The sequence below is a fragment of the Metopolophium dirhodum genome, chromosome 1 (genome assembly GCF_019925205.1).
Source record: "Metopolophium dirhodum isolate CAU chromosome 1, ASM1992520v1, whole genome shotgun sequence".
Classification (NCBI taxonomy): domain Eukaryota; kingdom Metazoa; phylum Arthropoda; class Insecta; order Hemiptera; family Aphididae; genus Metopolophium; species Metopolophium dirhodum.
The window spans coordinates 104,391,044-104,535,222 of NC_083560.1; the positions used below are offsets into that span (position 1 = coordinate 104,391,044).

The 144,179-nt window shown below is 28.9% G+C and overlaps 7 protein-coding genes, 1 long non-coding RNA gene and 1 pseudogene across 11 annotated transcripts; 4 read left to right on the forward strand and 5 right to left on the reverse strand.

Moving 5' to 3' along the window:
- Positions 1–636: 636 nt before the first annotated feature.
- On the reverse strand, positions 637–11,188 carry LOC132949119 (uncharacterized). The gene is made up of 9 exons (XM_061019904.1): positions 11,105–11,188; positions 9,375–9,432; positions 9,209–9,282; positions 6,476–6,576; positions 6,348–6,408; positions 4,879–5,492; positions 1,132–1,529; positions 845–1,036; positions 637–791 (listed from the first exon to the last, which is right to left on the reverse strand). The coding sequence occupies exons 1-9, from the start codon at positions 11,186–11,188 to the stop codon at positions 637–639; spliced, it is 1,737 nt and encodes a 578-aa protein (XP_060875887.1).
- Positions 11,189–18,339: 7,151 nt separating this feature from the next.
- Positions 18,340–41,048, reverse strand: LOC132936399 (cathepsin B-like cysteine proteinase 5). Its single transcript, XM_061003122.1, has 6 exons — positions 40,926–41,048; positions 19,367–19,591; positions 19,051–19,263; positions 18,868–18,988; positions 18,654–18,767; positions 18,340–18,554 (listed from the first exon to the last, which is right to left on the reverse strand). Exons 1-6 carry the CDS (start codon positions 41,046–41,048, stop codon positions 18,340–18,342), a joined length of 1,011 nt encoding a protein of 336 aa, XP_060859105.1.
- Positions 34,286–39,084, forward strand: LOC132936400 (uncharacterized). The gene is given in 4 exon segments (XM_061003123.1): positions 34,286–34,688; positions 35,119–35,189; positions 38,855–38,960; positions 38,963–39,084. Coding segments are annotated over 4 exon segments (702 nt in total).
- A 9,727-nt stretch (positions 41,049–50,775) lies between the features above and the next one.
- Positions 50,776–51,818, reverse strand: LOC132937018 (uncharacterized). The gene is made up of 2 exons (XM_061003843.1): positions 51,607–51,818; positions 50,776–51,407 (listed from the first exon to the last, which is right to left on the reverse strand). The coding sequence occupies exons 1-2, from the start codon at positions 51,667–51,669 to the stop codon at positions 51,006–51,008; spliced, it is 465 nt and encodes a 154-aa protein (XP_060859826.1). The 5' UTR covers positions 51,670–51,818; the 3' UTR covers positions 50,776–51,005.
- Positions 51,819–52,046: 228 nt separating this feature from the next.
- Positions 52,047–60,721, forward strand: LOC132936508 (probable pre-mRNA-splicing factor ATP-dependent RNA helicase mog-4). 2 transcript variants are annotated; one of them, XM_061003244.1, is made up of 12 exons: positions 52,047–52,251; positions 54,345–54,528; positions 54,610–54,928; positions 54,994–55,110; positions 56,042–56,221; positions 56,292–56,583; positions 56,652–56,938; positions 57,007–57,147; positions 57,210–57,428; positions 57,488–57,618; positions 59,520–59,844; positions 59,919–60,713. In XM_061003244.1, exons 1-12 carry the CDS (start codon positions 52,143–52,145, stop codon positions 60,228–60,230), a joined length of 2,616 nt encoding a protein of 871 aa, XP_060859227.1. In that variant the 5' UTR covers positions 52,047–52,142; the 3' UTR covers positions 60,231–60,713. The 2 variants fall into 2 exon arrangements, with proteins under 2 accessions (XP_060859227.1, XP_060859228.1); XM_061003245.1 differs by lacking the exon at positions 52,047–52,251 and having other exon boundaries at positions 54,391–54,528; positions 54,588–54,928; positions 59,919–60,721.
- Positions 60,722–66,461: 5,740 nt separating this feature from the next.
- Positions 66,462–67,575, reverse strand: LOC132935451 (innexin inx2-like). Its single transcript, XM_061002002.1, has one exon. The coding sequence runs from the start codon at positions 67,573–67,575 to the stop codon at positions 66,502–66,504; it is 1,074 nt and encodes a 357-aa protein (XP_060857985.1). The 3' UTR covers positions 66,462–66,501.
- A 17,069-nt stretch (positions 67,576–84,644) lies between these two features.
- Positions 84,645–85,209, forward strand: LOC132949129 (uncharacterized; annotated as a pseudogene).
- Positions 85,210–88,493: 3,284 nt separating this feature from the next.
- On the reverse strand, positions 88,494–89,892 carry LOC132934361 (uncharacterized). Its single transcript, XR_009663020.1, has 4 exons — positions 89,337–89,892; positions 88,929–89,057; positions 88,710–88,850; positions 88,494–88,642 (listed from the first exon to the last, which is right to left on the reverse strand). It is a non-coding gene; the product is annotated as an uncharacterized LOC132934361 (long non-coding RNA).
- A 21,110-nt stretch (positions 89,893–111,002) lies between these two features.
- LOC132934714 (uncharacterized) lies at positions 111,003–122,721 on the forward strand. Of its 3 annotated transcripts, none has more exons than XM_061001051.1 (9): positions 111,004–111,630; positions 112,227–112,311; positions 114,951–115,038; positions 115,127–116,879; positions 116,943–117,118; positions 117,888–118,098; positions 118,171–118,482; positions 121,531–121,593; positions 122,111–122,721. In XM_061001051.1, exons 3-9 carry the CDS (start codon positions 115,003–115,005, stop codon positions 122,179–122,181), a joined length of 2,622 nt encoding a protein of 873 aa, XP_060857034.1. In that variant the 5' UTR covers positions 111,004–111,630; positions 112,227–112,311; positions 114,951–115,002; the 3' UTR covers positions 122,182–122,721. The 3 variants fall into 3 exon arrangements, with proteins under 3 accessions (XP_060857035.1, XP_060857034.1, XP_060857033.1); XM_061001050.1 differs by having other exon boundaries at positions 111,004–111,620; XM_061001052.1 differs by lacking the exon at positions 112,227–112,311 and having other exon boundaries at positions 111,003–111,620.
- The last annotated feature ends 21,458 nt before the right edge of the window (positions 122,722–144,179 follow it).

Here is a 144,179-nt window from a genome sequence, read left to right on the forward strand (position 1 = left end):
TTCCAAGTTAGTCCAAGAACTGTAATATGATGTCTGTTGTATTGCTTGAATTGTTGTTTTTTGTTAAACTTAATATCGATTTGTAGTTAGAAGCCCACTTACTTAGTTGAAATCCCCCTTCTGCGAGCACGGAGTTCAATTCAGACATTATTTCCCTGGCTTCTTCCACAGTGGTGGCTCCACTAAGAATTTAATCCACATAGAAATTCTTTATAATGCTTTCTGCATTAGGATACCTGTCCTTACAATTAACTGCTAGTTGCTTTAATGTTCTGGTTGCTAAGTATGGTGCAGCAGCTGTGCCATATCCATATGTGACAGTGCCTAATTCATAAACCTTAATCTCTTAGTCTTGAGATAATAATATTGACTGTAAGTTGGTATTTTCTTTGTGAACTTGAATTTGTCTGTACATTTTGATGATCTCTGCAGTAAATACTATACTGTGCATTTGGAATCAAATGATTACAGAAAATAAAATCATCTTGGACAACCGGGCCAACTAGAAGTTTATTGTTTAGCGATAAGCCCTTACCCTCGTCAGTTTTCATTGGCGCATCAAATATTACTCTGAGTTTTGTTGTAGTACTTGCTTCACGGAATACAGGATGGTGTAATAGAAAATAACGAACTTATTTAGACTGCTGTATCTTCAACTATTTGCATGTGACCAAGAGATAAATATTCCTTCATGAAATCATTATAATTGGTTTGTAATGGGACATCCTTTTGTAAACGTTTTTCAATCTGTCTGAATCGCCTCAACGCTTCTTGAAATGAGTCTCCAAGGACTTATAGATTAGAGCGTAATGTCAATTTAACTATGTATCTCCATGTTGATTACGAGATGTAGTAGATGAATACATTTGTTCACATTGGATGTCTTCATCAGTAGTTGGTTTATCAGTTTTAACTTCTTCTACTTTCCAAAATTGAGTTACTGTTTGGTTGATGGTTTCTGTTGCTTGACAATTTGAATTTGTACAAAGGTAACTTGCAGCACTTTTTTTGTCATCATTTACATTTAGTTGACCAGCTACACAACCCAGCCCAGAGCAGTTTCATGAAGTGTTGGGCGGTGGTTTCCTAATTTGATGAGTCCTCTTTGTAATAGTTCACTAAAACATTCACATCCAATAAGCATATCAACTGTATTACTTTTGTAGTATTCTGGGTCATCTAGAATTAATTCGGATGGTAATTCAATTCCTTGTACTGGAATACTTGAAGTAGGCAAGTCATTGGTGATTTTTTTCATTACTAGAAATTCTAAATTTCGTTTAAAATTTGAAGTACATGACATTATTTGTAACGTTATGGCAGCTTCGCTGTAAGATAGTGCACTTACTCCACTTACTTTAGTAATACGGCTTGTCACTGTCAATCCCAGAGTTGATATACAATGTTGAGTAACAAAATTAGATTGTGATCCATTGTCTAACAATACTCTAAATTCTTGCAACTTGCCATTTCTTTCCTTCACGCGCAACTTGGCCGTCCATAGTAGCACATGTGGCTGTTGTATGACGCTTGCACAGTTAACATTAGATTCGTTAATTAATTCATTTGAGTTGTTAGTTGTCTTTGGGATTTAATTTTCTTGTTCTTGTGGCGATGAATCACCTTCTTCACATCTGTTATTATGTTTGTTTGTATTTGATTTATAATTTTCAAAGTTAAGTAGTGTGTTATGTACTTATCCATATTATTGCATTTTATACATGCTCTGCTTGTGCATTTGAATGCGTTACATTCTGGCTCTAATCATTTAAAGCATTATCTATTTTCCTTTACTGTTTCTGCTCAAGCCTTGACAGTAATTTTTAGAAACTGTGGACAGTAAAATATTTTGTGTGAAGTGTCCTGACAATACAGTTGTATGAGTTGTTGCTTGTAGTAGCTACATGACTGTTTAAATGTTGGCCACTTGCCCTGCTTTAAATTCAGGTTGTTTGCACTTCAACACCATTTTTTATAAGAGTTTTAAAGTATTGTTTTATGTGGACCGTCAATGACCCGAAATATAATGGTTTGAAATAAAGTTGAAGTCAATTTCAACAGTGAATGAAATAATAGTGTATTTTCAGTAATTATAAAGTATACAAAAGTCATACGATGTGTGTGTATTAGGCTGAGTAATGTGAAGGTGCTCTAGACTATTTTATTTAATACTTATCATATTTTGTATATTGTAAAAGGTCACAACTCACGACTATTAATGTACCTAGTTTATGTCTGAACATTTTTAATATAATATAAGAGATAATTATAATATAGTACAATAAAATATGCATTCGCATAGCCATGGCTCTCAACTATATGTTATGATGTTGAGTTGGTTTATGAGTTTGTAATTTAAGAGTGAAAAGCCGATGTTTAAATTTGTTATAATTATAGATTTGTTAAACAAATTATAAATTAGGTATATGTAAATATGTTAAATATTTTCTTTGTTTCATACAACAAACCAACTTTTAAAAATGTTCACTTGGAAGTTGACGACTTTTCGATATAATTAACATTTTATTTTTATTTTTCATGGAAATTAAATATTTCAAGAAAATAAACGACGGATAATTTAGTTAGTAGGTAATTAGTAAGTAGTTTTACTTTAAAATGTAATCATATGTTATAATATGTTATAAAAATAAAAACTTAATTTCTTGTATAAAATACGTGTTATTACTACGAATTCCGCCCTCCAGATTTCTAGAAAATAATAGATTACATAAAATGGTAAAATTTAAAAATTATAATTATATAGGTACTCACCATCGTTACTTTAGTAAGTACTCGACAACCGACGCACTTGTCCAGACGTTCACAGCAAAATTAAAATAAATATAATATGAATATATATTTATATTATATTTCTATGATATACTTAATCAAATATTAACTAACGTTGTCGTTGTGTAAAGTATTTTGGGCTTGAAATTTTATATTAGTGCTGAATAAACTCGATAAGTTAATGTCGATGAAGTGTCTAGTTTTTTTACCACCAGCTTTCTGATTGAACTTCAGAACGACTTGTCCGATATTTATTTATATTATTGTTAAAATACCATTATATACAATACCAAATTATTATTTTTTTTTGCGTTTCTCAATTTTCACTTTGATATACCTACTTCTATAATTATGTCCACCCCATAACCACTATGTTATTTACTTATAAGAATAAAACAAACTAATAATTATTTATTGTTTATTTTTTGATCTTATTAAAACCTAAATTCATTTAAATAAAATAATCTTCAAATTAAACCATCAGTTATTAAATAAAAAAACCTTCAGTTATTGCAGCCATCTTCTATATTGACGTATAGTGCATATTATACTATATTGTTTCACGGCGTCTTAGTTCCGGGACTTAAATTATGACGACAATTACAAATTGACATTAGTTTTAATTCGTTGTGGTATGAAAATAGTACGTGTAACGCATACAAGTACCAAACTGCAACAAAATCAGTAAAATATGTAGGGGGGAATATGTAATTAAAAAAATGGAGTTACTGAAACCGTTAGCCGATTGTCGGAAAATCGGTACGGGCATTTTGAACGTTGAAAAAAAACATAAAGTATCACAAAGTATCTACACGTTAGATAAGTACTGCAAGGTATTTTAGGGAAGTATTAATCTAATCTACAACGGAAAATGATATACATAATGTCGATAACGATGATTAAAGATAATGACATATTATTGTATGAATATATGAAGTGCAACTGCAACGTTCAACTTATTACCACATTCCCATAATATTGTTGTAATTAAAAGTTTTGAAAGAATACGTTAAAATTGAAAAAATTGAAAAAAATACGTCATAAATCTAATAACCTAACACCCAAGAAAAAAAGAAAAAATATGCTTCATTTCAATACATTGATGAAGACATGAAGTATCAAACTACTAATAACTACTTAAATAAAGAAATGACAATGGGTATTTTTTTAAATACCATAGGGAAACTATTGTTGTAACTATTATGAATTTATATTTAATTTAATTTTGGACACATTATTTGAACCACTGAAAATAATATATTTTATAGTACCAAATACAAATATTCCTCCGATTTAATTTCTTTTATTCAAAACAAAATGGACTGTACTAATTTTCCGTTGTTCACTGAAGCCCCCTATACTCTATTCAGAATAAGATTGAACCACTCGGCCGACCAAAACACGTTTTTTCCGCGCATCCCCACTACAATACGGACATCGGTGAGAGCGTTAGCACAGGCGCTGACGGCTGACGACGACCGGTGATGACTGTCAGCCAATCACAGAAAACATAACCATCGCATGGAGGGCTTAGGCACTGTTCGGCGGCTCAGTCTGCATGGGCGAAAGCGGTTCATTCTTATTCTGAATAGAGTATGGATTACACTATGACCAACTTCACCCCCCTCCCCACACCCATTCAATAATCAAATATAATATATTCAACAGATAAATTGTATAGCAATACTGTAGGTAACTATATTAATCCATTAGGTACCTTATGTAAAATATAAGAACTAGCTAACCATAAATTGCATAAATAAATTAGGGTGCTGATTTCAAATCTTGGGGTGCTATATAATAATATGTGTATTAATCGCACCCACATATGTTGTCTTCGTCTTACACATGTTTAGCCCCTGAAGATTATCAAGAAGCGTATCTTTTTTTTTGGGGGGGGGGGGGGGGGGGTTCGTTAATTAAACATTTTCAAATATACTCCCACCCACCAATGAAAATTATTTTCAAATTGCATTACATACTGGCGATGGTGCACTATATATTTCTGTTATCTAATTGAACCAAGTATAATTAACTAATACAGAAAGATAAAAATTATAGTGGATCACCCTACAATCTGTCTATCACCCATTATTATACACATCGTACGACATTATTGCCATCATTGCTGCAGTCTGCAGTGTGATGACTGGAAATGGTTGACAGAAAAAAAATAGTGGAATCTTACGCAAAAAAACTGTCATCAACAACAAGTCTACGGGGGAACTACTAGCTCCTTCATCTTCCCCATCATCTGCACTGACATCATCGTCATCTGAATCAGCTGTATCATCATCATCATCTTCTAGCACCTTTTTTCTTACTATTTTCTTGCGCTTTTGTATCGCCGCCACCGCGATTTGACGATACATTGTCATATTTTTCCGATACTCCACGAGGCGCGTTATCAAATCGCTCGGCGGACTTTCGGTCGTAGTCCGCTGATGGCGTTCACACCCAAAACCGTTGTTGACACCGATCATCATAATCGTGTGATTTGACACAACGGTATTAGTAGCAAGAGTAGCAGCAAGAGCAAGAGTATCGGGGGTCAGCATTACGTTCGCCCTCGTTGGGTGAAAAGTCTTAACACTTAGTTCAGGAGAGTAATTTTTCAACCGTAGTCTTCTTCTAAATCGCTCGTTACTTTCGTCGGCGTCTGGGTCTTCGTCTCCGGATTCTTCAGAGTCATCTTCTCCGCCCTACAAATTATATAAAAAATGTTTAAAACCCTCGAGTGATACAGCCTAATATTCTATTATGTTTACGCATAGGTATAGTAAATTATTTAAATTGTACAAACAATTCAAAAAATAGATGTTTTTCAATTATTTTGCTATTATAGTAGGTACCTACGTGGTTTTATGTATACAACACCCAAGTGTGTATAGGTAATTAATATAGTCCTCGGCCCTCAAAATACTTTTCGCAAAACAGTACTTAATTCACAAAGAGAAGAAAAACCATAGCACGCTACTCGATATTTTTCATCTACTAGTAAAGTCTATGAACCATAAATATGTTTTTGTTAATAAGTAACCACAACAACAAAAACCATATGAAAAATCAGACAGAAAGAAAAAATGTGAAGGTATCCAGCCCAAAAACATATTTAGGTAGGTATGTTAAAAATATTATTCTGCAACTAAATATTAGTATTATAATATTTCTATAAGTAGGTAAGACATATAAGTATTATTATATTGATAAAAATAAGATAATATTATATAATATATTTCGTTGTTATTGTAACAAAAGATAGCTTCATAATTTACTTATTCATTTATAGCTTCGAAACTATTTTATTGATGAAGTGTTTTTATATTTTTTTTACCAAGCTTAACTATTCTAGAAAGTTTTCATTGAAAATTAAACGGGGTTATAGCCTAACAGTTACATAATTTATAATTTAAAATTATAAAATAACGAAAAATTTATAATTACAGAGTGATCATAAACTTTAAAATTCTAAAAAATATTTTATAAATAATAATTTATTGAGTACTAGGTTAGGTTAGGTTATATTATAATACCTTTTACTTTTGTATATTACTTACTCCTTTGCCAATAAGCCACATAGACGTAGCACATCTCGTTTTGTCCGCTACACAGTACTGGCTGAATAATATTTTAACTGTTAGGTATTAGTATTGCGATGATGATTTAAGTGTATATTATATCTTACGTGTTTCGCTTGATTACTCTGAAGAATAACGATAAAACTAGCCACATAATAATGAAGATGGTCCAAAGAACAATTGTAAAAGTTATTATTGTTCTTGATCTCTATGATTACATTGAGTACAGATTTTAGTTATAAGCTAAAAATAATAGTAATATAATATTGTCTATATATCTATATACAAATAAGTTTTCGTATGAAACATACCAACTTTTTCAATATTATTAAAACAATATAATACATTTTTGTGCATATACTAAAAGTTATTTAAGGTATGATAATTTAGTAGGAAAAATGTACCAATGAATGAACAGTGGTGAGGTGTTACCTTATTATCGATTGTGTAATTTAAAAAGATTCATTCAAACTAAAACTTTACCGTTATTATTTTAGAAATTATTTTTAAATGTTTACCTTGTACTACAATTTTAGTGGATACCTAAAAATATTAAAATATTAAAATATTCAACGTACTTCACTATAATTGTTTTTATTTTATTTGATATAGGTGCTTACTTAAATAGCTAATGAACAAACACTAATTATTGTTTAATTTAACAGCCACATTACAAAGAATGAACTAGTAGGTTGTAGCCTTTAGGTAGGTATATTTCTTTATTAAACATATTGTGTAATAACAATTTAATATTCGGTACCTACCTATCTACTTACTGATTATCATTTATAAGTTTGTAATATGTAACTAGGAGGGTACCAACATAATAATTATTATTATATCTTATTATACCTTATTAATAAATCAATAAAATTAAAAAATAGTAAAATTATACATTACTTAGAATAAATGGGTACCTGCCTTAATTAAAATCAATTTGTAAGTAAAATTAATTTAAAAATGAATAACTATGTTTGATGTTAGAATTTTGACAAAATTTGTAAAAATCCTGAAAATTTTGAAATTATTTTTAAACAAGAAATTTATAAAACATTTTCTTTTCATACATTTTTGGTCCACCTTTTTTTTTTAACTTTGTGACCTTGATTTAAAATATCTAACTATTAAATCAACTGCACCGAGATTAAACGGATATCGACCACAAATACAAAAACTGTTTATAATTGAAATATCCACAATCATAATTTTTTTTTATTTTCTCATACAACTAGTTTCCAAAATGATTTTAATGACTTTAATATTAATACATTACATAGTTGAAGAATTTGGGTGGCATTTGGTGGACATCAATGTGTACTTTTTTTCTTAATACAATATTCAGAGAGTTCTAAGCTCACTGCTCAGGTGAATTTTATGTCATCAAGAAAAAGTAATACAAGGAATTTAACTTGCCTTTGAACTAGACTATGATAGTATGATGTAATTATTTTCTTATATTCATTTTAATTCCATAATTTTGACCATAGTATGATATAATGAATTAAAACATATTCAACAAATTCCGGTAAAACCATCCAACCACTGCCAGAACGACCAATACAATTTTCTTCAGGTAATGTATTCATGATAACTTTTGGTATCCTTTTATAGGGGATTATAATCATTGGTGGAAACTTATAGCTATCTGTAGAAAACGTAGGTACACGAAATAGGTAGGTACTGATTATAAATTGTAGATTATAGATTCATTTCCAGAACCCCAACGAATTTCAAAAAAATCTTCAAAGATATTTTCTACTCACAAGTCACAAGACATGTTTGCATGTTTGTTTTATAACATTAATTTAAAACAAGTTGAACAACTGGATTTTTACTTCATTTGGTTGATTTGTACATGTGAATTTTGCATTACTTACTATTCTAACACATTTTAACATAAAAACTTAAAATAAAAATTATAATAAGTAGTTAGCAGACAGTATAAATCGTTTAGTACCTACGTCAACAATTTATGGTTTTCGGTTAAAACGCCATTTCGAGTAATATGCATAAAATCTCACATCCCAACTGTATTTCCTATGCTTATTTGTATCGTATATTACAACCTATGGGATAATGTGACCAACTACGTGATTCTTTTGATGTCACATTAGGTAAATTCTACTATATTAAATAATTAAGGTTCCGTTTTTATACTTCAATTTTATTCAGATTTTGACTAAATAACTAGGTAGATAAGTCTCAATACAACTAACTCAGTGAGCACTTATTGATTTAAAATTTAAATGTAGGTATATTAATATAATATTTGATTTGATATTTGTGTAATGTTTAGTTGAATAGGTATCAATACTTTAGATATCTACCTATTATTTTAACTCATTTAACATAGTTGTGTTGATTAATTTGAAACCCATTTTTTATATTCTATTCCAATAAATAAAACCTCGTTTTTTTCACTAGGCAATTATTTAACATAAATTCTAAGTACAAACACCTAAAACTTAGGTCAAAAACTAGTTGTATTCTATGTGACTAATGACTTTGTCTAAACCAAAATTAAAATACTATGAATAAAGTACCATCTAAATGTCTACTATAGTACTATGGCTCATCCATTTAGTTTAAAACTATATATTATGAAATGCAATCATTGAGATTGTTGTATAGTATAATATGTTAATTTTATTATTCTTGGAGATTTTATATCTAAACTTGATGAATTTTTTTCAATATCTTATTTTTAACCAAATATCAAAACCTAAATTCAATAAAATTACAATATACATGTTTTGGACCCCCACCAAAAAAATTTCTGGATACGGCCTTGAGTCAATACATATATTATAGTTAAAACCAATAATTCATTTGTAACTTACCACAGAAGCTCCTACAACCGCTATGCACCAAGTAAGAAATAACAAGAGTATAGTTACAAAAACAATGAGTTGCTCTAAATGAGATAAAAACAAATTTACAATAAATTAGTGCTTCATATAAAACTTACATTTTACGTAGATATGAGGACAATATGAGTCTACTAACCTGAAATCATACTTGATAACTCGGATGCATTAACCCCAAATATCACCAATGATAAAATCTAGAATAATTTATTCATTTTAACTTTAAGTTAATAAACAATTTAATTTTAATAAAAAAAAACATATTCACAGTTTATTTGTATTTGTACTTAATTCTTATGGAATTGTTCTTCATTGTTAAAAGGACAATATATGGGAAGTTACACAGGCTTTACAATTTTGTTGTCTCCGTCTTACAAACGTACAAGTGTACAACATGGCCAATTTCAGGTTCACAATAATATATTTTACTCTGTAATTTTTGAAATTAGTATGAATTTACCTCTTATAAAAATCAAAGATAAGAATATTATCTAGGGCATCTCGGAGTATTTCATTGATGTACTATTTTGAATTAAGTTTGGAATTTTAAAATGTACAAAAAATGTACAGTTTCAAAAATATGGTCATAACTTGCTTCTTAATAAAAATATCAATAAAGCCTCCGAGATACCCTAGATAATAATTTTACCTTTAAATTTTATAAGTGGTTAATTCTCTCTAATTTTAGAAAAAACAGAGTAAAATGTATTATTGTGAACGTAAAATTGTTATGTTGTAGGTAAGTTTGTAAGACGAAGACAACAAATGCCTGTGTGGCGTCTTTTTAACAATCTCTACGACACATACTTTATTTTTTATGATAAAGAATATTCATTTAACGGAAGAATCGGAAGATCAAGATAGGATTATATAGATTATACACTCAATGTAGGTTACCTATCTGGCTATTTGTAATCAAATTTCGCAGCTGAAACGTAGTTGGTCTAAAAAGTCCAAAAATAATATTATTTTTGTTTTAAATATAAGATTGAATTGTATATTTTATTCACCAAGCAACCTCAGTGGTGACCACGATTTGATATTATTACAGTACGCTGCATTGCCGTTACCACTTTAAGAAGAAGGATGTAGTTGATAATTGGGAATCTATATTAAATCGTGGTGGTGACCAGTTTTTGTCGGGCGGCTGTCAGGTGCTCAACTATTTGTCGTCAACATCGATTATTCGAGTCAACTATAATATTATTATGTACGCCTACCAGGCGCGGACTGGTAAAATAGGGCACGGGATGCTACACAATTTAAAGGGAAAATAACAAAAATTTTCGCGGCAAATTTAAAACACGTAGATTATTTAATATATTTTATTTTGTCTTAAAAAAATATTGAATATATGTTAAAAACGTAAATAAGTACCAATTTACAACAAACATTCAATCAAAGTTGTACAATATTATAGATCACTAATAATCGTAAGTTGGTAATGATCTGCTGTTCACTAGGTGTCTAGTGTCTTTAAATATACAATAAACAATGTTAGGCAAATATATTTTAGGGCAAGGGATGCTGTAGCATCCCAGCATCCCAGCCAGTCCGCGCCTGACGCCTACCATGTAGTAAAACCTGTCTGTCCTTGCGCAAAGGTTTGCCGCCGAGATTCTTTATTAACGTGAATAGAATATAGAAATGTATGTATTTTATAAAAACGCTTAAAATTATTAAGACCTAATTAAATATTATACATTTTATTTTACTATACCTAGGTAGGTAACTCGCCTACATAATGGAAATGTATAATATTATGTACAATTAATACTAAAACGCATAGTTTTTGGATAGAAATAGTCGAATGGGCTACGTTAAAAAAAATTAATAATAATATATTAAAAAAAGTTATAAATCGCTTACCGTAAACACTACTGTTAAAAATGCCACTCCAAATTCTATCGTTAAAGACGGAACACACAAAAAATTATAAATAAAACACTTCATCTTGGTTTCATGTTATAAAATAATATATATTTTATAAAATACAATTGTTATGAAATATGATGTATGTGGTTATTATAAATTACAGTTTTTATGTTACTAGGCATTGACGAGGACTGTTGGCAAAGCTGAGTTAAACGGGGAACAAATAGTCTACACCGAGAAAATATCGAGTGCAATAAAATTGGTATATAAAAATGTAATTTTAAGTGCAATTGGTAAACTCCAATTTTTAAGACCAATAACCAATTATTTGAAAACGAGAAAATTAAAATATATATAATACTAGCTGTCCCATTCGATGATGTCCAGGCCAAAGATTTGTATTTTTAATAAATATATTTGTACAAAATGTATATACCATATTTCTTCTAATTATAATATCAATATTATATGTAATGAACCATTGACATTGACAAAAAAATTAATTTTTTCGTATACTAAAAAAAATCATGTGTGAGCTACCCTTTACCTATTTACAGCATATATGAGTTGAAAAATACACCCTACACTGTATACACCCTCCAATTTTCAAGTTATAATCTATTGAAATAACTTTTATTGACTTTTTCAAAACCTTCCTCGTAACTCGGCCGATTTATTAGTGAAACCCGTATTAAAAGTATTATTAAATATAGTTCTTTTCCAGATATGCTCGTACATGTAAAAAAGGGGCAGTGATTCTCTACTAAATTATGCATCTTATATACAAATAAGCCTTCCTCTTGAATCACTCTATCAATTAAAAAAAACTGCATCAAAATCCGTTGCGTAGTTTACATCTAAGCATACAGAGAGAAAAAGGGACTTTGTTTTATAATATATTAATATAATAATATGTTAAGATAATATGTATTCATAATACATTTATAGCCACTAAAATAAATATGTTTTCAAGGTTTAAAGATGTGTGGTTATTATTAAAGTATATTCGTCTTCGTCAATTGGTTGCTACTCAACCAATTGACCTACGGGCTTCTAGTTACGACCTAAGTTCATTGAGAGCATACGATAATAGTTACATCCAGTGGCGGCTTGTGGGGTTCATTGAAGGTGGGGCACAAATATTTCCTTTTTTTTCCACTATGACAACTTTGAACTTACCATCAATTCCTGTTGATTTTTTAAATAAAATAAAACATTTTTTGATACCTTTGATACCAAAACCATATACGCTTATAAAGTATCTTGCACAACAAATAATTTTAAAAAAAAATTATGCTGAAATAAAATATGTTTAAAAATAAATATTAAATATAATTATTATGCCATTATAATATGTAATACAATATAATATTTATAAGTTATAACACAATATTATGCGGTCGACAATAACAATACGAAGGCGATAATACCGACAAAATCTTGTAAATCATAATAAAAATAGAATTCGGGCACAATCCGATTGTGCCCGGCAATGCCGTATTAATTCGTGTCGATAAGTGGGGGAAATCTAGTACTGTTGGTCGGGTCATCGGGGCACAACTTAGTTGTGCCCGCCGCCCAATGCGTATATATAGTATACACGTATCGTATCTAGGAGCACCCGTATTTGATAAAACATTTTTTTCGATAATATTCGATAATATACCAACTACCAAGTACCAACTTATATCATAATGGAAGAAATACCTATTCAATTTTAATTTTAATAATTTAATATACATTTTTCTTCTTTCTTCTCAATTTTTTTAGGTGGGGCACGTGCCCGTGTGCCCTATAGCACGAGCCGCCACTGGTTACATCCCAAATCATAGATAACAAATTCATATGACATTAGTGTTTGAATCACATCAATATTATACATAGTACTCAGCAGAAAAATATCTCTTAATATACTGATTGTTAAATATTCAAATTAAAATATGTAGTATATGCATTATCCAGCGCGACGGTAGTGGCGCGAAGCTAAGTAAAAAAAAAATAGTGGAGTAGCCACTAACGTATAATAACAGAACACCGAGTTTTAACATTAAAAAATCGTCCTAATTTATGTCAATTCTTTGCCAAGCTCTACAGGGCAAACAGCTGAACATATAAAGTAGTATGAGGTATCAATCGATCAGAAATATTGTGAAGGTGGGAATAGAGGAATTCGCTAGCAGATTGGTTAGATAGTTTGTAAGTTATAAGCAAAAATGTTCAAGCACTTTTAAGACCGATTTTGCGTACGGAACAGTGGGGATGGATAAGCGGTGGGTCGGGGAACGAAAATATCGTAAATATCGCCCGACCCGCCACTTAACCATTCCCACTACTCTCATCGCGGCGGCGGCAGCGACGATGTACTACGACGACGCACGGACGATATTATTACTCTATAGTGACAACTGACAATTGCAAAAACAAACCATTTCGTGACTTGCACTCGATTGTTCTTCTGTGAGTTTGGATTGTTCTACTGCATGTTCCTCTTCGTCGTCTTCTTCTTCAAGTTCATCAGTATTTTCTTTTTTTTTTAACCTCTTCTACAATACTTTCTTCAGTAGGTGATTCATATACGGCGATATCTTCATCAATTTTCAAATAATCTTGTAAAGTAACGCCATCGCAGTGAACTAACTCCCATTCTCGTTGTACATCTGGTATTTCAATATCGGTTTCAATATTTTCATTTGTAAATCCAGCTTTGAAAAAATGACATAAACTATCAATTTGATAGTGACAACATATACAAAAACTGGTTTTTATAGAATAATTATTTCGTTATATAGAAACATCAAATTCGTTATTTGGAGATAAATTAACGTGTAATTAACAATGAAGGTCATAGTTCTTAAAAATATTTCGTTAAACAGAAAATTTCGTTAAATGGAAGTTCGTTATATGGAAGTTTCACTGTATTTCCTTCTATATTACTATTAGGAGGCCAGCGGTTATTAAAGATTATTATTATTATTATAGAATACCAGATAATTAACACATCAACATTAAAAATAGTTGATATCACACCAAAAACACTTCGTTATAACTCAGTGTAAAATAAAGCTAAGTTAAAAAAAAAAAATTTAGTAATGATTAAATCTTTAAAAGACGTGATATAATATGGAAATTAAGTAAAATGCCATTTTATAATATTACAAATAACTATGATGACAAATAAGATCAATTGTAATGTTAAATACTTCGTCAACATATTGTTGATACATTATTAATTACTGTAAATACTGTAGTGGTTACTTAATTGTATTTATTTAAGTATACTTCTTCGTCCTGCCAAATAGTTAAACATAATATGTTGACTAAGTATTTAACATTACAATTGATCTTATTTGTCATCATAGGTATTTGTAATATTTTAAAATGGCATTTTACTTAATTTCCATAATATTATTATATCACGTCTTTTAAAGATTTAATCATTACTAAATTTTTTTTTTTAACTTAGCTTTTTTTTTACACGGAGTTATAACGAAGTGTTTTTGGTGTGATACGTATATACGCCGCAGTGACTCATGTAAATTAATCATAATATTTCATAATATATTTATATATATATATATATATACATTATTATGAGATACGAAATATAATAAAATAGTGGAATTATTATACGTACCCTTTTAACTAAATAAAATCACCAATCAACGATAGATAAAACCATGACGCGTAAATACCTATGCACATCCATAATATACTATGATACCTCATTAGTTATTACGTAAGCAAATAATAATTTATTATACCGCATAACACGTGCACTATAATAGTATAGAAGGGTTCGTCATGGCACCTCACACTTAGAAAGGCCATATTTGAATGGGTCACCGACCTCGCTGTCCATACAATATTACCACGCAGATAATCACTCTATCCTTATACCTTTTTATTTTTCTTTAATTGATAATTTTCCATTTCCCTTTATCTTTTGGTATAATTATTTCACTACAATTAGCCTGTAGGTTGGTAGGATTGAGGTGGTTGGTACGGTCAGTTAGGAACACGTGTATGTGTGGCAAGGTTTATGCGCATTACAAAACCGGGTGGTCACCCATCCAAGAACTAGTGGCAGTGGCCGTGGCTTACTCTCAGTCACGTCGCGTGATTGAATTCAGCCACTGCTCCGCGCCGAACCACACATCGTTTTTTCAATTAACACGTGGTTTACACTTTACGACAGCCCTAGTACCTATATTATAGTCACCACTCGGCACTCACCAGCAGCCAGTGCACAGTTACACAGAATCATTGAGACCGGCGTGGGTGGGTGGTAATCGTGAGTAGGGTAGCGATCGGATAGAATGATAAAGTTCGTTATTCGTATTGGAGTGTGAGACCGGAGTGTTCACTGTTCAGTGTTGAGAGCAGTGCCGTAACTATAGGCTACTTGAGGCCTGCGTGCAAACTAAAATCTTGAGGTCCCTTACTCCCTTATTATATTGTTTGGTACGTTTCCGATATACCGACCACTGGCCGATTCCGCGATTACTGCGACTACTCAATTCCATTATATCGACTACCACCCCGATACTCTACCAACCATACTTTATAATTCCCAGTAACAACATAGTTGACGGCGGAAACCGTGTGATCAATTGAGGTATTGTGGAAAAGCAAGTCAATTGATATTTTTGGCTTTTTTTTGTCCGAGTGCAGCGCAGCGAGCGAGTTGCTACGCGGGCATGACTGTAAATAATTTACAATCTTGGATGTTAAGGATCTTGAAAAGCTATTAGACTAAGCAAAAAACTAGGCTTGAAATACGTGCAAATCGAGGGCAAAAATTCTGAAAAAAAAAAATCAAAAATGTTAATTTTTACTATGGGGGGCTGATGATACGTGTTGCTGTCTCCCCTCCTTTAATTATTTTTTTGAGGGGAATGAGAGCTAATGATATGAAAGGTGTTCCTTTTCAAGTGTTTTTGCATTATTTAAAAAAGAAGTTCCTCAGGCAGTTTATATTCATAGTAATAATCACCGACTTAATTTAGTTCTTGTGGATGTTGTAAAAAATGTTGAAGTAGTTGATCACTTTTTTAACCTGTTACGAGGTACTATTCTTTTATATCTGAATTTTCAATCCACTCTAAATTTATTGAACTTCAAAGGCAAATTCTTGATACTAAACATATAGAACTTAAGAGATTAGGATTTTATTAATATTAGGATTTTATATTCCAGTAGGGAAATCGTTATTATACCAGTAATGTATATCAGTAATGGTCAAGTATAGGAAATCGTATAGGAAATCCAGTACAGTAAACTGTTACCATCCCAGACATATGCCAGCAATAGTCAGTACTGCGTCTTTATTGAACGTCAGTACTGGCGAAGTACTGGGTATCCAGTACAGAAAAGCGTTATCATCCCAGATATATGCCATTACAGGTACCAGTATTGGCTGTCAATAGTGGGCCAGTACTAGTTAGTACTGATACAGTACTGTGCCTGTTGTTAATTTCCGATTGGGATAAATACAGTTGACAATTGGTCTCTTTATTTAATTATTTTAAACGTGGGTATGTAGTAAACCAAATTTACGTGAAAATATATTTCGTAGGCACTTTTAACAGATAATAATAATTTACTTTTATTTTTATTGAGAATAGGTCTCGGCAGTTGAGCCATTGAATGGTACTAAAATTAATTCTTTTTTTATTAAGTTAAATTTTGCGCAGCACAATGAAATTGTGCACAGGCAAATTAATTCATAATTTTCCTTCCCAATAAATTGTATTTGAAAAAAAACTAACATAATGAATATCTATCATTTAACAATTTATTATGGAGACTGAATACCATTTAAACCACAAGCTTTTACAGTATTGTACTTATATATTAAAATTAGTATTTATTTATTTCAACTGCTCTAACCCAATATAAAAAAACAGTAATGTTTGTATCTAAGTTGTCATTTAATATTGGGTATGTACTAATATTATTATTATTATTTTTTTTATGGCTATTAGTATAAAACTATAATTATAGCTTAAAAATTACAATTTTAATATGATAATAAATTTTATAGCTTGCAACAGTTAAAATATATAAGCATAATATAGTTAGTATTAATAAAGTAGTATGGGATCATATTATGATGATATAAAATAAAGATAATTAAGATAATAATATAAAATTATGAATCTTATGTAGTTAGCTTGCACATAGGTATTAAAATTACACAATAACAATTTTATAACGTCGGTACAGCGGTATAGATTAGAAGAGAGAGGAGGGGCTTTATGATGGCTATGAATTCGGAAATAAAAGAAGTAAATAATGTTTCGATGTCTGAAGAAAAATGGGGATGGTTTTGGTTAGAGGAAGTAACTTGAGCATAATATTATGATGGTTTGTCGGAGTTGGAATTTAAAGTGGAAAAATTAGGAAAGCTATAATATATTATAATATTATTGTTGTAATACGTTGAAAAAATATAATAGTTATATAGTTATATAATATAGTTTATACAATTATAAGACATTTCTAGAATGAAAAAGTGATAACCTATTATTATATATCAGAATAAAAATTCTTACCATAAATCAAAATAATTTAGGTGAAGTTAATAGTATAATTGTTACCTAACTAGGAAATCACGTTTTATCAAGTTGGGGAAGGTCTACAAAATTTTATTTTGGTTGTACAAAATTGTGCAAAATTTAAGTACATAATACTGTACGAGTTAAATTTTGTTTGGATAATAATTGGTCATTGGCAGTGCTGGGGTAACGTTACCGGAACACGGACATGAGAAATCGCGCTTTCTCGTGTGAGGGGAGGTGTACAAAATTGTACAAAATAAAGTACATAGGTAATACTGGATAATTTTAATATTCAGTTTCAAACTTGACAGTGTTGGGGTAATGGATCTCGGTATAAGAACACCTATGAGGAATCCTGTATTATATTTTTTTTATGTATTTCTAACTCAACATAATTTGCAAATAATCTTGATTTTAATGTTCAAAAAAAAGTGGATTTACGCTCAACTTTTTTTTTTATTTTCATTAACAATAACTTATGAGAAATCTTTTTTTTGATGATTGAATTTTCAATGTAATAATACACTTTTATGATTGTTAAAATAACAGTAAACATTGAACAAAAGATTATATTATTGAATACATTCGAATAATTTGTTTGTAAATGTTTTAATGTTGTTTAAAGTTGGTTTAAAATGACAAATATTATTATTTTATAAGAAGATAATATTATTTTATTTCAGGTTCGCCTGCCATAACCTTCGAAGTTTCGATTTTGCATTCATTTGTGCCCCTCTTGATTTTGAACAGTCCATTCTGTCCCCAATCATATCCCCAAGAGTTGACCAACAACCAATAGTCTACACCGTTCTCGACTCCCCATCCAATCAACTTGGCATATTGACCTCGTATCCTTTTTCCATTTTTCGTTTTTGCGTAAACACCTGTAGCAAACAACAAATCAAAACCGTATAATACATTGAATTGAGTAATATTTATAGCATGCAATATAATAATATGATTGATCGTATTTATAAACTAACCACTTTTGTAAAGAATTAAGTCATCGTAAAATGTGAATAATACTGAGACTGGACCATAAGTTTGTACGTCCTTTTGAATATCTTCGTTAGATAATATTCTATAGTAGTTGCTAACTGAAATCATAAAATAAAATTGTAATAATCGGCTAATAAAACAATATTAAGAAATGTCAAACTCGTCAGTATGTATTATCATTGGCTACACCTGACTTACCTTTCACGTGATTATGGTTGTAATTGATCGTATTATTACCGTAACAGTACTTTTTGCATTTATGTTTGTACATTTTTGTTGGTATGTTATAAATTGATGGAATTTTGGAAGGTTGACATCCCTATGTAATGCAATGACAATTACGATTATTATATAAAATAGCTAATCGATTTTTCAAATTACATCGTTAGTGTTGTATTTGCCACCGGAGACCAAGCCGTGAGTTTTGAAATATTTCCAAACATGTTCACTTTGAACAATACCGTGACGGCAGCCTTTTGATACAGACTTTATACCACTGCAGGAAATTAGCTCTTCGGTGGATAGGAGTTGATTGTAACTTCCATTAGTCGCTATGCACATTCTGTCTGCGAATACCCCGGCGTGGGCATAAGCCTGTTGCGAAAAAATTATCAGTAGGATTATTATTTATTATTTTGAAAATGCGTTTTTTTCAATTTTAATACAGTGATTCTGTCAAATAAATTCGTATGCTTACCCAAGACAAGAGGGCGTTTCCTTCATTGTGAACTTCACCAATTGTTTTGCATTGGGGCCAGCGTTTTCTTGCGTCAAATTCCCTGTAAAACTGGTTGTCTATCACGTACCTGGGATCGCGGGTTTTGTACACCATTTTTGATTTAGTAGCGGCTTCAACTCCTCTTGTTCCCAACAACATCAATTGTTCTTCTTCCAGTGAATTGGGACCTTCATTTTCTCCATCCTGTGATCATATTATTATAGTTTGGTTAGGTAGGTAACAAATTTCAGCGCCGTTTTGAAGATGATATTCAAGGTAGGTTAAAAGTCTAAGAAATGGCGGATATATAATCTTATATTAATAAATATTACATTGTCTAGTTTTAAATTAAAACCTCCCCCGTGACTCAACCGATTTATTAGTGAAAACTGTATTAAATTAAGTAGAGTTCTTTTCCAGATATGTTCGTACATACAAAACAGGGGCAGTGTTTCTCTACTATATTATGCATGTTATATACATATAAACCTTCCTCTTGAATCACTCTATCAATTAAAAACAAACCGTATTTAAATCCGTTGCGTAGTTTTAAAGATCTAAGCAAGGCCGCCTAAGTGGTGGGGGGGGGGGGGAGACCACGGCGGGGGCTCATTTAGATAATAGCTAATTTGTATAGCATTTTATTGCATTTATTTGCATTTTATATAGCAGTTTTGGATGGCGATAAGGAGGACTGATAACTTATAAGATGACACAAAAATATTTACCGTATAGCATTTTACAGGGAGATTTCACATTTTTGTCCACGAATTCTCCCCTTATTTTGCGTCTATAAACCTTACGAAGACTCAGAAATAGCTTTGTTATGTTTGCAGACATTTAATTCATTCCCGAATATCAACAATAAGATAATAATAGATTTGTTATACAAGTAGTTGACAATAATAATAATAATAATAATAATAATAATAATCGTATATAGTGTTATATTAAACTGCAAGAGGGATGTTATGAAATTAAAGATATTAAGCATTGAGTTATGGAATAAATAAATATTTATAATGAAAAATTCAAAACCCGGTTAACATTTGACATTTTGATTGATCCTAACGATTTCAGATCATATATAAAATGTAATTGAAATACTATACTTTGAAATTTTACATAGCATCCCTCTTTATAATAAAAAAATCCATTATTTCGTAATTTGTGTTCTGTACTCAAAATAATTATTTCAGTTTTATAATAAGGGTTTTTGGGGGGGGGGGGGGGGAAATTTGGTGTGTACACAGTAAATATTTTTGAGTAAGAGACAAAACCGATTTAAAGTGTGCAAACTAACAAGTGTGTCTCTAACAAAATATTTTGTGTAAGGGGAGAATTCGTAGACAATGAGTGTGAAATCCCCATGTGATTTTTGTTACGGTAAAATCATTGTGTTCAAGCAGGCCATCCTCCCTTGAACTTTGTGAAATTACCATCGTGAAAAAAAAACGTACTGTGAACATACAAATGTATACTACTTAAATGTATTATTTAAAATTTGACATTTTCAATTAATTATTGTTTTTTTGTATACAAACCGATTTCATAATATCAAAGATACGTTAAGTTAAATATTTTGATAAAATCACAAAAAATTGTAAATTATGTTGTAGTTTATAAATTATAAAATTGTCTATTTCGACACACACGAACACACAGAACGAGGAAATGCAACCCACACGTCCACTCACACCACAACTTAACAACACATGGCGAGCCGACAAGCCGCCTCACCGAAAACAAATACACCATCACCACAATCATTGTTTGGAACAAATAACGGGAATATTACCAACAGACGCTCACACCTAACACCGATTCAACACACCAACCACGGAACGTCTTTGAAAATATTACCTGTTACACAAAAAATGAATTCCGACCGTAGCAGATCATCTTCATCACACACATCGACCACTACATCAGTAATTCAACCTTTATCCGTGGATCGGGCACAGAGCACAGCGACAGGTGAGTTGGAACACTTGGTTATGGCGATTCAACCCACCCCCAAGAACACTGAACACTCGGCTAAAAACCAACTGTCCAGCTACCACCCCAAACTTAGCCCAACAATTTGGAGCAACACTATCCGGACCACCCACACCGGTACGCATGGCGGGCGGCCATAACGTCCTAACGTCAGGAACCAAGACCTTCGAAACCAAAATAGGGGACCTAGATGTGACCTTTACAGCAGCCGTACTGGAAAACTTAGACCATACCTAGAGGACCGACGATTTGAGCTTTCACCGACAACGCGGAACTAACGTGGCTGCACCGTGCAAAGGACACGAACTCCAAGCTCACACGTTGGTCACTGCAACTAGCGAACCTCGACTACCAAACTACACACGTTGCCAGGATACACAACGAAGCTCCAGATATGCTGTCACGGAACCCCGCCCTGGGCCCACCAGTAGATGAGGAACTGCTAGAGGAACGGTTAAAAGTTACCCCCACAACAACACACGCAACAACCCTCAACACGTCGGCCAACAACTTATTCGCAACGACCAACAACAACGCCTCACCACAAGAAGACTCCCTACCAAACACCACACTCGCGAAATGGTAGGCAGCAGACCCAATCATACAAAACTTAATCGGAAACGGGTCATCAGAAAACCCACAACGTGGAACACAGAGCGCAGCCGGAAAGGTAACGGAAAACGCTTATACGTTCACCGGCGGATTATTACGCTTAAAGGTAGGGAACCTTGAACCCGTAGCAATAAACCAAAAATAAGGCACAAAATGCGATCTGGAGATACCACTCACGCAGCAACGGTTTTTCTAAAAACGACGTCAAACAGTACGTTAGGCCGTGCCATGTGTGTGCGTGCACCAAACGATTAAACACGATGCCGGACGACCCTACAACCGTCAGAATACCACGACAACCGTGGGAGGTAATCAACATAGATCTCATGGGCCCATACCCACGCACAAGTAGGAGTAAACAATACATACTGGTAGCTACAGACCTATACAGCAGATGGACCTAGGCGTACCCACTCGGAACAGCCACCACTAAGTCAATAACGGAGACACTTGAAAGAGAATTCTTTTCACGCTTCGGATACCCACCGGTGTGTCTCAGTGACAACGGCCCCCAATTAGTCTCCAACGAAATGCGTACCGCAATTCAACATTGGAGAGCCAAAATGTGGACAACACCAGTGTATCACCCAAGGGCTAACCCAGTTGAACGCCGTAACCAAGAAATAAAAAAAGGTTTACGAGCGCTATTAATCGACGGGAAACACAACTCGTGAGACACGAAGCTAGCCCCAATATTGTTTGCAAGTACCAAAAGCGGCCGGAGACTGGGTGCTGTCACGGAAAACACACGCACCAAATGTCCAACCAAACATGAACAGAGCAGCACGGGAGCAAAACGTCAATAACAACAACACACCGCGGAAACACAAACAAAAACAATATACAAAACCGGTGACATAGAGTACTACAAGGCACACCACTTGTCGAAAGGTTCATCAAGGGTTTCACGCTGGATTCGTGCCGAAATGGTGGGGACCAGTAAGGCTGGAAAAGGTGTTTTTCTAACCAACCAGCTGCCACCAAGGAAAATACACGTATCATGCCTGAAACGAGTGACGTGCCGGGTAGAGCATCAACCAGGATAGACAACACAGGATATAGGGAATGGGACGTTTCGGCGCGGACGTTTCGGCGATATGGCAATAATTTACTTATCTGTAACATTGTCTCGCCGTATGGTGTGTGGTATAGAAATGTTCTCTTTATTACTATAAGTTATTGCTATTATTACTACACGATAAAGTGGTCACGATTATCAATATGGTTGATCTGTTAATTTTAAAATAGACCTTCATTGCGAATCTCAAAAAAATTCAAGCCGTGCGTGACACGTACTATGAAAATCTTGTGTCGGGAAATAGTCCTCCAAGGAAGTTGAAAAAATTTCAAGACACAGATAAAAGATTAGTAAATAATTATGATAGGCAAAATAAAATGATATTTCTAAGAGGCAGTCCCTAAAATTGTGTGTAGTACGAAAAGTGTATAGTGTGTAGTACGAAATTGTCACTCACCGAAACGGACATCGTCGAATTGACATATCGCCGAAACGTCTGCGCTGAACCGACGGTGCCGAATCACTCACGACGAAACGTCCTAGATCCAGTATATAACACACACGAAATGCAAATATTTATAACAGTTATGTCGTAGGTACTAACATCATTAACATGACCTCCATTTTCAGTACTAACCAAACCACACACAGCCACGATGTAGAGCCACCAGCAGCCCACACCAGCAGATCCAATCCAGCAGGTGGTAGAACTACTGGAGAGGAACAGGCGCATCCAGTAAACAACCGGGGTGGACAGGACACGGCGCATTCCACTGGAACAGCTACAGCGGGACCCGGCACTGTGGGCAGCTTACATACGTGGATGGGAGGATAGGACGGCGGACGTAGACAGAAGCCTCCGGCTGACGCAGCCATCTGCATACCGACAACCAGCAGTACTATCTCCCAGACCAACAAGGGGTGCAACAACTGCAGCCCACACAGCATCTTACCAGCCGATAGCATCACACAGCACCGGCCAAGCAACAACAGCCACCAGCACCATGGCACCACGGCCGCGACCAGCACCGACGGCTACAGGACTGACAAAGCGACAACAGAGGGACAAGGTAAGGCTCAAGGAGTTCATGGCAACGAAGAAGGCGAAGACCAGCCAACAACACCGGCTCAACATGGTCGTGGACGGACAGCCACCAGTCGGTTCTGCCACCACCGGACACGCGACCGACACGTTCATCCCAATCCCGCCCAAAACCACTAAGGAAGAGATGGAAATCTCACCGGAGGAGGAGAGGGAGGTGCTACGGGACAAAACCCCGGAATACTTGAGGAAGGACGACAACGATCACGACACGTCATTGTGGTCCACAACCTAGGCGGAGTCATCCCCGAAAAAAAAATAGAGATCAGGCAACACCAGGGCCACGCACCGCTATTACAAGCCGGAAACCGTGGTCAGGTCCACAGCCTGGAACTTCTCGACACACTGGCCGCATCACCATGACTGGTGGCTTGGAGGGGGAGTATGACGTAGACCCGGGAACCAGCGTTTGAATTTCCACCACGCCAGCTTTTACCAACCACCAGTTCACGGTAGGACGACACCAGCGCACCTGCCGGCTACGCGCGGCCGGCTGTCTGTATTTTGCCATCCACGGTAACGCACTAAGGCGCATCGCTTACTCGCACGATAGCCAGATGCGCCACATCGCCACTTGGTAGCGATTTTTATGATAACCTTTTTGTAACTACATTCGATATTCAACTTAATATATTCAACACATATCTCAGTGAATTGGTTGTGGTTTTCTCTTTTATTTAATTGTGTTGTGTCACCTATACACCTCTGCCCTCATCAACGGACCCGGCGCAGACCGCCACCAACACCCGTCAACACCGGAGACACGTCAAGACAGATACACCACTCGACTCTGTCAGTTCATACCGTAACCAATGAATTAAAAAAATATATAACCAGTTTTTTTATTGAAGTTTTAATTTTAAATTCAGACGGAATTAGATATTGAAACGATGAATAATAATTTTTTTTTTGTAACTGCTAATGTCAATATAACTAATATATTATTTTCTAATTCAATGTGTGTTATACGAATTAATTCAACCTACAGACTGTATTCGTACAAGTAAAAATAAATTACTTTAATAACAATGATATCATAAGATATACCACCTAACTATCTAAGTAATATCATAACTGTTTTTCCTATACAATAATAATTGTATATAATTTAGTACATTCACTACGATTACAATGACAAATTGACAATGACGCCTACAATTTACTGTACCTACAGCTGAGTGGTGCGTTGGAAATTGGATATATCATGGAAATATAATTTGATTTAACACAAGTTCTTTAAAGACTTAAGTACCTATTCTATTTATTTTATTATTTTAAGTATATTAAATATTAATTATTATTCTATACTTAATTGATCTCACGTATTTTATAAGATTTTATATAACCATTAGGTTTTATTCTTTTATTTATTATTACATAAATTTTCCTAATCCAATCATACGGAACACGGGTACTTTAAATATTATTAATATATTATAGTTAGGTAGCGTATATATAATATGCCATATATATGGTTTGAATTGTAATTCTTAAAAAAGGCATAACATAATAGGTACTTTTTTATTTTTATGTCTAAACTTTGTATTTTTTTAAGGAAGTATTGAGTGCCAAACGTGGATATTGAATACCAAACAGGACGTAAAAAGCCCAATCTTTTTGAACGATGGTTAGGTATATAGGCAGGTACTCAAGAAATATTGTAACATATACTTGTATAATGTATGGTTGTATATAAAAGAAAATCGTATTATTCAATGTCGGTATTTTTGCTATTCAATTAAATTCATTTTTCTGGAACATTTATATTTATTTTATACCTTGGTACCTAAGTACCTAACTATAGGTGTATTATACCTACTTGTAAAATACAAAATGTTTTGTACTATAGTTCAATACGTTCGTATCGGAACATGTAATAATAAAAAAATCGTACAAAATGTATTGACCATACAACTACCAACAGATTAGTGTTTATATGTACTGTATTTTATAATATTATTCTTATTTATTAATAACTATTTTTGCAACGTATTCTGTAATCACAAATATGTAATGTTTATTGTCAAAATCCAAAAGGTTCCAGCCCGTATAATTAATTAAAATTAAAATACAAATTACATTATTACACGTGCGTCGTAACTCGTAGGTCATGACGGAGTATAATTACATTATAGGTTAGCTACCCTGGCCCCGCCACTTACGATTTATAAATGGAAATTAATGTCAAATTATGTAATATCATTTGTAATCATTTGTAACCACAAAAAAAAATTTGTAACCCACCCACTTCGGCTCAAAACGAAGTTTCCATGTGGCGAGGCCACGGTGACGTCACTACAGCCCGCCATTACAGAAGTTCGACTTGTAGGTACTTGAAACCTAGTGGAGATATATTACATAATCTCCACTAGGTTTCAAGTACTACAAAATATAATGAAATGCTAAAAATATTTTTCACTTCGTCAAATTAAATATTGTGCAAAGTTTATAATCAATAATATCTCAAAAACAGTCTTACCTTTTTTTACATTTTTTAAATCTTTTAAAATATTCATGTATTTGCGTTAGTTCAGTTCTTGAAATTATTAATTGTAACTATATAATATTATGTAGGTAGGCACCTACCTATATCATAATATTATTGGTGTTTATTACGACATTATTATGTAGGTACGTTTACATAATATATTATTATTCATTACATTGCAACACATATTATATATATTATTAATTGAACGTTTATTTAATACATAGCAATACTTACATTATTTGGTAGCTATTCTTAATGTTTTCTTAAGTTATGATGGATATAATATAATATAGTTTCAATCATGCATTAAAGAAAATCGATATGGTCACAGAGAAGAGGATCATTTACGTTGTGCAGGTACTTTGTTTTATTTCAAATGAAAAATATGTAAAATTAACAGTATAGGTATTATTTTGTATAAAATAGAATTTCAGCATTAACTTTAAATTAACTTTAACGTAGTTGAAGCATTTAACTTGTGATAATAATAGCTTCACCTGTTATTTAAGTAAATATTATGTGTATATACTATATATATTAGAGTATAGGCCGCTGTAATCTATTTATAACGGGCTATAATGTTTTTCAACTTGGTATATTATATTTTATTATTATTATTACTTCTATTTTTATTTTAGTACAATAAAATAATTGTAATATGTTTATTATTATAATTGTAATATGTTCATTACCATTATTACGACCTATTGTCCTGTATGGCTCTGAGACGTGGGCATTGAGAAAAGCTGAAGAACAGAGACTAGGGGTTTTCGAGAGGAAAGTTTTAAGAAAAATTTATGGACCGGTCTTTGACAGTGGAACAAATGAATGGAGAAAGTTACATAATGATGAACTCAAAAGACAGTTTCAGAGACCTGACATAGTTAAGGAGATCACAAAAAGAAGACTCAGTTGGGGGGGCCATGCCTGGCGTAAACAAGGATCCCTAGTTAGACAGGTAATAGAGAATGAACCAATAGGTAAAAGACCTCTAGGAAGACCCAGACTGAGGTGGGAAGACTGTGTTAAAAAGGACTTAAAAATGATAGATCCAGGAATCAGATGGAGAGAAACTGCAGAGGATAGAGACAGATGGCAAGATTTGTATTTAGCGGTATGGTCTTAAAGGCCGAAACCAAGAAAAAGAAGAAGAAAGAAGAAGAAGAATGTTCATTACCACAAGTGCCGTGGATGTGTTATGTTGTAATTTTCAGTTACAATAAATACGTTTTTATAATTTCAATTTATTTAGACAGACGTATTGCAAAACACCGTTAAGCACTGTGATTTAAAAGGTAAGTTATACAGATATGATAAACTATTTTTTACGTTTGTAATTTACATTTGAATAATAGAAAAATTAGATTACTATAAGTTATAACTATATTAAGTTATCAGACAGCAAGAAATATTAAACAGATTGTTCAAAAAAATCTAAACATCTAACTTGACTAAGAAAATTATTGTAGCATTACAAGAGAATAAAATAGCAAACTACCAAACAGCTTTGCATTAAAGTATATTTCACATTTTCACCCTACAAAAACACTCCGTGTAAAAAAACGTTGAGTGAAAAAATACTTATAGATAACTCAATAACTAATAAAGTGTGTGATATAAGGTAGAATCTAAGTAGTTGGTCAATGTGTAAAATGTAGGTATCTACATGGCTACATATAACCCACTGTACCATGCATCAACTAAAACCTATAGATATTCAAAAAAATAACCTCGTGATAAATTATCTATTTTACAATATAGGATGTTAAATATGTTGCTTGTTTCAACTTCTAAAAATAACATCAATGCGATTTACCTCATTGTATAATAGATCAACTTAATACTTATACATCCTTTAGATATATATTGGGAGATTTCGATATAACATTCTACAATAACATCCATTTAAGTATTTAACAATAATATTAGGATATTAAATATATGAAATTTGCGTCAAATAAAAACATCTGTATAATGTATCATCGATGTTATCCAGAAACAGTTATAACTAAGTAATAACTAACAGTAAAAATAACATCCATGGGTTATTAACACGTTCAATGCTGTAGCTTATTTGCCGTGCAGTTGCCATCATTTATATATATCGCCGCGCCGTAACGAATTTCCGCCCGGTCGACTACGTGTCGACAACGCGGCCACCGGCACCGAAATTAGCTATTATTGTAAATTGTAATACATATGTTAATTTGTCTAATATTTCTGTTACACTCTGGATATTATTTTATAACCAATATATATGTTCTTATAATTTATAAATAATATATAATATTATTTAATTAGTTATTTTATATTGTCAACGAGTTGCGGTGCATAAACATGAAAATCATTATTCATTGTAGAAACTATAATAAATATACTTGGTTAGATTATAATGGTCTTATAATGTATAAGTAATATTTTAATTGATTATAGACGACGATAGTCGATAATATGTAGTATACAGTGTGATCACGATAAGTGGAAACACTCAATAACTACCCAGACAGCAATTTTTTGATTAATAATATTATTATAACATTGCAATAACGAATACTATTAGTATAACGTTATTATAATACTATTATAATATTATCATTACAAAATGCTGTCTGGGTATGTACAGGCTTCATATATTTCAATTCTGATTTTTTGGCTAACTAATAAACATTATTATACACATTTTCAAATAATAAGACTATTTTTGTGACAGTTAATTTTATACATGCGCACAAACATTTTTTTTTTTTAAATGGCACGACCTATTTTTTACCACAAATTATTTTTCTTTGTATTTTTTAATGAATTTTAGTGGTTGAATTTTTTTTCTAAGTTAAAAAATGGCCGAGTTATAGTAATCTGATTTTATGTTATTTGAATGGGTATAACAGATAATAAAATACGTAGTTAATAATAATAAATACGATATAATAAAATTATCCATGCAAATAACATAAAATCAGATTACTATAACTCAGCCATTTTTTAACTTAGAAAAGAAGTTCAACCACTAAAATTCATTAAAAAATACAAAGAAAAATAATTTGTGGTCAAAGATAGGTCGTGCCGTTTAAAAAAAAAAAATTTTTGTGCGCATGTGCACAATTAACTGTCACAAAAATAGTCTTATTATTTGAAAATGTGTATAATAATGTTTATTAGTTAGCCAAAAAATCAGAATTGAAATATATGAAGCCTGTACATAGTTATTGAGTGTTTCCACTTACCGTGATCACACTGTATATATTATATAATATATTATGTATAAAGTATATGTTAGACGTTATTTTTGTAATTAATTAATATTTATATATTGTATATTAAATTTATAATTTATTTAAAATGGGTAGAAAAGCTAAAGTAGAGAGTGCTATCTTAGAAGCTGAAATATTAAGTTTGAAAAATGAAATTATTAGTGAGGATGGAAGAAGTATGTTAATAATATTAAAAATTAGGAATTAATGAAATTTCCGTGATTAGATAATTGTATTAAATTATTATTGTTTTAAGGTATTGCCGGTACTAAAGATCAAGTATGGCATAAAATAGCAACTATTATTAATTCAAAATACGACAAAGAAGTTACAGCAGCATCTATACGGGTTAGAGTGGCTCTTAATCGTGGAGGAATCAAGGAAAAGTTGGGATTACTTCCATTAATAAAGAATATTGAACCTACCCAAGATGCAGCAAGAGGTAGTATATAATTTATATTTTGTATAATATCATCATTATTTTTTTAGAACCATTTAATTCAAACTATTTTTATACACAATTTTTTAATTTTTGGTTATTTAAGATAATAATTATGTCAGTGATGAGAATAATTTAACTACTGAAGTGATTAATTTTTTAATAACATTGTCTTCTGAAGAATGGGCTAGTATAAGTCCCCAGAGTAAATATTACTGCGGTAAGAATCGTTCTAGATATTATGAAGTTTTGACACCATTTAATTGGAGCAACGTGATCCAGGATCATTTTTTTTTACACACCAAACTTCCTTGTGCAATTACATACAAAAGAGCAAGCGTACGGCCATCAGGAAATATATATGTTACAGTTCATGGGAGATGCACGGAATGTGGGTCAATATTTTATGGTGAAAAAAAGATGTACCATCAGCCAATATTCGGTACTACAAATTTCATCGAAAAATATTTTATTTTAAAGTTTGATTATTTTTATGTAATTTTTATTACTTATAGAGTGTTAATGGACTGTACATATACTGGATTTTTCAATACAAATCATTATAAAAAACAGAAATTGACAGGTTCAGAAAAAGAGCGATGTTTAGATGCGATGTTGAATCGGGACATAGCTCCATCTGTGTACAGACGAAATGAAGCCAATCGATTGATGATGGAAGGTAAATAATAATTATTAATATATTTCATATACTAATATAGTAATATGCAATTATTCATAAACAAATATAATATAAATATTGTGTGTGTGTTTTTTTTTTATTATTTATTTTATTGTGTCTGTGAATGTGTAAACACGATAAGTACTCGAAATAATGCTTCAATGTTCGATCCCAGTAGTTTTCAAAAACACCAGGAAAAAGAACAAAAAAAAAGCTAGGCAAGTAGGTGTTGCTCTGCTGTACAGTAAGTTACAAGTGTGTTGTTGTAATGGATTATGCGTTAAGATTATGCGTAAATGCTAATATAAACATTCACTGAAATTTTCATACATCTGCAATTATTCTTTTTGAATTACAACAAAATAAGAAAATCGCTACATGAGAAATCGAGTGAATATCCAATCTTGTAAAAATATGAACATAAAACGCTCATAAAAATTTTTTTTTTGGTGTAACTGTAAAAAAAATGTTCATAAATATATGAAATATTCTCTGAATGTTTATATTAGAATTTTCTACTCACCATAGCATTTTCAAAATAATTTGAGTTATTTTGAGCTGTTTACGGTCATTTTCAGTTTCCAGTTGAATTCTGTCTTATGCAAAAGTATTATAAGTATACATTATAATATTTTTCCAGCATCGCTGATAATTTTAGGTTAATAATTAAATAATATGAATAATATTAATTTATTTAACTTATTCAACTACCGTATAATAACAATATCAATATAATTTAAAATATCCTAGACTGTCTATATGCCGTCTCCGCTCAGAATCGCTTTTTGACAAAATCGAATTTGGTTTTTGGTGTAACATCAAAACAAATTACCGTAGATACATGAAATTTTCACTGGTTGTTTATATTTGCATTTTCTATACACGATAACATTTTCAAATTATTTTGATTTATTTTGAACTGTTTAGGGACATTTTCATTTTCCATTTTTTTTTAGTTTTTTTTCTAAAATTATCAATAAAATGTTATTTGTTGGTTAAAAAAGCTTGAAAATTTAATAGAAGGCTCCTAGTATATTGTTTCAAAGTCAGATGAAAAATACTAAAAATCCTTAGTCACAATTTTTTTTTTATAAGCATTTAAAGTTCAAAATGTATTAAATTTAAAATTGAATAATTATTTCGTAGTTAAAAATTTACTCCACAATTTTCTCCACTCAGAATCGTTTTTATTATACAATGATTTTATATCATTGAATTCAAGTTTAATACCATCCAGTAACAGTGACCCACTTGTAACCTACTGTACAGCAGAGCGACATCCACTTGCCCACCTTTTTTTTAAATATTAATTGATGTTTTTCATATATCACAATATTACTATTGTTACAATATTACTACTGTTTATTAGGTACATAGGTATAGAATATAGATAATCACTAGATGATTTTAATTTAAATATTTGCAGATGATACAATTCCACTTCAAATACCAAGTTTAGTTTCTCTTAGACAGTCTAAGCATAGAGCAGTATCCTCCTTAAGACATCATCAAGATCCTATAAATGCCCTAGGTATTATGAAGCAGATTCATAAATATGATGGTGCTATTAGGAATATAGGATTTGATAAGTTTTTTGTGCATTTTTGGACAAACCTTCAACTGAAAATATATAAAGAAAAATATTCAAAATGTGCAGTGCTGACAATTAGTTTTGACGCTACTGGGGGTGTATGTAAGAAGATAAAAAAATTTGGAAATAATTTTAGTAGTTCTATTTTTCTGTATGAAGGAGTAATGAAAGTAGTAGATCAAAGTTTTACAGTTATATCAACGGTGTCCGAACAGCACGATAATGTATCAATTAGTTTATGGCTTAAAAGATGGCTCCAATGTGGATTAAAACCCCCCAAAGTTTTAATAACTGACCAATCTTTAGCTTTAATGTCGGCTACTGTACAAGCATTTACACAATACGATTCTTTGGAAAAATATTTACAAATATGTTTTTTATTATGTCGTGGTGATAAAGATATTGAAATACCAATATGTTTTATAAGAAACGATGTTAATCATTTTGTACATTTGAAACCACTAAAAAACTCTCGTTATCAGTGTACTAAACAACTATTTGTTAGATCTATAGCAATTTTAATAACTTGTAATTCCATGAAAAATGCAGAGCAAATATTAGAAGCTATATTCATAGTTGCTATGAGCAAATATGATGCACAAATCGTATCAAATGTTGATTCACTAAAACAAGATACCCAATGTAGTAAAAGCAACAAATTCCTTTAGTCCCTAATCAGTAGCAATAGCGCGAATGTAGATTCGCTCATAAATGAAGCAGAAAACAGCAATGAAGAACAGCCATTAGAATTTGATTCTTTGGATTCGTTTGACGCATCGAATTCATTCAAGGACTGGTCGAAGTTATTGGCTTTAAAATGCGAAGAGAAAATTGGCGACGTTGAGGGTGAATTTGATAACGCCCAATTTGTTCCAGAAATTGTCCCAATTATTATTAACTCCATGAAACTATTTCCTTGTTGGTCCAATATAATGATAAATGTATTCGGACATGGTGACAATATTGCTTCGAGTAGCAGAATAGAAAGCAATTTCAATAACATAAAAAATAGAGTGTTCAAAAATGATAATTTGCCGATGAGAGTGGATGATTTTGTCGAACGATTGGTAGAATTCTACAGAGGTGACCATCTTATTCTACAGACTAAGAAAGACGGAAAACCCACTGAAGTTCCTTTGAGTAAAGATTGTTCAGAACCAATTTGTGGCCCTATATCATCCGATGAAGTTTGTGAAAAAGTTAACAAAAATATCGTTGAAAATATATTAGAACAATGTATTGCCTGCAAAAATGGAGATTTTCCAACAGGTCTTCATCGTTGTAGCAACTGCAATAAAGCAGTTCATTTGTTTGGGTGTTTAGTAGAAGATCCTATAAGTGAAGAAGGTTGTTGTGGAGAAAAAAGAGTTTGTTTGGCGTGTACCAAAATAGACGAATTAGAAACAGAAAAAAATTCAATTGACATTTGGAAAAAGATAAGGAAGTATGTCGTCATCAAAACCACGTTCTATGAAGTCATACTTAGTGAAACAGTCTGGATTTGAACAAGTAGATTTCAATCACACGAAAACATTTAATGAAATAGCCTTACTCAGAAATGGTTCTTGTTTTCAAAACAAACCTATATACGTACCAGGATATGACAAAGTATTGCTGAACAATACTTGTTCAGCAGATTCTTTGTTATCAATTTTAGTGGTGGCAACATTTAACAGAAGGAAAAAATAATAAGAATGTAGCTGATTTTGTAAAAAAAATGATCGGAAACAGACCGTCTAAAGAAATGTACAAAGATCGCGTATATTTGCTTGCACTACATTTCATAAAGGAGAGCAAAGATCTAATTGGAGGTATAATGCTATTCAATACAGTAGACACGGCTGCATCGATGTGTGAAAAATTATTGGAAGATATGCCATCATATATTAGATTAGATACTTGTCAAAATATGCTATGTTTTGATAAAGAAAAAAGTTCGGCAGGAAGGGTTGTCATTACATTTCTTGGCGTCGATGGGACTATTAATTTGCAAAAAGAAATAGACGATTTTTTTCAACCAATTACAAAATTCTGTGTATCAATAAATTGTAATTGCTCAAGAGAAGTGGTTACAAAACCAACCAATCATATAGTAGTGGAACTATTGTCAATACCAAAAGGTATAAATAAAAACATCTTAATTATTTTAAAAGCATACGGGGAAGTGGCAAAATATCCTAATACCGTTATTTGTATTTTTTAGTCATTGCTTATTAAAAAAAAAAAAAATTAATAATAATAATAATAATAATATTAGGTACGTACTATAATAGTGATATTAGCTATAATTAGAGCCATTTGATATTTAAAATTAAAAAATAAAATTTGTTTTTACTATTCTGTGCAAAATTGTTATTCTCTAAAAAAACAAAATATTAGACATAATAAAACTGGTAAGTAATACTAAAGGGGAACATCCAAAAGCTAACACCATACGCACGAAAAATATTCAAAGAATTATTAAAAAAAAAATATTTAGTAACTAAATAGAATATTTAAATAATGTATTACATTGTAGTTATTTATATGATCATTTTTCATTATTAAAAGGTTTTAGAGCTTCCGGTAAATATAGTCATCTTGAAAATACAAAGAAAATTTCACAAAATTATGCAGGAAAGGTAGGTGCGTCGTCCTGGCACCCGTAAATCGTCAAAACCCTCCCTAACATATCTCATTTTTTTGTACCCGATTTGTACCCATTTGAACCCTCCATAAAAAAATTTGTACCCCTCTCCCTTTTACGCAAAATCAAATATCCCGTCCGGGTGCTGTAACGACGTCGTCCTGGCACCCGGAACCACCAGAAGTCAACCGATCGATTTCGGACCTATCTCATTTTTTTGTACCCGATTTGTACCCATTTGAACCCTCCATAAAAAAATTTGTACCCTACTCCCTTATACGCAAAATCAAATCTCCCGTCCGGGTGCTTTAACGACGTCGTCCTGGCACCTGGAACCACCAGAAAAGTCAACCGATCGATTTCGGCCCTATCTCATTTTTTTGTACCCGATTTGTACCCATTTGAACTCTCCATAAAAATATTTGTACCCCTCTCCCTTTTACGCAAAACCAAATCCCCTGTCAGTATGCTGTAAAACGGTCATAGGTACTGGCACAATAAAGACTATTGGATGCGCAGTGCTTGGTGTTTTTAAAAATTTTGTTTTTCGGTTAACCTAAATGTTCCTCCTTACACATGGATGGTAGTAGCTAGGTAATTACATTATATTACCATTGCATACGAGTATATAAGTATGTATATTGTTATTTGACAAAATCACTTTGTTGTATTTTACTGAATGAAATGTTTAATTCTTAAGTTTAAAACAATATCACGTTTTGCTACAGCATTAATGGCTTAAAAAATAAATTACAATTTTTTAGTGATACCTATAAGTTATTTGGATCTATATAAGTATATAACTATTCTTAAAAACCTCTACTTAGTATTCTCTATTCTTAACGAATATTAATTAAAAATGTATATAATATATATTATTTGCATCATGGCAAAACGAGTGAATAACATAGTGTTTTTTTAAATCGCTGTAAAAACATAACTGATTATATTTACTGATATATATTAACTGATATATTTTAAAAATATATTTTATATAGCAGTTTTGGACGGCGATAAGAAGAACTGATAACTGATAAGGTGACACAAAAAAATTTTTACGATGTGTTGAAAAAACCGAATTTATGGTAAGTAAAATTAAAAAAATACGGCCATCTCAGGGAGATTACCAGAATTAGTATTTTTTTTTACGAAAAATTATTGTATTGTAAGGACCAACATTTATAAAATCTTTTGCAATATACTGGACCAATAATTTATTTACCACAAATAATTAAATCATTTTAACTTAAAAAATAAAACATTTTAAATTTTAAACTATTCAAGTAATAGTTTTAGATGCACTTCTTAATGATATATTTAAAACTAAAATCTGTGGTCAATATTTCTAAGTTTCAGGTTTAGAATAAATAATATATTGTTAATAATAACATGTATGAATTATTTATTTACAAATCTAAATTAGGTTAGAACAAGTGTAAAAGAACAATATTTAATTTACAATATACTAAAACTACCTAACAATATTATACAATTTTAATTTTTAATATTTGTTACAATCAAAACTTAATATCATGTACGGGGTACTAGGTACGGAAAAAATACAATGGATCAAATGTGATAATGTACTGATAATTCAAAATTGTAATATAATGATTATAAAATGATAAAGAAATTTACTTTATCATAGATTTTAACTTATGGATTAAATGTATATACTAAAATATCTACATTTTACATTCTACATTTTATAAATTTCCAAAATAATAAGAACCCGGTTGTTTATTTGATATCTTGAACTATAAAAATAAATTATATAAGAAAAACGATTCTGAGCTAAAATGGTCAGTCAGCCTAAGATATTACTAAGTATATTTAATGATATTAACGTGAATAAAGTAATTTATATATAACCTATTTACCTATGTGGAATCTTGTTTTACATTTTTAATCCTTAGCTATAAAAGTAGAACATTTTATACATTTTTAACTACAAAATAATTATTAAATTTTAAATGTGATAAATTTTGTCAAAATTTGAACTCTAATGCTTATAAAAAAAAATGTTGACAATGTACTTTTAATATTTTTCAAGTGTTATTGTAACAATATATCAGGAGCCTAGCATTAAATTGTCACGCTTATTTACCAAACAAATAATGTTTTATTGACATTCATATAACAAAAACCTAAAAAAGTTAGAAACTGAGTATATCCGTAAACAGCTCAAAACCAGTCAAAATATTTTGAGAATTTTTTCATGAATAGAAAAGGCTAATTTAAATATTCAGTAAAAATTTCATGTATTTACGATAATTCGTTTTAGAATAACACCAAAAGCCAAAATCGATTTTGTCAAAAACCGTTATGCGTAAAATTCCCGTTTTCCCATAAATTTTATTATGTTTTTCCGGGCGCTTTTGAAAACTATTGTGATTTTTAAATTTTGACCTCCCAAAAGTACCAACTAGATTCACATCCCCATCGAACAAGATACTGAAGATGAAAATAAAAAGCATTATTTTGACTACTAATCGTTTACATAGAAAAAATTTAAAAAAAAAAAAATAATAAAAAACTCATCATTGTAAAAACAATAGAGTCTAAAATGAAATAATAATGGACTAGTATTAAACTGTTTTAAAGCGGGTTAGTGACCTATTGATACAAAAATAGGTAAGTGAGCAAATAAGTTCAGAATTCAAAAAGCTCTAAGGTGAGTAAAAGTAACATACAATTATACAAAAGTACAAAACCGAGGAATTCTCTGCTGTATTCGTGTATAGTAGGTACCAAGTACCAGATCTTTTGAATGTGAGTCCATTGATAAATCATAGTCTATATTATAGGTTATATACACTGAAAAAAAATTATGAACTAAGTCTTTCCATCAGTTATGTTTTTACAGCGATTTAAAAAAACACTATGTTATTCACTCGTTTTGCCATGATGAAAAACGCAACTTTATGTAGCAAAACGTGATATTGTTTTAAACTTAAGAATTAAACATTTCATTCAGTAAAATACAACAAAGTGATTTTGTCAAATAACAATATACATACTTATATACTCGTATGCAATGGTAATATAATGTAATTACCTAGCTACTACCATCCATGTGTAAGGAGGAACATTTAGGTTAACCGAAAAACAAAATTTTTAAAAACACCAAGCACTGCGCATTCAATAGTCTTTATAGTGCCAGTACCTATGACCGTTTTACAGCATACTGACAGGGGATTTGGTTTTGCGTAAAAGGGAGAGGGGTACAAATTTTTTTATGGAGAGTTCAAATGGGTACAAATCGGGTACAAAAAAATGAGATAGGTCCGAAATCGATCAGTTGGCTTCTGGTGGTTCCGGGTGCCAGGACGACGTCGTTACAGCACCCGGACGGGATATTTGATTTTGCGTAAAAGGGAGAGGGGTACAAATTTTTTTATGGAGGGTTCAAATGGGTACAAATTGGGTACAAAAAAATGAGATAGGTCCGAAATCGATCGGTTGACTTCTGGTGGTCCCGGGTGCCAGGACGACGTCGTTAAAGCACCCGGACGGGAGATTTGATTTTGCGTATAAGGGAGTAGGGTACAAATTTTTTTATGGAGGGTTCAAATGGGTACAAATTGGGTACAAAAAAATGAGATATGTTAGGGAGGGTTTTGACGATTTACGGGTGCCAGGACGACGCATTTAGGAAAGGTTTGGTTGAAACTTGGAGATATTAGCAAGACAATAACAATTAATGGAGATGTGTACAATTTAAGAGGGGTAACTGCTTTTGATGGATCGGCAAGAGAATTAAGACAATCATAGCATATGATTTGAGATAAAATGATCAATGGCAATGCTATGACGATTTAAAGGATCAAGTATCAACAAAATCAAAAAGTTTTAAAGTTAATGCTGAAATTTTATTTTATACAAAATAATACCTATATTGTTAATTTTACATATTTTTCATTTGAAATAAAACAAAGTACCTGCACAACGTAAATGATCCTCTTCTCTGTGATCATATCGATTTTCTTTAATGCATGATTGAAACTATATTATATTATATCCATCATAACTTAAGAAAATATTAACAATAGCTACCAAATAATGTAAGTATTGCTATGTATTAAATAAACGTTCAATTAATAACATATATAATATGTGTTGCAATGTAATGAATAATAATATATGTAAACGTACCTACATAATAATGTCGTAATAACCACCAATAATATGATATAGGTAGGCGCCTACCTACATAATATTATATAGTTACAAATAATAATTTCAAGAACTAAACTAACGCAAATACACGAATATTTTAAGAGATTTAAAAAATGTAAAAAAAGGTAAGACTGTTTTTGAGATATTATTGATTATGTTAATGAAAATTGAAAATAATTGACATGCACCATTTAGTCAAAAGGATCGATGAACAAATTTTTTTTTTGGTGGTTACAAATGATTACAAATGATATTACATAATCTCCACTAGGTTTCAAGTACTTACAAGTCGAACTTCTGTAATGGCGGGCTGTAGTGACGTCACCGTGGCCCCGCCCCATGGAAACTTCGTTTTGAGCCGAAGTGGGTGTGTTACAAATTTTTTTTTTGTGGTTACAAATGATTACAAATGATATTACATAATCTCCACTAGTTTTCAAGTACCTACAAGTCGAACTTCTGTAATGGCGGGCTGTAGTGACGTCACCGTGGCCCCGCCACATGGAAACTTCGTTTTGAGCCGAAGTGGGTGGGTTACAAATTTTTTTTTTGTGGTTCAAATGATATTACATAATTTGACATTAATTTCCATTTATAAATCGTAAGTGGCGGGGCCAGGGTAACTAACCTTTACATTATTACAATATTTATAAAAATGAATATTATACAACAAAGTTACGCTATGGCATTTTGCAATGCTGTCATAACATTCCGTATCAACGGAACTAGTCTCTAGAATTTAATTCTAAACCCAACCGTTTCATATAACAATAGTATTAGTTCCTAATCAGTATTTATCACAGGTGTCAATCGGTGGAGTACGATTGTGCGCGTTTTACCTTTTTGGGCATACGATTGCGCGCAGTGCCGGAATAACAAAGAACATGATTTTGAATATTCAAAAACGTACGATTGCGCGTGAAATGTGATGCGAAGTTGCCAAATTGTTTGTAACAAATTTCAGTAATTTCGTAATTCATTTTTATATTTAAATGCAGGTACAAATTCATCCATTTAGGAAGTTTTTAAATACATTTACTTAAATACTTATTATTATAAAAAAAAAAAACGTTAAATATACGTAAATAACACAAATTAAAACAAACACTTAATATAACAAAAAAATATTCATAAACAATGGTTAAAAATTCGAATAGATAAATAAATTAAAAAGTATATAATTAAAAAAAGTTGACAAATTACATTTAATATTTTTAAGTTAAATTTTAAAGCCCGATATTATTATATCATCGCGTTACCGATTTCCAACTATGGCTAAAAACTTAATTAAATTTTCTGTCGTTTTATTTTTTTATACCCTTCGGTATTGCTTACACACAAATTCTATTTTCTTAAGTTCTTCGATATTTACCTTGCACCTATATACTTCAATACTTGGCAACGTTGCTTAGAAGTTAAAATAATCTAGCGCAAGCAATCGTACGCCTAAAAAGGCACCGCTGATAAGGACCGCGCGCAATCGTATTGCACCCGTGTCAATGTATTGTAAGTGTACACAAATAACTAAAAATATTACATAATATTTACTTACCACCAATATATTAGTTTCCATGTCTGATTTATCAATCGTGTTATCGTGTGATAATTTTGCTTGTTCCGTTAAGTAAGAATAACTAAGAAGTATTATGGAAATCGAAAATAGAATCTTGGCCATGATGTTTTAATTAATAAACATACAAAATATTATACTCTAATAGAACAACAGTACATATATATACTAATATACTATAGAGATAACTGCACAACAGTAAGTTGTTACTAAACTAAATGAGACCAGTTCTAACCTTAATACCCATCTTAATACAGAGCTATTCGAATATATTTTCAATTAGGCATTTTATTATACGAAAACTTATAATAGTCAATAAAAAAAATAATGTACGATAGTTATCTGCTCGTTTTATGTTAGTAGTTTGAACACAAATAAGTACACCTGTTAGTCGTAAAATACAATCAATGAAATGTCAAATTCGATAAAGTATTCGCAAAAGTAGCTAAGGTCACAGTTTTAAAGATGTTTATTTGTTAATTATTTGAAGAAACAATAATACTATTTATTTTTTAATTATTTTTTTGATACCACTATAATCAGTGGTGTCGATAAAATATTTAACGTTAAATTATTAAATATAAGAACTGACAATAATTACAATTTGAAAATGTAATTTCAGTTAATTTTTATATCAATATCATATTATATTATCTTAACCATCGCTCGGAAGTTCATGTATATCAATCTTGCTAAGTTGTATTTAATGCTAGTTGCTAGATGACCTAGAAATCCATTTCAAGGGACCATGGTTAAGTACTTATTTGAAGTTTTATTTTGCATATTTTTGCATATTTAAAGGTTTTTTGACCATTTGGCATATTTATATATTTATATTTTATTACTTAAGTATTACTTTAGCCACCTAATAAAGAATCTAAATTAATTCTAATGTAAGAAAAGTATGATAGGAATTTATGATGGGAAAAGTACGAAATAAAATGTAAATGTCCAAAACTAACAAATAGAAGGGTTATGAATTTCAACTCCTAAATTCATACTTTGCATGCGATACCTACCAATATAGGGAACTTATATATGGTTCAAATTTCAAGTGTATTCCACTACAAGAAGAGCACATAAAACATTGCACTTTTTTCATTACACATTTTTTTTTAACCCCCAACATACCTAAGATATTAATGTCAAAAATCGAATATCATTTACCAATAAATTTACCATTATTACTTTAGCCACCTAATAAAGAATCCAAATTTATGATATTGTAAGAAAAGTAACTGTGAAGTAGTTAATTACGATTACCTATTATAATACCTATAATAACAAATTAAAATAATAATACTGATTTTGATGATTGTATGTTAAAATAAAAATAATAAACTATGTTTGCCAACAATTTTGTCTGTTTTTTTTTTAGAGAGAGAGAGAGAGAGAGAGAGAGAGAGAGTGTAACTACCAATATCAAAATAATGTAATAGTGGTTCATAAAAAGAATACGCATACGAGTTAAATTACATTTGATGGCCATAAATCGAAGGAAATGGTTTTGAATATTATCTAAACACTGAATTTGATCATTTAAGTTATAACCGTATACGTGGTCGCTCACGTATTATTGTCATAGATATTAAAGAATTATCCGGCCATGGCTATAAAATAGAGGGAAGTGTGTCGGAATGGAAAAGAGAGAAAGACTGTTTTTTCTATCTAAAGTTAAAAACTAACATTAATTTTTACATAAACTCAAAAGAGTACCTATACCAACCAAATATTAAATATTTACTACGAGGCAAACATAATTTAATAAAATAAAAATACCTATTTACGAATACTCATAATACGAAAATGATAATCCACAATATATCAAAAAACAGTTTAATTTTTATAATACCTACTTAACATGAGTTGGAACAATTTTAGTTTAGCTCCCAAGCGATTTTTTTAAATTTTTTTTTTGTAAAATGTGTGTTTTTGCATGCTTTTTGTAATGATACTTTAAATAAAAGTCGCTCAAACTTCTAATGGAAATTATGTTCAAAAAACTTCAAAATACTCGATTCTTAGTTATGACACTTCAAATAAGGCAGTGATTACGCAGTTTGTGGCACTCGTCGCTGCGCTCCTCGGCGCCGTCGCTCCGCTCCGCAAATCGAAAATATCCCCTGACTTGCTATGCAACACCACCTCAAGTAGGTCACAGCAGAATATTTTTCTTAGTATTTCGATACATGAAAATCGAATTTGGGGTGAGTAGTTTATGAGTTATAAAATTTTGATGAGTGGTGAAGTGGACAAACATTTCGCGGGGTAACCCCGTCACACTCAACTCCGCTCATCTAAACTTTAAATAACTAAGAAAAATATTCTGTTTTGGAATATAAAATTAAAACCCTATGTTGTCATTCAAAAAAGTAAAAAACTTAAAAATTATAAGGATAAAAAATATTTAAAAATATAACTTTTAAATAAAAACGTTGTTTTATAAGCAACTTGAAACTATGTAAAAAAATATTTTCAAAAAAATTTACACTTTTTGAAATAATGAGTGTTGTTTGATAAAAGAATCACCCGGTATATGTAAATAATATTATAAACTATTAAGTTTTAAGGAATTGACATGAGGAGTGTCATAACCTATTAAGTTCTTTGAACAATTTCTAGAAAAATTTTCTAAAAACATAAACAATTTTAACGTTTTTCTAGTAAGATGTTCGGTGAACCATTTAAATTATAACGTTACATCTATAACCGTTTGTTGATCATAGCTTGATTCAACGTTTATCGCAAATAAATTTCAAAAACAAATTATGGAACCCAACCCAATTTAACCTAATCTCCAATTTTGAGGTGTGGTCACACGCGTAAATGGTGCCCATGGCTGGGCTGCTTAGTTCTCCAGTGCAAATTTATGAGGAGTGACCTCCCCCACATTTAACACAGCGTGAGGGATGGTGGCAGTATTTAGCGGTATGTCCGTGGGTCTGACAGTTTTTACACTGAGGCGTACTCTTGGTCCTGTCATTTTCGGATTATTAATAATTTAATTTTAACTTTTGTTATTAATGTCATTCAATTATAATTTATTTATATTAATTATAACTATAATATTAATATAAATTATAATTTTATTTACATGATAAATTACTATTGAGTTATATTATACATTGCAGTGGTTCTTCAGTAAACAAAATAGAAAAACTATATAAAAGTTTTTATAAGAAATTTCATATCATTTTTACTTTTTAGTGTTTTTTTAAAACAATGGATATAAATACTAAACACTAGTAAACAGTAAATTGTCAATATTATTTGATTGAACTCTATAAAAAGTAAAATCAATTATGATAACTATGTAGCTTTCTAGTATTTGTATGCCACAGAAGGAAAATATAATTGGTAATTGTATTGGAGGTAAAATTAAATTTTTTACTCACTGGTTAGGTAATAATATTCAACTGAGAAAATGTAAGGTATTTTAAACATAAGTGCTGTTATAGTGTACAATGGTTTTTGGGCCGTTTTAAAAAAGAATTCCCGAACCGCTCTGAAGAAGCCAGTCCGCCCTTGTCCTTGTGTCTGTGTTTGTAGTGAGTGTGACTGATAGTGACCAATGACCATTATACTGAAAGAGTTCCCCGAATGCTTTATGTAATTAATGATAAACTGCGCCTAAGATTCTTGTACATAAGGGGCTTCAGTACCTCACCACCACAACCACTTCTTTTTTTGTCAAAAACTACTGTTTTTAATTCCAACTATACGTGTCGACAATTATCACGATTTTCATTCTGAAAAAATATTCCGATTGTCCGTAATATATACAAGGGAACGACCGAATCACATTTTTAATTTTTGTAATTTAAATATCAATAAATATTGTGAAAAAGCAGGTAAGTGGATGTCGCTCTGCTGTACAGCATGTTACAAGTGGGTCAATGTATAATGGATTGTATTAAACTTGAATTCAATGATATAATATCATTGTATAAGAAAAACGATTCTGAGCGGAGACGGTTTGTCATTCTGGATTTTTTATATTGTTATAATTAATTATAGCCTTTAAGTTTAATTAATATTTTTTCGTAATTTGTAGGTAGTTTTACCCGTGGCATTAAATAACTATTGAGAAAATCAAAAACTGACCTCTCTAAAGTACCATCTTGATCCAATTTGCTAAAAGATAAGGTACTATACCGATGACTAAGAGGCCAAAAGTTGGAAGTCCAATTTTTCTCAAAATTGTTTTATTAGTCTATACTATACTCTATAGGGTTTATCTGGGTCGTTTTTTTTATTCGGTAAAACATTACAAGTAAAACATGTTTTATTTATGCTTAAAATGTTTGTGTTTTTAGTGCAAGATAGGTTTTTTTAGTGCACACATATAATAAGGCCTAATTTAATGAGACATACAACAAATATTTTAACATGATCTAAATATCAAGCAGACAAATATTATAGCCCGGACTTGTTACTTTTGTCAAATACAATACATTCAATTTTGGACGTGTAATGTTATAGATAATATTGAATTTGTTTATCATTTATAAAAAATGAATATGTCCGGACGTATTATTTGAAATAATAAGTTTTTAATTTTAAATTACACTAAATAATATGATATCTTCAATTAGCATAAAATATCATTAAACACGGGTTTTATTTGACTAAAAATTTGATGAAAAATGGTACTTTATTATTTTTTACATTCAATAAAAAATTGCAATATTTTTTATATTTTTTTACTTTTTTACTGCAATTATATAAGCAAATTGAATTTTTTATATCAAAAAAATTAGTCTTACGTACATTTTAACTATTTATTTAATAAATAAATTAGAGTTTATATTAAATTAACAACTTTTAATATGTCCATCAAAACCTTATATGTCCACAGTAAAAATATATTATAATTGCCATTCATAACAAGTCCCATTTAAATTTAAAAGAAACATTATAATTACGTTGAAAACAAATTTTAAGACCTAACAGTAATAATTTATGTAATCTACAGAATATTTTACAAATAAATCAGTTGCAACACTGAAAAACAAAAATCTACAACACAAATTTTTTGGTGTAGAATAATTTAAAATCTTAAAACTGCTCTCCTGTAAAATTTAATGTTTGGGACATACAACTTTTGGCCTCTTAGCCATCGATATGTTGAAATAGAAGCACTCCTTCTGGTAAAAATTTTGTGTACAGGATAAAAAAAAATAAATACCATTGTGAAACCACTAGTTTCTTCGCTTCACTCAGAATCTACAATTCAAAAAATTCAGAATTTCCAACTTAAATATTTAATTAACTAAATACAATTACATAATAAGAATATACAATCCTATTAAATATAGTACAAAGGTTATCTTAACATTAGCAAAATATTTTTAAATATTGATTTTAATAATTTCTGGTAAAAATAAATACTATATATACACACTCCCCGCGTGCCATTGTGGGATTCACGTTATGCACTTAACACATTTTATTTACAAGTTATGAATTGTTATATATTATGTTAATTGACTGAGTCTTCAATATTGATGATAAGTTATTAGTTTATTACACACAAGAGATACAATTTTGAAACACATAAATTATAAGTAAGTAATATTTATTACCAAAGTGGATATTTGGACATAGCTTATATCAAAAAGAGGCAAAGGGTTTGCTCCATGAACAAGGCAGAACATGAAATTCATCTACTACATATCTTACACATTTTAATTTATATTTTTCATATTTTAAAATAACTATCAATTATACTTTATACTATGGTATTTTCATAAATTCATATACACTTAAATTTAGAATCTCTGATACATTGGAAATATAAAATTATTAACTAATAGGTTAGGTATGAAGGTAGTTACAGGAGAGTAGTAAATGTTACTAGTCTGAACTCTGAAATAACCAGATTGTGACACTAGCCATAAGTTAGTAGTATTGAATAATAATAAAGTATCGATAAAACAAAAATTAGACTTTCTGGAAATTATATATGAGACAAATAATGTATTTGAAAGGACTATATATCTCATTACATTTCTTAAATTTGTCTTTGATGGTTGATAGTTTAATAAATGAAACAATTGAACATTAATACACTTTAATACATTTATATAATTATATAATTTTCACTTTTAATATAATAATTGTAGCTTAATATTATTTATAAATAGGTTATAAATAATATTTATAATAATTTTAATTGTGATCCATTTATATGTAACTAAACAAATTATTTAGTTTAAAAAAAAAATTTTAATTTATTATTTATTTATTATAAATTTAAACGGGATGAACCCAATAATAAATTAATAGTTATTACATTAGTAAACTTAAATCTATTTAGAAGACTGAAATGACAGAATATATAATCACAAAAAACAAATAAATTATAAAATAATAATGGGTAATATAAACACAAAAACCATCTAAAGCATGAAAATTAAATAAATCAACCTGTACATCATTAACTAATTTCATTCATCTATTTAAGGGCGAGACAAGTGCATAATTTGTCCTTTGTAATTGAATGTAAAACGTTTTTTTGGATCTAGTTCGACATTGAGGAACATTAAAATTTAAGCTACTGAGTAACTCAGGACAGTTTATAAGACCATTTACTATTTTATATAGAAACTTCAAATCAATAGTATTTCTCCTTACAGCTAAACTGGTCATATTTAATTTGATTAATAATGGTGTGTACTCTGAATGAGGTGAACGAGGTATATCACATTTATAAGAAATAAATCGAAGGAAACAATTTTAAATAGCTTCCAGGCTTTGTATATGAAGTGCACTAGAGGGTGACCAAATAACTGAGTTGTATTCTAAAGAAGAACGTACTAGAGAAGAATATAGAGTTTTCAATGCATCAGAATTTGTAAAATCTTTACATGTCCTACTTATAAACCCTAATGTTGAAGATGAATTTTTTGTAATGTTTAAATAATGCTTGTTGAAAGTAAAAGTTGAGTGAAATGTAACACCTAAGTCGCAAACATCAAAAACTCTCTGAAGTACAATATTATTTATGGAATAATCATATATAATTTGAGAACGAGACCTCGTAAAATACATCAACTTACACTTATAAATATTTAATGATAATTTATTATCATTACACCAATCCATTAGCGTATTTAAATCATTTTGAAGGATAACCGAATAAGAATGCGATTTTATTAAACGAATAATTTTCATATCATCAGCCAACAATAGTTTTCTAGAATTAAGAAATTGTAAATCATTAATAAATAATATAAATAACAAAGGGGCTAAGTGAGATCCTTGTGAAAAGCCTGTAAGGCCTTATAAATATAAATATACTAATATTATAAATATTAAAGGAGTTAGAGTGAAAATTTTTGAGTTTAACATGCCTTCTGTCAGTTATGCAAGAAATCAACCACGACAAAAAAAGGGGCACGAATACCAATAGAATTCAGCTTATTTGAAAGAATATGGTGATTTAATTTATCAAAAGCCTTTTCAAAATCCGTAAAAATTACATCTACTTGATATCCAAGAACAAATGCATCTAGTATATATTTTTGAAAAATTAAAAGATTTGTTGTTGTTGATTTACCTTTCAAAAAACCATGTTGATCATCATTTATTAGAGAACTAAGAATCGGATATATTTTTTCAGATACTATGGATTTAAATAATTTGGGAATAATTGAAGTAATAGAAATAGGCCGATAATTAATTATATTAGCTGAATCTTTTCCTTTATTAATAGGCTTTACAAAACTTATTTTCCAATTTGATGGAAAACAACCACTAGAAAGCGATAAATTATATAAATGTAGTAGAGAAACAGCTAAAACGTGTTTACAATTTATTAAAAAAAACAGCTCGGGATCATATCAGGACCAGGACTCGTTTTATATGTGATGTTATCCAACTTATTTATAACGTCTGTAATATTTAAAACACAATAGTTAAGATTTACTTCTACTGAATTGATAGTTGATAACTGATGAGTAATTTTGGTTGATGCAAACTGATTTACATAGACACTGGAAAAATATTGAGCGAAACGATTGACAATATCCTTACCTCCTATACATACATAATTTTGTTTTTTATTGTTAATGAATTTCCAAAATAATTTAGGATTAGATTTAATAGAGTTTTGAATATTAGATATGTAATTATTATAATCAAGTTTTCATTGAGATTTACACTTTGCACATAATTCAGAAAATCTGTTATAGTTAATAAGGGAAGTAGTTTGTTTGTACAATATGTGAGCAATTTTTTTTCCTACAAACTAAATCTTTCAAGATCAAACTAAATCAAATAGGATATTTATTATTACAAAAAGTTTTTTTTAATACAATGACTATCAATAATATCAAAAATAATATCGTAGAACATATTAACCGCGTCATTAATTTGCAAATTATGAAATACATAATCCCAATTAATTATGGCTAATGATGATCTAATAATATTACAATAACAATTTAAATAATCATATACAGTTTCACTATAGTTTAAAGGTTTAATATTTGAATTGATTTGAAATTTAATTAGTAAAGCAGGATGATAGAAATAAGATATTGAATAAATATTATAGTTTGCTGAACTAAAATAGTTAAGTATTATTTTAAACTTCTAGTAGCAAAAATTTAAGTCATATAAAATTACGGTCATAAATAATTTCTAACATAATTTTTGTAGGTTTAAAAGTAATTTTTTTAATAAGTTCATAAATGCATTTTAGGGCAGCAACATCCACCTCAATCTAATTATAAATTTTGATTTTAGGGTACATCTTTAAAGCTTAGAATTTAACCTAAAGTTTTAGAGTTATTTCCAGGAATATTAAATGGTGATTACTATGAGTGAGTAGAAATTGGTAAAATTATTTTTTTTGTTAAAAGTTTTATTTAGTGAATTAATGTTTTTAGAGAAGCTTTTGGAACAATGTTTTCCAAGAATGCCAAAAGGAAAAGTATAGTGTTTTGAACTATTCTGTGTGCATTTGGGTCTGGCAACTGCTTCCTGTGTGTTGGAGCATTTCCGGAAATTGCCAGCAACTATATGGGAAGTAACTGAAAGACCTAGTAATCTTCTAAATTTGTTTTAACGCTATGATTGATTAAAATTTTTCATTCCATTTTTTATATATATATATAAAAGTAACATTCTGTTTGTATTAATCTTGTAGTATGAAGTCACTTAAATAATTTTTTTTTAAATATCTATTATTTGTTTATTGTTTGTTTATTACTTGTATTATTTTATGTTATGATATAATTTAAATGTTTTACTATAATTTATAGATTTAATCAATAACAATTTATTATATTATTGCTACTTAATAATGGTGAACTTTATACTACAGTTAAAATAATTTTTATATACCAATCTATGAATTAAAAATTGAATAAATACTATAATGGGTATTTACTATTTTTACTGTTATAAATTATAATAAATGTACATAATCTGAAAAAAATATAAATATTAGATGTAGTCTTAGTGAATGTTTTATCAATATGTTATAATTTTAATCTATGTTATATTGTTAATCAAATTTATGGTATTGCTTTTTACACTTTATCTAGTGTCATTGTTTTTAATTGAATTAATTTCATATAAGTACACTCTTTCTTGAGCATCGTACATAAAAAAAGTTCTGACTTCACACTATGAGTATCCTTTACTTCTTAGACAGAATACTATTGGTGGATGCATTGCATTTTAAAGAACCAATACTTAAATAGTTTCCTCATTGAAACAATCAACAAATCTAGGCTGAATAATTTTCCAAAGTAATTTTTATATTTGTAAGTATTGTGATTACAATTAATATTTTTATTTTAATTAATTAGGATATTGTTTGTACAAAACTTGTGCAAAAAATAAAAATAAAATAGTTCTACTGCCATAACAATACTAGAACATTGATTAATTTATTCATAAGCATTTTAAAGGCTCAGTCAAACAGAAAGCGGTCTGCCCGCGCAGGCACTGTAAAATAATACAACCGGACCGCTGCCCGCTCTCTGTTAACTGAGCCTTTAAGAAATAATTTAAACTCAAATATAAATATATTAAACAAAATATATTATTCTATAACTTATTATAACATTCTGGATTACAACTTTCAATGTGTAAGTGTCTTAGTCTGTTGATCACGCTTGTATTTTCGACCACATTTGAATTTGAGTTGATGTTACCATGTGTCACATTGTCAGATATGTTTGCTTTGGAGTCGACATGAAGTTGTATACATTCTTTGCTCACCATACTGTGTTCTATCGAGTTGGAGCGGTCTGATTTCGATACAAACTCTCCATTCTCAAGAATCATGTTGGCTACACTCTGAATTTTCTGTTTGACATCATGAAGACTATATTCCCCAGTCAACACACTTTCTAGGCTTTCCCAGTGATTATGCAAAAGTGTACCGGATGATCCTGTGATCACCCGGAGTAGGTTTACAGTCTCGCGGTTGCGGTATGGTTTCAACTTCTGTAAAATGGAGTCAGAAAAATAATAGGTTAAAATAAATTAAAAAGGTAGTACAAAATTAGTCACACTATCAAACGACACAATAATAATTATTGTGTTTTAAAACGAAATTTATTTGTAGACCGTAAGACGAGACCAGTTCCCCATCTCTAAGATACTTATCTCGTTTATTATATAATGCAATATAATAGGTACGTACTTCTTTCAATTCCTTAAGGCGTCGTGCGTAATTAATATCCTTGTTTTTTTTCGGTTTCGCCATTTTCGGATGCTGTCTGTGCAATTGTCGGTACAATCTGAATAAAAACGATGGTCAAATTGAAACAACACGCATAACGCATTGGTGCCCTGCAAAGTGCCGAAGTCGTCCGTTGCCCGTGTTCGTACTCCGTAGCAACCTTGAATCATCGAAGTTAGGTTAGGTTAGTTTTTATTGGTTTTCTATGGGTTAAGTCTAAGACCGAGTTAAGACCGTGGGTTAAATACTACCGTACTCCGGTAACCACTGTATTAGTGGCTGCGGGTATCAGTAAAATGTTATAATTTTGAATAGCGCGCGCCCGCCACCAACGTTATCACTGTACGGCGTTTAACCGATAACAATTTTGGCCGCCGAAGTTATCAGTGTAAACTGTAAAGTGTAAACAATAAACATAAAAATTACGATATCGTACGTTTTAAATTTAAATTGTTCACAAAACAACTATTTATTTTTGTTAAGTATTTAGATTTACGATGGCTTCTAGTGACAGTGACGAGGATCGCAGAGAACGTGATAAATTTGCAGAAAGGCTCAAAAGAAAAGACAAAGACAGAACTCGTAATATTGCAATTCCTCGATCTGGTAAGTCTTATAGATAATATTAAAATTGTATTAAAAGTCCATATGCCAATTACACAAATGAAACTATTAAACAAAATACAAAGTTCATGATGTATCTCGTGATTTATGCACAGCGGTTAAAGTTCGTTCAAGACTGAAATTGCCTTCCTGCCTGAGCCACACTTACTATTTTTAGTCTGCTGCTTCCGAAAATGCTTTTCTCGATATTATGGCAATCCACAGTGAACTGTTTTTGCTGTTCTAGGCATCTCCAAATTGTTTCATATAGAACAACACGGGAGTAACTCACCAACATAATAATTATTATTAATTTGTTCATATATTTTAATCTGATTTGGACATTAACTTTTCTGCCCGTTGCTTAGCGGAATTTTCACTTTACTGCCTGCATGTCGTAAAATAAACATTTACTCTCCGTTAAATGTTAATAGGTAATTTATCAAAAATTCAACTGGTATTTAAAATAAAACATTTGATGCAGTCGTGACAAAAAAAATAAATATATTTAAATAGAATTATGAAAAATGTTATATTTGTGTCTCAGGAACAAATTCAGAATGTTATTTTGGAATATTAAGATAATTATATCTGGGAATTTTTAAATCAATGTTCAATCAAAATGTTTTCCCTCATATTACAATTATTAATTTACCATAATGGATATTTGGTACATTAATTGATCTTTATATTTTATATAATTTTAAATACTCTATACATACCTAACATCTATGTTTAAAATTAAAACTAACATTTTTATTTATTTGAATACTGAATAATGATGGTAAAGAATGAAGATAAATAAGTATATGCAAGACATCTGCATCAGAGTTGGAATCTTAACCTTAGAGGTTATTTACAGATAAAATACTAGTTGGATCCAAGCGGGTTGCATTAATATATTAATTTTTTTAATTTACCTGTTCTACGCAAATAATATATTATGTATGTATTTGACTTAATAAAAACACAAATTTTATTTTTGAAGTACTAATTTGTAAAAATATATACTGTATACTACATAAAAAAAGGTGAACAAGTGAGTACTGCTCTGCTGTACACTAGTTTTCGATCATGTCATTGTAATTTATGTATTAAATTTTAATTCAATAATAACTCCTTGCATCCTGGCATAATTTTATAAATAATCAAATTTAATAATTTTAAAAAAATCGAAAATATCTTATGGCTATAAATAGTGTAACTTTCCGGTGTCAACTTTTTTTATTTGATAGAGGTAGAATAAACTGTGGGGAAACTTCTATTAAAATTTCTAATGTTCATTAGCCATGACAACAAAATTTATATGAGTTTCTAACTAAAAAATAATTGGCAAATTTTTGTCAAAATTCAAACTTTTAATATAATATATATAAATTATTGTGTCTATGTATCTTTAATATTTTTGAACTGCCATTAAATCATTTTAACCTAATCTAACCTTTGCATTACATTTTCAAACATTTTTACTTAGTGAAAAAGTTTTTAACGGCAATAGTTTAAAAAAAATGTATCAAGGCTATAAATAGCTTAAAAAGATTCAAAATATTTTGAAAACTTTACCATGTTTGGAAAATGATTACATAAATATTTGGTGGAAATTTTAAGTGTCTACAGTTATTAGTTTTTGAGTTACACCAGAAAAATTAAATTGGTTTTGCGTAAGAATTACCATTTTTTTTTGTTTTTCCTGGTGCATTCTGAAGCTACCCTGAATTTTTAGTGTTGATCTTTTAAAAGTACCAACTAGAATCACTTTCTCATCAAAAATATGCTGATGTCAAAAATCAAAGCATTTTTACTCTCAAATATTGATGACAGACAAAAAAAAACACGTCATTGTAAACACAATACATTCATTTTCTAAGCTCAGAATCTAAAATACACACAATTAATTTTAAATAAATTATTTTAATAGAATATAATACATTTAATGAAAGCTTAAAATAATGGTAGGTATTCTATGTGTACAAATAATTTTTGATCTAACCTAATGTATAATTTACATATAATAATACAATAACCTATTTACTTGATAAATATCATGGTTTTTATGGTTGATGAAAAAATGTATAATTCATTGATTAATTGCTTAGATAAGAAAGCTTACGAAGAAGCAGCAAAAAGATTAAAATTAGAAAATGAACGTGAGAAAGAAATGGTCATTCCTCGACTGCGTATTGAGTCTCGTCGTAAATATCTCGAAAAAAGAAAAGATGACAAGGTTACTGAACTTGAAGCCGATATCATAGATGATGAATATTTATTTGATGCTGAAGAGTAAGTTTTTGCTATAATTTAACATGGTATAGACTGTAAAATATGCTATTTTTATATAGGCAATTAATCTATTTTATTTAGTTTATCGCAACGTGAAATTTTTGATCGTGAACACAAAAAGAAGTTATTGAGTCTCGCCAAAGAACATGAAAAAGCTAGAGAACTTGAAAATGTTCAACGTTATCGGATGCCTCAAGATATCAAAGATGACCAGATGGAGTATGAAATGGAAGTGGATAAGGCACCAATTACTGAACAACAAAAATGGGAAGAAGAACAAATGTCTTCTGCTGTTTATAAGTTTGGTGCTAAAAGACAAGAAAAAGAACAATATGAACTATTGATTGATAATCAAATAGATTTTATTCAAACTGCAAATTTACCTGGCACTCATGAAGATGTATGTTAATACCCTTTGACAAAATAATTTATATTAAATGTTTTTTTTTTATTTTTGCTTTTAAGGAAAAACCGGAAATAACTGAAAAACAAAAGAAAAAACTTAACATAGAAGAGACAAAAAAGAGTTTGCCTATATATAAATTCAAAAAAGATCTAATAAGAGCTATTAAAGACCATCAGGTAATAATTTTATTTAAATTAACACTTCATATAATTAAGCCTTAAAATATAAATTTTTACTTTCTTGATTTTTAATCAAGTAAGTATGGTAATTGAAATGAAAAAAAGTCTGAATTCTTAAAACTTCAAGAATTTGTGTTATATAGGAAAATAATAAATATGTAACTCAGTAATGATAAGTAGGTGTGTAATTTAGCTAGTTATAATATAAAATATTAATGAGAGGGATTTGATATCACACTCAAGCGGTATAACCACTTGAATTCATAAAAACGTCGGCGTGAACAGTCCCAAAATATCTATTTTTTAACTTTTCTCCTAAACTATGATAGCTAGAAAGTTGATTGATAACTCATTAAAAAGGGACTATCAAGTAAATACTAAATCTAGAATTAAAATTTTTTAAAAAAATTATTTAATTTTTCACAGATAAAAAAAAAGAGTTATTTTTTGCTAGATTTCTGAAACTGGAGAACCAATTTCGTTGTTTGGGGTCTTATTAGGTTCACATTGGCTAGGAGAAGTGCAGTGAAGATTTTCAGAACTTTATCTCCAATCATTAGTTTATTATAAAGCTGTAAAGCTGAAAAATATCAAAAAACGCCCAATAAAATTTGTTTTAATTTTTTTTATGTTCTGTAGTGAATTAACTATTAAAGATAAAGTTCTGAAAATCTTTACTGCACTTCTCCTAGCCAATGTGAATCTAACAAGACCCCAAACAACGAAATCCGCTTTCTGGTTTCGGAAATCGATCTCACTAAATGAAAATGAAAATTATTTTTTGTAGGACTGTTCATACCGAAATTTTTCTGGATTCAAATTGTTATACCGCTTGGGTGTGATATCAGTTAATAAATTTCTAAAAATTAAAAATCAAGAAAGTTTACATGCCGATCCCTGACTTGGCAAGCGTTTTTATTTTACTTAGATACTTATCATAGAAGGTGAAACCGGTTCTGGAAAAACAACACAAATTCCCCAATATTTACATGAAGCTGGTTTCACAGAAAATAATAAAATAATTGGATGCACTCAACCTAGAAGAGTTGCTGCTATGTCAGTTGCAGCTCGTGTAGCCGAAGAGATGTCTGTTAAACTTGGAAATGAAGTAAACAATATAATTATATTTTAAAAAGAAATACAAATTAATATAATATTGACAATTGACACAATTTTAGGTTGGTTACAGTATACGTTTTGAAGATTGCACTTCAGAGCGTACTATAATCAAATACATGACTGATGGAACATTACATAGAGAGTTTTTGTCTGAACCAGATTTACAGTCTTATAGTGTGATGATTGTAGATGAAGCACATGAACGTACCCTTCATACTGATATTTTATTTGGTTTGGTAAAAGATGTTATACGATTCAGACCAGATTTGAAATTATTAATATCAAGCGCCACTTTAGATGCCCAGAAGTTTTCTGAATTTTTTGATGATGCACCTATATTTAGAATACCTGGTACACATTGTTTAAATTTTTAATTCCTTTGTGTAAATACTAAATCTATTTTTGTATGTCTGTTATAGGAAGACGTTTCCCTGTAGATATATACTACACAAAAGCGCCTGAGGCAGATTATATTGATGCCTGTGTTGTATCTATATTACAGATACATGTAACACAGCCCCTCGGAGATATACTAGTCTTTTTAACTGGCCAGGAAGAAATCGAAACTTGTAACGAACTACTGCAGGAGCGTGTTCGTAGACTTGGTTCTCAAATCAAAGAACTGATTTTATTACCAGTTTATAGTAATTTACCTACTGAGATGCAAGCCAAAATTTTTGAGCCTACACCTCCCAACGCTAGAAAAGTAATTCTTAATTTTTTTCTTAGTAATACATTTAATCAAAAATAATAATATTAAGAATTATACTTTAGGTTGTTTTAGCCACGAATATAGCAGAAACTTCTTTAACAATTGACAATATTATTTATGTTATTGACCCAGGTTTTTGTAAACAAAATAATTTCAATTCACGTACTGGCATGGAATCTTTAATAGTTGTACCAATATCAAAGGTAGATTATTTGTAAAGATGGATTTGCATTTATACTATTTTTTATTAATGTTAATACTTTAGGCAAGTGCTAATCAAAGAGCTGGAAGAGCTGGTCGAGTTGCTGCTGGTAAATGTTTTCGCTTATATACATCATGGGCTTATAAAAGTGAACTTGAAGACAATACAGTTCCAGAAATTCAAAGAATTAATTTGGGCAATGCTGTGTTGATGTTAAAGGCACTTGGTATTCACGACTTAATACATTTTGATTTTTTAGATCCTCCTCCGCACGAAACCTTAGTAAGTTAATTCAATTAATAAAATCAAAATTTTTTTTTTTTAAATCCTTATTTTTAAAGGTGCTTGCATTGGAACAACTTTATGCATTGGGAGCATTGAATCACAAGGGTGAATTAACCAAATTAGGACGTCGTATGGCTGAATTCCCATTAGACCCAATGATGGCAAAAATGCTCTTGGCTTCTGAGAAGTTAGTATCTTTAATTTATACTAAACATATTTATAGGTAATATAGGATAATAAGATTTGTATATAGTTATTACACTATTATAGTGTTGGACGAGTATTGTTTTTTAATTTTGAGTCAAGTCGAGTCGAGTTCAAAATTTGAGTACTCGACAAAGGGTCGAGTACTGGGAATGCTCGAGTATTTTAAATTATACTAAAAATAGATTTTACAAAAATGTTATATTTTCTTTCATACAGTTATATAATTATTAATTAATTTAATCTTATCATAATAATAATTATTAACTAATTAAATTAATAACTATTAATTGTTTAATGTTTATTATTTATTAAAGTCTATACTCTATAATATAATATATTATTGATTATTAATATTTAATATGCAATCAAATAGTATTTAGTATTTACTATTTACTATTTACTACCTATTTAATTGCCTTATATTTTAATTTTTAATTGATTTCAACAAATTCATAATACATTTAAACTATTTATTGTTTAATGTTTATTATTTAATATTTATTCAGTTCTACAATATAGAGTAATATTATAATAATATCAAATATGCAATAAAATAATAAAAATAGCAAGGCTGGGCAAGTTAACGATTTTTTTTTTAACTCAGTTAAGTGTTAATATTCACCAATAACCAAAATTTAATTTAACTATATGTTAACTCAGCTAATTAAAAGTAAATGCATATTTGTTAACTTTTTAGTTTTTATTAAGTTAAAAAAAATTAATTTGTTTATACAACGCTAGCGTAGGTACCTACTTAATTTTTTACCAACCCAAAACTAAATTTTAAACTATATCTAGTGTTTATACTTTACAGTATTTCGATATAGTTAGATTCGATTATTCAAATGATATAAATTTAAATTTTTAACTTTAAACAATTCACGGTAAATATTTTTTGACATGAAAACAAAATAGACTGAAACAGTGAAATATAATAAAACTAAAAACAAAAAAAATTAACTTAACTTTCTTCTTAAAATGAAAAAATAACTCGTTCATTTCACGTTAATTAAAAAAGAAATTTAGTAAGTTAACAGTTAGATAAGTTAATAAAAAGCCAAAAGTAACTAGTTAAGTTAAAATGTTTAAATTAAATTAACTTTTAACTTTTTAACTTGACTTAACATTTTTAACTCGTTAATGCCCAGCCTTGAAAAATAGTATTTAAATTATAAATATTAAATTAGTAATCAATCTGAACTATCACGTATCACCTTCCTGGTATTCATATCAGATATTTGGGTTCTTTCAGTTATTTATAGTTTTAACACTTATTTTTCAATAAAATACTATTTATTGTATTTTAAATTTATAATAATAAAAATACTAATACGAGAACTCGATTCAAAGCGAGTACTCGTATTTATAAGTACAAAAAAAATTTTTAGTCGAGTCGAGTACTTAAACTCGACTCGAAAATTTTTCAAAAGTCGAGTACTCGACCAACAGTACACTTATTATAACTAATGCATCAAAATTATAAAACAGTGGCTTGGCGTAGCGCGGTGGCTGCAATCAATATGCAAAGTGATTGAGAGTACGCATTGCCTGCTGCAACTAGTTCCTGTATGGGTGACCATCTGGGTTCTAAGTGGAAAAAAACCTTACCACACATTCACATTTTGCCAACCAACTGTACCAACCAATACAATCTTACAAACCATAACCCCCTACAATAGCTAATAGCCATAGTTGCTGGGCTCAAGACCAATAAAAAAAATATAATAAAAATAAATAAATAAAACTATTTTAATTTACAATGGTCAATTATTATTTTTAATTATTCTAACAATGACAAAATTAATGTTGACTTTTAAAATTAAATCTTAATTGTATTTTTATACTCTTAAAAATTATCATCTAACTATTTTGTAATTTCAGGTATAAATGTTCAGAAGAAATTGCTTCCATAGCAGCAATGTTAAATGTAAATAGCTCTATATTTTACAGACCCAAAGATAAATTAATTTTAGCTGATACAGCTCGTAAAAATTTTTTTTCACAAGGTGGTGATCATTTAGCTTTATTAAACATTTATAATCAATGGGTTCAAACAGATTTTAGTACAAATTGGTGTTATGAAAATTATATTCAACATAGATCAATGCGAAGAGCTCGGGATGTCCGAGATCAATTAGTTGGATTAATGCAACGTGTTGAAATGGATATAGTATCAAATCCATCCGAAACTGTTAATATTCGAAAAGTATGACTTTATTATTTTTACAAATTACATGAGAAATTTGAATTTTTTACATAAGTATATTTTATTTGTTTAAGGCCATAACTGCTGGTTATTTTTATCACATTGCAAGATTGTCAAAAGGTCATTATCGTACTGTTAAACATAATCAAACCGTTATTATTCATCCAAATAGCAGTTTATTTGAAGAACTTCCAAGATGGGTTTTATACCATGAGTTGGTATTAACAACTAAAGAATATATGAGACAAGTCACGGAGATTGAAAGTAAATGGCTACGTGAAGTAGCTCCTCATTACTATCAAGACAGAGAACTTGAAGACTCTACTAATAAAAAATTACCTAAGACATTAGGAAAAACAAGTTCTGAACTAAAAACAAATAATTAAAGTATAAATTAATTAAATATTTAAGTATGTGATTTGTTAAATTTTGTTAAAAAAAAAAATAAATAAAAGCTAGCTCTAAACTTAAAAATGTGTTATATGTATTTAAATTGTATACAGTCTGTACTTTCCATAACAACTCCACCACATTGGTCGTAATTTCGGGTTAACTTTAATTTCAAGGTTATGGCAAAATATATTCTTATATCTGTATGTATAAAATCACTAAAATTACAGTATCACAATCTTAGCACATATATGATGGATGGAGCTAGGTACTTTAATAATTTTCTGTGTCCAAAATAACTTGTCCCCTCTCCCCCCCCCCCCCCATTTATTAGTTATTTTATAATGTTTGCTACTATTTAAGATATATATCATATATTATATGAATCGAAATAAAAATAATATATCTATTATCTATGAAAATCAGTTACTGCTTTATTCGTTGAGCATTGCAAAATATTTTTTAGGATATTTTAGTATTTACGGTGCCGTGTTAACGGTATTTACTTTAGTATGGTTCAAGTGTAATTGTGTAAAATGTATATTATTAATTGATACATTTAGTCAGTAAAGAATCGTTGCTTTTTAAAATAATTCTTTAGTTTGTTTGTGAATTTTTTTCAGTTTTTGGAAGGTAAACAAATTGTAAATTTACAAAATCTAAATAAAATAATAAACATTTTTGGGTAAAAATTATTAAAATTAACAAATCAATTGTATATTTATATATATATATATAAAAAAAAATGTTGAGTATAATGACATATTTGAGTGAGGGGGTAGGGTGTTCACCCACCCCCATGGATACTTTACAAATATAATAATATATTATATACTTACATATTATAATTATAATAATTTATTGGGAAAAAATCTAGTTTAGCGTCCACTCAAATTTTTCAATTTTATTTTGTTTTAATACGTACCTATGTAGTTAAGCACGCTGAAAACGATAGGGAAGCCAGACTTAGTTTAAAGTTATAGCTAGTTGAAATTTTTAGTATTTTCATATATATGCGTGGTCCCTTGATTGCTGTGCTTGCTCGGACAATTAACATCTAAACATCCCTCGACTTGTTATGTAAAACCACTATGGGTGAGTGTCAGAAATTTTTTTGCAAAATTATTAACAAAACGTTAATTTACCTAGGTTTCAAAAAAAAAATGAAAATTTGTTATACATAAGCGTTGTACGTGTGGGTTAAACACTGAAAATCATGAACTTCGTAAGGCTATACCATAAAAATTAATGATTTCTGGCAATTAATGTTTGCACCATCGTTCTTAACTAGTTTTAATACATAGGTGTCGGACAAAAAAAAAATAAAATTCGTGTGGGTGCTAAACTAGATTTATAACACTAAATTTAACAAAAATTTTGTTTGAAAAAAAATTTGAACCAACCCAAAATTTCTGAGCACGCTTCTGATGTATCATTCTATCATTTATCTGTATCAGATTATTTTAGATAATATATTTTAATATAATCTAATGTAACTTTATGTATCGAAATATTGCTATGACCCAAATGCATATCCAGGGTGACAAAATTGCCCCTTTTTCAGGAGCAAGTATAATTTGACAAGTCACGAGTACAAAACTACTTACCTAGTATAGGTATTAATATCAACATACCTAATATATTGAACATGTTTATATGTTTATATGCATATTTGTAAGGTAAATAATGATAGTAATAACTTGTACTTTATTACAAGAATGGATATTCGTAATACTTCTTCCTTATATTAAAATTATCACTTTAAAAAAAAAAAGTTCATTGGAACAAAAATGTTGGGTGTTTATTATAAGAAACTTGTCTTTGGATAGGTACTTAAATATATGAATGTACATTGTACAATCAACAATATACTTATTTCAGTCCCTTAATAAATTTATTTCCTTTATTCCTACCTACCTTAAGCAAATAAATATTCACTTAATTCAATACAATTATATTACTATTATTGAATTAATTGTTTTAAACTTTGTAAAACATTATTACACTCAAATTTTATTTGTTTTAAATTGTTTTCTGTTATTCCAAAATAAACAAATATTTTTTTATTATTCATTTATATTAAATTTAAAGTATCGCCATAAGGTCAGAATACAGTACAAAATATATACTTAGGTACTAACTACTAAAGAATATTATAATAATATAGGTAATATAATATAATCACTTCTTTGTTTTCTTCTTTTCTAGCTTTAAAAGTCATTAAGGCCTATTGCTGCAAAACAAATCTCTTTCCATCTATATCTGCTTCAAAAATATTGTCTATTCCAAGTTGGTTTAGTTCTTTTTTATTCTTGTCAATCTATCCCTGTTTCGGTTTTCCAACTGGCCTCCTTCCCTGAGGAGTCCAGCTTAATACATAATTTGCTATTGACTTACCCCTTAACACATCTATCTATCAATCATGTATGTATCATTAAATCCATAATTCTGTTAAGTGAACTCAAGAATTCCTCAGGGATCACATCTAGCCCTCTTTTTACTTGATATATTTATTAAAGATATTAAAGTTACAAATTTGCGTTTTTACTTTTTGTTTACGACTTAAAAATATTTTGAATTGTAAATGTGTCTATAGTGATGCAAACTCCTCCAAAATTACGTTGATATACTATGAAATGAAAATATTATGCTCTTTCTCAATGTTGATAAATGCAAAATCCTAACTTTTCAAAAAAACGATTATCTCAAATCTATATTTATAATAATTTAAATGACATTGAATTTGCAAGATTTTCATAATAAAGATTTAAGTATTTATTTTGACTCTTCTTTATCATTTAATGATCATTATAGTTGTATTCTAAATAAAGCATTTTCAATGTTAGGTTTTATAAATAGAGTTTCCTCTGATCCAAAAGCATTGAAATCTCTCTATCCCTATTTTGTTTAGTCGATACTTGAGTACAACTCTATTATTTAGAAACTTTGGAGGTCAGAAGAATTAGATTTGATCTTTGTTTTACTTTCAAACTATTGAACGGTATCTATTGCTCTGAAATATTAATTAAATTAAGCTTCTTGGCTCCAGGTTGTCAAACTAGATAATCTAATATGTTTTGTGTGCCATTTCATCATTCCAATTAATCTCAAAACGCTCCGATAATTAGATTAAAGGGCCAAGTGAATAGACTGTATTATTTTGTAAAAATTATGTAAAATTGTAAAATAAATAAATAAAATATTGTTTCAGCTAATAGGACCATTAAAAGGTTTCTAAAATGTATAATGTGTAGAAGCTCACGTACAAAATATTTAAAATACAATTGAATAGACATGAAATCCTACGATAATCATAGATTTATATTTTGAAGACTGTTGTACGACACTACTCCGTAAGCTTATATAATGTTTGCAATTGTTTTTTGTGTATTGTACATATAATTAATTCAATTATTTTATTAATGTTATTTATTTTTCATCAATCTGTTTTGTACACAAGACGTGTACTTAGTTCGGTTTTATTAGTTACCTATTTATCAGGTCCAAAACAACATTGATAACATGCAAACATTCTAATCAATTTTAACATTGAAAAATGTAATAGCTACCTAATTAATCTACAAATCACTTATGAAAATATTCTGGAGCTCATAAATTATTTTTGTATTGGGTTTTGTTGTTAACTGTTGAAGAATTCAATATACTGAACTTATAAGATACAAACAAATATCTATTCCATATGTTGATCTATAATTTTTCAAACATATGATACAGGTTTATACTTTTATATTAAGTCTAGTGCCAACTACTAACCTTTACTATAAATAGATGGTGTTCAATACAACAAATACTTACTTAAATTCATAACTTATACAATTGTTGAAAAAATATAATTTAATATAATTTAAATTTGTTTTATGTACCTAATGTTACATATAAAAGGTAATAATTAGACAATATCAATATTGTTAATGTTATCATTTTTAAATATTGGTACCTAAATAGTACTAATAAAAATTGATTTTCAATATTTGTGAAGTTGTATATTAAAATACATAAGTCATTAATTAATAAAAATCAATGTTTTTTTAGAAAACATTAAATACCTATGTACTTTTTGTACAAGTCAAAAATATTATGCATCTTAATTTTTTAATTTAATTTTTTTTTTAGTGATACACAAAGTCAAAGCCCTTTGGACAGAGAATCATATATTTTCAAACTATAAATATCCTTACACAACATCATAACATACCAAAAAATTTATCAGAAAATAAAGGGTCCATATTGGTAATAGTTATCAACTGTTTTAACGATTTGTTCTTAAGATAATTTAAATTTCATAATATAGGTATAATACTCTGTCTCAAAAGAGAACAATTACTTTATGGAGTTTGTGAATGATGCGATTGGCACGTCAAAAACCACATGGTCATGCTAGATGAATAGTTTTAATATAACTTGTAAAGTTGTAACTAGTTACCACTAATTGAGCAATTTGCCCATCCCAATGTAAATGTAAATCATTGCTATACGTTTGTGTAGAATAACTGAACTGAGTAAATTAAAGGTATATAAAAGCAATAAATAAATAATAAAACCCAAACTTAATTTTTTTTTTAAATATATATATATATGGTTTATTTGTCTCGAACAACACAGTATAGTTAAATATTTATTTATCAGTTTTATTATAATGGCACGATGGTTTAGACTTATTTATTGACATAGCAAAGATAAGTAACATGAATTTATTTATACACTTAAAATTGAATTATATTATTTAACAAAAAGTGGCTATCGTAAAGTTAAACATCAATATAAAATGTTAGATAATTAGTTTTGAGTATAAAATAATGTTCGTCGAGTTATACAATAATAAAACTTAAATATGTATATATATTTTTACTATAATAATAATAAGAAATTTTAATTATAAAAATACATATCTAAAAGATAGTAATGATACTGAAAATTACACACAGCGCAGTATGTATTAAAATTGAGTGATACATATTTATCACTAGCCAACTTAAAATACATATTCATACTAATTTGTTACCACTTACAAAATGTTATTGATCAAAGATTTTAAAATAAATTATTATTTATTAAGGTAAGTAATTTATTAACTATTAAAAATGTAAGCTTTTATAATTATAAATTTAACATACTTAAATTTAAAATGTTGTTTACCAAAAATTATTGAATCCATAACTATCTTATAATAATTACTCATACATAGCAAAAAATATTATTTTTGAAATCAAAATGAATAATTTATTTTAATACAAATAATTGACACAATATCAATATACAATCATTACAGTTTTAGAATTAACTGTTGTATATTAGTTTTTTACGTTAGTTTTTCATATAACAATATCAATACAATAAAATTAAGAACTAATAACTAACTTATAAATTAAGTAATTCTTTATAAGTTATTGACATGTAAATAAGACTTATAAGTTATTCATTCTAGAACTAATGTTTACATTATAAAAAGTTAAAAATCAAACCACAGATTATATTTTATTAATATTAGTACTCAGTTGGTACTGTTTTTTTATTATAACATCATAATTATTGCATTTACATATCATATTGATATAAAAATTGTTCTAGGATATTATTATGATTCTACAAAAAATAGATTTTGCATTATCAATATAAAAACATTTGTTCAAAAAAAAAAAAAAATCAAAAATAAATGAAAAATTATCAATTTCTTATTAATTATTCATACAATATTGTGGAACATTTAAAATTTTGATTAATCATATATTATTTTTAAGAATAGTATTTTCTCATCAAGGCATCTAGCTCTAACAAAAAAAAATTGGGTAATAAAAACCAGTAAAGAGTAAAAATTACTTGGAAATTAAAGGTCCCCACACACTGCAGTGGTAGTGGTGGCGGTAGCGGTTACGGCAAAATGAGTCCGGACACAATTTTACCACCACCGCTGCAGTGTTTGGCATCCTATATGCTTAGAAATAGCTGTTAATAATATTATAGATATATAATAGTATATTGTTAGTAAACATATTGTAGAAATCTTTAAATTTTCAGTGTAAGTACCTATTATAAAAAATTTTATAATTGGAAATTAATTTTAAATATTATCTTCCTCCTATAAATTTTATTCACATACCCTGATAGGTATACAATCATATTTAAATAAAAGTTGTATTTATTATTGATACTTTGTTACCTGAATTATATAACAGGTATTAAAAATTGTTTTTGTTTTATTTAGTAGGTGAATTTTAAATGGTTTTAGATTTATTGAATTAGATACATTTACACATTATCTTTTCCCTCAAACTTCTTGGTCAGTTCTGATACAATCTCCCTGAAAACCACGGGGCTGATGTTTTTGGCCAATTGATAAAAGACAAACCAATCACCAAACCAAAACTTCTGAGTTAATGTATTTAATTTTTCATAAGAAAAGGAATCAGTTCTTGATCTCAATAATAACAAACGGAAATAGGGTACCATGATGAGAAGTATACGATACACAAAGTTTAATGCGCTGATTATGGCAATAAACCAGAACCAGAACCATAAGAATACATACATTTTTTCGTTCACAATGTTTTGTGACAATACGCACATACCGTCAAATTTCTGTATAGTGCCAGTTGGACCATATTTATGGAATGTACACTTAGTGATTTTAGGAAACACTCGAGACATTACATCCACGCGATCTTCAGGATTCAATTCGGTCATTCTTAACACATCATAACCATAGGTTTTAAACTCACCTTCAAGAAAGCAGTCCATAAAATAAATTTGAAGAAAGACGTTGCACAAGTTAAGGATCTCGCAGAAGAAAAACCGGATAGCATAGAAATTCTGCTTGTGAAGGTACTCGACAAAGTAGTTTACCAATGTTTGTTTATGTTCGGATTCGAAGGAAAGTGGGCAGTTGAGATCTAGGACCAGTTCCCTCATGCGTCCAGCCTCCCATATATTCCAGATGTACTTGGGTATGTAAAAGAACACGGCCTGGAAGAACAACACAAAACATACCCACTGGTAATAATTTTGGTACTTGACATCATCAACACCCTCTTCGAAATTCGAGACACCCGGATACGCTGTGTTCCTGCTTGCTTTTCCATTGATACGATTGGGTAAGTTGAACGTCGATTGTATCCAACAGTATGAGTCCATGACATGGTCCGGAACACCACCATCAACCATGCAATCAATCGGATTGCCCAAGTACTGCCTGCATGTTAAAAAAGCCGAGAAACCTAGTAGGATGAGAGAAGTCGCTTTGTAGTGCAATTTAAACACTAAGTTGTCGGTGCATATCTCGTCGGTTTTCAGCAGCGACTTTAAGTGTCCAAAAACGTCATTCATGTTGTAAATATTTCACAGTCACGTGCACCTCGCGTGTATAAAATTTTAAACCAAACGTAGCGGCAAACCAATACAATGTGTTTGTAAAAAAAATATAAAATAGTAACAACTTGGGAGTGTTGCAGACTTAACACTGTTATTATAATAAATTATATTAAAGGTACGAACGTCCGGAAAGTAACATGCGCGCACACACACGGACAGACAAAGTAACAACGAGCAGACGCCAATGAGCAACAGGTTACCGACTGATCGACGAACGACGCGACGGCGGCAGTTGCGGACAAATCACGAATGACACACCAGTGTCGAGTACACCACCGTATTTAGCTGGTGGAATATGGGAGTAGGACGGTGGTTGGAAGTATGTACCGCGGTCGTACGTGCGAGCATAGAACAACAAAGGTGGGAATGATTATGCGGGGGGTGGTGGTGTTTACCCTGGTGGCAGCGTTGTAGTCGCCGCCGCCACCATTGCCACCCGCTTTAATATGAACAGTGAACACCCGCCAAACAGTGCGGCCATCCCGGTAAATTCCCATTTATCGTACTCGACCACTATTCAGTACTCTGTACTTCAGTTAAATATGTACGTATAGTATAGATATCTGTCACGCGATTTCAGTACCCACCAGTGTCCACGGACTAGTTACTTCTTTATCTATGATTAGTCCGTGCTGTTGATAAACGATTTGTGATTATTTATGTTGATTTTGAAACAATTTAATGTCAAACGACGACGGGGACCATAGATATTAGACAACATAAAAAATTATAAAACGGACTTTTGATAGTTTCGGACATAATGTTATACATAACATTTCATTTTCTAGCCCTTATTGGTAGCCGGTAGGTACTAAATTCAGTGGCGGACTGCGAGCGAAAAATCAGCCGAGAAAATAACCGTTCACACGTAATTTAGATTTTAGTTACAGTCACCTATCGCCATCAATCTTAATTTAACATTTAATTTGTCTATCCAAAAGTGCCCAACATATTAATTATATTTTAAATTGTGACACTATTGTTGATGAAAACGAAATAGTTAATTTTCCTATTGAATTTTTAAATTCTCTGGAGATACAAGGAATTCCACAACATAATCTTCAATTGAAGATTGGTTCATCAGTTATTTTTCTACGTAATTTGTATCCAGATTTGCAATGACCATAAACATACAATGTCCATTTGCGACTTGGACTTGGAAAATCCATGTTTTTCCCGAGGGCAACTATACGTTGCATGATCACGTTTGGGGAAGCCATCAAATCTATTTATTTTAGCAAAAGACAGGTTAACCAAAAATATTGTGCACCAATTAGTTCTTAGTTAAATTAAAATTATTATAATTATTATAAATTGTTATAATTCAAAATAATATAAGTCATCATTAAAAATAGTTAAAAATATAAATCATTTATAAAATAATATTTGTTTATGTTATCCATATAAAACTTTGCAACTTACTCATTCATTGCAGACTATGTTCTATTCTTAATCCCGTGGGTTATGAGATCGGTCAAAACGATTTTATCTTTATTAGTGACATTATGAATATTAATTTGACATACTCAATAGCTTACTATACGCGATGATCTCCGAAACTACTAATAAACTGTAAAAAAAACTTATTTTCTCATACATAATAAATTAAACACTTATACACGGCCTACGAAAATGCCAAAAAACAAACTAATACGCGGGCAAGGACTGCTAGTAATATTATAATATTAATTCAACTTACTGCAGGCTATAATAAATAATAACAATATAAAAAATCCAGGTTGACAAACCGTCTCCGCTCAAAATCGTTTTTCTTATATTCGTACAAGTTTAAGTATATATGTATATGTATATATATACAATGATATTATATCATTTAATTCAAGTTAAATACAAGTGACCTACTGTACAGCAGAGCGAGTAGCAACATCCACTTACCCGTTTTTTTTTAACATTTATTTTAGTGAGTTTTGTACTGACAATAGTGTTAATATGTAACATATATAGTATATTTAACTATATTTATATATTAATTAGGGTATTAATTTAATGAGGGTAGCCCGTTTCGTCCAAAAATTACCGTTTCTACTATGATTCCCGTTTCGCCCAGAGCAGTTTAGGCTAGTTTAAAATTAAGTTGTCCATATAGTTCAGTCAAATATTATATTTTAGCGAACGCCAAGAAGAAATGGTGCTAATTACGCAATATACAGACAACAAGTACACAAAAGTATGTGTAATAATTTTAAAAATGAAATGTAGGTATTAATAAATATTTTTTGAACGATTAAAATCGATTTTATTACATGTGTAGATTTTTACTATTGGGTAAATTTGATTTTTTAATAATACGTTTTTATAACTATTGTGGACTAAATTTTAAATTTGTTAAATTTATTTCTTTTGTGAAAAACAAATATTTTTGAAAAACAGAGTATCGCCTCCTTGTGGTGTTTTTTGGATAACGCTAAATGACACTCAAATATTAAAATATTATAATCATTGCCAACTTAATTTTAAATTGGTCTAAACTACTCAGGGTGAAACGGGAATCATATCGAAACAACATTTAGGCGAAACGGGGAGGGTAATTTTTGGAAGAAACGGGTTCAGCCCAATTTAATCACTCGTACATTTATTGATTGGCATTATAAATTATTGTTTAATAAACAATAGGTAGTAATTCAATAATTAAACTTTAAATTTTTTGTCAGGGGGATTGGTCCCATTCGTGAGGAAATGACCATCGAATCGAGTGTGAAAAGGCACAGAGGGGAACGTCCCTGAATCATTATATGATAATATAATATTATACTGTTAGTTCAGCACGTCATATAACGCGTTTTAAATGTGCACCTAGTACCTACGTAGTCACGTATAAATGTTGTTTCTTTATTATACGCCTCAGTAGACTGTAGCCATAACGAATCGCTTCAGAATTCGACCTTTCTATTTACCCGCCATATATATGGCTGTGTGAACACCGTTTCCTGTCGAATACCCACCTTTCCGTGTAGAATCTAAGGGCCATTTATGATTCATTGTTCTTTTGTGCAGACACGTATACTGACCAAATGTTGAAGATTTCGGTACCTACCTACCTACTTATTTCAGAATTATTCTTTGAACATGGGTATAAAATATTCAACACAACTGTGTTCGACTGTTGGAGTTTCTCGAAATTTAAAATGCATATATATATATACTTCCTACCTAGTTATTAGTTGCGTTAAGTGGTGGCTCGATAATGAATAGCCCCATTTGATCAAATGTTATTTTTTAATAATAATACATTAAACACGTGCAATTATTTTATTAGTTTACCAGGTGATTTTCGGTGTAGGTGCACAATTATATTGGCCAATAATAACCAGCGCTCGTCCACATTTAAAAATGTATCAAAATCGTTGTAAATTGTAATGTTCGCGAAAAAAATGAATGTACCTACCTACTTATGTATTTATATTATTTAATAGTTTTCTATTTAAAATTTAAATTTTTTTTCAAATGTATGAAAAAAACAATATTATTTAGTAAACAATTGAATGTATAAAATATAAATGATACAGTTTTTGTTGTATTTGCTCATTAACTTGACTTTTTTTATTGTATCTATAAAAGTGATGCCTGTCCTACCCCGCTCGCCTTGCCCTAGGTAGCTAAATATCGAATTTTCCAAAATCCAAATAATATGGATATTTATCAAACCAATTATTTTAAATAAAAGATATAAAACCAGTATTATACATTTCTGTTATGCTCTAATTTTATATGAAATCTGTGATGTTTGGCCCGTCGTCGTAGGTTTTATCGTATTTAGTTTTTTAATAATGCAGTGTGTTGTATGAGTTTAATTTATTTAATTTAAGGTCAGACTTACCTAATTAATTATCAGTTTAACTAAAGATTTAAGAATATCCAAAATATTCTACTCTAACGGTAAAAGAATCTTATAATTTATAAATTATAAATGTAATAGGAAACCCATTGATTTAACTTAATACCTATTGTAATATAAAATTATAAAAATAATTAATTTTTTTATTAAATAATTAGTTGTTATTGAATTTTTTTAGTATTAAATGAAGAATAAATTACCTATTAAATATTAAAATATTGTTGTAATAAAGTACTAGATTTTGAGCGGAGCGATTAATATATTGATTTTATAGTACGAATATGTGTGTTTTTTCTGTCTGCCATCACCTTACGGGGCAGTAAAAATGCATACATTTTAGTGGTAATTTCTGGTACAAATCGGATCTTGTTGGTACTTAGGGGTACTTTAATTTCTAGTACTTTTCAAAATAAAAAGGAAAGGTCAAAATAAAAATTAAGAAAAATCGTGAATTTTTACAAAAAAACCAGGATTTGACAAAATCTAATAGTTTTTTTTAGTGGTGTTACCCAAAAACGAATAACCGTAAAAACTTGAATTTTTCACCAAAATAATGTCCGTGTTAAAGTTATCTGTGCATGAAAATATTTTGAAATTTGTTGAGCTAATTAAATGCATTTATTTTGATTTTTTTTCTATAAATATTGTTATATACACGATTTTGGAATTGAAAAGCTCAAAATGCTAAAAATGATAAGTTGAAAATAATAATATATATTAATAATAATACATATATATAATATATTTGTATAGATAAAATACAAACACTTGGTTAATGATTTATTTTAATTTTATTATGGTTTAAGTTTTTATTTATATAGGTAGCTGAATTTATTTTTATACAATATGTATTGCAAGACAGATATTTTATTTTTAATTTCGAAAATACGAAGACATATTTTTTTCTACTGATTTCTTTTTTAACATAATTTTTTTTTTTTACCTATATTAAAACTTACCACCTATTATTTTACCATCGTTTGTAGGAGTTTACACTTTCTTTTGTATGAGTTAACACTATGTCTATGTAGGAGATTACCTACAATTGTAGAGTTTACCATTCCCCATTCTAGCGCATGTCTTTTCATGTCGTCGACGCCAGAATTCCTGATTCACCTATTCCCAATTTGCATACTGCCATACAATTCGTTGACAGCTCTATACCTATAGAGCGTATATACCTAGGTGTGTTTTAGTTTTTAATCGATTTTAATTTGTTTTGTTTGCGTATGTGTAATATTATATTCTAGATATTTTAAATAACACAGATCAATTTTAAGAATACCAGTCCTACTAATCACATCACCCTAATATATTTAACTATCTCCGTTTTTTTTATCCAATGTATCATTAACTTGTCCCATTAAAATACGAGTTGTGATTGGGATGGATCCAGATAACAATCAGAATCGTCTGAGAGGGACCACCAGCACCGAACGTCATCGCTGCAGGTCTGTACATTTTTTAGATAGGGTGGCTTGCGACGTTCGGATACCGTTTTTCACCTGTAACTCCAGTGATTTTATTTCTAATGCATGTATCCGACGCCACTGGCTCTACAGCCTGCACGTTACAACCTTGACTATTGAGTTAGGCTCTGTTTCCGGCATGGGCGGCGTGACTCTCTCTGGATTATGGCGACGATCCGGTTTAATTTTGACGCACGGTTAATAAACCCAAGACGTGTCATCACTATATACTTCCACAATTTTGGGCATGCGCCGTGAGCCTGAATAAAATATCACAGACAGTTCCCGTAATATGCTTTGAGTAAAATTATTTGGAATAAATAAGAAAATTGGTATTCTAAAAAACAAACTTCTATATCAAAGTAACGGAATCCTATTCTGATAAACTCCAGCTTAAATATGTTTGAGTAAACCTTGGATAAATGTTTTATGACGAAATATAAACATTTTTTTTTTTGAAAATTTTATTTTCTGACCTTAATTATAACAAGCTTGGCAGTTCAAAATAATTTCCTGATTTTATATTTGGAAATTTACATATATTTCAGGGTACTTATATACTATTTTTATGAGTTAAATTTACCTAAATAAATTGTTTGTGTATTTTTTCTCACCTGAAATGCTATTGTATATATAATATGGCATATGTTAACATTTAACTATTTTATAATATTTTAGCGATTTTAAAGTTTATTTTATAGGTAGTATGTTATCTACCATAAAATCCTACCTACCAAAAATCTGTATGCATGCAGTACCTATGCTGCCTACTAGATATGCCTAGTAGATACCTATGGTAGTGGGTAGGTACCTATGTATGTCATAATTTAATTTAATTATTTTGCCTACAGGAAAGTATCTGTGACTTGAGTTATTAAGATAAACAACATATTATAACGGTCATATAATACTAAAATAGTTATTATACATTTATACTACTAAATATCTGATAAATTACCGGTAAATATCCACTAAGACCCAGAATAACTTACATTTAGATATTAAATTATTTTAGCCTGTATTGTGTCCTTCCATCTCGCTGTGTTAAGCAACGGATTAGTTAGACCGCCAACTAAAAGTGGAATGGCGGCGGTCCATTAAAACACAACATGACAATTTATTTATTTAAAGTTTTCTAGGATGGCGTAAACACAACATACCAATATACATCGTATTAAAATAATAAAATTGACAATTATGATTATTAGCAATACATTAAGTAAGTTATAGGTAGTTAATTTAATTTTTATTAATCGGTGGGTAAGCATGTAAAAACGGTAAACATACGTTAACTTTTTTGGAGGTAGGTACCTTTTTATACAGTAGGTAGCAAACTACACGAGTACCATTTTATATATTGTGTTACTTGGAATTATTAATACCTTGATATAGGTACTCCGGTAATATGTAACTTATATTTTCAGTTTCAAAACGTGGTTTTATAATGTTAGTAAATAATATGAGAAAAAGACGGTCGAATGAGGGAAAAAAAGAATTACACACAAAGGTATTTCTTTTAAAATGTACGCACAATGCACACACTACCTATACTATACTATTACTATAGGTATTTATATATATATATTATATATATATTATATATATATATAATATATATACATTATTTATACATACCCGACCGAGGGATAAGTTATTGACGACCACACCATAGAAAATAATGTTAATAAAATGACAAAACATGGTTATACCGGTTCTCTTTTAGTATTTTCCAGCATTGTACCTACCTATTAATCTTACAGACAAAGTACATTCCAGACTTTTTTTCGTTTTAACCCCCTACCGCATCGACCCAAGAGGTAATATATATAGGAGCCAGCAGGGAACAATGCTACACCTACCTTTATTATATTATATCGGTGAAATCGTATTACCCGAAATGGCGGTAGTAACTGCAGCAAACTGGAACCAGTACCTACATAATATTATTTAGTATTGATGATTTTAAAAACTTATACAACGTATATTATAAAATATATTTTTTTATATAAATATTATATAAAATATATATTATTGATATTCACAAATTACCTACATATTATTTATGAATGTATTATATATATCATTTATGATATATGACATGTATATAGGTACTGTATTAGGTATATATTAGGTTGGTACTAGCCCCATAGGTTATCGTTTGAACATAAATTTTATTTAAATGTATTAAATAATTTTTGTCTTACATTGCCTCATTGCTGTACAATATTCAAAATTATTAATAATCAATAATAGGTACCTAATTATATAAGACTTTATATTATTATGACCAATTCATTATACCTATATATATTAAAACTATGCAATAGCAGGCAAATGAAAATGTAGGTAAGTATGTAGGTAAGCCCACATGTATTATATATTTATATTATAAGAAATAATAAGAAATAGTGCATACGAATAACTGGTAAAATAATCTTCAATATTTAACTTTTAGGAGTTCTGAGTAATGAGAAATCATTGGTTTTGCGGAAAATTCCTATTTTCCTTCATTTTTAAATGGTTTTTACCCCCCAAATGCACCAACTAGTTTTAAATATCTTTTAGAAAAGATGTTGATGTCGAAAATCAGATCATTTAAATTTTTTATTAGATATCCCAAATGTTGATGACAGACAGACAATAAAGCACACTCACACAGACGAGGGATCTGTATTTGTAAATACAATACATTTATTGCTACGCTCAAAATCTTAAATGTAATACAAAGTTCCTCGTGAGTAGTTTATTCTGTAATCAAAAAATCTAAAAATATATAAGATCCATTTTTTCATAGAAATTTAAAGTTCAAATATTAACGTAAAATTTAAATTTAAATCATGTAGGTTTTAACCTTGAACTTCAAAAATATTATTTGTAAGGGACTTGATAATTTGAAAATGTTAAGTATTATTATACAGTGTACCTACTCAATGATATTTTCAAAACATTTAGATTAATAAATTGTTAGTTATGGCCTATTTGGCTTTACCACGAACCTATATCACATCGTTCCAAAAAGCGTTAAGGTGGAATTGACTCAAAAGTTATACTAACAATACAAAATTTAATCAATATTCACCATATTAATAATATAATAAATGCAAATGTTTTTGAAAAAAAATTAAATCATCCTACCGTAATAGTATAATAATCAGGGCTAGGAACTTTATGCGCTAAAAAACAATGAAATATGTGCATACGTATGCACTAAAAAACCCCAAAATATGCGGTATAATATGCATTTATTATTTAAAAAAAAATGTATTTAAAAACATAATTATAGAGAAAAAAAATTATTTTTGAATCATAAATATTTTATTTATATTTTTCTTTTGATAATACTGAATCTGTAAACCTGGCCGGTCATTACGGTCATTAAAGGCCAATTCTTATTTCTTAGTAAAAACACTATAAACCATGCGGGCGAGCGTCGCCGACGGCAATAGTGACAGCTATTGGTAAAAATAAATATTTTATTCTTGAAAACATTTTAATTAAATAAGACGATTAAAATTTATAATATTTATAAACATTTACACAATATTTCAACTATTACTCGGTATAGTATAATTCAAAATATAGACTAGGAAACCGTGTGCGGCGGCTATTTATTTTTAAATTATTTAATTTACAATATTCAACTATCAAAAACTTGTTTGTTGTAGATTTCTTATACATTTTTACCATAAAATGCATTTATATACTCAAAATCTTTAAATATGCATAATCATATAAATTTAGTAAAATATGCAAAAATATGCAACATAAATTGTTGTATTTCAACTGTTTGGTTCATGAAACGAATTTGTATCGAATCAGATTTGAAATATGCAGCTTCCTGAGAAAGATGCAAATGCATAAAGTTCCGAGCCCTGATAATAATAATAGGTAGTAAAATTAATTACTCGAATATAGCAATATCATAAAACATGTCATGAATTAGTATACTTTGTAATATTAAAATGATTAAATAGGCCGAAAAAAACCGTTTTTGCTCAGAATCTTTTTCATATTCAATGATGTATCATTTATTTAAAATTTAACACATGACGAAGTACACTCAACACTGTACACATAGGCGAAAATCCATTAAAAGGTTCAGGGGGGGCTAACATTATTATCATTATTGTGAGCGGAGAGGCTTCGATCCTACCAAACTAAAAAATGAGAGAGCTTGACGGACTTTGGGGGGATAATCCCCCTCAAGCCACCCCACCACGATTTCCACCAATGAGTCTACACAGCACCCACTGTACAGCAGAACAATTAGGTTAGGTATCTATACTTCCCCGCTTGTAAAAGTTGTATAATTATTTAATATAAGTAACATGCAAGCTATTTATAAAGATTTTATTAAGTACGTATAATGAAGAACATCTTCTAAAACTATCATTGAATATTAATAACAATATAACTAGGTAATAAATAGAGCGCGGATTTCTATGCAATTACATATTTGTTTCCTTTTAATATTTTTGGATTTTTGTCAGTATTCTCTACGAATCATCATAATTTGAAGCAAATGGTGACATTTTTTTTTGCATATTTCTGCATATTTCAATGTTTTTGCATAATTTTGCATATTTACGCAAAATTCAAAATGTATTGCATATTTATTGCATATTGAAGCAAAAATTTAAAAAAATGTATAAAATAATATTTTGTCAAGTAGAAAAATTAAAATACATTTTATGGGCACGACGTAAATTTAATCGCTCTTGCTCTGTCAGTCGGTTATCGTCGTTATCGACATACCACTCTGTTACATCGACGATTAGAAAATAATCTATGTACTTTGTACTATGTACTTTTGTGTCTACCTATAATCTTAATACCTCTTGCTGTATCAGTCAACTATCGCCTACCACCGACTCAGTAAATTCAGTTTCATCGTTTGTCGTTGTCCGTAAATTGTTAACATGCCGAAAATAAGTAGTTCAATTTGCAACAAAATTCGAGGATGGATTTCTTCAGCAAACCAAGACACCGAAGTTTTCACTACAGACGGAAAAGTAGTATTTTGTAATCCTTGTAGAAAATCTATTTTTTGTGAGAGGAAGTCTCAGGTAGATCAACACTTAAAAACAGTTTAGTACTTATACAAATAGAAATAAATTTTGTTTATTTATTTTCTATATTTTTTATATTTTTCAATAATTGACGAAATCAAAGAAAAAATTAATTCTATTCCTGGGCCAAAAGGTGCAACACTTACTACAAAATTAAATGAGCTTTCCAATAAAAATAAAGGTCTAGAAATTCTACGAAAAATAAATGCAGTACTATCAGGCGAAAACGTTCAGCTCAAAGATGTTTATCAAGACCCGAAAATAATAAGTTGCTTCAAATATGCCCCAACAACTTCGGTTGAGGTCGAACGTTCGTTTTCAGTATTTAAAAATATGTTAACTGATAAACGTCATAGCTTCACTGAAGAAAAACTTGAAATGCATATGATCATTCATTTTAATAGTAAATAAAATTTAAAAAATTTAAAGAGAAATTTATATAAGTATTTAATATTTTAGTATTTAAGTAATTAATTGTTATAAGAAGTTTAATTTGTAAAATTTTAAATAAATAAAAAAAATGAATTTCATGATTTTTACTGCATATTTTTGCATATTTTCATGATTTTTACTGCATATTTTTTGCATATTTTCATGATTTTTACTGCATATTATATGGCATATTTTGATACTTTTTAGTGCATAAAAATCCGCGCTCTAGTAATAAATAATAAATAATTTTAATTTTGAAAAGATAAAGGTATTTTAAGAATGTCGACATTTTTGCTATTTTTAAACGGTTAAATGAACGACATATATGTAGTATGTATAATGAAAAAAACCCAACAGAAATATTGTCACAATTCAATTTTATTTTAAGTATTTTTACTCTAGAACCAAAATTGAACGATTTGTACATTTGTAAGATAAAGACAACACTTGCGGACGTGGTGTCCTCTTAAATCAGATATATTAATAAATAATATAATAAATTAATAAATATAGGTATTAATCATATATTATCATATTAATAATAATTATAATTATAGATCACCAGTACTGCTATACCTAGAATAATATGATAGATCACCCGATACACCTAAAAAGAGGAAGTAGATCACTTGCTACACGAATGCCTTAATATAAATCAAAAAATTAAACACTATAGACAACAACGAATTGTTTAAAAACATTATTGTAAAATAAATATATTTATAATTTATCGCTCAGCTTTTTCAAATTTTCTCCAACAATTAAAATATAACAATTATTTAATTTACCTATACTTTTTTTATATTATTTGTGGAGATTTTTGGGATAAAATTACAAAAATAAGAACGTCGATGTTAATTAATCGAAGTAGATTTGAAGAAAACACCAAATCTGTTCTCTGAATTATTATAGTTTTAATAGTTGTATCAATTCGTTGAAAATAGGATACCTATATATCTAAATTCCTATGTTATGCGTGTGTTAGTCGATCACTTTTAGACTGTAAATAATACAATAAAAGACCATTTAACTAGCCACTAAGGTTAACAGAATATTAAATAATAATTAATAAACACGTTCGCCACGTCCACTCCCATCTAAATTAATCACTTAAACAAATAATAGGTACATTTTTATTTGAATGCACGCATCACAAATATGTAACATGTATATTTTTAATTTTTAAATATGATTAAAATATCAAATCCATAATTTGTTTGTATTGTTAATTAATCGTTTATGTATCAATAGTAGGCATTATAATTATTAGACGATACTTTTTTTTTAAATAATTGAACTATATTTTTTTTAGTTATTGTTTCTAAACGACCAAATAGTTTTATAGAGACGTAATGCAAAAAAATGCTTGTATATTTATTTATATCTAAAATGTATTTCGATAGACAAAGACAATAGACAATAAACAAAAACTGTTTCAATCCTTGAATATAAAGGGTAGTTTACTGGTTTATGGTAAAAAATTGGATCTAGTTTGTATCCACCTAGGTATCAACTACCTAGCCTAACCTAACCTACTGTGTTAAAAAATGTAATAACGATTTTTCATAAAATTTGTTTTGATGTTTTGTTCTAATTCAAAGAATATACATTATGGAAACTTGAAACATCCCACTTTAACTATAATAATCAATTTTTACAAACAATGATAATTTAAAAATATTTCGAATATTTTTAACCTATTTACCTATTAAAGTTTAATTCATTTGTTTTAACATATATATGTTTTTGGGCTGGATACACGATGAAATGTTTGCGAGGGATTTATAGTAAAGTTTTCATGTCATGGTTACTTATTAAAAAAAAGATATTAATTATGATTCATAGATTTTCCTTGTAGAGGAAAAATAATATTGAGTAGTGGGCTATGGTTTTTTCTTTATGTTATTAAAATATTTTTACTCGGCCAAAAATCTTAATAAATCAATACAAAGTTCTCAACAATTATTCTTATGGCAATTTAAAAAATATAAAAATATAAAAAATAAATATGCACATTTTTTATGAAAATTTAAAGTTAAAATGTTGTTTACATTTTAAATCTAAATGAAAATTAATGATTTTAGTTATTTTATTGTAATTCAAAATATATTAATCCTAAAAGAACTTACATTTTACCATAAAAATAGGTATCTACAAATATTTTTTTTTTATTATTATACTGAAATAAATCTACAATCTATACATTTTTTGTACAATGAGTAGGTTTGATAAGTGACAAATAAAAGTTTAACATGAACCGTGAGATTAGGGATGATACCCAGTGGTAACATCCTATAATATATATATACCTTATACAGGTATAATACAAAAATAAAATATTAGTACTAACAGATTAGCGTTATCTACTATCTCCAAGTGGAGTGTAATAAATTATAATGAGCAATAAGTAGTAATGACGGAGATTATTATGGAGAAATAATATCTTTAGCAATCAGTGAATTTAGTACAGAAGAGAGGAGAGAAATGAGGGGACTGATTAGTGAGTCCAAGTTAGATATAAAACTTGAAAAAATTTCGTCGATATGATCCGGTTAACAACTTTGATTCCTTGTGGCTTCTGCGTATGATGTGTTTGTAGTTTGATGAGGATTGGAAATCGGGCCTTTAACTTGAGGGACTCTCGGATAGGCTTTTTTGAAATTTACATACATTACGAACATTTTTTTCTAATTTTGTATCATAAAAAATAAATGTATGTACATATAATAGGTACATATTAGGTACCTACAACAGTTGTGTAGAATTATAGGTAGTTCATAAAACAATTTTAGCATTAAAAACTTTTAGTAATTGATTTTTTTCGGACAAATTATTATTGATGTAAATTTGCATCAAGTATCTAACCTATTACAATTAACAACTACTATAGCCAGGAATGGATCTAGAAATCTGAAAGGGGAATGGGGAAGACCAACATTATTTTCAGAAAAAAATACAATTACAAATTTAGTAACTACATAATAAATTATGGATAACGATATTACATTAGTGTGCAGACCTAAATTTCGGGTGGTGCCTAAAATATTATTGGGCCCTCTCTAAACAACACATGTGCCTACATATATTAATCGGTGGTACCTATATAATTACTATTGCCACACTACTAAGTACTAACTACCGTAGTTATATATTTCCTTGGAACAATAATATCTATTTCTAAGATAATTCTAGTTGTTATAATCATAAAAATTAGTTATTCCACAAAAGTTTAAAATATTGTACGTTTTATTATTTTTTTTATCACAAAACATGAATTATTTTTTACCACAGGTATTTTAGAAAAAAATACATTTAACTCTAGTACCTAACATCAATTAAAATACGGGCCCTATGCTCTAGGATTTAAATTTTAGGGCCCCAATTACAAAATATTATAGGTGCCCTGTGCCCAGGCACATCTGGCACACCCTGGCGAATGCCAATGGTTACCACTCTAACGCGCATGTACATGTCAATAATTCGATAACAATATTAATTTACGATACGAATTTTACAATTGGTAACTTAATTATTGTGTCCACAATATTAATGTTAGTTTACGTTGTCTGATTTTGATTAAAAATTAATTAATTAATTAATAAAAAAATTTGAATTCAGTAGAAAAATGTCTGTATATGGTGCGAAAAACTTTCCGTTTTTAATTTGAATTTTAATTAAAATTATAGTTTGAAAAAGTCCATATTTTTACGTTTTTAATTATAATTAACAATAATATAAGATTTATTTTTTTCTTTACATATTCCATCGACCTACAGACAATTTTCTGACGAGTTAAAATTTTTGTTCAGAATCAAAATCGGACATCTTAAACTAACTTTATTTTTTTAAAACTTAAGGTCTTTTGAGCAAAAATTGGCGGTGGTATCGAGGCCCCTTATACTTATAAGGGTCTGATGAAGACACGGCTATAGATATTACCAACCTTGTAAACACATTAGTGAACGTCGTGCGTACGTCTTGTATACAGCCATTATTTGTAAGGGCCAAGGTGGTTAGGAAATATAAACCGGGGGGGGGGGGGGGGGGGAGCACAAAGTCAAAATCTCAGATAACAGCACATTTTTTTTTTGTTTTTACAAGTTATTGAACAATTAATATTATCTAAATAATCCATATAAATAGATATACCTAGATATACCTATACATAAAGTGCACGTATTTATTTAGTATCAGTAATATGCTTAAGTATCCATTTCGGTTAATATTTTTTGTGGAGGACCGCAGCCTCATTTTGATTTAAATTTTGATGAAGGTCAGTATTTTAACATACTTCGTCAACATTTTCACATTGATTGAATTTGAACATAAAATATTCAAATATATAATAAAGGTATAGGCCGTATAGCATATATATGTATAGGTGCAACCTGCCTAAGTATACAAATCGGGTAAAAAAAAAATTTAATTATTTAAGGGTTAATATTATGTTATATACCTACCAGTTTGTAACCAAGGGCTATCTTATAAGTTTGCCTAGAATCTAGCATAGATTTATATTTAATAATATTTTATAATATTATGTTTATAAATTAATATAATATGTTTTCAGCTATGGTTTAACAGTTTCGCCATTAATGGGTATAATGTATATTTTGTACGAAATCAATTAAACGATCATTACCATAATAATACCCAGATATTATTAACGGTAAAATATGTTAATGACAAAAAAGAATTTCGATGAATAACACACTCCTATTTAATATCTAGGTACCTATTAATTATTACACATCGTTGGTATGATAAGTTAACCATCCAGAAGTGGCATTGAATATTGATGACAGGATGTCCCATGACGATATACACATTAGCTGTAAAGGGGAACTCGCCGCCCGGAGAAAACACGGTTTTTTGCTGTTTTACCTATATAAACTAAAAAAATGATTAAAAATCATGAGATTAATGAAAATAAAATGTTGAAAGGTCAAAATTTTCAGAAAACTAAACTCGATAAAATAACTATCTTAAATTGTTTTAAAAATTAAAAAATCATTTTTTTAACTTTTTACCAAAAAATTTAATTAAATTAAAAAAGGTTAGGTTTTGTTTTTAACAACTAGTGTTGGAAGTCAGTTTCTAGATTGATGTGGCTGTGGTATTTGGTTTTAGTTGCAGTGTAAGCTGAAAATCCTAACTCAAATTTGTAAACAATTCAATTTGAAATTAACAAAAAATTAAAAAATGTTTTCTTATAAGCCGTGGTGTTCTTGAAAAATAGGTAAGTACTCACTACTCGCAGTGCCATGAGTCACCGCAGTGCACCGTTTGGGAACCACTACAGTCAATAATAATAATTCCAAAACAATAATTAAAATTATATCAATATATTTTTTTACTTAATAGTCTACAACAATTTACGTAGTGATAATAAACTTTTATTAAAATTATATTGTTATAATAATCAAATTAATTATTAATTAAAAAAAATTATTATAATATACTATCTGCATATCAAATTGATAAGAACTGGTTTCTTGCGTGTTGAGTTTAAACATTTTGGAGTTCGGACGCCAGTTATACCTATCTTACAATTTTTAGTTAAAAACATATTTATACTCTACCCACCCCCCCCCTCCTTCTGCAACACAAAACAAATTTAAATTAAATATATATAGTTTGCCCTTAATATAAAATGATTATAATTTTTTTTTTTAACGTCGCCTTTGTGAGCACTAAAATGCTTCTATCTTGATTTTAAGGGTGGCTTCTGAAAACACTTAAGGTAGGTCCTCTTAAGGTTCTTTTGATACAATTACTTAACTACGTGCTTACAAATTTTAAAATTCGGATAAAAGAATGCGTTTTGGTTAAAATAAAGAAACACTTTTTTCTTTCTTTCAAAATTCCATATTATCGATTCATAGATTCATAATTATTAAAAAAAAAACCACCCATATCACGCTGGATTAAAAATTCTGATTCTGGGTACCTTTTGTAGTACTTGAAAATACTATTATTATCTGAAAATGCCAGAACGAATTAATGTACTTATTATGTTTAGTGGGCTATCTTTTCATGATAACTTGAATTATTTTTATAAACAAGAAAGTTTATGTTTATATGATTTGACATCATCGTCATATCATCTTTGTTCAATAATACCTTATTCCACCTATTCGTATTTTTTTAATGCGTCCACGCACCTTGTATACTGACTGCATATTGTTGTCGTAGATAATGGAAATACACGAGGCCAACGAACGGATCGACCTATAACATAAGGACATGCAATCCCACTGTGCCAAGAAACCGAACGTCGCAGAAAGGAAACCGGCCGCGGTGAAAGTCGAAGCGGCCGAGATAGCACTGGCCGACCCTGACGAGGAACCAGACTGGGTGGAAATGCGGCGCAAGATGCACGACTCGTTTGTGGCTTTAAATCTGGCCCGGTGCGATGTCAACGCCGACCTCCTGGACCACATTATGATTGAGCTGTGCAAGTATTAGGCCAATGTGCCGGAACTAGAGCACAAGATCGATCCGCTGCTGGAGTGGAACATTATGCATGAGGTACAAAATGTCCGGTAAAAACTCTTCAACGTGGCTGTCGAGATCGAATCGGAGCTAGTGGAAAATCCCGGAAGTGGAGGAACCGGAACCGTGCTGCATACGACCACGGTCGTCATTCCTGCCGCTGCCACCGCCGTCACCCGTGGCCTGCAAGAAACCGAAACCGTGAACGGTGAGCTATCGCATTCGCAGACCGGCCACGAACAAGTTAAAAATGTGGTTAAAAATGTAAATCATTCGAATCTAATGTATATGGAAATACTGCGTATACAATATAAACACTATAGCCTATAATTTGGTTTTGGGTTGAAAAAAAATTAAGTACCTACACTATCGTTAATAAACAAATAAACTTTTTTCAACTTAATAAAAAGTTAACAAAAAGTGTGTATTAACTTTTAACTTAACTGAGTGGTTTATGGTTAAACTAACTTTTAACTTTTAACTTTTTGTTATTGGTGCATTTTAACTTAACTTGAGTTAAAAAATCATTATCTTGCCCAGCCTTGATATTACTACCTGGACGCGTCGACACCGTGTTATATAATATATTAATATTATATAATATCATAATTTATTTGATTTCCAATTAAATGCCTTCTAATAGGAATACAAGAGTCGGTAAACAGAGCACGGCTTATTGTGAGGCTAGATTATGGTGGTAGGTGATCGCTTGAACTCTAAATACCTCATTTAAAAAGTATTTAAATACATTTACTTAAATAGAAAATACTTTACAAGACTGATGACTACTAACACAATACCTACTAACGCTTAGCCAAATTAAAGTACATGGTTTAATCGGTTGGAATGGCGAAAAATGTAATATAATATGTAAAAAGACATAATATGAAAATACTAAAACCGTGGACAAATTTACCATTATACTTAGGTATTTACATATTATTATATTTAAAGGATACTGGATAATTTGACAAATCTGCGGAATGGCAGTGTATGTAAGGCAAAGTGCGGCATTGTGAAGTTTTAGATCTGCAGATCTGAATATATCATATATGATCAGTAGATAATAGTATATACCAACTGTATCATTTTAAAAATGTAATCCTTTTTATATACAAGTAGTTACTAACTATAAATAATTGGTAAGTTTTTGGTCTCTAACGTCGTTGCTGTATAAAGTAAATATTACCTTATTTATATTAAACCAATTTAATGTACCTAAATAGCTTATAATAATGTTTGATCCAACTTGTCTGAGCCAATAGCTAAAAATAAGTATTTAATTAGTAACAATAATAATAAATAGATAAATTATCAATTTTCAAATTGCACGCATGCGGATCTTGCAAATGTAGTAAGTGATCATAAGTGTGTATGACTGTGTGTAAAAGAATAAGCGTAGCGTTCCCGCACACGCATGTTGGTTAGGTTGTCTATACCAGTCACCGCCACGGCGTTGCGTGCGTGGACGGTAAACAATTTATGCTCATTAGTATGTATTTAATTCCATCCTACCAATCGCCCTCATAATGCCATAATTTTTAAGAAAACTGATGTGAATTCGTTATAATGTTTACTTGAGATCGATCAGTCCACATTTTAAGATTTCTGATTTAAACATCGAATAATCAACGTTTGAAAATTCCGAAATTTCAAATATTCAAACTAAATTTATAGTTGAAGGCTGGGTGAAATTGGAAAAAGTGGACTGACCGAACTTAAGTAGACATAATAGCGAATTCAAATCAGTTTTAAAAATTGTTATCGCATTACTAGGCAATAATAAATATTAATATGTTTCGGCTAAGATAACTGCCTGTCACTGATCCTCTAAACATGTTTTAAGTTTTTTACCTTTTTTGAATAGCAAAATACAGTTTTAATTTCATATTTCAAAGCAAATATATTTTATTAATATTTTGATACATAATAATTAAATTTAGGACGAGTAGTTGTAGTTTGTGAGTCATATCTTAAAACTAATTAAATTGTTTATGAGCGGAGTGGATAGTAGTACGCAGTTACCCCGCAAAATGTTGGTCCACTACTCCACATAACAAAACTTTAAATACTTATAACTCGTAAACTATACTCATTCTAAATTCGACTTATAAGTATTTAAATACTCGGGAAAATATTCTGCTTTCGAAAATGAAATTAAAACTCTATGTTGTAATATTTAAAAAAGTATAAAACTTAAAATAGTATAAGGATAAAAAATATAATTGTTTTAATAAACGTTGTTATGTAACAACTTGAAACAATATAAAAAATATATTTTCAAAAACATAAATACTTTTTGAATAATTAGACTTAATAGTGTCCCACGTTAAATGCATCACCCGGCATACAATATGTTACCGCCAATGTGTATAATATTGGTATTTTATAAAATGCCTAGGAATTCTATATAATACCTGGTGATTTTTAAAGAAATGTATAATATATATTTTTTTACATACATTTCTTAAGTGTTTTGAATAATAGGTACCTAGGCATTTCATAAAATAACAAATAACAAATTGTCAATAATATACAGAATAGGGAAATCAGTAAGACAATCCATTTCCTTTTATCATAATAATACTACCAAAGACAATTAATTGTACTGGTACACAAGATAATATTTATTACAAAGTACCAATTTAATATTACAGAATATAATGCATTCATGTACAAAAAATGAAACAAAAAAATAAATATTTTGTATGGTAGGTAACTAGAACACAGTTATTACTTATTAGTTATTATTACTGTTATATTATTCTGGAAAATACAAAAATGTATGTTGAACGTATAGGTACTTATTAATTATTATAAGAAAATAAACACAATACACTTTTTTAATATTTTTTTTTGTGTCTGCCATCACCTTTTGGCCGAAAAACTTGACAATTTAATACAAGGTTCTACATATGTTGTTATTAAAGGAAATTTAAAAAAAAGATGAGCATAAATCCACAATTTTTGGGGGGTTTTTTTTTAAGTTAGTTTTGAGAAAAATTTTTGTGTACATCTAAGATTTGAAAATGTAATAAAAAATTCTTGTAAGTTTGTCTACCTTTATCAAAAAAAAAAAAAAAATATCTACCGGAAAGTCAAATAACATTTTTATGAGAGTTTAATATTTTTACAACACTGGACATCCCCTCAATTTCTCACGGAATGATTTTCTTATTTTTCTGTAATTCAAAAACTACTATAATCATATATTGGTACTTGTAATTTCCCCGAAATATTTATTCTATTATTTTCTAAACATAATGAAATTGAAGTTATTTATAAACATTTTCAATTAGTAGTTTTTTTTTCCAGTTGATTACAATTAAATTTTGTTCAATGAGTCAAAAAGCTTGAAAATGTAATAAAAGGTTTCTTATAAGTTATAAGTTAGACTAATATCAATTAAAAAACAAAAAAGATACATATAATTATGCAACGATTTTTCATAAGCATTTAAAGATCAAATTTTGACAAAATTCATTCGTTTTATCTTTAATACTTTTAACATCTAGTTATTTAATCATAATATGAAAACAACCGGTTATTGAGTGCTAACTAATATATTTTGTGTTAATTAACAATATAAATATTTTATTATAAAATATGATCATTACAGTCTTTTTAAAGAAAATCTTTTTGGCCAGGTACCTATATTCTGTAGCTGCCCTTGGGTACTGATTCACTATTCTTGAGATAAGCTATTAAAATTGAAACACAAAATATTGAAAACAGTTATCATAACAATCAAACAAATTAAATAATTACTTTTGTAGCATAATGATGTTAGTTCTGCATAGTGGACAAACTCTTCTACCCTCTCAATGTATACCTTGCAGAAATGGTGCTGGCAGGGCACTACCGTAGTGGTGGAAATTTCATTGTAGCAAATTATGCATACTTCAAGAACTGAAAAAAGAATGTTTTAAGTTAACAAATATTTACAAAAATGCCATACACAATGAAAATTAATTTAATTTATCATACTTTAATTTTCTTGATGTGGCTCTACCTCCTTATTTACAAGTTCTGCATAAAAAGCTTTAAATATATTAAGTCTTCCGTTTCTACCACATCCTTCTACTCTTGGACTCCAATGTCTATGTCTCCCATTATCTACACATAAATTAAAATGATTATTTGTTTATTGTTATACATTGATTGAATAAATTCAGAATAATTATAATTTAAGTGAAGTTAGATAAGTAACGTAACAATATCAAACTATTAGAATCAAGGTTTTCATAGACATAGACGAAACTAGAATTATAATTGAATATATTTATAAGTATTAACATTTTTAATGAAAGTACTATTTTAATTTTTAAATTATATTAATTATGATATTTTTTAGCTATATTTACTACCTTGTAGGTTGTAAGCATGACCACTTACCATCTGGCTTTCATTGTCAGCTAGTTCTACATAAAGAATCTGACCTAATACTGGTGCTAACGCAACTGCTTCTGCCGGTGCAACAACTGGTACTAAATTATTAGCTACTGGTACTAGTGCAACAACTGGTACTACTAAATCTGCAGCTACTGGTACTGGTGCAACAACTGGTACTAAAACTGCAGCTACTGGTACTGGTGCTGCTGGTTGAACAACTATTGGCGGTTCATTATCCACATGCAGAGCCCAATTCGTTGCTGTTGTTCATATGTTACTGTAGTATGCAACATTCTTCGAAGAAACTGCCACATTGATATCAGTCCAAGAGAGTATTGTTAGTAAGCATGTTGGATAGAATTTAAATTTCTATAATTTATTCAGTGGTTTCTTGTTGGCCGTAAATTATTTAGCTGAGCCATAATAATGTGGAACCTCATACTCCGGTGAGATAGGTGATCTGTAATATAATCCAATATGGTTGGTAGCAGTTGGCGTTAAGTTAAAAACAAGTTTTAAAAAGGTGGATAAGTGGATGTCGCTCTGCTGTACAGTAGGTTACAAGTGGGTCACTGTAATGGATGGTGTTAAATTTGAATTCAATGATATAATATCATTGTATAAGAAAAACGATTCTGAGCGAAAACGGTCAGTCAGCCTATGATTTTACCAAGTATATTTGATGATATTATTGTGAATAAAGTAATTTATATATAACCTATTTACGTGGAGCCTTGTTTTAAATTTTCAGTCCTTAGCTATAAAAGTTGAACATTGTATACATTTTTAACTACAAAATAATTAATAAATTATAAATTTGATAAATGTTGTCAACATTTGAACTTTAAATGCTTATAAAATAAAATTGTGCCAATGTATTTTTAATATTTTTCAACTGCTATTAGAACGATATATCAGGAGCCTTATATTAAATTTTCACGCTTTTTTACCCAACAAATAAAAATTTATTGATATTTATAGAAAAAAAAACTAAAAAAATTGAAAACTGACAATGTCCGTAAACAGCTCAAAAAGAGTCAAAATATTTTCAACATTTTATGGTGTATAGAAAATGCTAATATAAACATTCAGTGAAATTTTCAAGTATCTACAGTCATTCGTTTTTTAATTACAATAAAATAAGAAAATTGTTACATGAGAAATCGAGTAAATATCAAATGTTGTAAAAAAATAAATTTCAGACGCTCATAAAAATTTAATTTAAGTTTCTTCTAGACATTTTTTTTTTGATAAAGGTAGACAAACTTATGAGTAATCTTATATTACATTTTCAAATCTTAGATTTAAAAAGAAAAATTTTTATGAATTCTCAACTCAAAATAATTTGCAATTTTTCGTGATTTTTCCGTATTTTGTCAAAATTTGAACTTTAAATGCTTATAAATAAAAACTGTGACTAAGGATTTTTAATTTTTTTCATCTGCCTTTGAAACAATAACCTAGGAGCCTTCTATTAAATTTTCAAGCTTTTTTACTCAACAGATAAAATTTTATTGATATTTATAAAAAAAAAAACTAAAAAAATTGAAAACTGACAATGGCCGTAAACAGCTCAAAAAGAGTCAAAATATTTTGTAAATTTTATGGTGTATAGAAAATGCTAATATAAACATGCAGTCAAAATTTCATGTCCCTACGGTCATTTGTTTTAGAGTTACACCAAAAACCAAAATCGATTTTCTCGAAAACAGATTTTGCGTAAAAATTCCCGTTTTTCCTTAATTTTTCTTTTGTTTTTCACGTCGCTTGTGAAAACTACTGGGAAATTTTTACTTTTGACCCCCCAAAGTACCAACTAGATTCACTTTCCTATCAGAAAAGTTAACTATTGAAGAAAATCCAAGCACTTTTACTGTCCTAAAAGGTGATGACAGACACAAAAATAAAAAAAAAATAAAAAAATAAAAAATAAAAAAAAAAAAATAAAAAAAAAACACACACATCATTGTAGAATCAATACATTCATCGCTTCGCTCAGAATCTAAAAAAAATATGATTACCTAAATATATTCATAAGTTAGGGTGAGCTACATTAAATTTTTTTCGCAAAGTATTATGAAAACTTTCGAGACTATTGTTAGTTCGTCTTGGTAATCCATTGACTGAAATAATGTTTGATCCAACTTGTCTGAGTCAATAGCTAAAAATAATTATTTAATTGATTAGTAACAATAATAATAAATAGATAAATTATCAATAAGTCTTAATAACAAATAATAAAAAAAATAGAAGTAATTTATTATTTTTTTAGTTTACTATAACAATAATAGAAACTTAAAAATAAAATATTTTTAAGTGAAGAATTTAGTTTAGGATTTTTACAAGTTACAACATATTATAAATATACATATTCTTACTTTTCATAGTAATCAAATAAACTTGCATTTGGTATTCCATGATTCTCACCAAATCAAATGCTCGCTGGATGTCACCAAATGGTTAACAATGGTAATGCAAATAGCATCCTTAGAGCTTTTGAAGCAAATTCACTTGTATTCGTTGATCTTAAAATACTCTTTTTTTCATATTTTGCCAAACTGTCTTTAAATAGTTTTTTTTAAATTAGTAAATAGACAACAGAAAAAGACAAGAGTATTAATTAATAATTTATTTTTATGTATGAGATGAATAATAATTATTAATGTCTTACATATTAGGTCAATCAATAAGTAAAATGATGGGTAACGGACCTACAAAGAACCATTTTAAAACAAATAGTTTTGGTCACTGCAGAATATCTATTTGTCCTTATACTGTTGATCTAATATAGAGAAAATGTACTATTTTCCAAAATAAATATTAATATTATAAATATAAGTATAAATGTATTTAATTATTAAATTGAAAGTTAAGTCCCTTGTATCATTCTTTATTTTGAAAATAAACCTTTTGTGACTTCCAATTTTAATAATTTTATACTTATGATTTTAGTGTTTAGTCTCTTATTCATAAAAGTTATAGGTAGGTAGGTAGACTGAAAAAGTATTTTTAGTTTGCGTACCTATTGTACTGTTACCAAATTATGTACTTACCTTCTAGCTTCTTAATCGTAAACATGCCTCAATATTACATTTTCTGATGAAGCCCTTCTTTTAAGGACTTCCCTGAATGCACTGACCAATGTTTCATTAATATTTTGCGTTTGGTGGCCATTATGTTGTTTAATAACAATTAATGTGCCATGCACCAACTTTTTTAATGACCCTGTACAAAAATATCCACCACGTCTTGCACATCTGTAATATCTATAATAATAAAAATACTTTTGATTTTTCTATTTAATTATTAAAAATTGTTAAATTAATAATTAACCAGACAGTAAATAAAAACGGTTTATATCATTGGAAAAAAAGCGGTTAATATCACTATCATGGATGAAAAATATCATATCAGTTTGCCTTGGAATAAACAACAAATTACATTATCACAGTCCGCTGAATTTAAAAATATTTAAATTTCAGATTCTGAGTGGAACGATGAATGTATTAATTTTACAATGATGTGTGTTTTTATTTTTGTGTCTGTCATCACCTTTTAGGACAGTAAAAATGCTTAGATTTTCTTCAACAGTATCTTTTCTGATAGGAAAGAGAATGTAGTTGGTACTTTAGGGGGTTAAAAGTAGTTTTCAAAACTTGAACCGTGAAAAACAAAAGAAAAAGAAAATTAAGGAAAAACGGGAATTTTTACGCAAAGTCTGATTTTGGTTTTAGGTGCAACTCTAAAACAAATGACCGTAGGTACATGAAATTTCGACTGAATGCTTATATTAGCATTTTCTATAAACCATAACAACATTTTCCAAATATTTTGACTTATTTTGAGCTGTTTACGGACATTTTCAGTTTAATTTTTAGATTCTGAGCGGAGCGAGGAATGTAATGGTTTTACAATGATAATTATTTCTTTTTCTTTTTTATTCTGTAAACACTTTTTCTCCCTCTAAACTTGCTCAAAAGTATCAAGTATAGCATCTTTTCTGAAAGGTAATGTTTTTGAGGTGGTACTTTAAAGAGGTCATTTTTCGATTTTCGAAACGCTACTCGAAATAAAAGCGGTTAAAGGAGAAAAAACGTACGATTTCACGATTTTATAATATTAAATAATTACGGACGACGTTTTCTACCAGAAATATTACTTCAAATGAAAAATGACAAGAGATATTTTTGTTGGATTTTGGATTTTGTTCCTTTCGGTTTAAAGTTCGAAAAATTTTAGCCATTTTTGAGCTATTTATAGACATTTAATTTTGGGAGTTTTTTGTTGTAATTCGGTTAAAAACATTCATAAAAACTTGAAATTTGGGTTGTTTACTGATATTAGCCCTATCTAGACATGGTAAAATTTTCAAAACATTTGAGCGACTTATGAGCTTTTTCTTTTCTTTTATATTTTTTTTAATTTTTATGATATTTCCTAATTACAAATTATAATGATAATTATATAAATTACCTATTCATATAAACCGTTCTTAAGCTGTTCTTAAAACGCTTTGTCTATCACCATAGAAACGAATACAATTAAATAAAAAAGATTCCCTCGTCCGCTCAAAATCGTTTTTTATCGAATGCAATCATTGAATTCAAATCGAATACAGTAAAATTACACTATCCTGTCCGAGGTCTGAAGGGACGATGGGCAAACATCCACCACCGAAATGCGCTGACCTATTTTTTGTCTTAACGAAATTCCATATCATCGATTCATAATTTTTTTTACAAACTGCGTACAATGACATGATACACCCTGTATATTTTTTCTATAGTAAAAAACTATACAATAATATAAAGTCGTTAATATGTAATGATACAATTATTTTGAAGTTAAAGTTGAAAGGGGTCCACTAAGTGTAAGGTGTCCCGGGGCCCAATAATCCGTCTTGGGTCTTCTTGTACGGGCCGGGTACGTACAATAGTCAATAATAGTCCGTGTCGCTCGGTCACCAAAATACTTCTATGCGTCGTTACACCACTACTCACCGACCGACCTGTGTGTTATGTGTTTTAGCACTCAACAGGAATTGGACATGTTCGCCAAGCAAAACCTATGAGTGCTAGAGTGTAGCCAGTGTGAAGAGATGGAGTGTGTAGGTGTGTATGTAGACTTAACCAGGGGCGTAGGTATAGATTATTAATGGGGGGAGGTTTCGACTTCAACTACATTTTTATTTGAAACGGTAAACGTATAAAATACGTGTATCACGAGTAAACTAAAAAAAAAAACGTAGAAGTGACGGCCGTAACAATTTAAAATAAACCCAATGTACCATTATAATCTACAGATAATAAAGAATAATTATTGTATATCAATATCATAGGAATATAAAAAACCAAAATACAATGAATACGTAAACATGGATAGATCAAACAATATGGATAGCGTCAAAAGCGTGCTGTGTTGACGTCGGTCACCGTGGCAAGATCGCCAATGTCCCAACGGTCATTTGTTTTAGAGTTGCACCTAAAACCAAAATCGATTTTTTCGAAAACAGATTTTGCGTAAAAATTCCCGTTTTTCTTTAATTTTTTCTTTTGTTTTTCACGTCACTTTTGAAAACTGAAATTTTTACTTTTGGCCCCCTCAAAGTACCAATTTGATTCACTTTTCCATCAGAAAAGTTACTGTTGAAGAAAATCCAAGCACTTTTACTGTCCTTAAAAGTGATGACAGACACAAAAAAAAAATAAAAAAACACACATCATTATAAAATCAATACATTCATCGCTTCGCTCAGAATCTAAAATTAATAAATTACCTGGTATGGCTGGAAAATAATATTTAGTTAAACGCAAACTAAGGTCTAAGACAATTACTGCAATGTGCAACAACTCCAGTATAAATGACCTGATGAAATCGGTGATTACGTAATTTCAAACACAGTGATAAATTCTCATACTATTAATAAACTATTATTAGCAGTATTGCTGGTACGCGTACGGCCTTAAGTGTCGTGGGCACGCAATTTTGTAGTTAATATTTTATATATATACCTATTATAATATTGAATATAACATTAGATATCTATTTAGATAATCATTAATTTTCGTAACAAACGCGTACTTGTAAAACTGTATTACAAAAATATTGATCTTCGCTCTTGATTATAATTTAGCAATATATTAATTGTTTTCTTATGTTTAACTTAAAAGTAATTGTTGTTGTTTGTAGTATCTACATGCAATTTTTTCCTAATTAGTATTTGTTGACCGATTGGGATTTTTTAATGCGGGAGGGGGGTTGAACCCCCAACCTGCCCCCCTTACCTACGCCCTTGGACTTAACAACTAATGACAAAAGTTAATTCAAAAAATGGTAACTAAATTATAATGGTAATGAAATTGCTGTATTACTGGTAAGGTGATAATTGATAAATAGGTATATAATGCACAGCAACACAACAATATAAAATATAATAATTAGTACACGGCCTTTAGAGCCAAACAGAACAGTATAATAATATCTGGCCCTCCTGGCCTAACAGAAAAAAATATATACCTACCGCTATTTGAGCATTAAGCTCTTATAAAAACTATAATGATAATAATAATAATAATAATATACAATTATAACAATAAAACTAGCGATTTGCGCCTCCTATTAAATATTATAAGTGTCGATTCGCGCCTACGATTTACAATATTATATTATACATCGAATTGCGCACGGCAAACAAAACTATAATTTAACGAGCGATTTGCGCCACGGTAAATAATAATGCTGGTTCCTGCATTGACATCACATAGAGAAATATAGTTTTGGCGTCAGTGATAAATATTTAATACGAATCCGACGCCGCGGCATGCGATATCTCGCTTTATGTCTGCATATTATTTATTAATTATTATAATAACAGCCAAAAAATATTTAATAATAATTATAACAATAACGATTGTGTGCGTGTGTGAGCCGGTCGGTAGCGGGATATATATGGCACTTATATAATATTATTTTTTCCGTATTGTCGCGGCGGCGACACTACTAATAATTAATATGGTAAAATGAAATAATGGTTTAATTAAATACTTTATCCCTACTATTAATTGATATTATAATATTCGAGATAATATTTAAATATTTAATATATATATTGTGTAATTAATTATATCCTTAAAATTAATTTGATTAGTTTTTAAAAAAAATAAAATAATTTTATCATTTTGTGCCTTTAGGCCCTCTTGATGTTTTTTTAATACAACGCATTTTATTTTTTTGATTGCTTTTCAGCACTAAAATATATAATTTATAATAACATTATATTATAATATTTACCATATCAATTTGAATTTACATTATATTTCAGTTATTATTGGAAAGAAATTTACGCAAGCGTTATTACATATTATATAACCAAGAATAACGATTTTAGTTATTTTGTTGTAATTTTATAATACTAATTCAACTTACCAGCTACCGTATTAATAATAAGTAATAAGTAATATAAATATAATGTAAAATGTCCACACTGACAAACCGTCACCGCTCAGAATCGTTCTTCGTATACAATGATATTATATCATCAGTGTTGTAAAAAATACTTTTTAAAAGTATTTAAGTAATTACTCAAAAAATCTTAAAATAAAGCATTTAAAATACCACCCAAATACTATAAATAGTAAAGTAATGCTCAAATAAACGATAATGATAATTATTGATAGCAATTTTCCTAGTAAATAGGTAGTAGCCAGTAGCTAATAATAATTATTAATAATATATTCATATAATTAAATAATTATAAAGTATAATAGCCGTTAAGTAGAAGCTTTTTACATATATATTTTGTTATTCATCTAAGTTAATAATGATACCGACTACAGATGTATCTTTTCGATCTTCGTTGACATTAAACTGTCTCCTAGAGAAAAAAAACATTTAATCGATGAAAACTGATACCAATTTGTCCAGATATGACTTTCTTGTAGACATTTTTTTTTTGATAAAGATAGACAAACTTATGAATAATCTTGTATTACATTTTAAAATCTTAGATTTAAAAAGAAAAATTTTTATGAATTCTCAACTCAAAATAATTTGCTAATTTTCATGATTTTTCCGTATTTTGTCAAAATTTGAACTTTAAATGCTTATAAATAAAAACCATAAAAGGATTTTTAATTTTTTTCGTCTGCCTTTGAAACAATAACCTAGGAGCCTTCTATTACGTTTTCAAGCTTTTTTAACCAACAAATAAAATTGTATTGATATTTATAGAAAAAAAAAGGAAACTGAAAATGTCAGTAAACAGCTCAAAATAAGTCAAAATATTTGGAAAATGTTATGGTGTATAGAAAATTCTAATATAAACATTCAGTCAAAATTTCATGTACCTACGGTCATTTGTTTTAGAGTTGCACCTAAAACCAAAATCGCTTTTCTCGAAAACAGATTTAACGTAAAAATTACCGTTTTTCCTTAATTTTTTCTTTTGTTTTTCACGTCACTTTTGAAAACTACCAGGAAATTTTTACTTTTGACCTCCTCAAAGTACCAACTAGATTCACTTTTACATCAGAAAAGTTACTGTTGAAGAAAATCCAAGCACTTTTACTGTCCTTAAAAGTGATGACAGACACAAAAAAAAATAAAAAAACACACATCATTATAAAATCGATACATTCATCGCTTTGCTCCGAATCTAAAAGTATTCAATAAAATAGTATTTAATAGAAAAAAAGGTGGATAAGTGGATGTCGCTCTGCTGTACAGTAGGTTACAAGTGGGTCACTGTAATGGATGGTGTTAAATTTGAATTCAATGATATAATATCATTGTATAAGAAAAACGATTCTGAGCGAAAACGGTCAGTCAGCCTATGATTTTACCAAGTATATTTGATGATATTATTGTGAATAAAGTAATTTATATATAACCTATTTACTCGGAGCCTTGTTTTAAATTTTCAATCTTTAGCCATAAAAGTTAAACATTTTATACATTTTTAACCACAAAATAATTAATAAATTATAAATTTGATAAATGTTGTCAACATTTGAACTTTAAATGCTTATAAAAAAAAATTGTGCCTATGTATTTTTAATATTTTTCAACTGCTATTAGAACGATATATCAGGAGCCTTATATTAAATTTTCACGCTTTTTTACCCAACAAATAAAAATTTATTGATATTTATAGAAAAAAAACTAAAAAAATTGAAAACTGACATTGTCCGTAAACAGCTCAAAAAGAGTCAAAATATTTTCAACATTTTATGGTGTATAGAAAATGCTAATATGAACATTCAGTGAAATTTTGAAGTATCTAGTCATTCGTTTTTTAATTACAATAAAATAAGAAAATTGTTACATGAGAAATCGAGTAAATATCAAATGTTGTAAAAATATAAATTTCAGACGCTCACAAAAATTTAATTTAAGTTTCTTCTAGACATTTTTTTTTTGATATAGGTAGACAAACTTATGAGTAATCTTATATTACATTTTCAAATCTTAGATTTAAAAAGAAAAATTTTTATGAATTCTCAACTCAAAATAATTTGCTATTTTTCGTGATTTTTCCGTATTTTGTCAAAATTTGAACTTTAAATGCTTATAATTAAAAACTGTGACTAAGGATTTTTAAGTTTTTTCATCTGCCTTTGAAACAATAACCTAGGAGCCTTCTATTAACTTTTCAAGCTTTTTTAATCAACAGATAAAATTTTATTGATATTTATAGAAAAAAAAAACTAAAAAAATTGAAAACTGACAATGGCCGTAAACAGCTCAAAAAGAGTCAAAATATTTTGTAAATTTTATGGTGTATAGAAAATGCTAATATAAACATGCAGTCAAAATTTCATGTCCCTACGGTCATTTGTTTTAGAGTTACACCAAAAACCAAAATCGATTTTCTCGAAAACAGATTTTGCGTAAAAATTCCCGTTTTTCCTTAATTTTTCTTTTGTTTTTCACGTCGCTTGTGAAAACTACTGGGAAATTTTTACTTTTGACCCCCCAAAGTACCAACTAGATTCACTTTCCTATCAGAAAAGTTAACTATTGAAGAAAATCCAAGCACTTTTACTGTCCTAAAAGGTGATGACAGACACAAAAATAAAAAAAAAATAAAAAAATAAAAAATAAAAAAAAAAAAATAAAAAAAAAACACACACATCATTGTAGAATCAATACATTCATCGCTTCGCTCAGAATCTAAAAAAAATATGATTACCTAAATATATTCATAAGTTAGGGTGAGCTACATTAAATTTTTTTCGCAAAGTATTATGAAAACTTTCGAGACTATTGTTAGTTCGTCTTGGTAATCCATTGACTGAAATAATGTTTGATCCAACTTGTCTGAGTCAATAGCTAAAAATAATTATTTAATTGATTAGTAACAATAATAATAAATAGATAAATTATCAATAAGTCTTAATAACAAATAATAAAAAAAATAGAAGTAATTTATTATTTTTTTAGTTTACTATAACAATAATAGAAACTTAAAAATAAAATATTTTTAAGTGAAGAATTTAGTTTAGGATTTTTACAAGTTACAACATATTATAAATATACATATTCTTACTTTTCATAGTAATCAAATAAACTTGCATTTGGTATTCCATGATTCTCACCAAATCAAATGCTCGCTGGATGTCACCAAATGGTTAACAATGGTAATGCAAATAGCATCCTTAGAGCTTTTGAAGCAAATTCACTTGTATTCGTTGATCTTAAAATACTCTTTTTTTCATATTTTGCCAAACTGTCTTTAAATAGTTTTTTTTAAATTAGTAAATAGACAACAGAAAAAGACAAGAGTATTAATTAATAATTTATTTTTATGTATGAGATGAATAATAATTATTAATGTCTTACATATTAGGTCAATCAATAAGTAAAATGATGGGTAACGGACCTACAAAGAACCATTTTAAAACAAATAGTTTTGGTCACTGCAGAATATCTATTTGTCCTTATACTGTTGATCTAATATAGAGAAAATGTACTATTTTCCAAAATAAATATTAATATTATAAATATAAGTATAAATGTATTTAATTATTAAATTGAAAGTTAAGTCCCTTGTATCATTCTTTATTTTGAAAATAAACCTTTTGTGACTTCCAATTTTAATAATTTTATACTTATGATTTTAGTGTTTAGTCTCTTATTCATAAAAGTTATAGGTAGGTAGGTAGACTGAAAAAGTATTTTTAGTTTGCGTACCTATTGTACTGTTACCAAATTATGTACTTACCTTCTAGCTTCTTAATCGTAAACATGCCTCAATATTACATTTTCTGATGAAGCCCTTCTTTTAAGGACTTCCCTGAATGCACTGACCAATGTTTCATTAATATTTTGCGTTTGGTGGCCATTATGTTGTTTAATAACAATTAATGTGCCATGCACCAACTTTTTTAATGACCCTGTACAAAAATATCCACCACGTCTTGCACATCTGTAATATCTATAATAATAAAAATACTTTTGATTTTTCTATTTAATTATTAAAAATTGTTAAATTAATAATTAACCAGACAGTAAATAAAAACGGTTTATATCATTGGAAAAAAAGCGGTTAATATCACTATCATGGATGAAAAATATCATATCAGTTTGCCTTGGAATAAACAACAAATTACATTATCACAGTCCGCTGAATTTAAAAATATTTAAATTTCAGATTCTGAGTGGAACGATGAATGTATTAATTTTACAATGATGTGTGTTTTTATTTTTGTGTCTGTCATCACCTTTTAGGACAGTAAAAATGCTTAGATTTTCTTCAACAGTATCTTTTCTGATAGGAAAGAGAATGTAGTTGGTACTTTAGGGGGTTAAAAGTAGTTTTCAAAACTTGAACCGTGAAAAACAAAAGAAAAAGAAAATTAAGGAAAAACGGGAATTTTTACGCAAAGTCTGATTTTGGTTTTAGGTGCAACTCTAAAACAAATGACCGTAGGTACATGAAATTTCGACTGAATGCTTATATTAGCATTTTCTATAAACCATAACAACATTTTCCAAATATTTTGACTTATTTTGAGCTGTTTACGGACATTTTCAGTTTAATTTTTAGATTCTGAGCGGAGCGAGGAATGTAATGGTTTTACAATGATAATTATTTCTTTTTCTTTTTTATTCTGTAAACACTTTTTCTCCCTCTAAACTTGCTCAAAAGTATCAAGTATAGCATCTTTTCTGAAAGGTAATGTTTTTGAGGTGGTACTTTAAAGAGGTCATTTTTCGATTTTCGAAACGCTACTCGAAATAAAAGCGGTTAAAGGAGAAAAAACGTACGATTTCACGATTTTATAATATTAAATAATTACGGACGACGTTTTCTACCAGAAATATTACTTCAAATGAAAAATGACAAGAGATATTTTTGTTGGATTTTGGATTTTGTTCCTTTCGGTTTAAAGTTCGAAAAATTTTAGCCATTTTTGAGCTATTTATAGACATTTAATTTTGGGAGTTTTTTGTTGTAATTCGGTTAAAAACATTCATAAAAACTTGAAATTTGGGTTGTTTACTGATATTAGCCCTATCTAGACATGGTAAAATTTTCAAAACATTTGAGCGACTTATGAGCTTTTTCTTTTCTTTTATATTTTTTTTAATTTTTATGATATTTCCTAATTACAAATTATAATGATAATTATATAAATTACCTATTCATATAAACCGTTCTTAAGCTGTTCTTAAAACGCTTTGTCTATCACCATAGAAACGAATACAATTAAATAAAAAAGATTCCCTCGTCCGCTCAAAATCGTTTTTTATCGAATGCAATCATTGAATTCAAATCGAATACAGTAAAATTACACTATCCTGTCCGAGGTCTGAAGGGACGATGGGCAAACATCCACCACCGAAATGCGCTGACCTATTTTTTGTCTTAACGAAATTCCATATCATCGATTCATAATTTTTTTTACAAACTGCGTACAATGACATGATACACCCTGTATATTTTTTCTATAGTAAAAAACTATACAATAATATAAAGTCGTTAATATGTAATGATACAATTATTTTGAAGTTAAAGTTGAAAGGGGTCCACTAAGTGTAAGGTGTCCCGGGGCCCAATAATCCGTCTTGGGTCTTCTTGTACGGGCCGGGTACGTACAATAGTCAATAATAGTCCGTGTCGCTCGGTCACCAAAATACTTCTATGCGTCGTTACACCACTACTCACCGACCGACCTGTGTGTTATGTGTTTTAGCACTCAACAGGAATTGGACATGTTCGCCAAGCAAAACCTATGAGTGCTAGAGTGTAGCCAGTGTGAAGAGATGGAGTGTGTAGGTGTGTATGTAGACTTAACCAGGGGCGTAGGTATAGATTATTAATGGGGGGAGGTTTCGACTTCAACTACATTTTTATTTGAAACGGTAAACGTATAAAATACGTGTATCACGAGTAAACTAAAAAAAAAAACGTAGAAGTGACGGCCGTAACAATTTAAAATAAACCCAATGTACCATTATAATCTACAGATAATAAAGAATAATTATTGTATATCAATATCATAGGAATATAAAAAACCAAAATACAATGAATACGTAAACATGGATAGATCAAACAATATGGATAGCGTCAAAAGCGTGCTGTGTTGACGTCGGTCACCGTGGCAAGATCGCCAATGTCCCAACGGTCATTTGTTTTAGAGTTGCACCTAAAACCAAAATCGATTTTTTCGAAAACAGATTTTGCGTAAAAATTCCCGTTTTTCTTTAATTTTTTCTTTTGTTTTTCACGTCACTTTTGAAAACTGAAATTTTTACTTTTGGCCCCCTCAAAGTACCAATTTGATTCACTTTTCCATCAGAAAAGTTACTGTTGAAGAAAATCCAAGCACTTTTACTGTCCTTAAAAGTGATGACAGACACAAAAAAAAAATAAAAAAACACACATCATTATAAAATCAATACATTCATCGCTTCGCTCAGAATCTAAAATTAATAAATTACCTGGTATGGCTGGAAAATAATATTTAGTTAAACGCAAACTAAGGTCTAAGACAATTACTGCAATGTGCAACAACTCCAGTATAAATGACCTGATGAAATCGGTGATTACGTAATTTCAAACACAGTGATAAATTCTCATACTATTAATAAACTATTATTAGCAGTATTGCTGGTACGCGTACGGCCTTAAGTGTCGTGGGCACGCAATTTTGTAGTTAATATTTTATATATATACCTATTATAATATTGAATATAACATTAGATATCTATTTAGATAATCATTAATTTTCGTAACAAACGCGTACTTGTAAAACTGTATTACAAAAATATTGATCTTCGCTCTTGATTATAATTTAGCAATATATTAATTGTTTTCTTATGTTTAACTTAAAAGTAATTGTTGTTGTTTGTAGTATCTACATGCAATTTTTTCCTAATTAGTATTTGTTGACCGATTGGGATTTTTTAATGCGGGAGGGGGGTTGAACCCCCAACCTGCCCCCCTTACCTACGCCCTTGGACTTAACAACTAATGACAAAAGTTAATTCAAAAAATGGTAACTAAATTATAATGGTAATGAAATTGCTGTATTACTGGTAAGGTGATAATTGATAAATAGGTATATAATGCACAGCAACACAACAATATAAAATATAATAATTAGTACACGGCCTTTAGAGCCAAACAGAACAGTATAATAATATCTGGCCCTCCTGGCCTAACAGAAAAAAATATATACCTACCGCTATTTGAGCATTAAGCTCTTATAAAAACTATAATGATAATAATAATAATAATAATATACAATTATAACAATAAAACTAGCGATTTGCGCCTCCTATTAAATATTATAAGTGTCGATTCGCGCCTACGATTTACAATATTATATTATACATCGAATTGCGCACGGCAAACAAAACTATAATTTAACGAGCGATTTGCGCCACGGTAAATAATAATGCTGGTTCCTGCATTGACATCACATAGAGAAATATAGTTTTGGCGTCAGTGATAAATATTTAATACGAATCCGACGCCGCGGCATGCGATATCTCGCTTTATGTCTGCATATTATTTATTAATTATTATAATAACAGCCAAAAAATATTTAATAATAATTATAACAATAACGATTGTGTGCGTGTGTGAGCCGGTCGGTAGCGGGATATATATGGCACTTATATAATATTATTTTTTCCGTATTGTCGCGGCGGCGACACTACTAATAATTAATATGGTAAAATGAAATAATGGTTTAATTAAATACTTTATCCCTACTATTAATTGATATTATAATATTCGAGATAATATTTAAATATTTAATATATATATTGTGTAATTAATTATATCCTTAAAATTAATTTGATTAGTTTTTAAAAAAAATAAAATAATTTTATCATTTTGTGCCTTTAGGCCCTCTTGATGTTTTTTTAATACAACGCATTTTATTTTTTTGATTGCTTTTCAGCACTAAAATATATAATTTATAATAACATTATATTATAATATTTACCATATCAATTTGAATTTACATTATATTTCAGTTATTATTGGAAAGAAATTTACGCAAGCGTTATTACATATTATATAACCAAGAATAACGATTTTAGTTATTTTGTTGTAATTTTATAATACTAATTCAACTTACCAGCTACCGTATTAATAATAAGTAATAAGTAATATAAATATAATGTAAAATGTCCACACTGACAAACCGTCACCGCTCAGAATCGTTCTTCGTATACAATGATATTATATCATCAGTGTTGTAAAAAATACTTTTTAAAAGTATTTAAGTAATTACTCAAAAAATCTTAAAATAAAGCATTTAAAATACCACCCAAATACTATAAATAGTAAAGTAATGCTCAAATAAACGATAATGATAATTATTGATAGCAATTTTCCTAGTAAATAGGTAGTAGCCAGTAGCTAATAATAATTATTAATAATATATTCATATAATTAAATAATTATAAAGTATAATAGCCGTTAAGTAGAAGCTTTTTACATATATATTTTGTTATTCATCTAAGTTAATAATGATACCGACTACAGATGTATCTTTTCGATCTTCGTTGACATTAAACTGTCTCCTAGAGAAAAAAAACATTTAATCGATGAAAACTGATACCAATTTGTCCAGATATGACTTTCTTGTAGACATTTTTTTTTTGATAAAGATAGACAAACTTATGAATAATCTTGTATTACATTTTAAAATCTTAGATTTAAAAAGAAAAATTTTTATGAATTCTCAACTCAAAATAATTTGCTAATTTTCATGATTTTTCCGTATTTTGTCAAAATTTGAACTTTAAATGCTTATAAATAAAAACCATAAAAGGATTTTTAATTTTTTTCGTCTGCCTTTGAAACAATAACCTAGGAGCCTTCTATTACGTTTTCAAGCTTTTTTAACCAACAAATAAAATTGTATTGATATTTATAGAAAAAAAAAGGAAACTGAAAATGTCAGTAAACAGCTCAAAATAAGTCAAAATATTTGGAAAATGTTATGGTGTATAGAAAATTCTAATATAAACATTCAGTCAAAATTTCATGTACCTACGGTCATTTGTTTTAGAGTTGCACCTAAAACCAAAATCGCTTTTCTCGAAAACAGATTTAACGTAAAAATTACCGTTTTTCCTTAATTTTTTCTTTTGTTTTTCACGTCACTTTTGAAAACTACCAGGAAATTTTTACTTTTGACCTCCTCAAAGTACCAACTAGATTCACTTTTACATCAGAAAAGTTACTGTTGAAGAAAATCCAAGCACTTTTACTGTCCTTAAAAGTGATGACAGACACAAAAAAAAATAAAAAAACACACATCATTATAAAATCGATACATTCATCGCTTTGCTCCGAATCTAAAAGTATTCAATAAAATAGTATTTAATAGAAAAAAAGGTGGATAAGTGGATGTCGCTCTGCTGTACAGTAGGTTACAAGTGGGTCACTGTAATGGATGGTGTTAAATTTGAATTCAATGATATAATATCATTGTATAAGAAAAACGATTCTGAGCGAAAACGGTCAGTCAGCCTATGATTTTACCAAGTATATTTGATGATATTATTGTGAATAAAGTAATTTATATATAACCTATTTACTCGGAGCCTTGTTTTAAATTTTCAATCTTTAGCCATAAAAGTTAAACATTTTATACATTTTTAACCACAAAATAATTAATAAATTATAAATTTGATAAATGTTGTCAACATTTGAACTTTAAATGCTTATAAAAAAAAATTGTGCCTATGTATTTTTAATATTTTTCAACTGCTATTAGAACGATATATCAGGAGCCTTATATTAAATTTTCACGCTTTTTTACCCAACAAATAAAAATTTATTGATATTTATAGAAAAAAAACTAAAAAAATTGAAAACTGACATTGTCCGTAAACAGCTCAAAAAGAGTCAAAATATTTTCAACATTTTATGGTGTATAGAAAATGCTAATATGAACATTCAGTGAAATTTTGAAGTATCTAGTCATTCGTTTTTTAATTACAATAAAATAAGAAAATTGTTACATGAGAAATCGAGTAAATATCAAATGTTGTAAAAATATAAATTTCAGACGCTCACAAAAATTTAATTTAAGTTTCTTCTAGACATTTTTTTTTTGATATAGGTAGACAAACTTATGAGTAATCTTATATTACATTTTCAAATCTTAGATTTAAAAAGAAAAATTTTTATGAATTCTCAACTCAAAATAATTTGCTATTTTTCGTGATTTTTCCGTATTTTGTCAAAATTTGAACTTTAAATGCTTATAATTAAAAACTGTGACTAAGGATTTTTAAGTTTTTTCATCTGCCTTTGAAACAATAACCTAGGAGCCTTCTATTAACTTTTCAAGCTTTTTTAATCAACAGATAAAATTTTATTGATATTTATAGAAAAAAAAAACTAAAAAAATTGAAAACTGACAATGGCCGTAAACAGCTCAAAAAGAGTCAAAATATTTTGTAAATTTTATGGTGTATAGAAAATGCTAATATAAACATGCAGTCAAAATTTCATGTCCCCACGGTCATTTGTTTTAGAGTTACACCAAAAACCAAAATCTATTTTCTCGAAAACAGATTTTGCGTAAAAATTCCCGTTTTTCCTTAATTTTTCTTTTGTTTTTCACGTCGCTTGTGAAAACTACTTTTGACCCCCCAAAGTACCAACTAGATTCACTTTCCTATCAGAAAAGTTACTATTGAAGAAAATCCAAGCACTTTTACTGTCCTAAAAGGTGATGACAGACACAAAAATAAAAAAAAAAATAAAAAAAAAAACACACATCATTGTAGAATCAATACATTCATCGCTTCGCTCAGAATCTAAAAAAGGATTTAAAATACGATTCAAATACTTGAAAATAAAAAGTATTTAAAAAAGTATTTGAATAATTTTACTCAAATACTTTACAACACTGTATATCATTGAATTCGAATTTAAACCATCCATTATACAGTGACACACTTGTAACCTACTGTACAGCAGAACCACATGCCCACATCCCCTTACCCACCTTTTAGATTCTGAGCGGAGCGATGAATGTATTGATTTTACAATAATGTGTGTGTTTTTTTTTTTTAATTTTATTTTTATTATTGTGTCTGTCATTAGTTTTTTAGGACAGTAAAAAGGCTTAGATTTTCTTCAACAGTATCTTTCCTGATAGGAAAGTGAATCTAGTTGGCACTTTGGGTCAAAAGTAAAAATGTCTTCGTTTTCAAAAGCACTATGAAAAACAAAAGAAAAATTAAGGAAAAACAGGAATTTTTACGCAAAATATGTTTTTGAAAAAATCGATTTTGGTTTAGGGTGCAACTCTTGAACAAATGATCGCAGGTACATGAAATTTGACTGAACGTTTATATTAGCATTTTCTACACACCATAATATTTTCCAAATATTTTGACTTATTTGAGCTGTTTACGGACATTTTCAGTTTCCATTTTTTTTAGTTTCTTTTTCTAAAAATGTCAATAAAATTTTATTTGTTGGTTAAAAAAGCTTGAAAATTTAATAGTTAGTAGGTATATTGTTTCAATTTATTACATTTAAAATTTAATAATTATTTTGTAGTTAAAAATTTATCAAATGTTCAACTTTTATATAACTAAGGATTGAAAATTTAAAAACAAAATTCCATGTAAATAGGTTTTACAAAATTACTTTATTTACAATATCATCAAATATACTTGGTAATATCATAGGCTGACTGACCATTATCGCTTAGAATCGTTTTTCTTATACAATGATATATTTAATATTTATCATTGAATTCAAATTTAACACCATAAATTACAGTGACCCACTTGTAACCTACTGTACAACAGAGCGACACCCACTTGCCCACCTTTTTTCAAAAAATTAAAAAAATATACTGACTTAAATCGTTGATCATAATATAAAATAGTATTTTATATTATTTCATTTTTTTTAAATTAATTTTACCTAACAACTACATTTTACGTATTATTATAGCTTTTTTTTTTTAATAATTATCAAATCATATGTTTAACTATGTATCATTAATTATATTTATAAAACTTGATTATTATTTTGTATTTTGAACATTTTATTATTTTGAAAATTGTATATTAATATACCTGGAGCGCCAAGATATCCACGCGCCGAAAAGGCTGTGCTCAAGTGTCCGATTCCCTTTTTATTGACATCAGTTTAAAAATGACTCAACGTGAGTCAAAATATTTTGGAAATTAAATGTTGCATATATATGAATTAATGTTAACAAGTAAAAATTAATTTAGTGTTTTTAATATTAGCTTATGATATGAGAGATGACAAAATACGTAAAAATTACAAAAATCTGCAAATTATTTTGAGTGAGAAATTAATAAATTTTTTTTTTAAATCTAAGTTTTGAAAATTTAATGCAAGATTCTTCATAAGTTTGACTACCTTTATAAAAAATCTGTACAAGAAAGTCAAATTAAATTTTTATGAGTGTTTGAAGTTCATAATTACAACATAAGTACAACATTGGATATTCACTCAATTTCTCATGTAGCGATTTTGTTTTTTTGTTGTAATTCAGAAACGAACAACTGTAGATAAATTAACATTTCACTCAGTGTTTATATTTTCATTTTCTATACACCATAAGATTTTGAAAATATTTTGACTCTTTTTGAGCTGTTTACGGACATTGTCAGTTTTTAATATTTTTAGTTTTTTTTTTTTTATAATTGTCAATAAAATGTTAGTTGTTGGGTAAAAATGCGTGAAAATTTAATACTGCAAGGTTCCTGATATATTGTTACAATAGCAGTTGAAAAATATTAAAAATACATACCTATGCAGAATTTTTTTTAATAAATTTTAAATTTGATAAATTGTGTCAAAATTTGAACTTACAATACTTATAAAAAAAGTCTGCCTTTTGTTATGCCTTAATATATTTTATTTATTATTATTTTGTAGTTAAAAAAATATAAAATTTTCAATTTTTATATCTAAGGATTGAAATTTTAAAACAAAGTTCGGCGTAAATAGGTTATATATAAATTACTTCAGTGGTGTCATTTGGAGGGGGGGGGCAACTAGGGCATTTACATCAACCTTAAGTCAGCTCATTTACCCCCCTCTCCTCTAACCACCATGGCACTATGCTATGAGAATCTGAGTGAAAAAAATGTTGAGTTGGAAAAGCAGTGAAAAGTTGTCCTAGTCTAATAAAAATTGAAATAACGTTTTAAAGTTACGCTAAAAACCAACATTTCGGAAAATTCCTGTTTTTCCTTCATTTTTATGTTGGTTTTTCTGGTGCTTTTGAAAACTATTAGGAATTTTAAATTTTGTCCTCTTGAATGTACAAATAAGATTCGCTTTCCCATCAAACAAGATACTGTTGAAGAAATTCGAAGTAGTTTTACTGCCCCAAACCGTAATAACATACACAAAAATAAAAAATAAAGAAAATATTTTAAAAAAAATAAAAATACACATTATTGTAAAATCAATACATTCATCGCTCCTCTCAGAATCTGAAAAAATTTAAAAATATACAGAGGAAATGTGTTGGTAGGTAGTATTAGGTACCTAGTTATAAAATAAAAAAAATGTTTAATAAGATTATTAAAAATTTAATTTATTTTTTCTAAGTTTATTCCTATATAATATAATATGAGTACATATTTTTTAAATTAACTATTGCATATTTGCATATTATTATACCTACTGGCTACTACATATTTGGGCTTTTGTTTAGTGCATACTTACGTAGGTTTGCAAATTTTCTATTTTTTTTTAGCGCATACAATTTCGAGCCCTGGCCGGCTGACCCTATATAGTGTAGTAATGCGTATTAAATATCAATGTACTTATTATAATATTATTATAATACCTAGGTAGTAAGTAGGTAGTATGATGGGTAATCGTAGATATTAAAAAAAAAACGGATAAGGCACTCCTACGTTGACGTTACATAGGTTATCGGTATTTTTTTTCAAAGAAGTAGAGACAATTAGTATTATAAAAACACAATAAACCTCTCGGGAGAGGTTTTCTTTATTATCTATGCACTAATGTGTAATGCCCACACAGATATATACCAAATACATATTATTATATATATATATTATATCAGTGAATGTCCGTTCTGTTGGAGCCATGTTAGTAGTGACTATAATGATGGACGATGGTATGCTATTAAAGTACATTCGACAGTGCGTGCGCCGCCGTAGTATTATAAAAGCGTAAAAACGTTTACTCCTCCCTTCACCCCCGCGACATCACCGCATAAAATACCGAACACCACACTCGCACGACCGACCCACAATCTCCGTCGGCGGAGGCGTTCGGCGTCATCCGCGGCGGCTGTAAATGGTAAACACCGCGTTATCAATGTCAAGGACTGACATTATCACACGCACACCACCGCACACGTACGCACATACACAATAACAAAACAGAAGCGGAGTTATTGATTATTTTCGGCCAGTGTCAACTCTTTATATTTTCGTTTCGTTTCCCTTATTGTTTGTTTTGTTCATTTTTTTTTGTTTTTTTTTTTAAAAAATCCGTTTAGTTTTTTTCTCCTACCCCACCGAAAACATTTCGCTTGACGACTCGCTGGAACGAGTGAACTACGTTTGCGGGGGGGCCGGCCGTCTGCGTTTTCCGTCTGTGCGGTCGGAGGAATGACGACGACTACGACGACGAAGGTGACGATGACGCCGACGACGGAACGCGACTAGAACGATATTCGCGACTTCGACGGCGTTCCGTGGGCCCACTGTGTTGGCCGGTGCCACTCGCCAACCTACGCGTTCGAGACAGGAGCCGGAGCGCCGCCGTGTCCGGTGAGTTGTTGTATGTTGCTTTTTCTTTTCACTATGTCCTTATATAAATGCGCATGACCCTGGTTCAGACCCTGGGACATCTGACTCGTCTGGTCGAGTTCCCTGACAATCATAGTATTTCTTATGGTCTCGCTGACCGTTTCTCGATTCGTCCACGTACGTCATCCAAATGCACTAATATACATTAGATAGGTACTCTACAATCTAGACCAGGCATGTCAAACTCAAAGTATTTACTGGAATAAATATATTTAATAGTCTACTATGCGGCATCACACACAAATTTATCAAAACAAAAAATTATTTATACAATTTTTTTTTATTTTATTCATTACATACAATACTTACTATACAATACTTATTCAATTACAGTTAATCAGCATATATAAGACAGTAGAAAAGTAAAATAATGTATACTTCACACTACTAACATAGTTGTAATACGAAAGGAAAATTGTATAATTTTTTTCTTTCAATTAATTGTTCATCAATATTGTCATCCACAGGACATAAAAAAACGACCCTAGGGCCGCTTGTATGACATACCTGATCTAGACAAACTTTTCAATTAAGCCTATATTAAATGTTGATATTGTCTTTTCATAGAATGGAAACAACTAGTGGAACAGTGTGACTTGAATCTCATCTCTGGACTTCAATTTTTTTCCTCAATAGATTACCTCTGTCTTATGTAAGTGAATTTAATTAATAGTTATAAGTATAACTATATTATACAAGCAAACTTGTATAGCTAGAAACTACAAGTTGTCTCCATATTTGATTGTATATTACTTTTACATGTCCTAATTTTGGTAGTAGTTTAGAAAACACCTCACAGCCATAGAAATCATACCTAACCATTCAATAACTTGTTTTTTTTTTCATGGTATCTATTATAAATACTTGTACATATACAGTATACATTACCTACTGATACATGTATATACTTAAAAAAATATAAATTTTCAATATTAATAATTATGCATATGCTACAAGGTACCTACTATGCAAATACAATTTTTAAAATATTTATTTACCAATTTTGATTAATGCTTTATTAGGTATAATTTTAAATAAGTAGATAGTAGAGGTACCTACCCACTGCAAAAATTATTTTAAGTTTCATCTTTCAAAAATTAAAATAATTATATTTTGTAAAAATTAGGCATAAATCTAGTTTAGCTTCCATGCGATTTATACAATTTTTGTTATTTATTCCTTTGTTGATTTTTTATGAAAAAAATTAAAGTGCCATCAGAATTTATCGATCTGTAAAATTTCTAAAGTTATGGCAAATTGAAGTATTGAAATATCGTTGTACAATGGGTAACGCGGACTACAGACAATTTATAGTAATATTTGCCGGGTATATCTATATGTGCTTTTGATAATTGAATTTTGTCTTAACTCCCAGATCTACCTAAGGTGGTTTTACATAACAAATAGAGGGATGTTTTCGATTTTAATTAACCGAGCAAGTGCTGCGAGCATCGTTCTGAACAATTTGTTATATATATAAACCTAGTTTATCATAATTTAAGCACAGTGAAACTTCCATAACACTTCTACATATTACAGTCTTGTAGGCAACAAAACAAATTTGTATTTTACCTAGAGAAAAGATAATAAAAAAAAAAATATATATCCCTAGTACTTTTCAAAATAATCACAAATCACAAAAAAAAATATGAATTGAGTTATCGTTGAATTTAAATTGAACATTTTCATTACAGTGACCTACTTAAATTCACGGAACACACATAATATACTCGACACCTACTGTACCCTAGCTGTACCTAGTTGAGCATACTTGACAACTTTTTTTAAATTTAAATTGTAATCTTCAGTTACTTACATAGTTTTTTCCGTAGTATGTTTATACTAAATCTTATTCATTATTACTGTTATATTCTTTTATACAAGTAATACCTTTTTTAAAATATGTGCCTATACTTAGTACATTCAGTCTTAGTGTAGGTATTTATTTTATACATAGGTAGTTTCTTTTTTTCCATTAGCTATAAAATGATTATGTTTGTGATATACAAATATTTTTAAATGTATTGTGTTTATCTAAAAATGTAATATTTTTATCAGTTAATGATGGTTTGTTTTCATTTTAAAGTATTTCTAAAATATTTTTAGGAAACTTTCCTCTCGTGAGCTGTAGCCTTTATTATCTTTACCTAGATATGCTACTATTACCTACTAATTTGATAATATTCCCCATTTAGATTCTTAAATAAGAATATGCCATTTAACCTTGGATATTATACATAGGACTATATATCTTCTACTATATAATTGTATATAATGAAGTCTGTAATTAAGGGTGTTTATAAAAAGTCCATATATTTTAATTTATTTTACATCCATAATAAACTGATAAAGAACCAATATCATTTTTGTATTACTATTAGAGGTAACTATGATTATTTTCAGAAAACAAATTTTAATTTTAGGTTTACATAATAAATAATAGTTAGGTATACCTATTGGTTTTTTAAACATGAATTATAAATGAAATAACCTACTAAAACTTTAAGCTGGTATTCTTTACCATAATTGTAAACTAAAATAGGGCAATTGTAACCTATTAACATTACTGTGAGTCAAACCTAAAAATATAACAATGTATCTAGAATAAATACAAATTCAGTTATTTAGCACACTATGTGCTAGATTGAAGGCATGTGGGCATGCAGCCATTATTAACATTTATGGCTACTTAAATAGTCATTAAATGATTTCAGTCAATATCATATAAATGTTTTATTACAAATCTAAATACGTATATTAAGTTAGGTGCCATGTAGAAACATTCCTTATATTTATTATTTTAGTAGAGATATAATTAATTATCTTTAACAAATATAGGTAATATATTATATAATATTATATTTATATGGTTTTAAGAATAAAATGCAAAATACTTATTAAATATTGTAAAATAGAAAAACATAATATATGATTATAAAATGCATTAAATTTAATCAGTTTATCAAACAAAATGTCGTTCATAAGATATTCAATAATTAGATTTACATAATATAATATGTAATAGTTTTAATAGCAACTAATAAAACTGAATAAAACCATTTAGCTCCAAACTTAATTTTAATAATTGTTTATAAATATTTAATTGGTTTCCTTCGTTATTAAAATTATGGTTCCTTTTATTGTTGTTTTATGTTTGAAATTCATTAGGTAGTCTACCAATTATAATATAATATATTGATGGACTTAATTATCCTTTCTTTTTATTATTTCTATTGATTGTTTTTATTATTAAATTATTATTTAGTTATATTATGTTGTTTTGTATTTTAGGGTATCAAATTGCTAATAGGTAGCTCAGAAATAAGGAATATCTCACTCTACTATGTTGCCCAATACAATTGCTGTATCATCTACTTTGGTAACTTGTGTTTTATTAATTTATTTAAAGAAACTTAATATTTAAAAAAAATTATAGACATTAATAAGTTAAATGTTATTTTTTTTAGCCTAGGGTAAAAAATAAGACGTATAATGAAAATAATGAAAATATTTCATATTCCAAGTCAGTAGATTTTCAAAAGGATCGTAAAAGTTGGCCTTTGGCACAGGTAATGGAATGTGTTGATCTTGAAACGGTGTCATGCATATCACCTTTAGAATCTGAAAATGAAACTTGTACTCTAGACCCACTTACTTCTTCTCACAATGGTTGTGTGACAGTTCTTCAGACGGATAATCTACAGTCCGAATGTATTAACGAATTGTGTTTAGATGGTCAACCAAGTAATGTCTTAAAAATTGTCTTGCCTCTAGTCAGTGAAAATGTGCCATTGAATGGTCATCCAATAGCAATCGAACACGATCAATTCTTTCAAGAACAAGGTCATGTTGTTTCAAGCCACAATCATGTTCAATATTCTCCAAAACAATGTGTGGATATGCCAGTATATGTAAATAAATACGTAAATAATAGAAATCATTCTTTACCTGAAGATAGTGAACTAAATCGATTTAGTTCAACATTTGAAGACATAAAAACTTTACTTAAAGAAGGTCTTGTGGACGGTCTAGATGAAATGCCACCAGACTTTCAACCTCCACACCCACCTCTGCTTTACAGAGTTTCTTCGTTACCAAATCTTCTAAGTCATGATAGTACAAAAAGCCATCATTCGTGTTCATACTTAACTATGTGTGCAACTAAACACGAATTATTTATGAATAAACTTTGCAAAAATATTGTTGCTAAACATGACATGTCTGTGCAAGTATCAACCGAATTATTTAAACATCAAAATCAAAAAATCTATGTCGACACAAGCTGCCAAACAGAAGATATTTTTGTTAATTGTCATGTGAATAATGAAGTTTTGACTCAGGAAATTTACCAAAATGATTGTCTTAAGGTTAATAATGTTTTTGAGAAAGAACTCATAATGAATACCAACAATGAAGATGAAATTAAAAGTAACATAGAAGGAAACTGTACCAGTATTGGTTATACAAATATTAATGTTTTTGATAAAAAACTTGAACATGACACTACTGTAGAAAAGGAATTGTCAGGCATTGGTTACACAAATATTAATGTATTTAATAAAGAACTTCAAACTAATGCAGAAAGTGACTGTACCGACATTGGTTACACAAATATTAATGTTATAAACTCAGAATACAAAATCAAAACTAATGAAGAAGAGGACTGTGTAAGTTTTGATTATTCAGATGTTAACACATTTAATAAGGCAAACGAAGTTAATGCCAATGGAGAGGACTGTGCCAGTATTGGTTATATCAATATTAATGTTTTTAATAAAGATAATACAATAACTAATAATGAGGACTGTTTTACTAATGTTAGTTACACCAAAATCACAACTTTTAACAAGGCATGTGAAATCAAACCCAATGAAAATTGTGTTGATATTGACTATACAAATATGAATGTAGTTGAGAATGGAAATGAAGTCAATGTTAATGAAAAGGACAATTTGAAAATTGGTTATACCAGTATTAAAATGTTGGATAAAGGAATTGAAGGTAAATCTAATGGAGAGGACTGTGTTGACATTGGTTATACAAATTTTAGTTTGTATGACAAAGGACTTGAAATCGATTCAAATGACGATTGTGAAAATTATGCTAATGCTAATATTTTAGAAGAATTTGTGAATGAACAAATAAGCCTTAATAATATTGATGGAGATTTTGATTCATTTTTGTTTGGACCATTGCCCCCATCGCCTATTGAAGAAATTGGTAACAATTAAAAATCCTTATTGTTTATTATTTTGTTAATTTGTTGTAATGAATTGTGTATAGTTTCAGAGCTACCTATATTGAGTAGCGTTGAAACAAAAAGAGAAAACTCTGCTCCTGTACCTTTCATATTTGATGTTCATAAAAATGAACCAAGTACTTCGATAATCAAATCTCGATCAATAGACGCTGAATTTTCTCATAACTTTCAACAACATCAAAAAATTGGAACCAGATCTGTAAGTAGCTTTTGATTTATTTAGTTAAATTTATACATTTTTAAATTTTGTATAAATACCACACTCATTTAGTGATGTACTGATGTACACTGTACAATCACATTTTTTTGTCTCCAACGATTAATTAAATATTATTTTATGTTACTTGCCTACCATAAGTTCACATATTATTTGACCTCTTGATCCTGAGAGTAAAACTCTTAATATTCATTAATATAATGTAATTAAAGCTTACGTTCGGTTAATACCTCCTCAAATTATTTATAATTGAATTTACTCGTGAGTTAATTTTAGTTAAATGAATTATTTTTTTTTATTCTATCAACTTATCATAATAAATTGTATTAATTTATATAATTGTTTTTTTAAAAAAGGATTTTACACTTTAAACTGCCTTTTCTTATTATTAATATTACATAGGTAGGTACATACTAAAAAAAATATGTAATTATATTCATCAAATAATACTGTAATATTATTAATTATTATGTACATTGTACAGGTATATAATAATACATAAATGTTATGTACAAAAATTTAAAAAAAGTGTAGAAAACGCATTAGATAAAATAACATTTCTTTCAAACTCAAAAGTACCTAATGCTAGTATTCTATGAAAAACATACATATATATTGTCTCATAAGTAATAAGCATATAACATTAAAAAAAATAAATTCCCAAAAGAAAAATAACAAATAAACTGTTATTATTTTAAACTTAATAACCGGTATTTGTTTAATCATTAATGATGTTTCTATGGAATTATAGGTGCAGTCTGAGAGAAGAACTTATCCATCTGAAGTACCTGTTTCTGATGGATACCCAAAACCTTTAATGCTTAAAACCAGTATTCATCCCAGTACTATTGAAAAATTATCAGATATTTCGAGCTCATTGCCAGATACTCCACTATTAGGAAGATGTGATTTTCCCCGTCAGTATTCTGCCACCGGTACTAAAACAATGACTCAGATGTCAAGTAAGTTTGAAATAAAAATGTGTATTAAGTATATTTTTATTGATAACTTATTGTTCTTTGTGTATAATACAGATAGTATGAGCATCAACATGAGAGGTGCTGGTCATGGTTCTAGTATTGGTTTAGGCCAAGCAATGGCTGGTGCAGAGTTGTTGCACCTAAATGGACCTGGTAGGGGATGGTACCCACGGCAACGACAATTTCGTCCTGTGTCAGTAGAACAGCTTGACAAATTGGCTAGCAAAAGCCCCGTTGGCCACTCACAATGGGATTCTCGAGAAGGCCATAAACCTGTTACATTACCCCCTAATCTTACACCAAAGTTCTTCCACAGGTCTCCCAGAGAAGCGCTTCGACGTGTCACTAGTCTACTTATTAGAAAGGGTTAGTTGATGAAATATTATTGAAATATAAATTTGTTGTTAATTATCAAAATTAATTTAAATTCATAATGTATGTGTCGTAGGCATATAGTCAAATCAGGCATTTTATTAAATGTCTAGGCATATAGTCAAAGAATTTAATGTTTATGCAATGTCACTATCCGCCTAGACATTTAGTTAAATGACTAGGCATTTAACTAAATGTCTATTTCATGTCAGGCAAATAATAAAAAAAACATTTTGTATTATTTTAAAAATTAAAATATATTTTCTATCAGTTATTTATTGCTATTTTATATATAAAAAAGCTATGTATTATTTATTAATATGTAACACATGTAGAAAATAAAATAATAATAATAATAGTATAATAATTATGTGAAATAATACTTTGATTTTGTGTCCACTATTACTACTGTTTTAAAAATGAAATCATAAAACAATTCACTGTGTGACATTATATTATATTTTAAAATACAAATAAAAACAATCAAAATTTAAAATATACAAAAAACGTCAATAGGTATAAGTCACAATATTACATGCAATCACGATCACACTACATACGAATTACGTAAACTTAATACACATACTAAACTAAATTATTGTACAATTCAATCGCATGTTCTGTATCTTTTTCCGTAACGTCATATTTTTGTAGTATCGATAAGATTATAATTTGTCCCAGGTACTCAATATAGATGAGGTTCTCATACAACTAAGGTATAAACCAATGGAAATTTTATTTTTATTTAATAAGACTCACTACTCGTAGTATAGACTATACTGACGATAGGGTATAGGTACAATATACTCGTACTATCATCTAAGTCTAATACATCTAATTAGTTATTACCTGTATATATTTCTGATTTCATTTTTAAAACAATAGTAATAATGAACATTAAATTAAACATATTATTTCATATACCAACGTGTTTTTCATATTAATAAATAATACATAGCTTTTTTATGTATAAAATAGCAATAAATAACTGATAGAAAATATATTTAAATTTTTAAAATAATACAAAATGTTTTTTATTATTAGCCTGACATGAAATAGACATTTAGTTAAATGCCTAGTCATTTAACTAAATGTCTAGGCGGATAGTGAAGTTGCATAAACATAAAATTCTTTGACTATATGCCTACAACATATGCATTAATAACCTTTTATAAAAAAAAAAAAACATTAATTAAGCAAAAAATAAATTTGATTCATAAAAAAAAATTGAATATCTTGAAATATAATACATACCAGTGAACCATGGTTCCCTAACTTTTATCAATCGAGGCACTTTAGTATTATTAGTTTTTATTAGTTGTGGCCCACTTTATATAAACATTGTCTATTTGTCAAAAATAAGTACCATGAAACATATATGTGAAATACGCGGACATCATAATTTTTATATTATGTATAATCTATACTTTGTTCAGCAAAATACTAAACCGCAGCCTGACAAAATATGTTTCTCTGCGACACTACTATAGTTGAACTGGTATCGATGATGAGGAGATGTGCATAATCTGTGTATTTTCTCACTGGACAGAGTATAGTATTATTATTTTTTCAATATCAAACAATATTATTGTATGAAAAATTATTGTTCAATCATATCACAACAATGTTAAATTAAAGTTAGTTTTTAAAATAAAAAAGTTCAGGTTTTCACGGCACACCCTTTAGGAAACAGATAATATAATAAACGGTATACCTAAATATTTAATTAGGTGGCCTCTTCTACATTTTTTTTTTCACTGCAATTTTTGACTAAAATATACATTAAATAAAAAGTTTAGGTTTCTATTATAATTTATTTAATTCTGTGTCTGTCTAATAATTTAGAAAACGTGGGCATGTAAGTTCATACACCTATGCACTATAAACTGACAAAATATGCATTAATATGTGCCTTCAGAAATATGCATTTATATGCACTAAACTTATAAAACAATGTACTAAAAATGTGCTGATTAAAAAAAGAAGAAATCATAAGCAATTTTTGAAATAGCAAGAAATATGTAATCATTTTACGTTACGACAATTCCCGTACATTTTATACAAGAGGTTTTTTGTAATTTGTCGGTAGTTTTTCCCGTGGCATTAAATAACTATTGAGAAAATCGAAAAATGACCTCTCTAAATTATCATATTGGTCCAATTTGCTAAAAGATAAGATACTATAGTCTGTTGAAAATGAGATCGGTAAGGGTAGTGCCAAATAGTGTGCATGGGTGTGGGTTGACGGGCAGTCTCCGATGAAAGCATCACATTATTTGAGTATCGACTGCCGATAAGTTCAAATAATTTAAAATATACAGTAAGCTGTGTTGACGCATATTGTTTCATATACGACACTCCGTTGTGGTTGCCATACAAAAAACTGTGCATAAATTAAAAACAATTTTTACATTTTTTCATAAAACATTCGTTAAACAATTTACAATATATTATTATCATTGATTATAAACACTAGTATTTATAATTAATGATATTATTCATACAAATCTCAACACTTTTAAATTGATCGCAAAAGAATATATTTTATAATTATTTAATAAAAAAAATTATGAACACGTCAGTCATATGCATAAATTAAAAACAATATTAAATGTATAATGTTATATTGATACATATTATGGTCGCAATACGGGACACACATTTCTTAGGTGGGCAGCAAATACGAGACCCGCACTATTCATTTATTTTTTGTATACCTGGTATAGGAACACACGACGCATGGACACATAAATACCAAGCACGTTGAAAGCACGGGGGACTGAAGCGTCCCTAGAGAACACAACAAGTGGCCTGTGCACCGCTAACGAAAACTGGTCGCTGCCGTGTACTAATCTCATTTTGAATAGACTATTAATATTGAAATTGAGCACTCCTTCTGGTAGAATTTTTGTATACAGGATAAACAAATAAAAAAAAATAATAATAAAAAACACCATTGTATAGTATATATTATATAATATTCCTTATATTCTTATGTGGATTGAGATTTGAGATACCCAATCATGTTTTATTTTGTTTCAGGTAATACTAACAAAAGTAACAAATCTAAAACTGTATTCTCTTCTTCAGTGATTGGACCACACGGTAACTTATATTTATTATGTAGTATGTACACATTTTAGAAGTTTCTAAACAAATATAAACAAAAAAATATGGATTTTAATTTTAGTTTTACGTTATAACAATTTATATTAAATGATTTATCAAGTTTTATCTCAGTCTATAGTTTTTATAATAATTTAAGTTAAAACTGAATAGTTGTTGTCAACAACTTTCAATTATCACTTATAAAGATTTTTTTTATTAAAATAGAAAATTTATAATCTGTAGCAAAATATGTATAGTAAAATAGGATAAATATGATTTAGAATATTCACATGATAATATATTTATGAGAAGGGAGACTGTCCAGTGACAGAACCCTCAGTCAGGATTTACTATGTATAATAATAAAAATCAAAACACTAATTAATTTAAATGATATTTAAAGTATATGATTATACAAACATAAAGTTAATATTATTTATTATAAATACAATTTTAACTGTTATTATATTTTATATTTGTATTGTTTAATTTAATATTTAAAATTTTATTTTAGGAGATATAAGTGAAGAATGTGTGACCAGTCAATCCAAACGTGGATTTTTCAAAAGCTTATGGAGAAAATAAGACTTTTTATAACGTGCAATCAAATTATGTGGCCATAAATCTTAAATTATTTATTATTTAATTTATCACTACTCTGTCTTCGAATCTATGTTTAACCTTGCGTTTACTTTACTAACTTTTACAATATAATTTTTTATATGTTTTTTTTTATGTGTAATGAATTTTGACCTTAGTGATAGAATGTTTGACGATATATTATATATGTATAATTTTTTTTAACATAACATATAATTTCTTATTATTGTTTTTTTTATTATTATTATCATTGTAGATTTTTTAGATTGGAATAAACGTTTTATACAAATATTATAACATAGTAGTGTTATACCAATCACTTAAATAATTAGTTATTAAAAATTGCTGAAAGTATTTTATGATTTTAAATAATTTTAAATAGAACAAACTTTGTTTAGTGTTCTAAGAGTCAGTATTATTAGATATTGTTTTCTATAACTATTTATTATTAATAATTACTATTTTAATTCTTTTAATTGTCAATTAAAATAATGAATTTATTTGATAATAAATATTTGAAGACTATGCATTTGAGAACATTCTCTTACCCATATTTTGCTCTTGGAAATATGGAATATGAACTATAGGACAATCTATGTATGGTAAAACGATATTCAGCCAGAGAGGATGGGATCCATCCCTTACTACCTATAGGAAATTAAGTATTTACCTTCTATGCACTGAAAACACTAATAATTTATAATATATTCTCACACTTCTTAACTGGTTGTTTGAGTGATTTGGAACTCTATGTTTAATTATTGATGTTTGTTCAACTCAAATAGGAATATTAACAAACATTTTCTAATTTAACTCTGAAAGTCAAAACTTAAACTGAATTGGTGACAAACTAATGTGTTCTATACTGTTGCCACAACAAATTTAATTTTATCTTTGCCACATTTCTGTGTCTATTCACTGAATTGTCGTTAGAAAGAAATAATATGAACAGTGCTAATTGACAACTGGCTGGACAGTGATGTGATATGATATTTTAATCGGGTAAATATTTAAACATAAATTCAATCAGCCAGGGAATATTATTTTATTTTCTAAAAACCTTTTCACTGAGAGAGCGTGTCGAACCCTGGTCTATCAAGCCAGTAGCGAGTAGCAATCTATCTTCCCACTATGACACAGGGCCTTGCCCATGAAAGTTACTTATTTCAGAGCTATTTAACCAATAATCATAGCCAGTGTTGTATAATGATAATAATTGATAATGTAAAACGTGGTGTACTGGTGTAATAATAATATATTTATTAAAAAAGTGTAAAGTAAACGCTCAACTGATAAATTAATAAATCTATCAATATAGCATTTACAAAGCTGGATGCCTGAGTATAATTTCAAATCCTTTGGATTTTAGATATTAAAAAAATTGTTTTTAAGGATTTTACCGAACTCTGTGACTATGTCTATATATATGTATTATAGAATAATTGAATTTCCTGCATATGAATTTTCCTATGAAATACTGTTTCAGTTTTTTTTTGTTCCTATAGAATGTATTGTTCATGTGGCTAAACAATCCTGATTCGTTTTTGTCCTGATCATTAATTATTATTTCCTGATTTTGATTATTGTTTTGTAAAATTGCCTATACGGAACCCCTTAAAAGTTGAATGTTTCAATGAAATACAGAATATTTTCACTGTTTAACACGTTGATGGCATAGATGCAGAATACCGAAGTGTTTTACATAAACCAGAAATCTACCTTAAAACATAAATTTTTACTACTGCTATAGGAGTAAAATTCTAACGACAATATTCAGCTCAGTGAATGGACACAGAAATGTGGCAAAGATAAAATTAAATTTGCTGTGGCAACAGTATAGAACACATTAGGTCGCCACCAATTCAGAGTAATATTATGTTGTACAATATGTATGTTGTTTATTTCGTTATATATAATAGATCTATCATCTATAGGAATTTATTAATAATAGATAACAAGTTTAATTATTTTTTTAAGTTGTAGTCTGTCATCAACTTTTGGGGCAGTAAAAATGCTTTGATTTTCAACTTCAGTAACTATTCCGGTGGGAAAGTGAATCTAGTTTGTAATTTGGGGAGAGGGGATCAAAAGTAAAAAATTTTCACAATCAATTTCAAAAGCGGTAAGAAAAAGAAAAAAAAAATTATGGAAAAACTGTAATTTTTACGCTAAATTGGTTTTCGACAAATTCGATTTTGATTTTTGTTGCAATTCTACATTTTATTAGTGATAAAACAATTATAATATAAAATTATAAGTTATAATAATATAATATATATTTTGCAAAATAAACAGAGTGAAATATTGTATAGAAACATGAAGTGTAAATTAGATTGCAGCACCCCCTATAAATAATGCAATATTATTAAAATACATTATTTTACATAGCTTTTGAATAACTTCAAATTACAAAAATATTTATAAAATATTATATTTGACATCATTTAAGACCATTATATAAAACACTCATTTGACCAAAAACTAGATATATTGAAATAATAAGGCAAGTACCGTGTTCCAGTACCCAGACAGATCATTGCTTATTGTGAATATTTTTTGGTTGTGTTTGCATTCCTTGAAGTATTTGTAAGCATAATATCTATGTCTTTTATATAACTGTGCAATTATTTCTAGGTATAAAATTATTCATTATTCACTATAGTGTATCCGAAAAATATCTATGGAAAAATAAATTTCAATAAATGTAACTAGCAGCTACAACAATCACATTCGATTTATATTTAATCATCTTAACACGGATAAAGTAAATTTTGTAATGTTGCAAATACTATACCGGTCGCCATTTTACATATTTTGCTCCTGACTGCATTTATTTTGGTTATTTATCTATTAAATATTTTTTTTTGCATAGTGATGTTTATTATTTATAGACAGCAAGTAACAACAGACTCTACAAGCATAATGTATAGCCATAGAGGAAATAATATTTTTTTAAAACTTCTTACTGTTAACCAACTTTCAATAATTGTTTATCTTAAGTCGATTAGTTATTACTACACTTGGTTAATAATCTTAATTTTAAGAAGACTACAGCACTGAATCTATGTTTGTTTTCATTGTCTTACACTTTTACTTAACAAACAACTAAATGATTTTTTGTAAGTCACATTATCTATAGCTCTTCTAAAACATTAGGTTATTTCATGTATGATATTAACATAATATGAATAATCAATTTATTTAAATAATGCAGTGCATAATAATAATTAAGTAAATATATCAAATACTGTAATAGTTATCTATGTTACTTATGGTTATCTTACATTATATCCTTAAAGGTTATAATAAAAGTTTATAGTTAATAATCGTAACAATATTTTTATTTCAATAAATTTGTTTAATGAATGAAATATTTGTATAGGTCAATGTCTTTAATAGTGTAGGTTGTTTGTTTCCCAATATTTGGTTTCAATAATTATTGTTATTGATGTTTCTATTATATCAAATCAATAAGTTTTTATTTGTTAAAACTGTACAAAAAAAAATTTTATGTTTCATTATATTGTTTCTTTTCACTCTTACTATTGTGATGATTCTCATGATTTAAAATTGTATTTTTATTCCAAGCCCAAGATGCATACGCCTGAGAATTTGTACAACTAATAGTAGTAAGCGGACACGTTGAGTACAATTCTATTGTAACACAAGAATAACAGTAAATTGTTTCTAACATAAAAAGATTCTAAAAGAAAACAAAGTGCAAAAAGTCCACAAAATCATCAGAAATCGCAGCTTTTATCATAAAAAGTTCACAAAGAGATAACTTTTTATAATTAATCAGAAAACATCAATAAATTGAACTTAACACAAAATCATCAGAAATCACAGCTTTTATCATAGTTATCAGAATAATATCACAAAAATAAAATAAATCAGAATAAGATCACAAATCAATACTTTTTATAGTTAAATCACAAAAAGTTCACAAAACTTAATTTAACACAAATATATCACAAAAGAAATATAAATCATAATAAGATCACAAAATTGATATGTCAATTGTGTATTTCTATACGTTATAACAGCATTGTAATGTCAATGATATAAAATAAAGGAGTAGAAATGGGCACATTTTTCCAATAGTTAATCAAGAATAATCAGAATTAATAAGCATTGTAGTAAATCTATATAATACCTACGTGGAAACATTATTTCTTTAAGTTAACATATTAAATATCAAATTCAAAACCTATGTTATTAGTTTATTACTATGGGTTGATCTATTAACTTTTTAATTAGTTGGTTCCCATACTTGTTCTTGACAATATTACTTTAAAGTACCACCACTAAATATAATAAACTACTTGATATTTCTCATACCTACACAAAGTCAACTTTGATGCATTACCATTCAATTCTAAAAACTAATTTTGGTTTTGGGTTTTTGTATAATAGACCTGTCACCTGTATACCCTATGGTGGTAAACATTTTGTGTAACAAATATTATAATTTGTATGTTCTATACTTTAAGTAGATAGGTCCTTAATTAACTAACTCATTATTAAACAAACATTTTGTTTTTTTTTTCGATATTGACTACTTTGAACTTTGAACTTTGAATTTGAAAATTGAAAACATTTATTATCTTTATCACTACGGGAGTACTGGCCGGGGCATATTCTCCATCAAAATTTTGGATATAAGTGTAACAAACCGTCGAATAGGAAATATTTTTTTTATTAAATTGGAAAATATTGGAATAATAAATTGTCGGCTATAATACGGTTCGGTGCAAATATTGGTCGGCCGTAATATTTGTCTTCTAAAATACTGACAGTCGTAATATTTGTCTGCTAAAATACTGTCGGATTTAATATTTTCGGCTAAAATATAGCCCCTCAGAAAAACGTAAGCTTTCCGGTTCACAAAACAAAACAAAAAAAGTTTCAAAACGACGAGTTTGAATCATTTTATAATTATTTTAAATTTGTTGACGTATCGTAGCACTGGTTATAGGTATCTACAGCTAATATAATATAGTCTGATATATACCTACCTAGGTCATATATTATATATAAATGTTGTATTGATGTAATGGGTTATGTACCGGCGGCGGGAGAACGAATGGAAACATTTCGAAGGTTCCGTTTCGCTGTGCCCGAAAATCGCTCGACATTATTATCATCGTGTTTATCATTACGGAACAAATTGGCACACAGTTCGCATTGAATTATAGGTACTTCGATAATAATTATATTAGGTAGGCACCTCTATACATAAATATAATATTATTACAATCGAAATTTTCAACGAAAACTACCTAACACTGGTGAGTCGTAACCTAACCTAACTGACCCAGAACTATAACATATAATAATAATATAAATTAATAATTATTATAGTAATAATTATAGCAATAAGTTATTAGTTATACAAAGGTAGACATGAAATATTAAATGTTGGCATGTTTGTGGATATGGTTCCGGTAATGTCTCGACCGGATATATATTCGATGAGTCATACAAATCCTTTTGGCCACCCCCACCCCCTTACAACCGCTATCATTGATGATAGCTGTCTAATGGATATTCGCACCGGCACTAACATAGCAATTACGTAGTAGTGTGTAATTATGCATAGTATAGAAATTTATTGACGAGAGGATTGGTAAAATGTCAATAAAAAATTTATCATCAAGGATTATTATCTTATATGCTATAAATATTATATAAATTATATAATGTCCTCTGCACGGTAAGTTCAATTTGGGATGTGCTAAGCGCATGCGTGGAGTAGCCAGTCCCCCAAGATTTAGATTAACCCATCCCCAAATTGTACACCGTAGTTATGTACCTACAGTTTTATAACAATATAACTTAAATATAATCAATACTAGCTTTTCTGATGAAAGCCAAAAATTGGCAAAATCAATTGATAACTTTTTTGTACTTGATTTTGATAGTTCATTACGATTCATTAAATATTAAAGTCATAACTTAAAAATAAAAAAGGTGGGTAAGTGGATGTCGCTCTGCTGTACAGTAGGTTTCAAGTGGGTCACTGTATAATAATTGGTATTAAATTTGAATTCAATGATATAATATCATTGTATACGAAAAACGATTCTGAGCGGTGACGGATTGTCAGTGTGGATATTTTATATTATATTTATATTATTATTATTACTCATTAGTAATACAGTAGCCGGTAAGTTGAATTAATATCATAAAATAACAACAATATAACTAAAATTGTTATTCTTGGTTACCTATTAAATATGTAATTTCCTCAAAGTTTGAACGTAAAATAACTATAAGAAAAACCCTGATTTAAATTTTTGAGATTTTTTGGTTTCGGAAACCAACGTGGAACCTCGTAGTAACATTTCAATCCTTAGCTATAAAAGTTGAACATTTTATAAATTTTTAAATATTAAATTTGATAAATGTTGTCAAAAGTTGATCTTTAAATGCTTATGAAAATAAATTGTGCCTATTTATTTTTAATATTTTTCAACTGCTATTTAAACAATATATCAGAAGCCTTTTATTAAATTTTGATGCTTTTTGGCCCTGCAAATAAAATTTTATTGATATTTATAGAAAAATACTAAAAAAATTGAAATTTGAAATTGTCCGTAAACTGCTCAAAACAAGTCAAAATATTTTGAAAATTTTATCAAGTATAGGAATGATTAAAATAAACATATGATATAAATCTCAAGTATCTACGGTTATTCGTTTTGAATTACAAACAAAATAAGAAAATCACTACATGAGAAAATATATTCAATGTTGTAAAAATTTGTATTTCAAACGCTCATAAAAATGTGATTTGACTTTCTTATAATAGACATTTTTTTTTTTAATAATATTAGGTAGATAATATTATAGTTTATAAGACATCTTGTGTTACATTTTAAAATTTTACATTTAAAAAAAAAAATGCTGCTCACACACGCTGTATAATTAAAACGGGTGAACTTTCCGCCTAAGCCCGAGACATGCCCGAATAATTGATAATTTACTTCTCTATCAATATAAAATGCAAGATAAAAATCTTGTAACGCATAAAAATTGTTTTGCATAAACTATACACACCTGGCTATAGATTTGTTTTAATAAACAGTAATTATGATTAATTTATAAAGCTCTTGCCTTCGTTGAGACCTTCAAAACAATCATATTATATAATTATAATATTTAAATATAGATATCAATATTATGCACTTATTGTAGGTACTAATGTACTATTATTGTAATCCTATATATTAGTGTAGTTATTATATGTTAGTATGTTATCTATATATTACATAGTTTCTTAATTAATCTTTTTGAGAATAATGATTAGTCTATTTATCTAATTATGATCATCTATATTTTATATGGTCACGATTCACGGGTCGCTACAGCCAGTGGATCACATATTATATTATATACCTAATCTTATATAAATTTGAAATTTCCATCAAAATTATAAGAAAAATTTTCAATTCTCTGTTTCTTCGACTCGTCAAAGTAAGCAGTCAATCACCTGTTTACACTACTGACACGTTTCAATAAAACAGAAAATGCTGTTGACGAAAATTGAATTTCGGTCCTAAGGTGGGTGAACGATAAGTCATGGAATCCATTAATAAAACTGTCACAATTGACAGCAATAAACATGGGTAGATACTAAATCTTATCATGGGTTATCCTGATTAATTGTTTTCGAACAAATCGTACACGAAACATTAACAAGTGACGACAATTGTGCATTTAGCGAGATCGGTATCTTACATATTATACATGTGACATATACGTATCAGCATTGATTATATTATACTAGTATTTATAATCAATGGTATCAGGTACCTACTACCATTGAGTATATTTATCTATACTCAATGCTACTACCTATACATATAGATATTAATACAAAAATATGGAACTACCATACATGTATATTATATACACATACCGGGTGATTCTTTTTTCATTGAACAATCATTATTTCAAGAAGTATAAATGTTTTTGAAAATATTATTTTACATAGTTAGTTTTAAGTCGTTTACAAAACAACGATTTTATTAAAAAAATTATATTTTTATATATTTTTTTCTTCTTAATTTTTTTTAGTTTTCTAGTTTTTGAATGATAACATAGTTTTGATTTCATATTCCAAAGCAGAATATTTGTTTAAGTGTTTCGAAACATAAAAATCGAATTTAAGGCGAGTACTTTAAATACTTATAACTCATAAAATAAATTTTAAAACCCCCTAATTTTGATTTTTATGTTTTGAAATACTTATGCAAATATTCTGCTTTAAAAAATACAGTTTAGCATAAAGCCACATACATTTTAAAATTAAAAATTTTTAAGACATGTCATCACTCATCCCTCAATGTTATTTTTGATTCTTGCTCCGTCAATACTTAAGTGAATATCTAATGGTTATTTCATATTTTTCAGATTTTTCAGATTTCTCAGATTATTTTGTTTATTGAATTTTAGCCCAGCGACTATGGTAGTATGGCCATTAGCTGTTGTAGGGGTTATGTACTGTGGATTTTAAGTTTGGTACCTATGGTAAGGTGTTGTTATGGTTGTTATGGTAGGTATGCAACACGTGCGTGTGGCAAGGTTTTTACTACTACGAACTCGGGTGGTCACCCATCCGGGAACTAGTAGCAGCGGGCGTTACTTACTTTCAGTCACATGCGCGAATGGTAGCAGCCAACGCGTCGCACCAAGCCACACATTATTTTTAATTACAATATTCATATAAAAGCAGTAAGCACTCTCAACAAATTAACGATTCAATGTTTACTAAGAAGTACTAACTGACAGTGGCATTGTAGTGTTTCTCAATATTTTAATTATAATATATTATAATATTCTAGTTTTCCGCATCAAAATTATTTTTGTTTTTTGTAATACTATGTTCTGTCGCTCGGTGAATTGGAACTTTTTCCATTTATACCAGAGGTCCAGAGGCTACCTATAGTTGACGGCTTACACGCCATCGAACCGAGTACCTACCTAGTTCAAAAGTAGGCTAATTGGGTGTCGATACCTAAACCCTAAAACAGTGTATATTTTATAGGTAATATTTAAAAAAATATTTAACATAAATTAGCAGCAGGCTCATTTCTCTCAGTGAAAATATGACTGATTAATAAAATATATAATTGCACATTTACTGTTATATCCCCTCTTTGGGTGATTTTTTTATATAAAATCTACCTATATGATAAAGTAAACAAAGTATATTTACTGCTCTTGACGTGTTCTGAGAATAGTCAAAAATGCATAGCCTCCTATTTTAAAAAACTGAGAACGCCACTGTGTTGGCACACGCAAATAGGTAATATTATGTAATAAGTGAGTACCTACGAGGTACCTAATAAAAAAGTGAACAAACAAAAATCATGGTTAACAACGAACACCGAATTATTGAGTGTTTTCAGTTATTATGGATGCACTACATAATATTATAATACCTAGATTATTTTAATGTTCTTTGTTCGATGTGTTTGTAACTGATGAGGTACCTGCAAACTACCTAACTGAAAAACATTTAACAGTTGATGCTGTAGTGTTTAGTACTTACACATAACACTATATTATAATAATATGTATACCTATATAAAGATTCATATTAATATAATCATATATATATAAATTAGTTACTTTTAAATCCACAAGACCTGTTTTTTTCCAACGCTTCGGCAGAGAAACTCGTTTACACGAATTATAAACTTTTTATCTAAGAATTGTCCATTATAATATCTAACTTATATGCGCAATACGTGTATTGTAATGTAGGTACCCCCATACGAAAAAATGTACACCTATCGATTAGGCACGGAACCAGTTTGTAGGTATAATATATAATATTATACATTTGACATTATGCGACTTATACCTACAATATGCAATTGTATTACAATATGTGACTATATATGTGACGTATAATATAATATTATGTGTTAATAAGTTATAATAGTATGTTGACGAATAGAAATCAATATAAATATAATATAAAAAAAAAATGAGAACAGACAGGATGCAGACTGTATGTTACTGATGTTAGGCACTAGTCTCGCTTAATTGATGATTACAATATTCGTGAAGGTTATTAATTAAATAACTTGAAGAATACAAAATCCATTGCGAATATTAAAAAATGAATCACTCCATGATAAATCGAGTGAATATCCAATGTTGTAAAAATTGAACTTCAAACGCTCATAAAAATATAATTTCCCTTTCCGGTAGACACATTTTTTTTGATTAAGATAGAAAAACTTATGAGGAATCATGTGCCACATTATAAATTTAAGATTAAAAAAAAATTTTTTTGAATTTCTAAATCAAAATAATTTGTAAAGTATTGTGATTTTTACGAATTTTTTCAAAATTCGAACTTCAGACGCTCATAGAATAGTATTGTGGATTTACGCTCAACTTTGTATTTCATTTCCACTAACAACAACTTACGAGTAACCTTGTATTACATTTTCAAGTTTTTACACAGAGCAAACAATTTTTTATCGATATTAATTTTAAAAAACTAATAATAATCGAAAATTGTAAATGCCTATAAATAGATCAACATCAATCAAAATATTTTGAAAATAATATGGTGTATAGGAAATGCTAATATTAACATTCAGGGAATATTTCATGTATCTACGTTAATTTTTTTAAGAGTTACACCAAAAACCAAAATCGATTTTATCAAAAAAAAATTGCGAAAAATTCCCAATTTGTCTTAGATTTTTTTTTGATTTTTGAAAACTACTAGGAATTTTAACCTCACTAATGCACTAAAAAGATTCATTTTTTCACCGGAAAATATACTGAAGTTGAATATCAACTAATAGTCGAATATCGTATTTAACTACTATAAATTATCGTGTACACAGACACAAAAATAAAAATAAAAAAAACACATCATTGTAAAATTAATTCATTCATTATGCTCCGCTCGGAATATAAAATATTAACTTTATTTTCTTATTGATTTTTTTTTTTTAGGAAGTCCTTTTTTTAATTTCTAAGCGTGTTATGAGTATGTAAAATGTCAATATTTTATATAATATATTGTAAAATCAAGATACCGAATACAGATGTTAAGTTCTTACCTTTAAATTTAATAATATCCCTCATACTCAATTCACACTAATATTCAATCCAACGGCACACCATTTGAATGGTCGGACGTACATTTACTGTATTACTCACTTTTAAGCCGGAGACCACTCACGTGAACGAGACATCTGACATCCTCTAATTAATAATATTATAAAATGTTATCAGAAGTAAATTTCAGTGGCACAACTATAGCCCCTCCATAAATGTTTCTAAAAGGTAACCTAATGTTACAGCATGTAAGCAAGTAAGCAACTTTAGCATAATATCAATGAGTACTTATCAAGTCGGATGTATATACACAGTTTATCGTCGACTGTTGAGTGGGAAGGAAATCAATAGATAGGTATAGTATAGTATAGTATATATATATAGTGCCTACTTCAATAATAAATAATTATTTAAGATCGTTCATAGTGTTTGTTGTGCGATAATACCTATAGTACCTACGTTGTGCCTGTGCAGCAAGAAAATAAAGAAAATATAAGAATGCACAGAGTAAAAATTATGTGATCGAATATTACGATATGGCATGATAATAACCATTAATATTATAATAATATATATTATATTATCACGGTTCATCGCGATCTTGGATGTTTTAGGTATAGATGAGTTGCTATGTGACAGATATATTGCCCGTTACATTTTTATCTATATAGATAACCTATACTATAAATTATAATAACACTGTGCCCGTGCAGACGATACGCGTAGGTTATGCATTTTTGTGACCACGTTTGTAATAGGTAGGTACCTCATAATAATAGATATTATTATTTAATATGTGTTGAGTTTTTTTCTTCTGCGAAAACAACAATAGCGTAAATAACATAATACTATCTTGAAACAAAAAGATCAAGATAGATATTGTTTGTGTCATCAGTATTCAGTAATATAAGTAGGCAGGTATTATAGGTACATAATTTATACTTCTGCAATCGTTTTATTCAAACATTCAATACCATATTCGTGTTATGTAAACGATTGGTATATTGTATTATTATACAATACATGGTGATGCTTTTAAAAGTAAATAGGTACTCATTTTCTCAAAAAGTAATAATGTTTTTATAGATTTTTTTATTAAATCTAAGTCATTACAAAACAGCATTTATGCGAGGAAAACCTAATTTTTACTGCTTTTTAGCATTTTTATTTTGAACTTTGTTAGTATGATAGGCTTAGGTCTATTTTATCTCTATTCAATCGCCACGGGGGTACCTTTAATTTAGTGCTTTGAATTATATTATTAATTGCAGTTTCGTTTTTTTTAATGAAATCTTGTTGTCTTTCATATAGTGGTCTGAGATGGGATATATTTACCGGTTTTATCTGTTGATTTTTTTTAAGATTTTATTGTACACAGGATTTAGTTGATGTTTGGCTATTTGTATTATATATTCGGTTTCGAGTAATTTTCTCCTTAATGAGAGAGGTGCGAATAGCGCAATTTTAAATTGTATTTAACATTTGTATTGTTCTATATGATTAGCCGCTCCGTAAACAATTGAACCATAATCGATTTTAGACCAAATTATGGCTTTATATAATATATTAATTAGACTATCTGAATCGGATCCCCATTCTGTGTGAGCTACTATTTTTAATATTTTCATTGATTTAAGAGTACGAATTTTTAACTGTCTAATGTGTTGGCATCAGTTGAGTTTTTTTTATCAAATGTTAGACCTAGAATTTTAATATTGTTGCTGTAATCAAGTGCTGTATTTTTAAATGTAATTTTTGGTTTGATTATTTCTCTTTAACGGGTGAATAATATACATTTTGGTTTATTTGGAGAGTAAGATAAACCATAGATATTATTATAAATCGCAGATATTACAGTTTCTTTAAATGTTAAAAACAGTATATTTGGTTAAATAAACAAATCAAATTAAAATATAATATCTATTACTATTATGCGAACATAGAACAGATCATTATTACCTATTCAAAAGATTTAATACCTATTAGTACAATATGTCAATATAGAATAATAATTATACACTATATGTAATATTAAAATTCTATAATAGGTAGGATTTTGTGGTACCTATAATTTAATAAAAAAAAATGCATAAGTCGCTCTGCTTTGTAGAAGGTGACAGTGCGCGTATACCTACCGGCTACCTCGTCATTGATAATATTACTATATTACAATAAATTATAATATTAGTACAAAGAAAACAAATAATATTGAGGTAACAGTGTCAATAAAATATAAGTATATATATATTGAAGTTGACTTTCTTGAATCTGAAGATAATTGTGTGTCCATAAGAAATATATGGGGCGTGGCCAGATTTTTTTTAGGAGGCACTTAATTATTTTTCCCTAGTTTTTGTTATTCTAGAATTCCTACTTATAATAATTTATAAATTATGACCTCCTTATTCATAAATAGTAAACACATGTACTTTTTTCTTTTGACAATGTGACTCTGTTAGCAACTATACTACGGTATAAATTAAATTTAACCTAACAATATCGAAATGATATGCTCATACATCATATTATAACAACTAACAAGTAAATGAAATAAACAGATTAATAAATAACAGCCAGATTGTCAAGTGTAGAACTCGGACACCCCCAATAAAACCTTTATCATCCACAAAAGGGATGATCCATATTATACGATCACAGATTAAGAAATCAACACGTTTTTGTAATGGTAAAGCACATTAACGTTGTTGTCAACATAATTGATCAGTAAGTTATGACTTATAAGTCAGTATTACTGATAAAACCATAAATTACAACTTTTATCAAATACCTACAAAACAATATTATAATATAAAAAAGCCTAAGCCTGACTAGCTGACCCCTGGCCATACAAAAGTAGTGTAGCTAAAAACAGAGATTATGATGAATAAATAAACAAATAATTTAAATAATTAAAAACACAACAAAATATAACTTTGTAGCCCCACAGATAACAGACTTGTATTATACATAATATCCTAAGTCCGTGCTTATCATAACTATATTTCGACAATAATTATGAATTGTGATTTGTGATATTTATAATAAGTACAAGAAATGTCTGTACACAATGGCCTGAATACGAAGTATAATATACCTAATCAATTATTAGATTGTTTGCATGTAATAAATGTTCCTACGACACCTTTTAAACAAATAGATTTTAAAATATTTCGTTTTGCGTTAATGTTTTGTTTAATGATATTCTATTAATTACGTTTTGCGTTATGTTTCGTTCAATGATTTTCTATAAATTACGTTTTGCGTTATGTTTTGCTTAATGATATTCTATTACATACGTTTTTCGTTATGTTTTGTTTAATGATATTCTATTAATTACGTTTTGCGTTATGTTTTGCTTAATGATATTCTATTAATTACGTTTTGCGTTATGTTTTGTTTAATGATATTCTATTAATTATGTTTTGCGTTATGTTTTGTTTAATGATATTCTATTAATTACGTTTTGCATTATGTTTTGTTTTGCGGTATTTCATTATTCATTTCCGTTACAATAACGTTTACAAATTGAAATCGTTTTTTGTCAAATGTAACGTTATAATGAACGTTATTATAACTTTTGCAAGGTCTGATATTAATATAATATTATAATATGATATATATATTTTTAATTAATAACTAACAAATTACTTCAAACATCCACCCTAATCGATATAGTAAATTTAATTAATTGATAAATGATAAGGTTTTCATTATATGACATAGGTAAATGCTTACAATTTTGAAATAATTTTAATTTTAATTTATATTGTTTTTCATTATAGTAAACATTACATTACAGTAATAATATTATGTACATTTTGTACACTACACATAAATAAAACGTGGTGATAGGCACCTACGAAAATAATCAAAACATTCAAAACTACACGATAAGGACTTACGCAATGTTTTTTAACGTACCTAATAAACTATATTACACTCCTAAAATAATATAATGAATATCTTTAAAATATTTTATTTTAATATAGTCATAACGCGTTCATCATGTAACATTCGACTGGTCAAAGCAAATCACTAAATGCAAGTCTATCGTATATTATATTGTATACATAATATAAAATATATATATATATATATAATAGATAATATTATACTCTCTTATTCACTGCGGCTTTACACGCTCTCCTTTCTCCTTTCTTCGTGTCCGAAACTCCGAACAATGCGTCAAACTCCGAGAGTAAACGTAGGTATACCCTAGGTACACTATAGTTGCGTACCTACCACGGACGATTAACACCGCGAAAGAGCAACACAATGACATTGAAGATTCCGTAAATAGATTTCACGGAGGACAAACAAAACGTATTATTATTATAAAATGTTGTCTAGCGACGGTGGCGATGGAGCTGGTAGATAGCGTTCATTCTTCATTATGTCATTTTATGATTTATCGAAGCCACTCGTGTGGCGAACCGTCGACGATGTCGGTGTCGGTGCGTGTAGCGTGTAGCGTGTACAGCGTTAAAATTGCGGAAGGAAAAATGTATACAAATATAATATTTTTTATTATACATACATGGATAATATAATATTATAATAATTAAAATCTCTCGGCGAGATCAGCGAATAAAGACAATGGCATATTAGGTTCCTACATATAAATGAGCATACCTAATATCAATCAATATAATATTTTAACAATGTACAGTATAGTTTTTTTTTTATTTTCGGGATGTGCTTATGACGAACTATGATAAATAGATAGATAAATGCGTCAACCATATGTATCATTCAATATCAATATTTTCATTTCACAACATTTTGAACCTACTTATACGGTGCGGTTAGAAGCAGCGAATTTATATCATATAGTTTAGACCTAAAATTACGCCTGATTAGAAAATATAGTGTAATCGAATTTAAATGATGTAAAAAGATTTGAGTTTATCGGCCTCTTTTCTTGGTTTTGTTATGGGAATCAATTTTTGAGTTTTTCTTTTAAAAATGAAACAGTGTAAGTTCAAAAATTGACTTTTACACTGATCTACTAAATATACCAATAATCTTAAACATTTGTAAAGATTAAATCCCCAACATTGTAAATATATATTATATATATAGTTTAATCAAGATTTTAGGTTTAAATTAGTTATAGGTAGAACTAATACCTACTCGGAAAAAAAAATATTTTATTTTGACAGGGCACGTGCCCATCTGTGTGCCCAATTTCAAGCAGTGCTAGTGATACCCACAAATTATATCTTTTACTATATTCACTCAATTTTTTACAAATTATAATGAACTAGCTGTCCCGCCCGACATTGTCCAGGCCAAAGATTTGTATTTTTAATAAATATATTTGTACAAAATGTATATACCATATTTCTTCTAATTATAATAATAATATAATATGTAACAAATTGAAAAAATTATCAAAGACGTTGCATATATTGCAATGTTATTATTTTTTTTAATTTGAATATTTTCTATTTGTTTATGTCCATTGCAACCATTAATAAACAAAAATTTCCATCGTAAATCTCAAAATTCCTGGAGTAGTATTATTTCAATATATACAGAGAATTTATACATACATTTTTGAACCATTTTTGGGGTCAGGCACTTTTGTACTACACCACTCCGCTCATATAAACTTTAAATACCAACTATAACCTATTATATAAGTAACCACTTGTCCAAAATTCGATTTGAATACTTACATCGATGTAGGTACTCTAAAAAAATATTGCAATAAGAAATTATATATGTAGTTACCTATTTTGTTGTTAAGAACTTATAAAATTAAAACAATGGAATATAAACATGTTGTTTTGTAACAACTTAAAACTATGTAAAAAAAAAAATGTTCAAAAACATTCAGTTTTTAAAAGTACAACGAGGGATCTCAAATGGAAGAAAAACTCTATTTATCTACACAAAAATGAAAAAATTCTAAACTTCATGTAACATCAACTTAACTATATGGAGAATTGCTCAATTCCTGACCCCGACTCTTTTATCTCTACCGCCATAAAATGCATCGTTGTCGCTAATCTACTCAATACATGTTAATACCTCCATGTCTCTATGGTATGATAATAATATTGTCGTGTTTTGTTAACTGTTTATCCATTTTTATGTAATCCTTTTTATCAATAAAAAAAGGTACGATATTATGTAAATCTATTATTTATCCATCCCAATGGCCACTGCTGTCGATGAGGGTTATTTTAAATAATAAAAAATAATATATCTCAACTAATATTGTATAATAAAGCAACCGTAACGACGATGAATAAATAACAATAAGACGAAATGTGGGACGATTTGTAGTTGACCATAGCTATATTATGTTATTATTATTATTATTATTATTATTGTTGTAATCGTTGAACCGTACGCGGCGGCGGCGGCGGCGTAATAATAATAATAATAAATAATAACGTTTTTCTGATGTAGTAACGGCCGTACAGTCCTGCACGTAACAACGTAAACCCTAAAGGTGAGTATTTTATATGGTAATATATTGTTATAACAAAATGTATGGGTTAGACACACACACACGTATTATATTATACAGCTGACGAGGGCGAGCCGTGAACAAATCTACTGGTTTTTTTTTTTTTTTTTTTTTATTATTATTATATTTTTAATCATATATTTAATGAACCGCGATGGGAATTTTTTTTTATGACGTTTGGTTTCGAATAAATTCCATGGTATCTCCTACCGTATATATATACCTACTACCTACACAAATAACATTATAATATACGGTTCGTAATATTTTAGATTCAAAAGGATCGCGTTATCGCGGATGCGTACAAGCGTTGACTGCATGTTTTGTAATATAATATCATGTCTTATCGGAAATGCGGAAAAAAAATCCGAGGAATGTGTAATTAATTTTGAAACAAGTTATGATCATTTTTAAATATGGTAAAGCATAGGTATCAAAAAAATACCACCAACAAAACAAAGAAATTGTTGTAATCTTATAGTCTTATAATAATAGATCAATCACAGTAATATTAGCTCGGAAAACATTTGCAATACGTAACGCACTTGTAAGACAGAGATAAAAAACGCAGATGTGGCATCCTCTAAATAGGTATACCTGAAATAGGGTTATCTAACAAAGAAATGTATATATTATTAATATATTATACATTTTTTTGTAAGATAACCCTTTGCAATATTTGCCATTGTTATGGATTTACAAATTATATTTATTTGTATAAATCGATAAAATATATTCTCTAGTCAACTATTCAAAAAACCCTTAATACAAATTACAATTTCAGCTTAATAAAATATTCTTATAGATATTACAATAATATGTGTAACATATATAGCAGAATGGGGAAGCTAAGGTATTAGAAGCTATAATTCACTCAAACATTTTTATTTTAAACTTGTACCATAATATAATATACTCTATATGATACAATATTATGTTATGTTAAAATGTTTTAAACATTCAGTTATCTTTTTTTTTTCAATTATCATAGAGTTAAACTTTAAAGGTTAAAATAATTTTCTGTATAATTTGTCCCATTTTGCACCATTTCGTCTCATACGTCCAAGATGGAGGCGTTCCACAAATAGTTTTAAATTTGTTTAAACATTAATGTATTTAACATTATTAAATTAAATTAATCAACTGGCCAGATCGAAAACGAAGAGCGCTACGACGATGTTGTTTAATATTTAAAAAAATTTAATTAATTTAAATGTTAGTTCACTTAAGTAGAACTTCACACATTAATGTAAAAGTTTTGTATGAAACAGATGCAAATGTTATTTATTAACATTCGTTTTAAACTTTTAACATTAATTCAACGCAGTAAATGTATGTAGAAATACTGGTGAATATTATAATGACGGAGCGTAGCAAAACTATATTATACGGACGCCACACGCGAACTACCCACGAGAATTAAATAAAAAGTATTTAGTATTCTAGAATAAAAATACAAATAAAAAGTATTTTTAAGTATTTAAAATAGTCAAAAAGTATTTGAATACTTAACAAGACTGCACACAGCACACTTGTATTTGAATTTGATTACTATTTTGATTGTGCAGTTAGGGGCGAATGCAATTAATGCCAAATTGTATATTATACAATATTGTATACGCATTCTTACAAATGACATTATTTTTATTACAATAATATGTAAAACGCTTTTACACCTCTTAAGCTATTAATATATAGTCATAAAACAATTGTTTATAACTGTTATCCATAGATGATAACAGTTCAAAATATTTTGATTCATTTTAAACTATTTATAGGTATGAAAAATGTTAAATTTTTTTTAGTTTTATTCACTCATTTACTAAAAAATATTTTTCTTGTGCAAAATACTTAGAAATTTAATACAAGCAGGTTCCTCATAAGTTGTTTTTAATGGAAATTCAAAAAAAAAGTTTCCTGAAAAGTGAAACAAATTTTTTTATGAGCGTTTAAAGTTAAACATTTTTTTGACATTGGATTTTAAACAGGTTTAAAGAACTATCTTCGAACGATATTTTTTTATTTTATTTTTATTTAAAAACGAATAACCGTAGATACTTGAAATTTTCACCCAATGTTTATTATTATTTGGTATAATTTATATGTTTTTATGGTTGATCGGCCCACTTCTCCAACTCGCCACCCGGGCCAGACAACCTTTGGGGTCGGCTGATAAAATACAAGCCAGAAACTTTTATAATAAACCCGTTACAGTTATATTATAATCTATTTTTCTTTTGTTTTTAGAGTACTATCCATGATATCTTATTATTATAATTATAATAATAAGACATAAACTATACAAAAATTAATCAACACTCACAAACACTAGTATTTAATTAAGTACCTACACTATGCCAACAACTAAAAAATCTTAATATTTACCTTAGTAGGTAGGGAAGTACCTTATTATTCTGGTTAGTGTATCATAATATAAATATTGATGATGTACATACAGTAATAGCAAAGACGATGTATATTAGTTAATTATACATTACACCGAATGAACACAATATTTCTACATTTATCTTTTCAGAAACGTTATTTGAAATATAACAATATCTTCTTATAATTTTACATCTACAGTACGGTTAAACATGGAACCTTGCCTGATCTACATATATAAAATCTTAGGTGGCAGGTGCACATTTTTATTTTTTGTAGTGCACTTTTGAGATTCCATAGTGCACAAAGTGTGACGTAATGCACATGAAAATAGCCCAAAAATAGTTGCCATTGGTTAATCGGGCAGATTAGGTGCAAGCATGCATCAAATCAAATTTTCGCACATTGCCTACTTGATATTATGCTGTTGCACATTGTCCGCGACCTGACGTAGTCGGATTGCCTACCAAGAGGCTGAGTTGCACCCAGAAGGTATTGAACAATCATAATTTTTTTTAAAGTTGTAATTTGTTACGACCAACGAAGTGCGCGGGATAACTTATATATTACATATGATAATATTTTCGTGCGCGTGATTCAACTATGGTCCCTTCAATTGCATTTTCAACTGCAATAGGAAATAAATAGAATCATGTTTGAAATTCAAGAAGTCGTGGTCGCCATTTTCGAAGAACAATACATTATGTCAAGTAGAAACTATTAGATGGCATTTAGTTTTTCAAATATATTATATTGTAATGTTTATGTGTTAGGTACGTATGTGGGGTATGTGCGATGCAAATATTAAAAACATGTAATATATTAAGCCAGGTAGGATTTTAATTAGTCACATTACTAATCATTAGTTACCTATAACCTGGTCGGTATCTGGTATACTGGTTGTCAGTTGATGTTATAAAATATGTTTTTATAATGTCCGTCATGTATGTGTACAATGTATACATTATAATATTATGTACATTGTACATCTCTCATTTTTCCACACATATAGATAGCAGGTCTTACAGATAATTGGCCAGCTTCAGTCCTATACAAAATAATATGTACAAAACGTTAATGTATGCGTATACATTTGTCGCACCTAATATCGTACCTATATTATATTATACGTTCGAGCAGCCATAGTCGTAAATCTCCACAAATTTAACGCTTTCGTCCAGTCTCATCAAACGGTTCATATAAATATTTATTTTGTGTACTTCAAATAACCATATAGTTCATATGAAATTCGATTTTAAATTTTAAACTATTGTGCTTGTTTTGCATCGAATAAAAAATGTACGCGTTTTAATTATTTAGGTATGTCTCACATTTTATATTATCGTTGTTCATAGTACGCATACTCGCCCGACACAAAGATACTCATCTATAAGGTGTATAAAATATATCCACCGCCTCCTGACTAATCTGCAAAATTAATTATTTATATCTGAATACTTGATGTATATTAATAATTCAGATATTAAAGTATTTAGATGCTTGGTTCTATAATTGGGGTTTCTCAGATTTTTAAGAAACAAGATGATTTTTTTTTCATTTTTATCATCTTGAGTTTACGTATAGGTGAACCGAAACAAATTGGGTTAATAAGGAGTATATCATGTAGCGATGCCGACTACTTTTTCAAATAAAAATAATTCTTATAAATTATTAATCATATGACTTTTTTGAAAATTTCTATACCGGAAATATTTAAATTAATATTTTTTAGTTGGGTAATCTGGGTGGGTAATTAACTTTATGTAGCTACTAAAGATAAGAGTGGTCCATGATAATTGACTTGGTACATATTGTGAAGGTCTTAACATTTTGGTAATTGATATTAATCTTTGATAGATATCATCACCATTTTATAATTTATAAACATTTTCCAAGTATATTTTAATAATTTGGGACTCCACACGAAACTGTTTAGGTATCTTTTTGAAAGAATAAAAATATAGAAAAAAAGAAATAAAGTAATTTTATTATTTTGATATTAAATGAAAAATATGTGACGATT

Excerpts from the sequence above, each read along its gene's own strand:
- LOC132949119 (XM_061019904.1), bottom strand. The coding sequence starts at position 11,188 with ATGAAGTGTTTTATTTATAATTTTTTGTGTGTTCCGTCTTTAACGATA. Across the intron at positions 5,493-6,347 it reads TGTGGCTTATTGGCAAAGGA|GGCGGAGAAGATGACTCTGA; the intron begins GTAAGTAATATA and ends TATAATTTGTAG. Across the intron at positions 792-844 it reads GTATTCATCTACTACATCTC|TCCTTGGAGACTCATTTCAA; the intron begins GTAATCAACATG and ends CTAATCTATAAG.
- LOC132936399 (XM_061003122.1), bottom strand. The coding sequence starts at position 41,048 with ATGGCCAAGATTCTATTTTCGATTTCCATAATACTTCTTAGTTATTCT. Across the intron at positions 19,592-40,925 it reads TGGAAACTAATATATTGGTG|GATGGAGAAAATGAAGGTCC; the intron begins GTAAGTAAATAT and ends ATATGATCACAG. Across the intron at positions 18,768-18,867 it reads CAACCATAATCACGTGAAAG|TTAGCAACTACTATAGAATA; the intron begins GTAAGTCAGGTG and ends TTATGATTTCAG.
- LOC132937018 (XM_061003843.1), bottom strand. The coding sequence starts at position 51,669 with ATGGCGAAACCGAAAAAAAACAAGGATATTAATTACGCACGACGCCTT. Across the intron at positions 51,408-51,606 it reads GCCTTAAGGAATTGAAAGAA|AAGTTGAAACCATACCGCAA; the intron begins GTACGTACCTAT and ends TCCATTTTACAG.
- LOC132936508 (XM_061003244.1), top strand. The coding sequence starts at position 52,143 with ATGGCTTCTAGTGACAGTGACGAGGATCGCAGAGAACGTGATAAATTT. Across the intron at positions 56,584-56,651 it reads ACCTATATTTAGAATACCTG|GAAGACGTTTCCCTGTAGAT; the intron begins GTACACATTGTT and ends TGTCTGTTATAG. Across the intron at positions 57,619-59,519 it reads ATGCTCTTGGCTTCTGAGAA|GTATAAATGTTCAGAAGAAA; the intron begins GTTAGTATCTTT and ends TTGTAATTTCAG.
- LOC132935451 (XM_061002002.1), bottom strand. The coding sequence starts at position 67,575 with ATGAATGACGTTTTTGGACACTTAAAGTCGCTGCTGAAAACCGACGAG.
- LOC132934714 (XM_061001052.1), top strand. The coding sequence starts at position 115,003 with ATGTTGCCCAATACAATTGCTGTATCATCTACTTTG. Across the intron at positions 118,099-118,170 it reads AACAATGACTCAGATGTCAA|ATAGTATGAGCATCAACATG; the intron begins GTAAGTTTGAAA and ends TGTATAATACAG. Across the intron at positions 121,594-122,110 it reads TTCAGTGATTGGACCACACG|GAGATATAAGTGAAGAATGT; the intron begins GTAACTTATATT and ends ATTTTATTTTAG.